Source organism: Castor canadensis, chromosome 4 (genome assembly GCF_047511655.1).
Source record: "Castor canadensis chromosome 4, mCasCan1.hap1v2, whole genome shotgun sequence".
In the NCBI taxonomy this organism is placed as follows: domain Eukaryota; kingdom Metazoa; phylum Chordata; class Mammalia; order Rodentia; family Castoridae; genus Castor; species Castor canadensis.
Window position 1 is genome coordinate 114,874,160 of NC_133389.1, and position 144,179 is coordinate 115,018,338.

The 144,179-nt window shown below is 37.3% G+C and overlaps 1 long non-coding RNA gene across 1 annotated transcript; it reads left to right on the forward strand.

Moving 5' to 3' along the window:
• The first annotated feature begins 23,000 nt into the window (after positions 1-23,000).
• On the forward strand, positions 23,001-87,622 carry LOC141422377 (uncharacterized). The gene is made up of 4 exons (XR_012446922.1): positions 23,001-23,189; positions 38,603-38,733; positions 86,956-87,043; positions 87,432-87,622. It is a non-coding gene; the product is annotated as an uncharacterized lncRNA (long non-coding RNA).
• Positions 87,623-144,179: the final 56,557 nt, after the last annotated feature.

Consider the following 144,179-nt stretch of genomic DNA (forward strand, 5'->3'; position numbering starts at 1 on the left):
CCTTAATTTAATTACATATGCAAAGATCCTTTTTCCAAACAAGGTCACATTGACAGGTTCTGGGGGTTTGTATGTAGACACATATACTTTGGAAGACACCATTCAACCCACTGTAGCAGGGTTTAGGAAGACCAGCAAGGAGTGGTGAGACCCTATGGTAGCTGTCTTTACCATATGTAGGCCTACAAGAGAAAGAGGAGGAGGCACTCCATGGAAGCTAGAGCCAATCACTGCAGTGTAGGATGAAGAGTGAGGTACCTACCGCAGTTTGGCCTGTGAAAGAGAAATTCAGTTAAAATGTGGATTAGCATGAAGAAAGCCGGGGGAATAAGTACCCAACTTCATTCTTTTCCCACAATTCTATTGGTATCTCCCATGGATCAAATCAAAATGGATACCAGAGCAAAAGATGCCCATTGATACAGTCCAAAAAAGAGAGGGCAGCAAGTGGATCTGGAGGAGTAATAAGAACTTGCTCTGTCCATCAGGACATTATCACAGAGAAGTTCTCACACTAGAGATTCAAATGAGGCTGCATTCACAAGTACAGCAGTAAGTTCAGCTCTTTTCTATATATAAAAAACCAAATGAGAACATATATCATTTTTTTCCATAATTTCTGACCATTACACATTATTACTGGGAAATACTAATTACCTCTGTGCTTTGGGAAAAGAACTATAAGTGGAGTACAAACCACCATAGTAATTTCTATATATAGGAATAACCAACCCCATTATCACGAGCACCAGCATCACTATTATACTCTTATTTTCCTTATTTATATTTCTTTTCTTTCCCAAAAGGAATTTAGACAGCTCATGAAGAAGACATGCATCATAAGGACAATGAAATGGAAATAGAAAATCAAGGCCATGGAAGGGAAGATGGAGTAAATATGTCAACCTCAAGGGCTAATAGAGATGCTGTGATCGAGCATCAGATTTGGTTCTGCCTTCCTGGCAGCCGTCACTGTGATAGCGTAGTTTTGTCTGTGGTTCACTCTCATGGAACTTTGCCTGTCTAGTCACAAGAAGCTTCGTGACACATGATTCCACAAAGCCTGTCCCTCTCTTGTTCATTTAACAGTCAGTTTCTCTGATTAGACGTTACCAGGTAATTTTCAGAGCTAATCACTTGTCATGGAAATAAAAATGAAAAGGGTGGGGAAGGATTGTAGAGGAATATGGAGGGACCGGAAGAAAAGAAATAAGAAGGGGGTGGAGAGGGAACATAGTTAAGGTCAATGTAATTCTTTAACTGCTAATTATTTTCAGATGTTCTCACCTCTCTTCTAGTTTTTGTTGGATAGCTTATGTACAATAAAATGTACCCTTCAAAGTGAACTGTTGCTTATTTTTGACAAATCTTTAACTCCCATCATATAGGACATTTCAGTCAGAGCCAAAGATTCTCTCATACCTTTTACCCTGGATCTCTTCCTCCCAGCATTGAGCTGTGGCAATACTGAACTGCTTCTTACCAATATCTTCTTATAATGCAGTTTCTGACCAATATAGAATATCACACATATGTATACACATGTAGCCTTTTGTGCCTGGCTGCTTTCACACTGGTAGTGTGTCTGACATTCATGCATGTTGTAGCTGTCACAGTTCATTTCTTTTTATTGTTGAGTACTTACCAGTTGGTGGACATTTGAGCCGTTTCCAGTTTGAGGCAATTATGAATAAAGCTGCTATGGACATCTGAGTATAAGTCTTAGTGTGAATGTACACCTACATTTTTCCATGGGTAAATATACCTAGTATTGAGATTAGTGGATATACAGTAATGCATGTCTAACTTTGTAAGAAATCAGCAAACTGTTTTACAATTGGTTGTACCATGTTACATTTCCACCAGCAACGTCAACTATTGTCTCACCCATTTATCAATACTTAGGACTATCAGTGCTCTTGGTTTTGGCCAGTCAGGTGTGTGTAGGTGGTACCACTGCAGTTTCGGATAATAATGTTAAGCATCTCATCTTTTTCTTATTTGTGTACCACTCTTTGGTGAAGTGTCTGTTCAAATCTTCCGTTCATTTTGAAAGTTGTGTTTTGTGTTTTATTACTAAGTCCTAAGACATTTCTTTTTCTTAAAATAAATTCTGGTTTAAATCAATCCTTTGGCAAATTTATTTTGCAAATATTTTTACTCCGCTACAAAAAAGAAATAATATTTATATCAAAGAGCTGTTATAAGAATGAAATTAGGTTAGATATATGCAAAGGCTCTGAAACCAGCTAGTAAATGTGAGGTTTTTTCCAACATCCCCTACCAATAGATTCAAATCCTCTAGAAAAGTAGGGTGATACAAGTCAGAGAAAGTCTTTGGAAGTGGCACTTTGGAGAGAATAGCTTCATGACATGAGTGGAGTTATAAGGGATGTTACACAGGATTAACTAGTGAAGAGTAAGGAACTAATCAAGAGGGAAGATTGTTCTTTAGGAAAATTGGAAGATGATAGAAGAAGAAAGGCAGTAGCATAGACAAGAGAAGGCAATATGCATAGTGAGCAAACACAGGAGTTTGTAGCACAAGTAGAGCCCAGTTCTGTGACTTACAAGCTATGTAAACATGGGCAAGTTATTGAACTTCTCTGTGAAAGAGGAAGGCAGAGAACAGGGCAACAACCCAAGAGAAGTAATAAGTCTTGATCTTGGGAGGAAAAAAATCCCCTCAGATTTGCAACAACTAAATTGTAACAGGACCAAAGACAATAGGAATTCTGCCAGATTTGTCAACTCAGAAGATGTTCATCCTTTTAGTGAAGTATGATGTTAAAGCATCACATTTTCTGCTCTGAAAGAGGAAAACTAAGGACAGAGTTTGGAGTTGAGCTAGCTAGACTTTGCATCACTGTGGCAAAATACCTGACACAAACAACTTAAGGGAAGAAGGATTTATTTTGGATCGTAGTTTCAGTTTTCAGTCCACAGTTGGCTGGATCCATGACAATGGGCTTGTGGTGAGGCAGAACATCATGGTGGTGGGGAGCATGTAGCAGAGGCTGCAGACTTCGTGGAAACCAGGAAGCAGAGAGACAGAGAGAGCGAGAGTGAGAGAGAAGGGAGAGGAAGGGGCCAGGGAAAGACATCCTTCAAAGACACACCACCAGTGACCCACTTAGTCAAACCTGGCTCCACCTTTCAAAGTTCTACCACCTCCCAATAGTGTATTCAAATTTTGGTTCTATCAATGGATGAATCCATTGATGAAGTTACAGTCTTCATGATACAATCATTTCCCAAAAGTCCTTCAGCTGGCAAACAAGCCGCCAATACACGAACCTGTGGGAAACATTGCATATTCAAATCATAACTGGGGTTAAGGAAAGTGAAGAAAATGAGGACTAGTAGTGGCTGAAGCTCAAATACTGACTTAGTGAGAAAGGAACTGAAAGATGACTAAATAGCCTGGCATAGTGATGCATGTTTATAATCCCAAGTGAGTAGAAGGTCATAGGTATGAGGATTGCAGTTCAAGTCTGAGGCTGGTCCTGGGAAAAATCACAAGAGCCTATATGAAAAATAATTAAGCAAAAAGGGGAAGGGGCATGGCTCAAGTGGTAGAGCACTTGCCTAGTAAAAAGAAAAAAAAAAAAGATGACCAATAATCAAAGAGGATCCAAGTGAGCTTAGCAGACATGAATTAAAAATGACTTCCATCAAGACATTTTTGTGACTTGCTCTAAAGACATTTACCAGCCTGGAAGGAGGAAAGGGTGAAAGCAGAACGCAATCCACTGAGGATAGACAGTGGTTGGCAAAAAAGGCAAACATGTAAGGATTCCAGATTAACACATTGTTGAAATAGCCAATCACTTAATATACATCAAACTATGGATAGTGTGTGAAACTAAAGAATGAAATGAAAAAAAGGAAAGATAAAAATTTAAGTGACAAATTTTAAGTGATGGTCCAGGCAAATCAGACTGAATAAAACAGAGAAGAGCTAAAAATGTGGTAGCTCATATATTTGAAGTTTGTTGATAACCAAGTACAAATGGAATTGAACGGGTGAATGGGGTAATTCCAAACAGGAAGCTCTCCAATTAGGGGGAGTTTAGAGTTGAGATTTTGGAGGTTGAGATACATGAGCTCATTAGTATTACAGAGTGGAGGTGGAGATGGGAGATAAATCAAATGAGTTGATAAACATGCTAGGGCTAGTTTTTGGAAGGGTCATGCTAGGGATGGGATATGAAGATGCTCACATGTGCTAAGGAAGAGTGAAACTCCCAAGAAACACAGAACATGTTACGGAAATTTCTCAACTACATTATTTGGCCAATCAATCCTGAAAACAGTTGATACATCTGCATTCAGGTGAATATTTTCTTGGCTTTAGCATGTATTTAATGCTGAGTATGTTTTTGTATTACCTTCTATAATTGATGTCATCTCAGTATTTGTAGCACACCCACACTGTGCTCCAGAAAACATGCAACTAACAAAGCCCAGCTCTCAGCATCTTCCTCCTCAATCTCAGACATTAACAAGCCTGCGGGGGTCAACTCCAATGAGCTGCCTTGGCCTAGGACAGAACTCCATGACTGGAGAATGTGGAAAATAAATTATTCTTCCCCCCTGCTTCCTTTCATGCCATTTTTAAGGTGGAAGAAGAGTGGGAGGGAGAGCTTATGCATATTTCAGTGCCGGTTAAAAACATACCTTGACTTTTGATTCAAGGTGCAGATTTATGCATTTTACTTATTTGCACTCATATCCTGCAAGTTCTTAACTAAAAGTTCACAGTTTCTAAAAAACTGCTTATGTTGAGTCACTGAAATCTCCAGGAGAGTCTGTCCTCCTTCCTGCTCTTCCACCTCTAGTGTGTTAGATAAAGTTATATTTGGAGAACATCTGCAGGCATTGCTAAGTACTAATCTTCACAATTCAACTAAAGCTTATGGTACATCATTCACCATAGTGAAAAAAATTAAACTTGACAATGTCCATCTCAAAAGTTTGTAACATTTATTTAAACAGGGTTTCTTTTATTTAAGCAGATTTCTTTTTCTATGAAAACAGGCGAAATATTGTCACTTAATATCCTCATTTCAAGTAATTTTCAGTACATGCAGAAATAACTAAGGGGTTGAGTTGCCTGTATTGATAATTCGAGATTCAAAAAGACTCTGAGAAAATGTTTTACTGCTTATGTGGTCCAGACTAACTGTCTCCATTAAATACATTCATTGGATCACTGCTTAACTTTCCACTTTCCTTTTCTGGTGAAGTCACATATCATATGTCCCAAATGGCTAGGAGGAATCATGGGATTTAGGCATATAAATATGACATTGCTTTTCAAAAAGGATAGAATATGTTCGAGAACTATTTATATTCTGGGCGAGCTTTGAATTTGTATATATTATGTGCACAGAAAATAATACATTATGAGCATATCTCATGTTGTGTGCCAAATGAAATGACCTTTTGATACTGATGCCATGCCTATTCGTACTAGTAGGAGTTAAAGATACCAAGAGGACCAAAAACTGATGCCAAGAATGCATGGAATGGTTTCCTTGGAGCATAATGGCACAATTGTCTTATGGAACAAAATTGAAAAGAACTAGAGAACAGGAAAAGGGTGTGGTGTCTGTAAAAATGAAAAAACTTTATTCATGGATTCAAATTTATGCTTAAAATGAATTGGATGCAATATTTCATTCTCAGTTTTCAGGCAAAAGTTAGAAACTAGTTAAATAGTGGTAAAACTTTCAGCATAATATGGCAAATTCTCTGAGAATTTTCTTTTCCTTTGCCTCAAATATTTCTTATCACCAATTCTTTCCTCTTCCCTGGAGAATGAAAGAATATTGTACTTTTCTTTTTAAGTCAAGGCCTTTGAATACTTTCCTTCCAATCTCCTTCTTTAGGATTTCATGTTGCCTTGTAAGCAACATATCCCTCACACATCTGGAAAGTTTTTTGGTATAGTCCATTACCTAATATGACTACTAGGCAATTGGAAATAAGTTCATATCCAAGTGATAGTTCAAAATATGTATTTTGTCTTCCCATTAAATTGGTTACACTTTCAATCTGCTTTATCACCATAATTATTCTTTTCATTGTTTTGTCTATAGCTTTGTGAGTACTGAAAACTAGCAAGTAGCTTTCACATTGCTGTGGGTCATATTACTGGTCACACAGAGGTACAATTTCAGTACCTCACTGCCATTCCAAGGACTGTTTCTTTTCTTTTTTTTTTGGCGGCACAGTGGGTTAAACTCAGAGACTCACGCTTGCTAGGCAGGCGCTCTACCACTTGAGCTATTCCACCAGCCCTCCAAGGACTGTTTCTTGTGATAAGTTCAGATGAAAGTGTCTTTCTTATGCCACCAAATTGCTTAAAAATCACTCCTCGGTTTAGTTTATTCAATAATTTCTAATTCAGATTGTTTTCTTTGGTGCATATATTTAAATAGTCCTTGTCTGACTTATTATTTGGAGCCTTTTTTTATTTAATTCCCTGAGGTTCCTGACTTCCTGTTTATCTAGTGTCCTCATTTGTGGAATAGTATTTTCATACTTCCTCTTACCATAGAGCTCCTCTTGCAATTATTTTGTTTCACTAGTATTATAATTTAGACTGGTTGCATTCTAGACGTGATATCACCTTAGGGCCTGCTTTTATTGTGTTTCTGGATTTGGTTACTTTGGGACTTTGTTTTGGTACAGTACATTTTCAAGCAACTGTCTCTCAAAAGATGCATGGAATGGAAAGTTCTTAGACTTTACATGCTTAAAAATATCTTTTATTCTGCTCTCACCTTGATTAAGAGAGTTTGAGTGTAGAATTCTAGGCTGAAACAAAATTCCTTTAGAATATCCTGACAGGATAGAAAGTAGGATTATATCCCTATATTATCTATCTATCTATCTATCTATCTATCTATCTATCTATCTATCTTTCTATCCACCCCTACCACTAACATCACACATCACACTCAGTATTCAGAGACTGCAAGCTTTCTTTGTAAGAATAAGATAAGACAAGTTTGCCTACTTTAGTCATTTCTTTTCAAATTTGTACTGGAAGTCTTAACTAGCACAAATGGGCAAGAAGATAAAATAAAAGTCACCCAGAAGATAACAAGAGAGATAGACTTTTAGCCACAAATCACCCGATCACATACATAGGAAATCCCAAAAACATTTCTCAAAATTATTAGAGCTAATGAATGAATTCCGTAGTTTCAGGATTCAAGATCAACACACAAAACTCAGTTGTCCTTCTATATGTTAATGATGATCAATCCAAAAAAGAAATAAGGAAAACAATTCCATTTACAATAGCATCCAAAAGGATAAAATAGGAACAAATTTAACTGAGGAAGGTGAAAGATTTATGTGCTAAAAACTATAAAATATTGTGGAAAGAAATTTAAGAAGGCCTAAATAACTGAAAAGGCATAACACACCCATGGATTAGAAGATTTAATATTGTTAAAATGGCAATACTACTCAAAGCAATTTGAGGATTCAATGGAATGCTTATCAAAATTTCTATAGTCTTTTTCATTTTTCGGAAATGGAAAAGCCAGCCCTCAAAGTCATATGGAATTGCAGGGCCCCTAAGTAGTCAAAACAATATTTAAAAAGAGCAAAGTTAGAGGACATACACTTCTAAATTTCAAAACTTTCTACAAAGCTACAGTAGTGAAAACACAATAAGAACACATATATAGACCAATCATAAAATGATGAATCTAAAAATTAGCCTACAGATGTATGGCCAATTAGTTTCAACAAGAGTTCCAAAACCACTCAATGAGAAAACAAGTAGTCTCTCCAACAAATGGTGCTGGAGTAATAGGACAGTCACAGGCAAAAGAAAGAAGCTGGACTCTTATTTCAGCTCATATGCAAAAATCAACTCAGAATGGATCAAAGACCTAAATATGAGTTAAAACTATAAATCTCTTAGAAGAAAATATAGGTTTCTTTAGAATATCACACCAAAAGCACAAGTAAGAAAAGAAAAAGAATGCAAAAATTGGATTTCATCAAAATTCAAAACTCTAATGCATCAAAGAACACTATCAAGAGTGAAACAACAACCAATGGAATGGGAAAAATATTTGCAGATCATATGTTTGATTAATGTCTAGTATCCAGAATACATAAAGAATTCTTAAAATTTAACAAAAAGATAAAGAACCAAATTTGTAAATGGGCAAATAGGTAATGAATTTAAATAGATATTTATTCAAAGGAGATATACTTAAGGCCAGAGTACATAAAAAATATGCCCAATGTCATTTAGTTACTACGTGATTTCAAATTAAAACCCCAAGGAGATTCCACTAGAATGACCATAGGAAGAAGGAAGGGAGGGAGGAAATGAGGGGGTGGGAGTGGAGAGAGAAAGAGAAAAAGAGAGAGAGAGAAAGAGCAAGAGAAAGAGCTAACAAGTGTTTCCATGGAGCATTTCATTTTTTTTTTAATGAAAGAAAGAAGCTAGAAGTACCTTGTTTATTATTTTTATTTGCACACTTGATTAGGCTACAATACTCAGTAATTTAGTCAAAACTTAATGTAGATATTGCTATGATGGTATTTGTAGATGTCCTTCACATCTGTACTTGACTTTAAATCAAGTCAATTTAAAGCCTTTAAAGAAAGAAAATTGCCCTCAATAATCTGGATGGGCCTAATAAAATCAATTGAAATGCTTAATACCAAAATAAGAAATTCTACCTCAAGACTGTAGCATCATCAACTTCGCATCTGATTTGTTTTTTTTATTTTTTATTTTTTTTTTCCTTTTTCTTTTATTATTCATATGTGCATACAAGGCTTGGTTCATTTCTCCCCCCTGCCCCCACCCCCTCCCTTACCACCCACTCCGCCCCCTCTCTCTCCCCCCACTCAATACACAGCAGAAACTATTTTGCCCTTATTTCTAATTTTGTTGTAGAGAGAGTATAAGCAATAACAGGAAGGAACAAGGGTTTTTGCTGGTTGAGATAAGGATAGCTATACAGGGCATTGACTCACATTGATTTCCTGTGCGTGGGTATTACCTTCTAGGTTAATTCTTTTTGATCTAACCTTTTCTCTAGTACCTGTTCCCCTTTTCCTATTGGCCTCAGTTGCTTTAAGGTATCTGCTTTAGTTTCTCTGCGTTAAGGGCAACAAATGCTAGCTAGTTTTTAGGTGTCTTACCTATCCTCACCCCTTCCTTGTGTGGTCTCGCTTTTATCATGTCGCATCTGATTTGTAACGCTGGCCTTGCTCTACAAATTTTAGACTTGCCATTTCCTTAAAATAAGTCTCTATCTATATGTCATCTATCTATCTATCATCTATCTATCTATCTATCATCATCTGTCTGTCTATGTGTCTATCTTTCTATTTACTTGACTACCTATGTATCTCCTAGGGACTCTGTCTTTTCAGGAGAATGTTGATACAACACTTTTGGAGAAACAGATTCTCTAAAATTATTGAAAGCACTGTTCCTAACCTTTTAGTTGCTGAAGAGAATTTTGATATTAGTCTGATGTTCATACTTTTGTAAATAATTGATGTATTTTTCTTTGGAGACCTTTGGAATCTTCCTATCTTTGGTTCTCAAGTTTGACAATGGTGGGCTGATTTTAGTCCTTGTTCTTTCATTGCCAGGATATGGGGCTTTCTGATATGAAGAAGTATTTATCACTTCACTTCTAGAAAGGTACTTAGGAAATTCATTTAGTTATATTCTCTACACTGTTTTTCTGTATTCTCTATGCCTGGCATAAGCAACTATTAGATAGTTGTCTGGCTTTCTGATGATTTTTGTGTTCCCTTATTCTTTGTCTTCATGATGCATTTTTAAAAAGAAGTTCCATGATTTATCACTCTACCTTGGTTGATTTTTTTTTGTGGTGCATTCTGCTATTTTATTCATTTCTAAAATACAGATCACACTCTAAGTGGATTTTGTCATTGCATTTAGTCACAACTTGATACCTTGGTTGATTTTTGTTTGAAATTATATTTGAAATTTTCAAGACTTCCTTATTTATTTAGTAATTATTCCTTTTTCTTATTTCACATGTGCAATATTTTCTGGAATGCTAATTAAATAATGTTCACCTGTTTGATTTAAGGTATCTTTTTTCCTCTGTGATCAGTTTTCTGTTTACTTAACATGAGAGGCAATATAAAATAGTTTATCAATGCAGACATGTAAGAGATCAAATCTTATCCTTAATAGGGGTCAACTGTGTGACTTCGAGGAAGTTATTTAAGCATATTTGCCTCAGTTTCTTAGAGAATAGTAGTCAAACTAAGCCTATACAATTGCTGTAAAGATTTAGAAATTCACTTATGAGCATTCTTAGATAATTCCCAGCACATAGTGAGTACTCAATAAATGTAAGCTATCATTATTAATCTTTTCTTTTGCATTATAAGCTTTATTCATATGACTAGTGAATCTTGGTTGTCTGTTCACATTTTAAAAATGAGACACTATAAAGTTGACTTGGAATCTCAGTTTTTGTGGGTGAGATCAGCTAAGTGGGAAGCCTAGTTTGAGTGTGAGTCAGAAATGAGCATTGAAGTAAGCCAAAAGAAGATACCCTCGCTAAGGATCACCAACACCTGTATTATGTTTTTTCCCAGAAAATAGGTACGATTTAAATCTGAGGAACCCTCAAATAACTTTGATTTGCATTAAGTGGCCAGCTTCAAGCTCTACCTACCAAAAAGCATAGGACAGATTGGTTGTTATGTATGTTCACCTAGAAGGAAAGGGTGAAGGAGGTGAATATGGAGGAAATAGTATGTACTCATGCATGAAAATGGAAAAATGAGATCTGTTGAAACTATCCCAGGAATGGAGGGAGAGAGGATAAAGAAGAATGATAGAGGGGTTGAATTCAACTATAATGTAAGAACTTTTGTAAATGTCACAATGTACCCCCTAGTACAATTATAATAAGAAAATAAAAATAAAACCAGAAAAAACAACAACAAAAAAAAACAGGATTCCCAAATGCCAGCCATATTCTTCATGCCTAGCCCTGGGCCCTCCTTGGCTGTGATGGAGTCCATATCCTCTCCTGGATTCAGCTGTGTGGTTGCCTCTTGCTTTGACCATGGTGCCTTCCATGTATGTTCTAAGCTGGGCTTTCTTTTATTCTGTTGATCAATGCAAACTTTTTCATCTTCTAAAAATATATACAAGTCACTTGTTAGCTAAAAATCCCCCCTAACCTTTCCTCTTCTTCCTTGTGGAATTATTGCTATCTATTTAAGAAAAATTCTTCATTCTTATTTTAATGTGGCTTCAGAAGGATGAGGAGAAAAAATACATGTGCTCAGGCACCATTTTAACCAAAAGTCCCAATATGTTTAAACATTTTTTTGCAGCCTTGATTCAGGGTTAATTGAAAATCATCTAATCTCTTGAATATTGAATTTTACCAACAACTTCATACTCACCAACTATAAAAAAAAACCTGTTGTTATTCTTTTACTATCCTATTTGTCTACGATATTGGTGCCATTTAATTTCCCTTTTTGGAAAGACTGATTTTGTCATTATTTAGTATATAATCCTGTTTATTATAGAAGCTGGAAAAATGATGAGGCATTGTATAAAAATCAGCCACGATGTCATGACACTGAGGTAGTTACTGTTAGCCTCTGGGTTTGTTTTTTTAATTACCACATTCCCTTCTCTAGTTCTGACTCTATTTTCTCTATTTTACTGATTCTGCAACACTGAAAGCTGGTGTTAAGAGCTGACAAAGAGAGACTCTTCCCCATTGCAGGTGGAGAGGGGTAGGGGACATTCACATTAATAATTTCACTGTATTCATGCTCCAAGTGATTGCAAACCAGGCAGCGATGGCTATCTTCACAGCCAGTTCTTTGTGAGTATTCTTCACTTATTTCCTAACATCAAATTTTCCAGAAATAGAGGCAACATTTTAAAAATTCTTTCCATATGTACATTCAAACTATCTTCTGAGCCAGTTGGATCAATTTAAGCATGATCAGCAACCTTTGATAATATACTCTGGTCTTACTTTCAACACTGGCAGTTATTATTTTAAGACTTTTTTGTAACTTAGTAGGTGATGAGTAATCTTACTACTTACAGTTTTCAATGGTTAGTAATGATAATTTTTAAATAAGTTGTTCATTTTTGTAAGGAACATTCTTTTTTTTCTTTTTAATAGAGTTTTTCAACATTTCCATTATTTTTTCTGTGTACCAGGCACTATTCTAAGTACTGGGGGTACAAGAATCAACAAAATCCTGCCTTTTTGGAACTTATATTTGAATGCGGTGGACAGATAGATAGTAAATCAAATGAAATATGTCTTAGGTTGGACAGTAAGAAGCATTATAGAAAAAAAAAAAAAGCAACAGTGGGGTCTTGTGAAGACCTAACATGGCAGCATCTGAGCAGATCTCTGAAGGAGGCAAGCGAGAGAGCCAGGACTTTATCTGAGGTAATAGTTTCCAGGCAGAGGGACCAGCTGGTGCAAGCACTGTGAGGTAGAAGTATGCTTGTCAAGTTTAAGGAACTTCCTGGAGGCCAGAGTGGTCAGAACTGAGCAGGAAAGGAGAGTCTAAAATGTGTGGCTCAAGAGGCAGAGGGGTGTGTGTGTGTGTGTGTGTGTGTGTGTGTGTGTGTGTGTGTGTGTGTGTAGTGGGCAGATCCAAGCGCTTAGAAGCAGACTACTGGGAGGTCTTTGACTTTTACTGAGGAAATGGTAAGTTATTGGAGAGGTATGAGCAGAGGAATGACATAAGATAACCTATGTTTTAAAAAGATCTCTCTGGTAGCTATGTGACTAATAAGCCACAGGGCTAGGGCAGAAATAGTGAAAATTGCTTAAGAGATTATTTAGTAATTGAAGAGACAGATTTTGGCAGCTCAGACCAGGGTGATTGTTGTAAATGTGATGGGAATTTGTCAGATTCTGTATATATTTTTTGCATCTATATTTAAGAGTGAGAGTTATCGATCCATCTACCGACCCACCTGCTCATCTTCCCACTAGCCCATCACTTTTCTGACATCTACTCATCCATCTATTCCAATTGTAAGTTTTACGTTTCAGAATTTGGGTTTGGAAATTGTCCATGTTTTCCTGTATGCCCAAATAGCTGAGATTGCAAAGAAATGGTATGTTTCTTTAGATTTCTAAAACCTTGCTCATGTGATCCTTTGGATCCTATGCTTCAAAAGTTTTCTTTTTTAAAAGGCAATGTAAATAAACTCTTGACTTTAGCTAATACATTAGTGTTGGTTCCTCAGTGTGATTAATGTTTAATAACGTTTTAGATATCTTCCATTATGTCTCTTTCTGAGTCAATATTGGTCATTTGTATTTTTTTCTAGAAAGTAATGTATTTCTTTGAGATTTAAAAACTGTATTGAGTTGAATATAGTAGTATATTTTTTAGTATCTCTTTGTGTGTTTGTAGCTATGTCCTCCTCAGTATTGTACCATCTTTATGCATTTGAGTTGTCTGGCTTTCAATTTTATTAGAGCAAGTAATGAGATGTCTTCTTTATTGTGAACTTTGCCAAAACTAATATGTACTTTAAAATTTCTTAGGTTATTTACCATTTTTCTGGTTTTTTTGGGGGGTCACTTATTTTTATTTCCTGTAAAATTATTTCTTTCTTCCTTCTTTCCTTCAATGTATTTTGTTATTCTCTACTGATTTATTGAAATACTTAGTTCCACTTAGTTTTCTTATGTTATGAATTTGCTTCAGATAAGTACTTTGTCCATGATGCATTGGTATTGATGTCATGTGCTCATTATTGTTCTTTTCTTAGTTCTCATAATTTCAGATTTGTCCCAATAGCTACTTATTAGTGGCTTCCCTTCATTCTAAAATGTTTGTTTTTTCAATTTACATTGTTGAAATTCATTTACAGTCACAAATGTTTGTGGTTGATGATAATTCCTTGTTTGATTTCTATTTTGTTGGAATTCACAGAGATTTTCTTTCTGGTTTAATGCATGATCTGTTTTATAAAATTTTCTTGAGTCTTTAAAATAGAAAGTGTATTTTCTGTTTGTTGAGTACCAAGTTCATTTGTAGCCATAAGTAAGTTAGTCTTATTAATTAGTTGTATTATTAGTACTAAAATATTATAATTTTTCCTTGGTTGGAATGTCAATACATAAGACATAAATTCTTGTGGAAGCACAAAGACCCTAAATAGCTAAAGTAATCCTGAGCAAAAAGAGCAATGCCGAAGGTATCACAATGCCTGACTTCAAATTATAGTAGAGTTATAGTAATAAAAACAACATGGTACTAGCACAAAAGCAGACATGTGGACCAATGGAACACAACAGAGGAGCAAGAAAGAAGCCCACATAACGATGGCCACCTGATTTTTGACAAAGGTGCCAAGAACACGTTGGAGAAAAGACAACCTCTTTTACAAATGATGCTTGGAAAACTGAATATCCATATGTAGAGAACTACAACTAGACCCTTATCTCTCATCCTGTACAAAAATCAACTCAAAATAGATCAAAGACTTTAACATAATATCTGAAACTTTGAACTACTACAAAAAATGTAGGGAAAATGCTTCAAGACAGAGGCACAGGCAATAACTTTCTGAATAGGATTCCAAGAGCTCAGGAAAGGAGGAACAAGAATTGACAAGTGGCATTACATTAAATTAAAAAGCTTCTGTGCAGCAAAGGAAACAATTGCCAGAGTGAAGAGACAGTGCACAGAATAGGAGAAAGCCTTTGCCAGCTATTCACCCAGCAGAAGATTAATATCCAGAATACATAAAAACTACCAAAAGAACAACTAATCCAATCAGTAAATGGGCAAATGAACTAGAGACACTTCTCAAAAGATGAAATACAAATGGCCAAAAAAATACATGCCAAAAATGTTCAATATCTTTAGCTATCAGGAACTGCGAATCAAAACTACTCACCCCAGTCAGAATGGTTACTATTAGGAAAACAAACAACAGCAAATGCTGGAGAGGATTAGGAAAAAGGAACCCCAAATAATGTCTACACATGTAAGTAAATGTAAAAATGATAAATAAAATTAAAAAAAAGAAAGGAACCCATATGTACTGTTGGTGTGATGTAAGTTAGTTTAGCCACTGTGGAAATCAGTATGAAGGCTCCTCAAAAAACTACAAATAGAACTATCATATGCTCCAGCTATCCCACACCTGGGTACATACTTGAAAGAATCAAAGTCAGAATATAATAGAGATACACCCATGTTTATTGTGACAGTTCACAGTAGCCAAGTTATAGAGTCAGCTTAAGTACTTCTGACTTTATTCAGATGACTGAATAAAGAAAATGTGACATATGCACACAATCGAGTATCACTTAGCCACAAAGAATGAAATCATATCATTTTCAGAAAAATGGATGAAACTGAAGATCATTCTGTTAAGCAAAATAGACCATGTGTTTATCTCATATACAGACTCTAGATTTTTTTTTAAGAAAAACATAGTAAAGTAGAAGGAGAACTACTTGGGAAGAGGAAGGGGACCAGAAGGAGGGGGGCAAGAGAGAGTAATGGAAGGGTAAAATATGACCAAATTATGTTATATGCATGTATGAAAATGTCATAATGAAACTTATTATTTTTTACAATTAACATATGCTAATTTTTATTAGATATACTTATGCCATCCACATTTATTATGGCATTTATGGTTGTTGATTTATCCTGTTACTTTACACATTTTACCTGACACATTGTTCTTGATTGATTTTGTACTTCATTTATATAAAGTATCTCATTGTTATTATGTAGTAATCCCATTTAATTTTTTTTTTTTTTTTTTTGCTGTTGTTGGGACCAGAGTTTGAACTCAGGGCTTTGCATTTGCAAAGCAGGCCATATATTGTAATTTTTTTTGCCTTGAACTGTATTTTGACTGGTATTAATATTACAATAATTGCTTCTTTTTGTTTGAATTTTCCTGATACAGTTTCACATATGTACTAGACCATCTTTTGGCTACATCATTAAGTCTTAGCTTAATTATGAATCAGCTGAGATAAGTTAATATTGATAATTTGATTTTTGCTTTAAAATCTTGCTATATATACATAATATATTTTACATTTTCAGAACTATTATATAAACTTTATAAGAATTTATAAATTTATATGATAGATCTCAAAATATATGTTTAAAATGGAAAATAAATATGAAAACAAGATTGTTTTAAAAGATTAGGTGCCATAAAATAAAATTTTAATAGTGGAGATTTAAAATGTTGCTTTCATGTTCTGCAGGACTATTGTGTTGGTGATTCTGTTTGTGTCCTGACACCCTGCACTCAGCTGTCTTTCCTTCTCTCTCTGACCTGACTTTGCTGACCTCCTGCAGTGCACACTGCTTCAACTACTCTCCCTTTTGACAGGCTTCTTGTATGAGTCAAGGCTCTCTAGAGGAACAGAACCAATAAAATATATACATAATTATAAAAGGGGATTTATTAGATTGGCCCACATGATCAGAGGCTGGATGATCACCAATGGCTCTCCACAAATATAGTGCCAGAGAAAAGAGTAGCTGCTCAGTCCAAGAGGCAGGAAGTCTCAGAACAAGAGGGACCAATGATGAAGCCTGAGTCTGAGGCTCAAAGCGAAATATTCCCTGGAGAGTCAAGCTGAAGAAGCTGGAATCTGATGTCCACAGACGATGGCAACAAGCAAGCACACTTGGTCAGGAAGAACAGAGCTTGCACACACTGGCAGGTTTCCTTCTTGTGGCTTTTGTTACATGTGGGCCCCCAGTCTACTGGACAGTGCTGCCCACATCCTGGGTGGATCTTCCCCCTCACTTTGGTGACCCACATGCTAAGGGTCTCTGGAAACACACACACAGACACACCCAAAAGTGTGTTTTACTAATTTTTTTAGGTGTCTCCAATCTAGTCAAGTTGACAACCATGATAACCATCATACTTCTAATAGAGCTCAACCCATGGGTGGCACACACAGGAAATTGGGGACAAGAGGAGAACAATGTTTCTTCTCTCCATTGGGCAGCCCTTTCCTTCTTGGCTTCACCTCTCCTGGACTCCAGTGACAATGCTTTCTGTCTTTGCCCTGGAGGCCTGAGGTGGTAGTGGTATGAATCCCAGGGGTCCTCCCTTGAGATCCCTTGTTGGTCCTGTTAACCTAACCTTGCTCTCTAAATTGTTTTTTCATCAACATCACTTTAGGAGAAGAAAGAGAAACAGAAAATAACTTGGTCTTTCTTTTAAAAGGGAGTAGGGTTGGAAAGATATTAGGGTACAGAGAATTAGTGAGAAGTTGAAGGACAAAGCTTAAAATTGGTCAGGGCCTGGTGTAGTGGCTCATGCTTGTAATCCTAGCTCCTCATGAGGCAGAGATCAGGAGGATTGTGGTTTGAGGCCAGCCCAGGCAAAAAGTTAAAGAAATCCCATCTCAATCAATAATCCAGGCGTGATGGAGTGCACCTGTTATCCCAACTACTTGGGAGGCTGTAGGAGGAGGATCATGGTCTAAGGCTGGCCCTGGGTAAAACTGTGCCACCCCATCTAAAACAATCACCTGAAAAAGCAAAAAGGACTAGAGACGTGGCTCAAGTGGCAGAGCACTTGCCTACCAAGAGCAAAGCCCTGAGTTTAAACCCCAGTACTGCCCCCACCAAAAAAAAGATTAGGCAGAAGCCAAGTAGGGGGTTGAGCTTGGCCACAGGAGCTATGATGAAGGTCACAATACAAAAATCACTTAGTTGGCATCCAAAGTCAGGGAAGGCCAGTCATAGTCTTGTCTCCTGGCTGAGATGGAGAGAGGACAGAGGGGATCTGGGTTAAGAGATATCCATGGAAATATTTGACAAATAGGAAGGAGAGGTGGATACTAGACATAAATGACTAGTGCTCACTGTCAAAACTATCTATAATGTCATCTTAACATTTAACACACATTGTTGTATTTGTGCTTATTATGATACATTATAGACTTAAAAGGTGGTAGAGTTAAATGACTTCTTAATTATGTAATTATTTGCTCATTCATTCATTGATCTCTCCTCTTCTGTGTCTGCTATTGAACAAGAATAATTGGTTAAGTTAGCCTGGATGTGTTCTTTAGATTTCATTTCTGTTTAACTCACTGTATTCTGTTTAAGTAAAGCAAATATATACATGACAAGGAGTTCAGAATTTTATGAATCAGATTCACATATAAATATGCTATCATCAACCTTTTCCAAGAAAAGGTTGTCAGTGGTTGTGGATAACCCTCTCAAAATGAATTTGTTTTTGGTTATCAGGATACTAAACCCATACTGAAAATCAATGGTAATTCAAGAATTCTCAGCGCAAAATTCAGCTTGTTCTGAGCTCTAGCAATTGTTCAGGAGAAGGAGGAAGGAATGATTTGTGATCTGAAGAATATACTTTGACAGGCCAGACCCAAAGTACATTCAAAAATTTCCACAGGGCCTTTAAAAGTGACCTTTGTGAGGAAGGAAAAGCAATCTTCACCTAGTGAAGACAGGACAAAGATACACAGCTGAAATTGAAGGAGAAAAGGAGTTTGGATTTTACCAGGTAGGTGCTTTGAGCTTTTGGAAATACAGTTTAAAATGCTGGTATCTTTACACACATTTTGCAGAATTTGGAGAGTAGTTCTGAGGTGGTCTCTAAGAGCAATAAGGTTCCATTGTTGTCAAAGAACTCTGGTTCCAGCTGCCCTGGAGCTAAGGACTGTTATTGACATGTCTCTCCAAAAGCCTCCTTGGAAGCTGGTCTGGAGCTGGCCCACAGGGTATAATTATGAGATTCCTAAGCTCCCATGCCACTGTTAGCTAGAAATAAAGGTCATTCAGCAGTTCAGCTAGGAACCTCTGTCCTGAGTTAAATATGAAGAGTCAAGGGGAGAGAGGCCTTCCGCTTCAAGCCACAAACTTCTTCCTTAAAAGGAAGCCCTGGTAGCAATCACTCTTCTCTATTGTGTAATTGGTATAGAAGTGAAACGCAGATTTTAAAAGTGCCAAAAAGAAAACTTGAAGTTTATGCTCAAAGCAGAATACACAGGGGCTAAATGATCAAGTCAAAATAAACTGTGATGCATGCTTCTCTACTATAACTTTAAAATCATAGCTGTTAATCATTTTGCCTATCGATATTAAGCAGTAATATGGACAAAATGGGATACAACATTGCTGGAATTAGCTAGAAATGGAGTTTAGATGCATTTAAAAGTTTTGTTGCATTTTTGAAATGAAAGATTATATTAATTCTTGCTTTCTTAGGTTTTTTTTTTTTTTTTTTTGGTGGAACTTGGATTTGAACTCAGGGACTCATGCTTGGTAAGCAGGTACTTTATCACTTGAACCACTCTGCCAGACCACTTAGAATTTTAAAAGAAAGTATTAGATTGAAAATTTGAAGAGAAGGACTGATCTTTGGCTTTGACAATGAAAATCCATGCTTTCTCAAAAGAGATCTGCATTTCAGAGTTTATTTCTTGTTCAAAATTCATTTAACATGTCTTAGAGCCGGGGAACTGGTGGCTCACACCTGTAATCCTAGCTTACTCAAGAGGCAGAGATCGGGAGAGTCAAGGTTCAAAGCCAGCTCTGGGCAAATAGTCCGGGAGACCTTACTACAAAAAACCCATCACAAAAAAGGGTTGGCAGGGTGCCTCAAGCATGAGACCCTGAGTTCAAACCCTAGTGCCACCAGAAAATGTATCTTGGGTCTATTAGAAATATGTTAAGTGATTGCAGATGAATGTCTGTTAGTGCATTCCACGTGTATTACATTGTCCTCAGCCACTAAAACGGAAGACATGACCCCAGCTCTCAAGGGGCTCATAATGTTAAAGTCGCAGATTATGGAGAGCCCCATCTTATAGTTGTGAAGGACAATCCTAGGCCAGAAGACTTCACAACTTTTCTGGCCTTCCCAACAATCTGTTGGCTAAAGGCTTCACATCTCCATTTTCACAATTTTCAGGTGTGAGGAAATACCTGCCCTCCTGGCATCATGGGTATCTGAACCAGGTGCATAAGAATAATGCATTTCTAGTAACTCTAACACATTGTTGTTAGCTATATTGGGCTTTCAAAGGCCGCAAAAGTATGTGCGTTTCCTTTTTAATAGTTTTACCAGGCCTCATTAAGACTTCTATAACCCCTCCATCTCTTTTTAGTGCCTAGTTTTAAAACTTTGTTTTTAGCTACAGTTTGGGCTATGACTTAAAGGAAGACATCCTTTAAGACCTCCTTATACCTCCTGTAACCAGAAGTAAAATGATCATGCTTTGAAGGATTTGCTTTTTTTTTTTTTAACTAACATTTACAGAACTGTTTAAGGAAGCAAATCGTAAAAGGAAGAAGAATGTTAATACTTTTAAAATTTAGAGTGACAACAAATTTCAGTTTTGGATCTTTTGGAGTAATTGACAAAGTTCCACAATTAATGTATTTCATCAAGCCTTTGGAAGGTCAGGTATAGAACAAAAAAAATCTTAGACATGAGATGATACTTGGAATAATATATTTGAAATATTTAAGATATTGTCTTACTGAAAAGAAAATGTAGAGAGTAAATATGTTAAAGGCAGAAGGTGTTTATTTTAATTATATTTCATTCATTCTAGAATTAAATCTTGACCCATGTTAAAACAAACAAACAAACAAACAAAAAACCTTGATCCCCACAACTGTGGAAAATGCTTTGTGCCACCTCTTTTAACTTTTCCCCTGGCTCCTGTGTCTCTGAGATTCTACGATCAACTCTTGTTTCCAAGTATTTCACATTTAGATGTCCCACAGAAAGATCCATTGGATTCGTTTGTCTGTTCAGCATTCCGTGCTCTTCCAGGTTCAAAATAGGTCACTTCAGAGGTAACTGACCAGCCAACTGCTGTTCCAGTTAGTGTGGTTGTAGTGGTGGGATCAAAGCACAACTCAAGGAGGATTTCCATGCACTCAGTTTGTGTAGGAAGTACAGGAGACACTGACTGGGGTGGGACAGGAAAGGCAGTTAGTGAAGGGTACATTATTAATGCCCATTATCACACTGTGGGTGATTAGACTTTAATTCCACAGGGAGATCCTGGGAAATGGCATAAAACCTGTTCCCCGGTGTTATCCCAAGAAAGCTGGAATATTTCTGTACCAGATCCTCTTAATCATTAGTTGAGGGCTGCTGGACGGGAGGCAGAAGAGGGATGTTCACTGTCTTTTGCTGCAATGTTTAATCCCTCAGGCACCGGGATGCAGCTGAACTAGCAGCTGAAAGTGCTAGAGCTCACAGAAGTGGTTAGAAGTGATTAGGCCTGAGGAGCCTGGGCTCATACTCCAGCATTTACTACATATGGTACCTATGTTAAGAAATTAGTCATAGCCATTGTAGTAGTCAGCTTTTCATTACTCTAACAAACGCTTGAGAAAATCAGCTTATAAGGAGGAAAGATTTATTATGACTCATGGTTTCAGGCCATAGTCTATTGGCTCCATTGCTTTTGGGCCTGTGGCAAGATGGGAGCGTGTGTTGAAGGAGGCCTGTGTACCTCATGGTATCCAAGAAGAAAAGAAAGTGAGAAGGAGCCAGGATCCCTTCAAGGGCATGCCTGCAATGACCTAACTTTCCTCAAGCAGACCCCACCTCCCAAAGATTCCAGCACTTCCCAGTAGCACTACTGGTTGGCAACAGCCTTTCTCTAACACAGGGGTCTTTGGAGAACAGATTCAAACCATAGCAATCACTTTCCACCAGAAAGGCTTTCATGTGTAGGTTTCATAGCTTGTCAAATATCATTTTTATTAGGGCAGTTATTTAATTTAAATTTTAAATTAAATTTAATGCAGGTAGTATTAGATTTTTGTTTGACTTCTGGACAACCTTTTAAATACCTAAAATCCTTCTAGCAAATGAATTTAGATTTTGGAATATTAGCTGGTAAATGAATATTAAGCTTTTCTGTGATGATGTTGGAAGCCAATCAACATTTTGGTTTTGGCAGCATTGATATCTTTGCCAATGAATTGAATTGAGTAATAACTTGAGTCTTTTATTTTGATTTTCCCCCAACTTTAATGAAAGATAAAACGGCTGATATAAATCACAGGGCCTTCAATACACTTGATAGAATAAAGATAAGCATGCAAACCATAAAGCATGTCAAAACTCAAATTCTTTAGTCATTTTTGAACTTGAGATTTGTTGACAATTTTAAGGACAAAATTAATAACAAAAGCAAGGTACAATGTTATAATTCAGGCATGAAGATTAGTATTTTTATATTTTTAATTTCTGAGAGTTAGCACCCTTTAAGCGTGTATTGCTTGATTTTCATTTTTTCAACTTTTGTGCCTGTTGCTCCATGAATTCTTTATGTTCTAAAATTGGTGACTGCCTAGCAAAGCTGCTTTATGAAAAAACAGAGACAATTTCAAATGTCATCTTTCTGTAGGTATCATGGAGTGCTTGTAAAGATGGAATGCTTGACCAAGCACCCATGCATCTGAAATCCCCTGCTGCGATCTGAGTTCTGTGAGTCCTAACAAGTCATAAAGTCAGACTGGCCAGTAGTCATCTGATAAGTGATATATCTGGGCTAAACACAAGCAGGAGGAAAGGTCACAAGCCAGCCACGTGAGCACAAAACCCAGACCCTATGTCTGAAGAAACAGTAACTGACACCTGTAGCTAGGTGGGGATTCATTACAACCAGCTGACAGAAAAAGGAAAGAACCCAAACTTAATATATGAGTAGACCTGTGCAATTAGTGAGTACAGTCCAAGAAGTTATTGAGTGACCTTGATAGTATTACACAAGCAAACCCTCCCAGTAAGCAAATGCTTGTTGGTATGTATGACATGATGCAAACAGTGGGTCCCACAGCCTCTGAAGACTCTGATGTTTTTGCCCTGAAGTGGGTCCCTTAGTGTGTGATTCTCTGCTGGTAGATCAAAGTCTCTGTTAGTCCTCAGATCATGGTGCTGTGTGATGTTCTACAAGTAAGAATTAAAGGCAAGCTTGAAATATGTGTCTATTTTGACAGAACAAGCCTCTGGCCCTTCCAGTATGGAAGGGGCCCATGCAGTTAATAAGTGAAGTTACTGACGTCAGCTGTCCAAGTCATTTTGTCTACTTGGTTGATCAATGTCTCTTATGATGGATGGTGTCTGGTGGGGGTAGGTAAGTTATAGAGATCTTCATACATTATGCTCACTATCATATGTCTATTCATGTGCCTCTATCTTAGACTTAGACGTACCTAATCTTCCAATTTTTCTTTTTCTAAGCCCCAGCTTAACCATTTCTTGTCTCTTGTCAAAAAACTAAGCTGTTTACTACTGTGTCTGAATTGTATATGTTCTAGTCTTGGGACACTTCTCCTTCTACCCGAAGTGGATATAATCAGATGCTATGAGCATTTATATATATTAGTATTCTTATATTTTCATTCCTCCAGTAAATATCTAGAAGTGGAATTGCTGGATCTTATATGGTAAGTGTATCTTTGACTTTGTAAGAAACTTCCCTACTGGAATTTTGGAGTCTTGCCAGAAAAGTATGAGAATCATATGCCAATGCTTGCTCTTTTTAATCTTTTAAATTTTAGTTGTTTTGCTTTGGATGTGTTGTGGTATTTCACTGTAGTTCTAACTTGCATTTCCTTGGAAACTAATGATGTTGACTGTCAACTCATGAATGTAAATGTAATGACCGTTTATATATCTACTTTTGTGATGTATCTGTTCAAATCTTCTGTTTTTAAAAATTGGATTACTTTTTACAAAAAAGCATTGAGTTGTAATATTTATTTATATTTTTTACAACCAAGACCTAGACCTCTGTCAAGTATTTTGCCAATATTTTCTCCCAGTCTGGGACTTGTCCTTTCATTTTTTTAATGATATAGTTTGAAGAGCAAAAGTTTTAATTTTGATGAATTTCTGCTTTCCAAGTTTCCTTTTTATGTTTTGTGATTTTTGTGTCCTAAGAAATTTCTGCCTATCCCAAGGTTGCAAAATTTTTCTCTTATAGTTTCACCTAGAAGTTCTATTATGTTTAGATCTATGATACATTTAGATTGTGCATGTGTGTGTGTGTGTGTGTGTGTGTGTAGCAAAAGAAATACCAAGATTGATTTTTCTTTATATGGATATTCAGTTGTTCCAGCACCATTTAATGAAAAGGCTATCCTTTTCACATTGAGTTACCTTGGCACTTTTGTCAAAAATCAATTCACTGTATATATGTGGGTCTATTTCTAGAATCTCTATTCTATTCTATTTATTTATGTTTCTTCTTATGCCAACTCCAGTTAGTCCCTATTACTTATATTATAGTAAGTCTTAATTAATTTAACTTTAAAAATGTCTCGAAATTAGTTATGTAAGTTCTCCAACTCTGTTCTTCTCTTTTAAAATTATTTTGCCTATTCTACATCTTTGCAATTTCTATACAAGAAGACTGATGACTTTTTGATTGAAATAACATTGAATATATAGGTCAATCTGTGTAGAAGTAACATCCTAACCATACTGAGTCTTCCAACCCAGAAACACGGTATCTTTCCCCATTTATTCAGATATCTTTAATTTATTTTAGCATTTTTGAGAGCATAACTCTTACATACATGTTTATTAAATATATCTCTAGCTGTTTCCTTGTTTTGGACTGTTTTTTAATAAATATAGTTATTGTTTTAATTTCACTTTGTAGTTGCTTTTTGGTTATATATAGAAATACATTTGATTTTTATATATTAGCTTGTATTTAGCAAGCAGCTAAATTTGCTATGCGATTCCAGTAGTTCCTTTGTATGTCTTTTGGATCATGCTATTTTATTTCTTCCATATTAATCTTTATGTCTTTTATTTATTGTTAATTAATTTGTTTGTTTGCCTTACAACACTGGCTAGAACCTGCAGTATAATGTTGAAAACAAGTGGTTTTGGTCAGACATCAGTTTTTGAGGGGGTGGGTGGTTTTGTGATCATAAAAGGAAAAATAATTTCTAATCAGTAATAAGATGGCTTTATCAAAGTTTCTTATAGACATATCCAGTTGAGGAAGTTCTCTTTTATTTCTTTTCAAAAAAAAATCTTTATTGAGCTATAATTCATATAACATAAAATTTAAAGTGTATAATTCAGTTGTGGGTAATATACTTTCAGAGTTGTACAACTATCACCCAATCAAAGTATAGGACCGTTTCATCACCTTAAAAGAAACCCTGTACCTATTAGCAGTCTGTGTCCATTCTTCTATAATTCCCCCACCCATAGAAATCACTAATCTTTATAAATTTGTCTATGCTGTACTGCTCACTCACTATGTTTGTTTTTTTCTAACCACTTAACATTTCTTTCACTTAGCAAATTTTCAAGTTTTATCCAAGTTGTAGCATGTTAGAGTATTTCAACTTTTTTATTGCTGAATAACAATAATATTACAACATGATACATTTTATTTATCTATTCATCAATGGGTGGGTTCCCCATTTGACTACCAGTAAGAATGCTGCTCTGAATGAGTTTATATGTGAACATACGTTTTGATTACTCTTGGGTATATATGTAGGAGTAGAATTGCTAGATCATACAGTAAATCTACATTTAACATTTTAGGAACTGTGACTGTTTTCCAAAGAAACTGAACCATTTTACATTTCTTCCAGTAATGTATGCATGTTCCAATTTATTCACATCCTAGTCAACACTAACTTGTTATCTTTCTTTTTGATTCTAGACATCAGAGTGAATATGAGGTATTCTCTGATGATGGTTTTGATTTGTATTCCCTGATGAATTTCTTATTGTGATATTCTAAGGACAAAAAAACTGTAAAGATAATTTAAATAGAATTAATTTTACCATTAGTAGTAACATAATTATAAGTTGAAACTGTTGTATATATAGTAACAGAAACAAATAAGACAATATTTGTCAATAGTATTAGGAATCACAATTGTAAAAATGTAAGCAAAAAGAAATAAACATAGAAAATTAAAGATGTTACAGGAAAAAACCTCGTTAAATTGAAATACCAATATAAATATCCTGGTTTTTATATTAAACTTCACTTGTTGAAATTGTATAGAACCAATGGCACCCCAGTAGCAACATTTTTATTTAGCATTTAGAAAATATTTCCATTTTCCAAATACTTTGGAGCTTAAAGAAATCATGGTTGAATCTCAGGTATGTGTCAGGGTAAGTGAGCCCTGGCATGTCTTGTTGTTCCCCAAACAAGGAAGTGATCACTGAGCATGTGACCAAAGTACCTAAAAACTGCACTGAAGAGGCTCCCACTGGCCAAATTTGGATCATTTTTAACATTAAAAAGAGTATCCCGGTAACTGATAACCCATGTATCCATATATATATGGGGGGGGAGGGAGTGTGTGTGTGTGTGTGTGTGTGTGTGTGTGTGTGTGTGAGAGAGAGAGAGAGAGGGAGGGAGGGAGAGAGAGAAAGAGAGAATCCTCACTTCTCAAACTGAAGGCAACTTTTACATCAAAAGTTCACTCTAAAAATTCTTAATTAAAGGAAAATAATTATCATTTGCCCTGCCTTTTTAGGTTTTAAGAGACTGTTCTTATAGAAGAATGTCAGCTAGTAAATGTAGAAGTGACAGAATTAGAAAATCTTTTTGCAATTCCCAGTGAAATAATAGACTTACATCAGGATGATCCACTTAAAACAATTAGGTGAAAGTTGCAGAGAAGGACTATGTCATGGTGTGTAAATATGTCCTTCTTGTTAATTGCTAAGAGCAAAATAAAACTGCCTTTACAGTGAAGGAATCTGGTTGTCAACCCCTCACCAAGTTAAGCTTCACTTGAAATTCATATGAATTCCCCTTTTCGTTAGTGAGAAACCTGTCTTTTATTCATCTTGGATGGTTTACTTATTTGTCCAGTCACCTGTATGGAGCTAATTTCCTGATCCTGCCAGGCTATTCCTGATGCCCCATTCTGACACTGTCCTTGAGTGGGGTACAGGAGCTAGCTAGAACTGAAATACTCCCCTCCCCATTCTGATGCTGTCATTATTATCTGCTATCCCTGGGCTTTCCCTGATGTTTCACTGCAATGCCTTTCTGATGCAGGCCATCTTTATTCGTCTTGTTTCTTAAGGTAGTGAAAATCGTTCCAATCATTCTTCATTAAGCATGATGCTAGATTTTGGTTATGTATATATACATGTTTGTGATATATCTGTTTACCTACACATATATGAATACATAGGTACATATATGTGAATCTATGTGTATTTATCTACATTTATATGTGACTTTTTAGTCAGGGAGTTATGTTCAACTTGCTGTTATTATAGTTTGAGGTTTTATTTAATTTATTTTTTATTGTTGTGCTGGGTGGGGGTACATTGAGGCATTTATAATAGTTCTTGCAGTATATCAAATATATCATACCTGAATTCACCCCCCTCCACCATTCTCCTTCATCCCCCTTCCTCCCATTTGATAAATAGTTTCAACAGATATCTTTTTTCTGTTTACATTTATGTACACAGTATTTACACCATATTGGCCCTCTTACACCTTTTCCCCACCACCTCCCTCCCTCCACTGGTATCAATCCCCCTCCCAAAGTGAGACCTTTTATGAGACAGAGTCTTGATGTGTAGCCCAGGCTGGCCTTGACCAACCTGGCAAACTTGAGATTCTCCTGCCTCGGTCTCCTCATGATGGGATTACAGGCATGGACCACAACACTTAATGTACTTTCAATTTTACAAAATACTTTCCCACCATTTATTGAGATGATTAACTGGGACTTCTCCTTTAACCTATTAAATATGACAATTATAGATTAATAGATGTTCTCTTTTCAGCTATCCCTTGTATCCCCAGAATGAACACCATTTGGTTATTGTGTACTAATTTATTAATTTGCCTACATTTTATGGCATTTCTGTACTAATTGTAAATTATATGTTGGTCTGCAGCTTCTCTTTTTGCACTTTATTTGTCAGACTCAGTGTCGGTGTAATTCTTTCTTTCTATCACCATGCTTATGGGTCACTTACGAGTGGAGTAATGTGTTCCTATTCCTAGATGTTTCGAGTGAAGTCATTAGGAAGACTGATGGAGCCTGGTGTTTGTGTGAGGGGTTAATCTTTGATAACCTTCTCGATTTCTTTACTGCTAATTGGTCTGTTTGTTTTTAGAAGTCTTTTCTAGGGTCATATTTCCTTAGAAAATAATTTATTTTATCTAGATTTCCTAGGACATTTGCAGAATTTTGTGCAAAGTATTTTCTTATAATTATTTTGGTTGCCCAAAATAAGTGGGTTAACCCATTTGAATTGCTGATTTTGTGTGTGTGCGCGCTTTTCTTACATTTTCCTTAAAAATGAGGTAAGCTATCCGGTTATCCATTTCATTGACATTTTTCAAGTGATCAGTCCTTATGTTTATTACTTCTATATCTTTGTTTCAAAATCATTGATATCTGCTTTTGTCTTCAATTTCCTTTTCTGGCGCTCCTTTGATTTATTTTCTTATGCTTTTTCTTATCTCTTGCTTTAAATGTGAACTCACTTTTTTTTCTTCTTGCTCAATAATTTGGTTAAGGCTTTGAATTCTCCCTCAAAGCACTGACTCTAGTCAGAACACATCAACTCTAATGCCGAGGTTTTCATTGTTATTTTCTCAATATTCTTCAGGTTCAGTTTCTATTGCCTTCAACTTAATCTGTTCTTTTTTGGACTGGGGTTTAAACTCAGATCTTCCAGCTTACAAAGTAGTTGCTCTACCACTTGAGCCACACTTCTACCCCTCAACTTAGCTTTTTTTTAATAGTCCTAATTTTAGGCAGGCATGGTTTTATTTTCCATTTAAAAAATCAATTCTATTTTCCTTTCATTGTAATTTGAGGATATGAGCTATACTATTTCCTTTGAATATGTTGAGAGTATGTTGTGGCCCAACGTATAATGAGTTTTTGAGAATGTTCTTTGAGTACTTACAGATGGGATATTCTTTGTTTTCAGGTGAAGGTATACATTGATCCTACATCTTTACTTTTTTTTTTTTTTTAACTGTTCAATTGATCTTTCGTGGGTCAAGAGAATAAGTGAATTTTATCTGTTACTTTCTCCTTGTATTTTATGCAATTTTTGCTTTAAATTTTTCATGCCAGGTGGTTGATGATATGGAGAAAGAGGAGCTCTCATATATCATTAGTAGGAATATAAATTAATAAAGACATTATTTAAAACCGTATTAGGTTACTCAACAAATTTAAAAATAGTACTAACATATAATACCCTGCTCCCACTACTGGGGCTATGTCCAAGGGAAATGAGATTAACAGTCTAAGAGACAGCTGCAGAACTGTTCCGTAGCCAAGATATGGTATGGAAACAAACTAAATGTCCATTCATTGATGAATGGATAAAGAAAATGTGGCACTATACACAGCATATTATTCTGCCATAAAAAGGAATGAAATTCTGTCATTTTCAAGATATGGATGAAACTGGAGACTACTATATTGAGTGAACTAAGTCAGACAAATAAAGACAAATGTCAATTGTTTTCAGTTATATGTGGAAGCTAAAAAGTTGGCCTCCAAGAAGTAGAGACTATAATAGTGTTAATTAGAGTCTGGGAAGGGTGCTGAGGAGGGGGGGAAGGAGAGAAGGCTGTTAATGAGTACAGGAGTGCAAGGATAAGATAAACAACTTCTAATGTTCTATAGCAGAGTTGGATAGCTATGGTTGACAACAATTCATTGAATATTTCGAATATATCTAGTAGAGAGGATTTTGTTTTTTGAGACTTGGAACCCTCCTGCCTCGTTTCCCAAGTGTTAGCATTACAGGTGTGCTCACCACACCCAGCTATGGAGGATTTTGAATGTTTCCAACACAAAGAAATGATGCTAGTGAGTGGCTCAGGCAGTACAGCATCTGCCTAGCAAGTGTGAGGCCCTAAGTTCAAAGCCCTAGTGTTACCAAAAACCCCCAAAATACCCACAAAAAACAACACAAAGAAATGATATATGTTTAAGGTGATAGGTGAATTGCCCTGATCCAATCTTAACAGATTATATATATGTATTGGAATGTCACACTGTACCTCATAAATATATATACAATGACTATGTGTCAATTAAAAATAAAAATATATTAAAAAAGAATTTTCATGCTGGGTCTTTGGTAATAAATGACAGATATTTATTGTAGATTGTTTTATCATTATAAAGTGAGCTTTATTTCTCTTAATGCTTTTTATTATAAATTCAACTTTGACATTAATAATCATTCTGTTAGCCTTTTTGTGGAAATTGCCTGATATATGTGCCCAGTATCTATTTCTTTCATGCAGTAAAGAGAATTTTTTTCTTTTAATAGGTGGCTTTATCTCATCTACACATACAGATATGTTTAGCTTCACTTCTATATTGCTTTCTTTGTTTTATTTATGATAAATGATGTATATTTTAAAAATTAAATATGTAGATGCATTTTTCTTCTGATAATTTAGAAATTTATAATGTGTTCTTAAGCATTTATTGGTTATTTTAGCTTTCATTTTTTGATTTATATACTTTTGATGATACCTATTGACTACTATGAATAAGAAAATTATTATTTGTCTATTTCCACATACCTCTCATCCAACTTCTAATCTTAGTTATTTTCTTGATTTCTTTTTTGTAGCTATAATTTACACACTATATAAATTGGCTTCTTTTCTCAGAGGGCTCTTTCTCATGATTTTAGTATTCTCTGTGTGGTCCTTGTGTGAACAAATTAACTTTCATTCTAATAATTATGTTTTTTGTGTGTGATGTTTCTTCTCTTCTTCCTTCCTTCCTTCTGTCCCTCCCTCCCTCCCTTCCTTCTTTTCTTCCTATTTCTCTTCACAGAGGTGCTGTAACTTATTATTGGTGAGCATGAACTCTGGGGTATTCTGTCTCGCTTTGAATTCTGTCATTTACAAGCTCTGGCCCTGGGCAAGTTACTTACTAGCTCAGTGCCTCAGTTTCCTCATGTGTAACATGGGTAAGGGGATAATAATAATAATGCCTACTTCATGAGAATATTAAGATTCAGTGAGTTAAAATTTGTAAGGGAGCTTGAGCAGATCCTGACAAAGAACAAACACTCAGTGTTCATGGAGGTAAATGAAGCTGTGTGTGAGCACCTGCCACACAATCTGATTGCTTCTTTTCATCTTTTCTAACCCACCATACAAGCAGACCTGTAAAAATGTCAGGTCTCAGCGTTTCTCATTCAGCACCACACCCCCACTTGTAGCAGCCAGAGCAGGCTGCAGGGATACTCCTCAACAAACACTCAAGAATTTGCTGTTCCAGCTGAGGGGTTACTGATTGAGCCCTTCAGGGCCACATGCTGCTTTGGGGCAACTTGGCTTACTGCACACAATCTGTCATTTGCTGTCTATCCTTCCAGCCTCTTTCAATTTGCTCCAGAATCCTCTGTCTTTGGCAGTTGTTTTTCATAGTTTGTCCTTTGAGGTTGTGATTATTTTCCAGCTTTATTGGTGATAAATTTTTTCTCATTGTTTAAAAAAAAATCATCCTTCTTATTTTTCAGGTTGATTTCAGGGAGAAGAATAGGGCTGGAGATGTCTTTACTAGGACACCTAGAACTAGAACTTGACTTAAATTTTATTAAATTCAGTTTTAAATTGCTATTCAGAAAGTGTAAAACTGTGCATTTATTTTCTATAAATTAAGCTCTTGTTATTCACAACTCATAGAAATATGTTTGATTTTAAATTTATACATTTTAGAACAGTAGTTAAAAATCTTTTATTGAATTAATATATTCACCCAGTTACACAGCAAATTATACAGAAAAGCTGATGCAAAAGCCCTCTGTTGTTCCCTCATTTTCTGTTTCCTTGGTCCAACTTCACAATAGAAATAATTTTACCTGCTTCTCTTTTGAGTCCTTCTGGCAGCTATTTTCATATATTGAAATCATATATATTTATAAAATTTTCTGGTAACCTTGTGACACATCAAAAACCAAAATAACAAACTGGCGTGTGAGGACATGCTCCGTGTAACCTCCTCACAACTCCTCTGATAGAGTTGCAGTGTCTGAATTTTGTATACACCTTCATTAACCTTCTCTCAAACAAGGACTCCATATGGTTTTCTGTCAGGGTAGAATTCAACATAGAACCAATTCACTGAGTCTCAGGTAAACGGAAGCAATTTTTTCTGAAGATTACCAGAGAGGTCTGTAAGAGCTCTGTTTCTGCTGTCTTCTACTCTTTTAAGTCTTCACTCAAATTACTCAGTGTTTTCTTGAAAAATATCTGAATTCGATATTAGAATTTTTTTAAAATGGCTCTTTATTGACTAGTCTTTGGTAGCTTTTCCTAGAACAGGTTCAAAATTTCTTATCCACAATTCCAAAATTAAAAAATTTTAAAAGCCACAAGTCTTTATTCTAATTTAATTTAATTTTTTTGGTGGGACTGGGGTTTGAACTCAAAGCTTCACACTTGCAAAGCAGTGACTTTACCACTTGAGCTATGCCTCCAGTCCATTTTGTTCTGGTTATTTTGGAGATGAGGTCTTGCAAACTATTTCCCTGAGCTGGCCTCGAGCTGTGATCCTCCCAATGTCAGCCTTCCAAGTAGCTAGGATTACAGGAACGAGCTACCAATGCCTAGCTATTTTTAATTTTTTTTGGTAATTCATTTGATGGTCAAACCTGACCTGAAGTTATTTGAAGAAATATGTATGTTCTTGAGTATTTAACTCAAGATGTTCTACACCACATCTTGTTGGAACTATTACATAATTTGATGCATACACACTATTACCTTTCTAAAATCTAAAGAATTTTGAAACATTTCTGGCCCTGAAAACTCTAAATAAGGTCTTGTTGACTGGTACTACAAAAGTAGAATGTTACTAGTATTGAAATTCTCTATTGATTAAATAAGTGAACCCTGTTTGCTAAATACCATCTTAAACTCAACAGGGTTGTTTATATTTGTGTCGGTTAATGTCTAATCAGGAAAAATAAATCATACTAGTTATTTTAACGGAGAGAATTTAATCTACGACCTTGGTTAAATGATTAGTTGAGAATCAAAAAGCAGAAAGGAGACATTGTGTTTATATAGAGGGAGTAATGACAAGAAAAACCACTGCTCTGTGGCTTGAAGGACAAAGGGAGGAGTCTGGAATTTTAGAATCTAAAAAATGGGGTGGAGATGCTGAGGGATTGGGATCAAGCTTCTGAGTTGGTGACACTGCTGGGCTGTCTGGTATGTCTGAGGTGGTAATATGTGATTTCTGGGAGTGGTAGAAAGTGGTAAAGTCTAACCAGCTGTCACTGACAAGATGAAGAGGATAGTTGGGGCCATCCAGACAGGGAAAAAGAAGTCCTTTTATCTTTTTTGTAGCCCACGAGCCAATCTCCCCCTAACACCCTATTAACACAGCCTATCAAAGATTCATCTAGCCAAGATAGAAAGACAGATTTTAAAATCACAGATTTTAGTGCCAGAATTCCAAAGATGAGTACAGAAGAACAGGTTTGGGCTAAGAGGTAAAACCTTAAGAATAGACACAGTCCAAATTTTGGGCTACTTAGCATCTGTACACAGCTTTTTATTATAAATTCAACTTTAACATTAATAATCACTCTGTTAGTTTTTTTGTAGTAACTGCCTGATATATGTGCCCAGTATCTATTTCTTTCATGCAGTAAAGAGAATTTTTTTTTCTTTTAATAGGTGGCAGCAATAACAAATACATACAATGATTCATCTTTCAAAAATTGTTTTCACCCTTTCCCCACAAAGGGGACATGTAAAGTCATTATAATGAAGTTCAATCACATGTTAACATATTTAATATTTTATGTGGGTGACGATTACAGTATGCATCTCTAGGTAATATTACTCCTTAATTCATTCCCAGTCCCATATGGATACCCTGTAATGCAATGGCAAATTATAAAAGTAATCACTACCAATAATCTTTTCAAAATAATCAGGGAAGAAAAGAAGGAAGCAAAAAGAAATTTATTAGCATATCAAAGTATAATGCACAGCATATTACCTATAATAGGCAACATAACATGAAAAAGTAAAAATATAGTATAAGGCAGCATAGCATATTATATCTATATAAGAATTAAGGAAGAAACTATGCATCATTATTATAGTTTCATTTTCATAAGATGTACTGGTATTTATAACTTCTTTCTTCCACTAAACATTTCATGTTTTCTTTGTCTCTACCAGTATTTCAACTGACCTAAATCCTTTACCTGGTGGGTAACCCTGATCTCCATTAGTAAAGTATCTGACTCTTAGTGCCCATACCTTCGGTGGTCATAATTTCCCATTAGCTTTTGCTATTAGAAATGAAAGTACTAGGGGATGCATGGAAGAATACCCTGGGTTCCACATATTGTCCTCCCCTCCATTTTGTAGCCAACCTAACTTCTTTTGGTAATCAGGATCAATCACTTGGGTCATTAGAGTGACTCTTTGGCGGCTGATACCGTAACACAAGTTGTTCAAAATGGTCAGTTCTTAATTTTCAATTCAGTAGAATCACTGTGTGGCTTGGTAGAAATATTCCTCTAAGACTTCCAGATACGCAGAATCTAAAATTGGGAGAACAGGGATCAGATAATCTCTAAGTGTGTATAATATGGAAGGAAACCACTTCTCCTTCTACCCCTCAATGCTTGCTGGACTTAACTGTTCTGGCTTTGGGAGAAACAGCAGCATGCTAGTTAGTGGATCAAGGCTTATGAGGCAGGCATTGAGGGAGAAACAGGGCGTGGTCTCATCACACTAAATCCTCAGTAGGTCATCATATCATTCTTTCACACTAATCACTTCTGGGAAATGGGGTGCTAGGTATTAAGTCCCACAGGAAACACACACAGTTTTTAACTTGTTGCAGCAAAAGATAATGCACGTACTGGGGAGCCATAGCTGTCTACAATGGGTGGACCAGGAATGAGTACTTAGGAGGTTTGAGGAGCTTGAGTTAGTCACAGCATGGCCTTGTCAGGGATTTGTCAGAATCGTCAAACCAGCCAAACTGCTGGTACAGTCACCGGTCTTATCTCTAATGTGGGAGTCCAGACAGAGTTTCCATTGGATCTGTTTGTCAGTGTCTTATCTTGGACCACATGAGTCTGAGCTGTGTTAAAAGAGTGTAAGTTTGCATTGCTTGTTTTGCGTATCATAGTTTAGGAGAGTTTATGTTTTGTAACTTTTAGTACAGTATTGCGGAGTGTCTTTGAACTCCCAGCTATCATTTTTGTTGTTATTGTTTTGCTTCATCAGACTCCCTTTCTGAAAGACAGATTATTATCTCTGGGGGACTTGACCATTCCATATCTTTATTTCTCTTTGAGAGACTGTAATCTGGTATTGCGATTTCAATGGTAGTTGTTTTTATCACTTTAATCATCAAGCCTTCTTGTTCTCTGTGTTGGATAATCACTTGTTGGAATATGTGGCATGACAGCAGCTGTGTAGAAACAACTAAGACTCTAGAGACTACATATTTGGTTTCAGCAACACTGACAAATACTCAGACAAGGACTATTAGAAAAGTTTACAAGGTACTTCAAAACAAAATTCTAGACTTCCAAATCTGGGCCACGAAGACATGTCTGTTAAAACTGTTTGAGTCTTTCTTAGATAATCAAACGACTTCCCCCTTAATTCAGATATGCCAATGTCTGAATTATCTGTCTCATTTTTCATGACTGCAAAGGGTAATGACCTTAGGCGTTAAAGACCGGGGTACCTGTGACCAATTTAGAATCTTAAACCAACCAGAAGGGAAGAAAACAACCAAGAGGTAAAGACCAAAGATATGCAAACAAATGAGAGGCAATCAGAGGTTTCAGACATATGGGGGGTTCTTGTCCTGACAGTCTTGGGTGGGATCAGTGTACCACAAAAGCACCATTGACTCTATTAGATATGAAGCTAAAGAGGCACAGCAGCTTGCGTGGCAGACTTTGACTTGCAGGGATCTTCCTCTGAGTCCACTTGAAATTTGCAGCCTTACAAGTTACATGGTGAATGTTCAGAGTAGCACACATAAATGTGGTATATAATTCTCCCCATCCAAAAAGACCCAGAAGGTTTGACACTGAGTGATTAAAACCCAGCACAGTAGTTAGCCTTTTTGGATCTTAACACTTTTAGAGAGATACAAGAGTTGGACTCTATATAAATATACCAGCGTGCTTAAGTCTGTTGTCTTGTATGTAGCTCCATTTTAATTAAAAATTTTAGTTAAAAATAACTGCTCCCAGCACATGCTAACCATATAAAATTCTTAATGCACATAATCTCACTTAAGCCTGATCATATTAGAAAGAAGTAAAGTGGACAGGAATTTTCAGGTTTAGCCTTAAGGACCCTTAACTATTTCTGGAGGCACAGACCTGCAATTTATAAACTCAAGCCAGTGTCTTTGCTGATGCTCAATTAGAACATCAAGACTTCCTCAAGCCTGATATGAGACTACTTACATTTGAATTACCTCAAGAGATTAGTGAAGATGCAGACTTCTAGGTTTTGTGTCAAAACTTCCAAATTGGTATTTGTGAAGGTGGGAGCCAAGAATCTCCATCATTCTTATGTATACTATAATCAGAGAGTCACTACTGTACCTGAACTCATTAATTTCAGATTTCCATTGGGTGCGCTAATCTTTAAAAAAGAAATTTCCTAAATAATCTAATGTGGTACCTAAGGGATGTACTTATTAATAGTATCTTAATAAAACAGCTGGATGAGCATATATCTAATATAGTGTATGACAGTGCTTCTGATGTATGAAAACTAGGCTCCTAAAAACACAATGGTAGGAAAATTCACAGGAAAGAAATACTAGCATTTAAAGGAATAAAGAGGTTGGGGGATTGAAGTCCTAAATGAAACTACTCCTTTATCCTTTTCTTTGTATGAACACGAAATGAAAGTAGCAAAGATGTCTGACTAGATGGACCATATGTGGGCATTTTACATGATTCAAACTCACATGTTAGCCTGGACTCTGTTATAAATGGCACAAAACCAAATCAAATTAACCTAAAAACAGTTTTGCTTGGTCCATATAATTAAAGAGTCAAGTTGGTAGACTCAGAGGATCTAGGTATACACGTGGGACCCGCATTGTGTGCTCCCCATCTGTCTCATCTCATGTCCCCTCTGTTATCTTTGAGACAAGCTTTGCCCAGTGGTCCGAAAATTTGCCCACTCCCACATCCAGGCCCAGAGCACACTAGTTTGTCAATCCCTAAGAAGGGTCTATCTATTCCCTGATAATTCCATTAAAAATCCCATGGCTGAATATCAGACTCATCAGCTTCCTCAGGAGAGGAGCAGTGTCAGCTCTAGAATTTCCCCTGAGAGTGGGGAGGGTGAGATCTTTAAGGAAAACCAGGAAGTGCCTTTCAGAAGATGAAGATGGACCACAGGCAGGTGAAATGATAGAACAGTGTTTTCCATTCACCCTCCTTAAGATCTTTTAAGGAAGTCTTTAGAATCTCCTTTCTTTAGTTTCTGAAAGTCTTAAGTTTGTTGCCTTTGCTATAGATAACTTTCTTACCAAGAGGCTTCTTTTTCTTCTTTTCTTTCCTATTCATTACTTTCTAATTTTTAACTTATTAAAAAAATTTTCTCCTCATTCTGCACCCAGAGATGAAGAATACTAGAGTTCTTGGAATGTAAAACCTTTGCTTAACTCTTTCTCTGTGTGTGTGTGTGTGTGTGTGTGTGTGTGTGTGTGTGTGTGTGTGTGTGTGTCAGGGCTGGGGTTTGAACTCAGGGCTTTGAGATTGGTAGGCAGGTATTCTACCACACCCCAGCCCTTTTTTGCTTTAGTTATTTTTCATATAGGTTCCCACGGTTTGCCCAGACTGGTCTTGGACTACAACTAGTACCAAAGCTACCATGCCTGATTTATTTTTCCCCGCCTGGGATGGCTTTAAAGCATCACCCTCTGAATCTCTGTCTCCTGAGTATCTGGGATTACAAAAAAAACACTATGCCTGGCTGCTTAGGTTTTATTGAACTTTTTTTGTTGCAGTCAACTAGGCATATGCCCTGCAACAGTACAGAGGATTATATAGATTTAGTCATGAGGACAGTGCCCTATGGTGTTTAAACACAGAGTTTCAGGAGTCTGACTGCCTGGGCTCCAATCCTGTATTTGCTATTTGCTAGCTCTGATTGGGCACATTTTAAAGCTTTCTAAGACTCAGCACTTTGTCTATAGAGTGAAGTTAATAGAACCTCTCTCTGACAGGGCCGCTAAGAGGATGGATGAGTGACTGATCTGTGTGGAACATCGTAAATGCTTAATGAGCATTGGCAAGATACTCTTCACACCAAAGCTCACGCAGTCTGCTGGTCTCCTTTACCAGTATGTCTCTTTTTCCTACCTCCCTTATAGACATGCACACTAGCTCCAAGCTCAGGGTCTACTTTCTTTCACATTCTTTCCTTTGCAAAAAATCTTCATTGCAAAACTCTTCACTTCTGTTTTGCAGTATACTTTACCTTCCTCTTCTCTTTCTGGTTCTCAGGTTCCCCTCTTCTAACTACGCAAGTGGAAGGACTCAGCATTATCTTACATGGAACTGAAATTCTTGAAATTTCTGAAAAAGAAATGTAAAATTAAGTCCGCTGAACAAAATTTTGGTGAGGCCAACTCAAGGTAGGGGAAGAAGTTCCGCTATTGTACACTGGACCTTTCATATAGTTCACAAATAGATCTTGGCAGCCTTGGGTCTGCTATAAGACCATCTGCAAGATGCCATGGTAGGTGCGATGCTAAATGGTAAGGGACTCTGACTGTAAGGAGAAGTTTTGAATCCCTTTCCCATTATTGTATATTTTAGTTTTACATAAACTAAAACTGCAACATAATCTGATTTTTACAACCTTTTAAAGTTCACTACAGCTAATGAATCCTCTGGCAAAAATGAAGATGATGACGATGATGATCACAACTTTTATAATTACTGTGTGCTATTGCATGCCAGCTCTGTTCTGAGTGTTTTATGAATAATAAATCATTTGACTTTGCTATCCTTGTTATTCCCATTCTGTAGATGAAGGAATAAAGTCTCAGAAGCTTAAATTTCTTGTTTAAGGCCATGAAGTTTGTAAATAAGGATTTTTGCATGTACACAGGTGAGTGTTTGCTTGTTAGGCATGTACTTAAAGTAAACTCAGAAAACCTGCAAAATAATAAAATCATGTGAGATTAAAATAGCTTTATCCTTTATTAATCATTGGATTAATAAAGATTCTTCATTTTAGAAATTTATCTATATTTTAGTCTCTCCTAATGTGGTATTTCCATTTTTTTTCTATCCTCTTATCCATTTGATTTATTTGTGGCAGTACTGGGGTTTGAACTCAGGGCCTTGCACTTGCTGGGCAGGAGCTCTACCACTTGAGCCACACCGCAGTCCTTTATTTACTGACCATGTGTCTGCCTATTGCAAACACAAATAACTCAGATAAATAAACCCTTATTTTCTCCATAAAAGTAGACTCTTTTCAAGTAATGGATGATCACTTGTGAGAAATATATAACTTGTTCTTTATTAAGCTTAGTTTTAAAAAAGAATTCCAAATGATATTGACAGGTAACCCTAGGATAAGTTAAGAAATAAGCAAAGTTTTTCATTAGCACTCTCCTGGAAAGGTTTTTTAGGGGTAAAAAAATGTTCTTGGGTGGGGAGGAGAGAGGTGTGCATTCTGCTCAGCACCTTGTTCACAAGTTTTACCCATAATTTATTGCCAGATAAACCTAATGATACACTAATAGATTTTTTTAAAAAATGACTGAAGCTGTTAGTAACCATTTCAGAATTATAAAACGTTTTTGCCAGTATAATTTCCAATATTTACTTCTTATGATTGTGTAGTTCATTACTGAAGAAACAAAATCTAATACTTGGTGATATAAGTGATCTTATTTCTATTGATCCTACTGCTTTCTTGGTCTTGCCTGTTTCCACCTCACCTGTGATGGAATTCCTAGTAAACCAAACCAAAATGAGAAACCCCATATGTCAAACAATGGTGGACAGAGCATTTAAGAGTTCTTCACAAAGACACCTAGACTAGATGGCAAGGTTCTTTCTCATCGGGAAGCTGGGACACTTGGTCCAAGATCTGATGAACTAAAGAGTTTTAGATCTAGAAGTAAAGAAATGTAAACCTAGAAGACAAAGAACCTGAGTTTTCCTGAGAGAACACCAGATTTTAAATGACTGCAAGACAAAATTTGCTGGTTGTCATTTCATGTATTACTATTTCTGGACACTGTATTAAATTTGTCTGTGTTCTAAAATTTGGGGAAAATAGCCTGATTAAATTTCAAGATTATAAAATCCCCATCTCCCAAGGAAGCCTCTTAGAGTGTTTATTTCACACACACACACACACACACACACACACACACACACACACACACACACCCATGGTTAAAACATAAAAAGCTAATATAGAGTAGCTGTGTTTTCAACTTAGATTTCATGTTTCCATCTTTATCTTTGGACATTAGTGATTCTAAACATACCTTCTGATTACGTAACATGACCTCTAAACTTAGGTGCAGTTGATGGCACCAATTTCAAACACTCACTTTGGTGGAAACTACTCCCTGCATTGAGGGGAGTTGGAAAATGTTTCCTTTGCCCAGCAGCAGAGCCAGTCATTGGGAAGGAAATGAGGCACTGCTCCATACAATGTGTGAGTGCTACTTCTCAGGCTGAAAAAGAACGTTTACCAATTGAAAACTGAGGCCATATGGGATATGAGCAATCAGCTTGTTCACATAAAGGTGCCAGAACTAGCAGTAGTTTTCTGTTTCTTTTCCCCCAGCACATATTAATGGAGGCAGGTGTGGTCAGTGATTGAAGCATCTGCAAAATTCAAACTTCTGAATTTCCATAAAGGATCTAGTCGTGAAAACTTAGGTTCTTTATCCAGGTGCCCTTGGCTTATAGCCCAATATATTAATGCCTCAAATGAGCAGAGTGTTTTTAAAGATTTCTTCAAGGTTTTCAGGACAGGAAAGACAGAGTGCCTTTTAGTGTTAAAAGATATCTTTAAGTTTCTCATTTCCTGTCTCTGGTGCGTTCACCTTCAATATTTCTTTCCTATCAACACATTTCTAAACAGCTCTCCAGTAGGGTTCCATTTGAAATGGAATTGATTTTGTCTCAAGGTAGCTAACATTAGGAGCTAAGTGCTCATTTCCTGTTTAAGCATTTCAACTTCATTTCCTAAAAAAATGAACACCCTGAATATTTAACCTACTTGGTAGGGGAGAGAAAGAGAGAGAGAGAGAGAGAGAGAGAGAGAGAGAGAGAGAGAGAGAGAAGTACAGTCTTGGCCCAGAGCCTGAAAAAACTCAATATGAGCTTAAGAGGTAGCAGTTTGGGAAGTAGCTAAATATATAATTCGAAACAAATCTAAAAAAACAAGAAAGAAAAAAGAGAGAAAGAGGGAGAAAGAAAGGAAGGAAAGAAAGGAAAGCAAGAAAGAAAAGAAAGAAGGAAGGAAGAAATTTAGAATTCTTAGAATTTCATTGCATAAAATCTTGGGATTTCTGAGGGCCAATCTCCGAAGGCTCCAATCTAATCAATGTCTGAGGTTCAAATTCCATCACACCCTTTCCAGGCTGTCACCCTAATATATAATACCTTATAACTGCAAGGACAGGGACCACAGCACAGCTCCCAGAAGCTCTCTCTACTCTGATCACATGGAAGATTTTCATTATATGGACTCAGACTCTGTCATGGTCATCTTTACTCATTGGCTCTGGAGAAATCAATGGGAGTCACACAAGACAAGTTCAAAATTCTATCCCACAGCTCATTAAATTTATAGACAACCTGATACCTTGAATTCTGTCAATAGTTCCTAAGCTTCAGCTCTGTGCAGACTCCAAATTGTTTATGATAGTTTGAGACAATGGCACCCAATCTCAACACCTTGCTCCAGTTATAGCCTGAATAGAGCAGAGTAAATTATGAGTTTCAGCAGCCTCATTCCAAGCAGCGGTACACTGTCAAATAAAGCCTTATTAACTACCAAAAACAAACAACTCAAATGAGAATGGGCTAAGGACTTGACTATTCAATTCTCTAAAGATGTACAAATGTCCAATATGTGACATCCAAAGATACTCAATACCACCAATCATTTGAGAACTACAATTTAAAACTATAATGAGATGACATTTTGCATCCATTGGGATAGCTACTCTTAAAAAAACAGAAAACAACAAGCGTTTGAGAGATTTTGGAATAATTGGAACATTTTTGCACTGCTGATGAGACTGTAAAATGGTATAGTCTCTGTGGAAAGCAATAGTTTTTCCACAAAATATAGAATTCCCATATGATCCAGCAATTCTATGCTTGGTATATACCCAAAATAATTAAAAATGGAAGTTCAAAGAGATACTCGTACATCCATATTCATAACATTATTTACAATTGCTAAAATGTGGAAGCAACGCAGTGTTCACTGATGGATGAATGAGTAGGCAGAATGTGGTAATAGTTATCCAATGGAATGATATTCAGTCTTTAAAAGGAAGGCTGAATCTTGAGGACATTATGAAAAGTGAAATAAGCTCCAGTCACACACACACAAAACTACTGTATGATTCAACTTATATGAGGCACTTACCATAGCTGAAATCAGACAGGCAGAAAGTAGAAGGGTGGTTGTCAGGGAATGTGGAGTTATTGTTCAATGGATAGTGAGTTGCAGTTTTGTAAGATGGAAAGTGTTCTGGAGATGTATGGTGATAATGTAGCACAACAAATGAATGCGCTTAATGCTACTAAAGTATATGCTTAAAATGGTTATGATGGTAAATTTTATGTTATGTGCATTTTACAACAATGAAAGCTAGAAGGAAATGGAGCTTTAAATTTCACAGATTACTTTGGAAACTCTGTCCCACAACTGAAATCTATCAAATATAGTATCGATTACTTAATGCATTTCATACTATTTACTAGATAATGTAGCCATCAGAACTCCCCCACACAGCACAAATATCATCTAACATTTCTCTTACTCTGTGAAAGGGATTATTCAATTGCTTTACATTTACTGATTTGCTTAAGCTACTGTGAAGTAGATATTATTATTTCTGCTTGCCAGTGAACTAGAAACTGAGGCACTGAATGACAGATAAAGTATCTTGCTGAAGTTTATAGAGGTCATTAGTAGAAGAACTAGAGGATGAAGTCAAGTTGTCTAGTTATATGTATAACATGTCTCATACTTATTGGACTAAATCCAGAAAAGGCTGGTTACATAGTTCGATATCAATTTGTATTGGTTTGTCATGCTGATTGACCTTAATCTGTGTGGATCTGACCTGTATCTCATGCCATTGGCAATTACAATCAGCTTGTTTTCTAAATCTCACCCAAGATATTGATAAAAATTTAAAATTGGACAGTCTCACACATCATGAAGAAGACACCCTCCAGGTTGACATCTATGCATGCATTAGTCAATAACTTTGGATAGAAGTGCTCAATCAGGTCAATTATGTCACTTTATAATTATAAAGTCAATTATATGACTTTATAATTATAAAGCTTTTTTTTAGATGAAGGTTTCGCAGCTATGATGTCACAACACATTAGTGTATTATGAATGACTGTGAGATGTTTCATAACTAATTTGTTTCTTTAAAAAACAGAGCAGATTAAAGATTACCACAGAATTAAAACCACTCTTATTCATTTACATTTTACCCAAACTTTATAGGGTAGTAAATGAGGCAGGTGTTATAATTGGCATGGGAATAATAATAGGTAGGTCCCCATGAGTATGGCAAATAGAAAAATTAACTATCAAAGTGACAAAAATGATAACTGCTACTTTGGCCCACCTTTTTTTCCATTTCAGTTATAAGGATTAATTTAAAAAACTTTGTTAAATTAAATTTGAACATTTCTTCTTACCATTTCATAGTCATGATTTTATATCAGTGTCCTATAATTTATTTCATAGAGGTGAATTTTCAATTTTATTGTGAAAAATTACAAGCATATAGAAAAGTTCAAAGAATATTATAAAGAATATGTATATACCCATGTATATTCAACATTTTCCTAGCTTTGCTTTATCTATGTTTACATGTATATATTTTCTTCTTGGAATCATTTAAAAATACTTTGCAATCATCATGACAGTTTTCCCCAGGGCCAACAATTTTCCTGCTTAACCACTCTCTGCAATTCCTCCTGCAGTGTTAAGGTACCTGAGAGATAGTGCCTAAAAACTGCATTTCCCATATTCCCTTGCACCTGGGTTCTGTTTAGTTTTTTATTTGATTTAATTTTATATAAGAGACAGGGTGTTGGTATGTAGCCTAGACTGGTGTCAGGTTCACAATCCTCCTGTCTCAGCCTCCCAAGGGCTGAGATCATAGTGTGCTCCACAAGCCCAGTCTGTTTAGGGAAGAACTGGCTGGAGACTGGATAAAAAGAGAAGAGAAGATAAGGTACTTCTGCAACTTCATGTATTTTGGAAGTGTCTCTGTACCCTTCTGTCAGCCCCTTCTTCCTCAGTCCAGGTTTCCATTGGGAAACCCCAGCCAATTCCTACTGGGCAGCCCTGGGCTCTGGCAACACCATCTTCTCCCACTGTCCACCCAAGTCAAGGAGTGGTAGTGACTTCCTGCTTTTCCTAATTTCTTGCTTTTTTTTTTGGTCTCACTTTCAACTCTTCCAGAATCCTTTATCTAGTTCTCTTTACTGAATCCCCTCTTTTGAAAACTTGTGTGGGTGTGTGAGTTTTATTTTCTCAATTCTGAGTAACACAGCCTTTAAATTATTCAACTTGTCTTTCCTAAAAATAAGAGCAGTTTTTAAATAAACTTTAATGCCATTATTATTTAAGAAAATTAATAATACCTCACTAATGTCCTCTAATATTCCAGTCCGTAGCAACATTTCCTGTCTTGTTCCCCAAAAGCTTTTTTATAATGAGTTCTTCAAACTAAATCCAATCAAAGTCCACCCATTGCATTTGATTGTCTTGTTAGTCTCTCTTAATTTAGAATATCCCCCATTATTTTTCCTCCTGTGATACTGGCATTTTAAGAAGACTAGACTAGTTTTCTTCTACAATGTCCCTGGATTTTCTGATGTTTCTCCTCTTGGTGCTGCTAGACTGTTTCTAAACTCCCTATATTTTTTTAATTCTTGTAGCCCAATATAATTGCTAATTGAATGTTAGTGTTATATTTTGATTACATTTTAAGCATATATATATATATATATATATATATATATATATATATATACATCTTAATGATTTTATAAATGACCTACTATAAATATTATATTGGTGTGACTACATTCTCATATATCCTAGTTTTTCTTTTACTCATCTTACTCCCCCCATGTCTCTCTCTCTTTCTCTCTCTCTCTCTCTCTCTCTCTCCTCTGCCCCCTCTCTCTTAGCTTTTATCAGATTGGAATTAAAGTCAGCTTGTTTTCTATCCATTCAAATCAGTTGACATGACATTTCTGAAATGAACCTATGGTCTTTCTTACCAAACTTGCTTTTCTCCCTGTATTGCTTAACCCTGTGATCTGTGTCACTCAACAGCACCAACCACCAACTGGAGATTCATTTTTGACCCCTGAGTATTGATTATACCCTCATCCAGTCCCCCCAGCAAGGTGTGTTCTTGGCTGTGCCTTCCTCAAGAGCTCAAATCTTTTTCTTTTTCTTTTCTTTTTTTTAACCAACTTGCATGTAGACTACTTCAAAAATTGGGTTTCCTGTTTCCAGATTCTCCTAATCAAATCACTCTTGGACGTTCATTCTGATACGCAGATTGCTTTACCCCAACTTTCTCGTTGGCTTCCCATTGCCTTCAGGGTACAGCCCCCCACCCCAATCAAGGTGCTGCTTACCTCTTCAGTCTTACATCTTTATACTCTGAGACTCTTGCCTCTCTCCACCAACTCATCCTTCTCCATCAGAGTGTCACATAAGGCTGTGTTCTCATACCTATACACTAAGTCCATACTGTTTGCTTTCCCTGGAATGTACTCCCATGCTGTATTCTCCTGGCTATCCTCTACTCATGCCTCAAGTCTCAGCCAAAGAGGAATCCTTATCTGAATCTTTTTCTGACTCTCTCTGACAATGTAGCTTTGAATCCCAGCACCTAGCACAGTGCTGACAAAGTAGGTGATCCATACATGTCCCCCTACCCCCACTGAAGGGCATATCTCTAGCTACACTTCTCCCTGCAGACCTCCAAAGGCTTTCCTTAATCTCTTCACCCATCTGAATTCTACCATGTCCTCATCTGTTTCTCTCTGAGCACAATTTTCTTTTATTGCCTAGACTTCTTGTGGTGATATCTTCAGAAACATAAAGATATAAAAAAAAAAAAAAGATTCAAAGCTTGAAGCAGAGGCCCCTAGACTAGCACTGGGGGCCACTGAGTAGGTCTATAAAGCTTGGGGGACCAAAGTCTAATAAAGTCACAGTTAGATCAAGCTTGAGTATGTCATTGCAGGAATCCAGGACCAATCTCCAAATGAGAACTTGGGTACCACAGCAAAGCTAATGTCTGAAAGCAATCACAAGATTCCATGGAGCCCCTTCGTTCCATCTTATCTGTGGGGCCATGCCGGCCAATGGTGAATCCAGACATTTATGATCTGCCTCCCTGTGAAATCACAAAACAGAAGGCAGGCCAGGGGTTGGTCTGAAATTGCAGTATATTAAATAATCATTCCTTTTTCTTGAGTGAATCGGTCTATGTTTTTCTGTCTGTTTTAGAGAATAGGCAAATGATAAACAGGGACCTAAGAAGGAATAATAATAAATCAATGATGAATTTTAACATGGCCCGTTCATAAGAATGCAAACACTATTGGATGAATCTGAATAGGAGAAGGAAAATATTCATAGAAAAATGATTATATGAAGAATGATAAAAATATCAAGGTAATATATAGATAAATGTAACACATGAAAAATGAGAAACCACTGTATCCTACTTTACTTTCTTAGTATCTGATAATCTTATCATTCTTCTTACTAAAAATTCTCCAATGTCTTCCTATTATATTTGGAAGAAAATACCCAGCTTTTAGAGCTGGAGTCTGGTCTGTGCCCACATTTCCAACTGTGTCTCACACCTCTCTTCTCTATCACCAGGTGCCAACCACCATGCCTTCCTTCTGGTTGTCAAATACACCACATTTTCTTGTCTCAGGGCTTTTGCAGGTATTTCCCTATCTTTCTGGAATGGTCCCAATGCATGGCCAACAGATCCTGTGCCTCCTTCCTCAGGCACTCTTCTTCCCCCACAGCTCTCAAAAGGGATTCCCCTGATCTACCCTTTCATCTGAATCATTTCCCATCCTCATCTGTCTTAGCCAAATTTTTATTTATTGCACCAATCAGAATTTGCAATCTTGCACTCCTCTGGGTGGTTATTGAATGTTGAAAGCTTCATAAGTATAGGACCCATGCCTGTATTGTTTATTGTTAAAAAGTAGGAAACCAATAGATATGAATCTTTGATGAAAGGAGAAACGAACAATGGACTGGTGTGTACATTTTTTTAGTAAAGCCTGATATTTATACCTCAGTTTCTATAAATACCATAGATTCTTCATTAGTAGTAGAGCCTCATATTTCTGCTCTGAAAAAGGTCACAATTTCCCAGTGCCCCTTCTAGTAGAGTATAGCTATGTGACTAAGTTCTGGTTAATGGGATATAATCCTTTTTAACTAATGAGAAAGGTCTTTAAGGAGAGAGATTTGCCCGCCACTCTTTGACCTTTCATCTTTTCTCTAGGCTGGAGGGAAGGCCCAATGGTTAGAATTCAAGCATCCAAGTTGGACATGAAGTGGTGTGCAGCAAGAGATAGAGTACAAAGTAGAAAGGTCTGGATCCCAATAATTTTGTGGAGCAGAGCTGATGTACAATGTTGAGATTGTGGGACCATTACTCACAGCTGTACCTAATGCTTAAGAGTAAGCATGGATAAGGTGCCTTGGGACAGGCAGGACAGGCTTTACGTGCATCTAAGCAGTTTTAAGAACATTGGCGTTAAATGGGGAAAGACATTCCAGGGAGAGAAAACCCCATTAACAAATGGACTAAATGATGACTAGCATAGATTATTTAGTTAATGAAAATTAAAATCCTAGGAACACAGACACACAGAAGTTAGTCACTGCAAAAGCAGGTTAAATAATATGTAGAAGCTTGAGATGGTGGCAGACTGCCTCCTATCTCAATGTCCACTAACAAATCCCTCCCTCCTTAATTATTTTAAGTCAATAGCCATTTTTACTAAACATTCCTCTTTCCCCTTTTTGGTAAATGATAGAATTACACTTCCCTGCACCCTTGTTAGATGTGGCCATGTGACTTGTTTTGGTTAATAAGATGTGATCTTTAAGAAACAAAGTGAGATTCACCATGGTCTCCCCCTTTCCGCCCACCATGATAACTGGTAACATTTTGACAGTAGTTCTTAGATGTTCTTTCAGTTGCAAGACAAAACAGGGCACAGAGTTCTAATCCATCCAGGACAGTCAAGTGCTGGGAGTAGAAATAAGTCTTTGTATTATGTATCTGAGATTTGGGGGTTGTTTGTCACTACAGCATCATGCAGTTTATTCTGATTGATGGGATCCCAGTTTTATTCAAGATGGCAATGAAATCAAATGAGATAACATTTTCCAGAGTCCTTTGTAGCTAGGTATTGTCAGGCAAATCTTAGCATTAAGACACAAGAGGAATTATGTATAACTTCTGGGAAGGCTGCCTAAAGAGAAATGATTTAATTGGAGTGGTCCCCTTTTGCCCTTCTGCCTTTTCTCCTTTCTGTCATCTGGAATTCAGGTAATAATGGTTGTTACCCAAAGAACTATTTGTACCATGAGGCAATGTAATTCTTATAAAACTGAAACAGGCAAATACTACACGACCCCACAATTGTACTCTTGGATATTTATCATAGAGAAATAAAGACTTATGTTAATAACAACGACAACCCTGTGCACAGATGTTCATAACAGCTCCATTCATAATAGTCAAGAACTGTAAACAGCCTAGAAAAATCTTCCAATAGATAACTGATTAAACAAACTGGCACATCCAGACTATGGAGTACTCATCAATAAAAGTAACAAAATCTTGATGCACAATACACCTGACAACCTGGATGAATCTCTAGAGAATTAGGCCAAGTCCTAAATTCCAAAATGTTACATACTGTATGACTCTGTTTCTATAGCATTCTTGAAGTAATAAAATCACATACATGGGGAACAGATTAGCAATTGCAACCTGTGTTGCTAAAAATGGCAACTGTGTTATTGAAACTATTATGTATCTTTGCTGGATCCTAGTTATGATACTGTATTCTAGTTTTGCAAGAAGTTTTCATTAGGAAAATGGATAAAGGGTGCATGGAATTGCTCTGCATTATTTCTTAACATTGCATGCAAATTTGCAGTTATATAAAGAAATTAATTACAAAACTAGCAAAAATAAATTTAAAAATGAGGAAAGCAATCACAAAAACATGGGACTTGAACTTAGAGCATTTTTCAGAGAAAAATTTTCAGGTGAATTTAATGTTCAGCTAGATTAGAAGTTAAAAGGGAGCTGCTAACAAATTTCCACACATGGCTTTACTCCCAATTCCAAACCAGGTTCTGTATACCAAAAATTGTGAGGGAGAGAGGAGAATGGAGACATCAGAATTCTTTAGGAAGACACCAGACAGCAGACAGGACGTCTGCTTAGGCAGAGGACTTGTTCATTAGCTTGTCCACTGCCTGAGCAGGATAAAAGAGGATGGGGGAGGGTGACATGGCAAAGACGGAGGATACAATTGAGGAACTCAGGCAACTACTTTTGTGCTGAGTTTCCCATGTGCCACAGAATAAATATCATACAAGGGTCATTAGGCTGGAGTTCACAGGCTATTGCTCTGCCCAAAAGAGAAGACTCCTGCTGGAGGTGATCCTCCCAGTAGGAGAGACTAAATACTAATGCTGATAGCCAAGGAGGGTCAGCCACCAGTGGATCCTCAAAGAAGGACACAGGAAGCACTCAGAGCTTTCTGAGAGGTTCACAGAGCACTGTCTGCAAAGCCAGAGGATTTTGAGGTCAGTTCAGCATGAACCAGAAAAGGAGTGAAAGGCAGCTGAGAGTAGACTATAGAGCAGCTTGTTACAGAGCAGGCCCCACCTGCTCCTTGACAAGCCCTTCCTCTGCCTGGGCTCAACAGAACAGCTTGTACAGTGGGTCTCAGACCTGTCTGCATATTAGCACCATCTGGGAGCTTTAGGAAACAACGCTACCCAGTCCTCACACCCAGACACTGGAATTTAACTCATCACGTCCAGTACTCCTGATTCCATTCAAACTACTACCTCAAATGCCACCATTGCTTTGGATGACATGTCAGAGTCTGAGACTAAAACTGACCTTCTCAGCCTCCTACCTGACATGGCCATGTGAAAGCCTCTAAAAGCTCCTCAGACTCCATAATCACTCTAAACCTTTTCTAGATGTGCAAATCTGTATTCTTGAAGTCATTCTTGACCTTTCTGTCTTCTCTGTTCTCTGCCAACATCTCTCAGTTTCTCTTCTTTCCATCAAAACCAACAGCCTGATGTTCATCACAGCACTATTCACAATAGCCAAGCTTTGGAAACAACCCAGGTGCCCTACAACTGATGAATGGAGCAAGAATTGTGGCATATATGCACAATGGAGTATTACTCAGCCATAAGGAATAATGACATGTGGTTTGAAGGTAAATGGATACAATCAGAGGATATCATGTTAAGTGAAGCTAGCCAGGATCAGAAACACAAAACTCTCATGTTTTCTTTCATATATGGAAGACAGATCCAAAGATAAACATGTACACAAAAACAAGCATGATCATATACAAACTCAGATGTAGAACATGTTTGTAACAGTGGAACTGCTCTATGGAACTCAGGGAAAGAGGGAAAGGAAAAGAGAATGATAGAGTATCAGTAGTATCATAAGACGTAAGATCTGTGAAGGCAGAGGATATAAGGATGTGTACTGAAAGCTGTTGAAAAACGGGGTGGGAAGTAAAGGGGTAAGGGAGAGTAATGGAAGGGGTTGAATGGACCAAAGTAATGTATACCCAAAGTGGGCATACATTGAGAGATCCCTTTGAACATCAATGTAAATATTAATAATGAAAACCAGGACTGTAAAATAGGTAGAATGTGTGTGTGTGTGTGTGGGGAGTACTAGTAGGAGGGGGGAGGGTGAAGGAAAGAGATTAAGGTGATGATATATGGTTGATGGACTTCATATACCTATATAAAACAGAACTAAAAAACCTCTTGCAATTGCTTTAAGTGGGGTGGGGAGGGGATTGAGGGAGAGATGATGGGGGCAATATAAATAAAGTACAGTATAAGTCTAATTGAAATTGTCACTATGAATTCCCCCATATAATGAATATATCCTAAAAAAATTTATTAAAAAAGACCACCAGCCTGTCTGAGGTACCAGATCCCTTGCCTGTTCTAGTGCAGTAGCCTGCTAAATGGGCTCCCGTTCATTAATCATCTCCAGTTCAGTTTTCACATTGCTCCAAGAAGGACCAACTTTAGAAATGCAAATATGATTTGCATTTTCCACTACACTTAAGGATCAAGAGCCAAATCATACATGGCATACAGATTGTCTGGCCTGGTAACTCTTCACCTCTTGCATCTCAGCGAGTCCACTCTGTACAAACTGTACTCTTCTTCCTCCTGGTAGACCTCAACAGATCAAGCTCCCTCTTACCACAGAGTGTTTACATACACTGTTCTGCTTCAGTGGAGACATTTTTTGTTGGTCCTACCTGCCCTTCTCTCTAACCCTTTCCTTCCTTCCCTTTCTTTTGTGATAGGGATCGAACTCTGGGCCTTGTACTCTACCACTTGGATTATGCCCCTCAACCCTTTAAATTTTTTAATTAAGTTTTTTCTTTTCTTTTTTTTGAGATAACATCTTCCTAACTTCACCCAGGCTGGACTTGAACACTTTATTCTCTTGCCTCTTACTCCTGAGTACCTGGGATTACAGACATGTACCACCACACTTGACTCATGCTTGACTTTCAAATCTCAGATTGCTCCTCCTTCCCCAGGAAGCCATCACTCACATCCTGAATTAGGAACAATTTCTAAATAGTCATGGTTTTGATTTACCTTATTACCACATTCTGAGGACTATCCTAAAGGCGCACACATCATCACACTTAATGCATTCAGTAACTCAATGATATTAACACTATCGTCAATCACATTTTACAAATGGGGACATTGAAGCAAAAAATGATAAAGTAACTTACCTTGGCCACAAAACTCACACATGCCCTCAAGTCTGTCTGGGTCTAAAACCTGTGATGCCACACTGTATTGTGCCACCTCCGGAAGACACACTACAGGGCCTCCCCCTTATAGAGCCTTTTTCTACCTAGTATACCAGCCACCCATCCAAGGTAGATCAGAAGTCACGGTGTGCCTTCACGTCATTACCCACCAACCCCTGTGGCTCCTCTGTGCTGAGAGTTAACATGTGACAGCACAGACAAGTAGACAGATGACAAAGGCAATTCAAGAGAGCATAAGAAACACATTGCAAATGAAAGTCATACAGTGGAAGAACAGGAGGGTCACCTATAGGCTCGAGGACCTTATTTTGCATGTGCACAAGTTGTGAGTTATTATTGATAGCAACACAGAGGAAGAGGCCTTTTACTAAAGGAGAAAGCAAACATTACTTAGGGCAAACCTCATATCATACCTTCATATTTACAAAGGAAACAGAGGGAGAAAGGCCAGGAAAGAACAGATTTCCCAGGGGAGGAAACTGCAAGAGAACAAGTAATCTGGATCAAGCCAGAGCCTGTTTGAATAGCAAAACCACCTGAGGACAGAAGAAACTCTGAGGATAAGATAGGAGTCCTACAGCAGAGATTAGACTGGTTTGATCTTCGACTTTGAAAATGATGATTGTAGTAAAATGGCAGAGCAAGTAATGCTATGATCTAATAGCATTTCCTGCAGGCTGTGATGCTTTAAGGTTTTTCCCAAGTTCACAAAATATATTTTAAATTTGGGAACAGTTTTAACTTCTAGCAATAGCAGAACAGTTGAGTAAATTATGACACATCACATAGTATACAGCCTTGAAAAATGATGCACATAGAAAAATGCAGTGGCCCAGGCTAATATTGATTGATTAGTTTTTTAAAAAAAGAGCAAGAGAGCCCAGCATAGTGGTTCATGCCTGTAATTCTAGCACTTGGGATTCCCAGGCAAGAGTATAGAGAGCTGGAGGCCAATCTGGGCTACATAGTGAATTCAAAGGCAGTCTGGGTTATGTAACAAGACCCTGTCTCCAAAAAACAAAACAACAACAACAAAAATCAACATACAAATACAGATAATTAAAAAACATACATTTTTATACTTTCTTTGCAATTCACTTCTAAACTTTCTTCAGTATGTACTGTAAAACACTTGAACATTTGAAGGATAAAGTTTTGTTTATAATGCTTGGTCCTCTTTCCCCCATGTCGCCTACAGGGATTTTCCACACACCTCCACTAGGTTTCTGGCCACTCATCCCCTGAGCTGTAAACACTCAACTACTTCCTAGGCTTCTCCTCTGGCGTCTGATTTCCCAAGTTTTGATTTCCTGTCTCTGAAACAGGGGCTTTTTCTGAAGGTATCCTATCAACCTCAGGAAGGTCTCCAAGGAGTGCCAGCAGAGCCTCCACCATGCGGGGCCTCCACCCTAAGGCACATTCCAGCCTCTACAGACTTTGCCCTCCTTTTCCATTGCTGAACAACAAAGTACCACATATTTGGTGGTACTTTTATGACACCCATGAATTATCTCTCAGTAACTGGGTCCTCTGCTCAGCGTCTCTGGAGGCTGAAATTGGGTATTGACAGGGGTTATCATCTCATCTGAAGCCCAGGGTTCTCTTCCAAGCTCGATAGCTTTTGGCACAATTCAGTCCTTTGAAACTGTAGTACTGAGATCTCCATTTTCTTACTGGCTATTGGCTGGAGGTACGCCTGCCTTCTAAGGCTGGCATCAGGTCTGAGCCATGTGGCTCTTGCACATCATGGTGGCTTTCTTCTTTAAGGCCAATGGGGAGCATCTACAGCTACTTCAAGATTCTGATTAGGTCAGGCCCACCTGTGTTAATCTCCTTTTGATGAACTCAAAGTCAATTGAACGAGGCCATGATTTACATCTGCAATATCCCTTCATCTTTGCCAAATGACTGAACCTAATGATGAGAGCAGTATCATATTCATAGGTCCTGCCCACATTCAAAAGGAGGAGATTACAGGGTATGTGTACCAGGGCTGTCAATCTTGGAATCAGTCTGAGAATTTCTTCCCACCACAAGGTTATGGGAGGTAAATTAAAGGTACTGCTACTATTAGATTAGAATTTACCTAAGATATATTTCAACTAGATTGAAATTCATAACAAAAATAAAACAGTCTCAAGTATATTTTATGCCAAATTTTGTGCAGAAATCTGCACAAAAAGTAAATAGTCATCTCTGTTCACTTGCAGTTTCCCAAGAATGCAAGTTAAGCTATTTTTTAAAAATGTGCCTATCACATTAGTTATCAGTTATCCCTGGAAATCTGGGATAGTTATCTCTGGGAATCCCTTCCTCCCTCCCTTCCTTTTTCCTTCTCCTCCTCTTCTTCATCCTTGTTCCCCTCCTTATTTTTGTCCTCGTCTTCCTCCTCCTCCTTAAACATAGTCTGGCAGTACTTATTCCTTCTAACTTGGGGAGGAATTATATTTCAGGTTCTCTTTGAAGCAAAAAAATGCCCCATCGAGGAAATGTTTTGAACTGTTTTCATAGTTATGGAAGAGGAAGAGCGTGGTGGAGCATGGTGGTGTTGAGGTTGTTTGGGGTTGCAGGTTAGACAACGAAAAGATGTGCCTGGTACTTCCTGACTCTGTCTGGGTTTAAGCTGCTCTCCTAACACAGGGGGCCATACCAACCTGCTTCTGGGAAGGAATCTCACCTGGTTTTCTACCCCATAGCCAAGTGTCATAAAGATACTGGCTAGCACTTTTCCAGCACTTACTGTACAGTAGGGGTTCAGTGCTGTTTATATATAGTAACTCATCAGGCCTACAATAACCCTGGGATGTGTGTACTATTTTATAGCTGAGAGCACTGACATACAGAGATCCGATAGCCTGCCCAAGATTTTACAACTAAGGGGAGGAAGAGACTGGGTTTGAATTTGGCACCCTGCCCTTAGAGTCTGCGCCATCTTACAGGGGATGCATTTAAAGGCTTCACACTGTAATTAAAGGTGCTAATTCCCCCTCCCCCATTTTTTTCATCAGCCATTTTGTGCAGTCACTGATCTTGTGGTTTATAAAGCTTTACAACACTTTAGCCATAAGTGTCTCCATGGGCATCCACTAGTACTTGGTGAGAACCACTCAACCTCCATCAAGGTTGTCATTCCTTTCCTTTCCTGTGAGTTTCCTGTATACATAGCTTTCTCCTTAGCGTCTAATCTCCATATGGGTTAACTATAAGATTTTTTTTTTAAGTTTCCTTTTGAGCTATGGGTGATTGAACTCAGGGCTTCAGGCATACTAGGCACTGAGCTAAATCCCCAATGTGGATTAGCTGTGTTTTGAATGTCTTTTTACTTAACACAAGCCAACATGTTTTTTGTTGTCTCAAAAATTTAAAAACTTTTTGAATTAGCATACATTAATGATACTAGGGATTTCTTTGTGGTAATTATATACATCCATGGAACTTTGAACAAATTCATCCCCTCCATTATATTTCCATTCCCCCTTCCTTTTTCAAAGAGTGTTTGGTGGCTTTCGTTATGCTGTCTCCATATTATACATGTATTGTATTGTGATCCTCTCCCCTGCAGTAGTCTTTCCTTTCCCCATCCTCCTACTGCTGACTTCCCAGACAGTCCCCCATATACGTTCATGTCCTATTTTTATTATTATCATCATTTTACATCTAGTTTCTGCAAATTAGTGAGAACATACAATATTTTGTCTTTTGAGCTTGGCTTATTTTGCTCAGCATGATGATCTTTAGTTCCATTCATTTTCCTGTGAATGACATTTCATTTTTCTTTATGGTTGAGTAATATTCCATGGTAGATGTACACCATATTTTCTTTATTCATTCATCAGGTGTTGGGTACCTCAGTTGATTCCATAGTTTAGCGATTGTAAAGAGAGCTGCAGTAAACATGGGCATGCAGGTATCTGTCTTGTATATTGATTTATTCTCCTTTGGATATATGCCCAAGAGTGATATGGCAGGTCATAGATAAGTCTATTTTTAGTTTTTCATGAACCTCCATACTGATTTCCATAATGGTTGTACCAGTTTACATTCCCACCAACAGCGTATAGGGTTCTTATTTCCCCACACCCTTGCTAGCATTTGTTGTTATTTTCTTGATGATTGTCAATCTACTGGGGTGAGATGGAATCTCAGTGTAGTCTTGCTTTGTATTTTCCTTATGACTAAGGATGTTGAACATTGCTTCATGTGTTTATTAGCCATTTGAATTTCTTCTTTTGAGAACTGTCAATTCAATTCATTTGCCCATTTTTAAGTTGGGTTATTTGTTCATCTGTTGTTTAGTTTTTTGAGCCCTTTATATATTCTGGATATTAATTTCTTATCTGTTAAAAGTTTTTCTTATCTGGCAAAGGTTTTCTCCCATTCTGTGGGTTTTCTCTCTAATCTGATGACTGTTTATTTTGATGTGCAGAAGCTTTTTAATTTGATGCAGTCTCATTTGTTCATTCTTGCTCTTATTTTCTGGGCTATTAGAGTCTGATTCAGAAAATAATTACCTATACCTCTTTCTTTTAGAATTTTCCATATGTTTTCCTGTAGTAGTTTCAATGCTTCAGGTTTTCCATTAAGATCTCTGATCCATTTGGAGTTGAATTTTGACAGGTTGAGAGGTAGGGGTCTAGTTCAGTCTTCTGCACGTGGATAGCCAGTTTTCCAAGCACCAATTGTTGAAGAGCCTCTCTTTTCTCCAGTATATGTCTTTGGATCCTTTGTCAAAGATCAAATGGATATAGCCATTAACCAATTTTTTTTTTTTTTATTAGAAGTTTTAAAGCGCCTAGAGGCAATAGGTTTTGGGTAGAATGTGACTTGTTGGCCAGGAATAAAGGTGGCACAGAGTGTTTGAAGCTGAGAGAAAATAGTTTAATGACTGCCCCCCCCACACCCTTTTTTTGAGACAGTGTCCAGACTGGCCCCCAACTCACAGTCTTTCTACTTCAGCCTCCTGAATGCTGGGATTACAGGTCAGGGTCACCACACCTGGCTTTTCTTTCACACATTCCTCAACAATCCTTTCCTCATTTCCAACAACCAGTCCCCTTTCATACCTTCAGTTTGGGTAATTTGTTTAACAGATCTCAGCTTTCTAGTTTGAAAATTGTTGAACACTCTAACCAATTTTTAAAAATTTAAGAAACACTTCTAAAACAAAATGGCCAGCATAAAGCCAAAAATTAGGGGATCCTGTATGTCTGATTTCATTATGGGGGTCTCTGAGGAATGAGTGATTGAGGGGATGGGGCTGATAGATGGTTAGCAAACTCGACTTGGCATGTATCTCCTGATTCCCTGAGAAGGACCTGGAGGACAGGAGGCTTCAAAATTATGCCAAGGTTGCCCTGTGGTTGACCTGGCTCTGGCCCCTGGTTGTATTGCATTGGAATTTAAGTGCACCCCCTTTCTTCTTTTTGAAACCTGCATTTCTGGATGTAACTTCCTTGGAAATATTCCTAATGAGGGAAGATTTCTTACTCTTCTTCTGTGGTCAAATCATAGCTGTTTTTATCTTCACTTTTTTTGCTTGGCTGCTTCTCCTGACTTTACTTTTCAATGCTATAGCTCCTGCTTCTTTCTTTCTTATTATTTATTTATTTTTTTGCATCAGCCATTTTGTGTAGTCATTGACCTTGTGATTAAGCCCTTCCCCCCAGAAACATTATAATACTTTAGTCATAGTCATCTCCATGGCATCCACTATTACCCAACCTGTGCCATGCTCAACTTACTTAGACAAGAGCTGGCATCTTCTCACATTTCTTGGAATTTCTTTGTGGACAATGCAGACTCCAGAACATTTCCACCATTCACAAGGAGAAAAGGTTTCAGTTAGAGCATTTTTTTTTATTGCAAGTAACTACAAGCCAAGAAGAATCTTAAACATAAAATAATGAAATAGCTTTCATGAATTTTAAGACACTGGAGGCTTCAGGAAGGGAGCTCACAGAGCAACTCCAGGAGATACAGAAATTCGCAGAAGACATTTAGGCACCAGAATCTCAGGGACAAGAACTGTGGACTTGTGTCTTGACTTTTGCCTTTACTAAGCCTCACTGTATAGCCTCTGCATGGCAGAGAAACTGGCCATCAGTAGGTCCATCCCTACGTCAAGAGGACATCTTTCACTTGGCATCTGAGCATCTCTCTTAGGGAAAGATACATGGTTTGGGGAAGGGGGAGGCAGTGCCCTGAAGCTGGTCCAGCCCACATGAGCCTCTCCTGTGCTTCAGGGGCAGAATTGAAGTTCTGCCTTTGCCTTCACAGGAGGAGAATAGGAAAGAGAACTGTGTTTCAAATGAGAGTGGGAAATCGTGCTGTGTGATAAAATACCTGGTGGCCACAGCCCAGTGCGGTGGGGATATCTTCAGATATAACTTAGCTTGTAATGAGGTGTCTAAAGAACTCTCTCCCCAACCTTCAGATTTCATTTGTGTAATATGACAAGGGTATGTTAGGGTGAATGTGAGCTGTGGGACATGATTCAGCAAGATTATAATTCCATCTAAGGTATTATGACTATGCAAGCCTACATGTTAAAAATCACTGAAAGTGGAAATTTTCTGTTAGGTAGAGGAAAATCTTATCCCCAGGAGGAAACTGAAGGAGCTAGAACAAGAATGAGACAGAGGACAACCACAGTGACCAAGTTAGCCCTGGCTGCATTACTATTTAAGGTGTCGATATATTTAGCCATACAGAGCACCTTTGCCTTGAGAGTTCACCAAGGCTCAGTGGGAAATATCAGAAGGCCACCTGAGTGGGAGACTGAAGGGGTGCAAGCATGGTGACAGGGAACTTTTATCCTTGCTCAGGAATCAACAATAAGAGCTTGTAAATTCTGTGCTCTAGCACTAAGTTTTGCTATAATTAGCAACTCAAGATCTGGAGGTAATTTAAATGGGAGTGGATAAGGATGGAGGAGAATGCATTTATGAAGCACTTCACTAATCTGAATTGTGGAGAGAGTTCTTGTATTTTCTCATAGGACCACACCTCAAAAGCCTCCATCTGGATAAAATCAAGATGAAATGTTCACTGACTGCTTATACCCTAAAGGTGGGCTATCTTCCTAAGAGTTTCTAAAAGTTTTTCAAGCAAGCTCTTGTCATAAGAAAGACAACAGGATGTTTACAGTTTTCTTCTTCATTTTTTTTCTTTTTGGTAAATTTTGGCTGATGGTAATTCAGAGCTATGCATTTCAGAGTTTAGTGTCCCTTCCTTCCTTCCTTCCTCTCTCTTTCAGTATAGACAGTATAATGCTTGGACATCTCACAAACTCAGCAAAGAAAATGAATATATCTTTTAAAAAATGTAGTGTCAAAAATTTAGGATCTAGAAAATTGGACTCTGTGATGAATACACATCTAAGTCTTTGACATGGAGCCTGGAGGAATCATTTCGATTATTATGCAAGAAGTTATTGTAATGAGGTCAGTTCTGGTCCTTATGTTATTAGCCGACCAGTGAAGACATAGACAAGGTAGAAGAGAAATTAATTAGCATTATGGGGGCTTTACAATCTAAGGTATTCAGAAACTTAGCAAAACTAGGTCTGTGCTTAAAAAAAAAAGATTATAGAGAGACCTTATTAAAGCACAGAAGGCTCAGCTATTTAAGATGGTGACATACATAGAGGCAGGAATGTGCAGAGAGAAGCTGAAAGGCAGCCAGGCCCTGAAGGAATTTCAGTGGAATTTCTTCACCGGAGGAGTAGTTAATAAATAGAGCAGATTTCTAAGGGCAGAAACTAGAGCAGCTATTACAAATAGGTTCCCCCCCCCCTTCTTTTTCTTTAAAGAATGGAGTGATAGGAAGTTGGAAAGGAAAATGTTGAAATAAAGTAAAACAGGCTTAGCTAGCTCTTCCAGCCACCTCCCAGGCAACAATGCCAGTTCCCAGACATTCAGAATGCTATATCATTTATTAATCATAAAACATTCTGCCGGGTTGGCTTTGGGTGTTAGTTTTAGATTAATACTAGATATCATTAAGAACTGCATGTAATATAATACTTTTCCAAAGTCTAAATCCCATTTGTTTTGTCTTCCTGCCAACATTTCTACTATTTTCCATTAACAGAAGGACAGAAAGGAGGGCTGGAAAATCCTTTTGCTCTGCAATTGTCCCCTCCTCCCACCTTCGATGTGGGTCCTTCTTTTTAATCTGAAACACAAGGTCTTTTCTGGGACATTTTTTTATCTATCCATCTATCTATCTATCTATCTGTCTATCTATCTATCTATCTATCTATCTATCTATAAATCTATATTTATTTTAAGACAGGTTCTTGCTGTTTAGCCCAAACTGGTCTTAAACTTGTGATCTTTCTGCTTTGGCATCCCCAGGGTTGGGATTATAGATGTGAATCACCAAGCTCAGCTTTAAAGGACAATTTTATTATAACAAATGCTCATGAATCTGAGGGTCCGAATTGTTTCTGCTCCCCTTGATCAGATAGGTTGGGATGGTTAGTAGCTCAATGTACACATGTGATTTTTGTTTTTATTTTGTGGATCTTGGGTTTGAACTCAGGGTCTTGTGCTTGCTAGACAGGTGCTCTATCACTTGAACTATGCCCCCAGCCCTTTTTGCATTAGTTTGGTTTTCAGATAGGGTCTTGAATTTTTTCAGACACTGGCCTTAGACCATAATCCTCCTAACTACCCTTGTACATATTATTTTTCTTCTTCAGATTATTAAGTGATGACAAAAAGACATGAGGGTGTGCACATCTGTTGATTGACAAAGCTGTAGTTTTATCACTATGCAGACTTCCTGTCACCTCATCAAAGAAAAGTTTAACAAGATTATCAGTTTAGCAGAAACTATTAACCTTAAAAGTTGCTAATTGTTTCATGGGGATGACACTATTATTTGTCATTCCTGTTACTAGTTCAGTTTGTGTCCCTGTATCTATTAAAAGTGAAAGGAATATTTGCCTAAAGCTTTGAGGACTGGGGACAGAAGAATTCTGGCAGGGCAGCCACTGGAGGCAGACCCTGTGCAAAGTGAACCCATCGGCTGTGTGAAGTCCCCAAGCTGCACTTTCTGGACCACTCACCTCATGATCACCGGTGGGGCTTTGTAGAGATGCAGATTCCTGGGCTGATGGATCTGCCTTTGAATTAGTGACCCAGGTGGTTCTGAGACACGTCCTAGAGGAATGGAATGCATAGTTTGAAAGGACAGATATGGCAAGGGCTAAGAATGCCGCCTTGTGGGTATTTTCTTTCATTTTAGCCCAAACCTTGCAGGGAAGAACAATGGCAGAGGTCACAGTGGGTCCCAAGACTGTGCAGATGTGAACTGGGCCAGGTGACAGGCATGCACTCAGAGAGTATATTGGAAAATATATAACAAGCCTGTATCAAAAAACTGATATTTGGTGTATATTAAGATCACTGGCTCCAAATCTGTTAGGCTCAAGCTCAAAGCAATCCACTGAAAGGCTATAGAGGCCCCTGCAGATTGAAGGAAAGGCTGAAGAGTGAGCTGGAAGGAGAAGACAGCAATCCTTTGGCTAGGGGAGGGCATGGCACCTTGACTCCTTAGTCTGTATCCAGATGGAGACAGGGATTGCCTAAAGGGGCCCGGGGTGCAGTTTTTCAAAGTAAGGATGTGAAGGATGATCAAAAGTGATAAACAGAATGATTGTTATGCATGTTTACAGAAGAGGTAGCAGTGTAATCACTTAGGAGATGTTGATTCCACTAAACAAAGATAACAACTATAACTATATATGCAGCAGCCTTCACATAAAACATTTCTTCTGGAAGACATGGTATATTCACAATAATGTGTCAGGTGCTTCTTTCACTGGATCACACGGGCTAAGAGTTAATTTTGTGATTAACTACCTATAGAGTAGAGGGTGATTTTGAAATAAGACATTCCATATGCTGCTTACATTGAAGAAGATCCAGACATATTTTCATCTCTCATTTGGAAAAGTTAATCACTAACTCTATTACATATGGAAGAGGCAGATTTAGACAAACTAAACTCTGAATAATGGAATCAGTTACAATATCTATTAATAACACATTATTTCGTTGAGTTTCTGCATTATGAAGTCATCCTTCAATTTTTGTCTTTTAAGATTAGAATTAAATGTTCACTTAATGTAAACATTTCCAGAATCTTATGGTAGCAAGCTATCATTTTGAGCACTTAACTTTTGTCACTAACTTCACTAACTGATAAATTTATATTACCTCCTTAAATCCATAGCAATACTGAGAAATATTTAGCAACCTTCCAATTTTATAGATGAGAAAACAAAAGAAATATTCTGTGACCGTTATTTAACCACTGTTCTTAGAATTGAAGAGTGGGTGTGAGTTTTGCAGGCAAGTGCATACATAATAGACGTTACTGACAGAACAGAGTACCGACACAAGATAATGTGTATGAATTACTTGTTAAGAAAACTGCACATTTGTAGTTTAGTGTTGCTAGTTAATAGTATAAAAGTGATGGAAGAAAAGAAAATAGGGTTGGTTGTATAGACCAAGACCAGAAGGACTATGAGTGCTATGCAAAGGAGCTTTCCTATTTGATGAGAAATCATGGAAGAACCTAAAACAAGAAGGTTATCACAAAATGTTCATCTCTTAGATAGACTGTCAGTGTTCAATTGTCTATTGGCAGAACTTAATGACATACCAGAAAACGGCATAGTTAACAAATTTCCTTAACAAAGCTACTTAGTTTCCTATGTAGTAGGGAACTGGCAGTGGGAGGCTACTGGTTATTTTAATAATCTGAGCATATCATATAAGTTAGGCATAACAATTAATGTAGTGAATCTGTTCTGTTGGATGTAGACTTATTTATTTTATACTTTATGTCACTGTGGGATGATCTCTATGTAAAAAGCTCAAAGCCCGAGGTTATGGTTCTGCATTTATCTTTGTTTAGCCAACAGCAAAAAACGTTTCAGTTGGTATAAATTTTGAACCCTTGAAATTTTAGCAGTTATATCTGAATTATCTGTTAATCTATAAATCTCAGGTCTGATCTCTCTGTGGTTCAGTTCTTGAGGGTGAATTACCTGAGTTTTGATAACTATATAATAAAATACAATAACTGATAACTATCTGTATACAAAATGGTTTAAAAAAAAACAAAGTAAGGTTGTGAAATGGAGTGGATGTGGTATGGTCAAAACAAACCCCTCAACCAACAAACAACCACACAACAAAAGAAAGTCAATCTACTGTGCAGAAAACCAGCAATCAAGGGACATCTAGTAAGTAGGAAAATGTGGTCAGAGGTCCAGAGAACAATAGTGAACTTCACAGAGACACAGATACTATGAGGGCAGGTACCAACAGTCAAACTGAGAACTGCAGTAATGCCATTTTACTTAGGAAAGCACAGAGGGCAGGTCCTTGTTGCCTTGCCCCTGGATTCTTCCCAGTCTGTGGGTCTCTACTTTGTGAGCCCTCTCTGGGCAAGAGTGCTGTACTCTCATCTTGAAGCTCCCCACCCCCTTCACCTCTGCTCCAGTGACCTCTGGTATACTGCTCAACCTCTTCTTGGCCTCCTCTGTCACTGGAATTTCCCTTTTCATGTTTCCATGGGAACTGTTAAATTGCCATGGTGTGGGGGGGTCTCTACTTTCTCCTTCTCTTCCTCCAGGCTAACCTCACTAGTTTTAGGCGACAGAGTGGCTTGTGACAGCTATGCCAGACGATGGCTGATTAAATAGGCCTTTGTAGATTGGCCTGGGAACCATAGCACTATTTAGAATGATTTTTTTTTCTACAGGGAAATTCTTTGAGTTCCAAACACCCCATTGACTGGCGACCTTTTTGAACACAACTGTCCCATCTGGGCTGAGCAGTGGGATGATATCACTAGGAGTTGTCAGAGCCAAGCTGGGAACAGCAAACCAAGGCCAGGGCATGCTAGGGTCAGAAGCCAGGCTCAGGGAGGCAGCTGTGAAGGAACAGGATCTGGGAAGGCAGGGGTTAAAGATCCCATAGCAGAAAGATGTTCAAGTAAAGTGCAGAATGGAATATCCAGGTATGTGGTTGAATCTAGGATCACCTGCTGGGGTAGGAGGTAGGAGGGGAGAGGATAGGTGACATAGCAGAAAGAAGCCAGAGTGACTAAAATGTGGTAGGCTGTCAGAAGCTGGGACATATAGTGGCAATGCCCTCAGTGTCACTCCATCTCAGCTCTGCCTAGAGGTCGGGAATGTGACCACCCTTTATTTCTATTTGTTCTCGCACTCAATGAATCACACAGCCCATTGGCAATGGGAACACGGCTGACTGGCCGAGAGCTGGGTGTCCATTGTTGGTTCCTCCTGAGTGCAAGCATTTCCGAGACCCAGGAACCTCCCCAGGGAGGACCCAAATCCCTTTGCCCACTCTACAGATTCCTTGTTGCTATTTGTCTCTCCTTCCCAGTTACACTTCCTCTCTCACCAATTTTCTTTGCAAGCTACAATCAAGGAATTCCTGGGCCAAACCTTCATTTCCTGTCCCATGTGCTCATAAACGTGAAGGAGATGAAGTTAAGGAATAGTTGTAACTGGAAGAGGACTGGTGAAAATGGTGATGGTGGAAAGGTATTGTCAAGAGAACTAGAATTCTCAAAAATTTCAGGGCTTGAGAAGGTTCTGGTCAAAAAGCGTTGGCCATAGCAACACTATTCACGATAGTGAGGAAGTGGAAACAATTCAAACGCTCATCAATGAATGAATACATAAATGGGTAAACAAAATGTACTGATCATGTAATGGAATATTATTCAGCTATTAAAAGGAACAAAGTACCAACGCATGCTATGTATCATGGATATACCTTGACAACATTATCAGAAAGAAAAAAAGCCAGACACAGAAGTTCACATAGTCTATGGCTTGACTTGTATGAAATGTTCAATGGGCAAATTTGTAGAGGCAGAAAGTAGATTAGTTATTGTCAGGGGGTGGGGGAATGGGGAATGAGGAATGACAGCTAATGGGCACAGGGTTTCTTTTTGGAGTAATGAAAGTATTCTGGAATTAGATGTGATGGCCACACAACCTTGCAAATATTCTAAAAAGCACTGAACTGTACACTTCAAAATGAACTTTATATGTGAGTTATACTTCTTTTTTTGTCTTAAAAAAAGGATGAAAGTGACTTCCTGAGGAGTTGATTTTTACCTGCATTTGCTGTTTTCAACCCAGATTCTCTCCATTCTATCCAGCAGATTTTAGTCCATGTGGCTGGAGGATTTTATAGAGAATGTGGTGTCACTATTACTGAAAGAGTCACAGGTTTCATGTTTGACAATCTTAAGTAGTAACAGTGAGACAGGGACAGGACTCTGGCCCCCAACAGTTTCCCTCAGACTCCCCAAAGCTACCCCAATAGTAAGAATTATAATAATAAAATAAAACCACACTACTATATTAGAAGCTCATATAAGAAGTATGACTGAGTATTTTTAGAAAGCGTGCCATTTTAATGAATCTATTATGTACATTCTAAGTAAAACAGTGGATTTGCTAAGCAAATACAGCTTCTCGTGAAATCCTCTCTGTCACTTTTTCAGCTTATTTTCCACTCGGAAGCCCCTCCCATGTGGAATGTCTGACATGGCCTTGGCAATTCTGTCTTTGCATTTTCATCTGTGCTTTTTGAATACCTGATCTGGAGCTGCCATAGCTAAAACCTGTTTCACAGTCTTGTAGCTGACAGCATGCTTAAGTGGGTGTTTGTCCGTGCTGGCTCATCGTTACAAGGGAGTTTGGCCGATTAACAAGGTTCACATTCTGATTTAAACAAGTACTTTGTTTAAGCTTAAGGTAGGAGCTCACAGGTCTGGATTTCTGCTTGCTGTTTGACCAGATGGCATTTGGAGGTGAGAGAAGGAGAATGTGGGTTGCAACCTGGAGCTCCTAATGCCTTTCTTCTGGTTCTACATGACAGGTGATCTCTGGCTGACTGAGGAAAATAGAAGAAAAAATGCAGGAGGGAACAGAATAGGAAGTAGCCGGGAGCAGAGAAAAGAACCACACGATAGAATGTGATGTGAGGTCAGGAGCAAGAGGAAAGAACCACGAATCACACAGACCTATTTGCAGCCACAGCTGTACAGTTGAGATGCTCTTAAATTTTCTGGCTGTGGAACAAACTAAAGTACATTTCATGTCATGACCTAGAATCCACATACCTTCCTGTGTAGTATGAATATGGTTCACAGAACTGATCCAGAAGGTTCAAGACACAGTTCTTTGCCTTGACTATGTGTGATACACCTATTCTATTCTGTTCTGTTCTTTTTAATGCTGGGTGTGCTGCAGTGTGTTGTGCAACACACTCATGGTTCAAAACCCAGAGTTTGAAACTCAATGCTCTGGTCTTTTTCTTTAAAAGGGCCATAAAAGCTATCCTATTGGTTATTCTGTGCTAACACGGCTGATGAGATTCAGTTATCTTCACTCTGCCTACCAAAGGCAGCTGACTCCTAAAGGGTGGTCTGGGGAGAACTGCCTAGGTGGGATGTTTCCAGGGACTCTGGTCAAGTAGCTCTAAGAGCTTTAGCTACTGGTTGGCTGTGTTCCACAGGCTTCCCTTCATGGTTGTTCTTTCCTTATCTTTGTGCATTGATTCTAAAACATCCCTTTTCTTTCTATTACTATATAATGGCAATACTTGTGTGTTTTTCCTTCAAAATGAAGTCATCCACTTTTTCACAGGAAATGAACAGATGTATTGACAACAACAAAGCTTGCCAAATTGTTGGTTCACAGAGCCCAGACGTGGGAAGTCTGTGCACTGTAAGTTTTCTGAGGATAATAGAAAGGATGTGGGTAACTGTTTTCAAATACAGATTTGTGTTAAATAACTAGTGTTTTCTTTTTGTGAATAAAATATTCAAGGACATGTAACAGTTACCTAAGATGCAAAATTCTTGAGATCTAGCAACTGTTGTATCATAACCCTTCACCATATTGAACCAGGCATTGGCTCTAACTGGAGACTTGTGATTCCATTTTTATTTCCATCTATTTACTCTCTGTGTCTGTCTGTCTGTGTGTGTGTGCGCAATCTGAATATAGATTATGTAATGAATTTAGGGTGTATATGATTGGTCCTGGTACCTGAGCATTTCCTGCAATAGATTTCAATTATTTTTATCCTCTTCTCTGAATATTTCCTTCACCTTATTACTCAAATATGTGAATTGTCAAGGGGGGCAAAAAATTAGTTCTTAGGGAGCTAAAAAAACCAAAACAACCAAACCCTTAATTGTTATCTATAAAGATTAGATGTGTTGGTTCATGCCTATAATCCTAGCTACTCAGGAGGCAGAGATCAAGAGGATTGCAGTTTGAAGCCAACCTGGGCAAATAGTTCATGAGACCCTATCTCAAAAATAATACATCATGAAAAAGGGCTGGTGGAATGGCTCAAGGTGTCAGCCTTGAGTTCAAGCCTCAGTATTCCAAGAAAAAAAAAAAAGATGTGTGGTGTTAAAATTTCACGGGGGACAATCATGCAAATGCCTAAAAAAGCTCTTTAGGTGGGCAGGAATGAAAACTGAGTTGGAAACCACTGCTCTAACAGGCTATCCTTGACATCTTTTTGTTCTTGGACCTCTTCTCTCAAGTCCTGGGGATAGACAAGTTGTCTTCCTTGCTTCTCATTCACAAACTAATTATTCTTCCTACAATTTCTTCCGAAAATGATTCTTAAAATGTCTCACCTGCTTTAAAGTGGCTTTAATGCACAAATGAATCTGTCTTGTTGAGTTTACTAAAGATGGCTACTGTGATGAAGGCTGTTATAAACATTCCTGTACAAGTTTTGTGTGGGTATAAGTTTTCATTAAGTTTTTGTGTGGACAAATAATTTACATACTTAGCAGCAGATTTTCTGGGTCATATTATAAATCTATGTCTAACATTTTTGAAGAACTCCTATACTGTTTTTCAAAGTGGCTGCATCATTTTACATTCCTACCAACAAAATCTGGAGGTCCCACTTTCTCCAATATTTACTCTGCTAAATATTGCTTTGACTTACATTTCCCTTATGGCTCATCATGGTGAGAATTTTTTCAAATGCTTATTGGCAATTTGTCTTTTTTACAGAAATGTCTCTTCAGAGCCTTTGCCCAGTTTTTAATTGGGTTATTTGTTCTTTTTATTTAATTGTAAGAATTCTTTATATATTCCAGATAGCAGTTCTTTATCAGATATATGACTCGTATTCATTTGCTCCCACATCATGGGTTGTCTTTTCACTTTCATAATGGCATCCTTTGAAGTACAAGTGGTTCATTTTTAATAAAGTACAGTTTTATCAATTTTTTATTTGTTGCTCAAGTACTTTTGGTGTCAAATCAAAGAAATCATTACCTCTCCAATCCAATATGTACTTAAGTTTTCTTTTACTTTTCTTTAAAGTTTAAGTTTTAATAGTTTTGATCCATTTTGAGTTACCTTTGGCATATGAAATGAGATAAGAGTTCAATTTCTTCCTTCTCTCCTCTTCTCCTTCCTCACCTCCTCCTTCTCTTGTTCTTGTTTCTCCTCCTTCTTCTTCTCACTTCCTCCTCCTGTTCTTTATTCTTTTTTGGTGGTACTGGGGTTTGAACATAGCTTGCCAGGGATGTGTTCTACCACTAGAGCCACACCCTCCTTCCTTTTTGCTTTTGTTATTTTTCAGTCCTGCCTGGACCACGATCATCCTATTTGCACTCCCTGTGTAGCTGGGATGACAGGCTCCAACCACCACATCCATCTTTTTATTCATTGAGATGGAGTCTCATGAACTTTTTGTGAGACTGGTCTCAAACCATGATCTTTCCAATCTCTGTTTTCCTAGTAGATAGAATTACAAGTGTTAGCCATAACATCTGGCCCCAACTTCACTCTTTTGCATGTAGATATTTAGTTGTCCTCTCAATGTTTATTAAAAAGACTATAGAATTCTCTAAGATGTCTAGTGAAAGATCAGTTGATCATAGATGTATGAGTTATTTGTGGAGTCTCAATTTTATTACATTATTTGTCTTTCTGTATGCAAGCACACACTGTTTTACAAGTTTTGAAGTTGGGATGCATTAATTCTTCCAACTTTGTTCTTTTTTTCAAGATTATTTTGATGACTCTAGGTCTCTTAAATTTTCACACGAATTTTAGTGTCAGCTTCTGAAAAGAGGCCAGGTGAGATTTGGAGAGGTAGTGCATTGAATCTGGAGAACAATTTGAGAAGTATTGGCATAGGAGCACTATTATGTTTATGAATATGGGATACCTTTCCATTTATTTAGTCTTCTCCAACACTGTCGAAAAGTTTTCAGGCTGTAAGTAAGTTTCATATTTCTTTTGTTAGATACATTTCTAAATATGCTGTTTTTTTTAATGCTCTTTTATATAGAATTGTTTCCTGGATTTATTTTTGTTTCATTCATTACTACAGTATAGAAATACAACTGATTGTTGCATGTTGATAGTGAATCCTAGGACCTTGCTAGACTTGTTTATTAGTTCTAGTAGCTTTTTAGTGCATTCACAGAATTTTCTGTATACAAGATCCTTAAGATCTCTGTATATAGGCTCATGTTATCTGCAAATAGAGATAAAGTTACTTTTTCCTTTCCAGTCAGAGTACCTTTTATTTTTTGTATTTGATTGCCCTAGATAGAACCTAAAGTATAGTATTGATTACAACTGGTGCAAGCACACATCCTTGTTTTGTTCTTCATCTTAGAGGGAAAGCTTTCAGACTTTCCCTTGAGTGATGTTAGCTTCTTTTCTTTTCTTTTCTCTTTTCTTCTTCTCAAAATCAGGTTGAAGGGTTCTATTCCTAGTTTGTTGAATGGTTTTATCATAAAGTAGTGGTGAATTTTGTCAAATGCCTTTTATGTACCTATTGAGATGAGCATGTTTTTCATTTTTTATTCCATTGTGATGTTGTACTATATTAATTGATTTTCAGATTTTTTAATTAATTAATTATTTCCCTTTCTAGGGATCAAACCCTCAGCTTTGTGCATGTTAGGTATGCAATCTATCACAAACCTAATCTCTAACCCCTGAATTTCAGGTATGAAGTCACACATTCCTGTGATAAATCCCACTTACTGATGGTGCACAATACTTCTTGCATATTGTTGAGTTCAGTTTGTGGTCTGTTACTGAGGACTTTATGTCTGTATTTATGAGAGATACTCATCTATACTTTTCTTGTGATGACTGTGCCTGGTTTTGAAATCAGGGTAACACATGTCCCATAAAATGATTTAAGATCATTTTCAATTTCCTTGAAGAGATTGTTTAGGATTGGTTTTGATTCTTTAAATGTTTGGTAGAGCTTGCCAGTGCAGACACCTAGACCAGGGCTTTTCTTTATTTTTGTTTATTACTAATTCAAGCTCTTATTATGTAGTCAGTTTTTCTACTTTTCATTGAGTCAATTTCTATGTCTTTGTAGAAACTTGCTCATTTTATCAAAATTGTCTAATTTGTCATATAGTTGTTCGTAGTAGTTCCTACAGATTTTTTTACATTTGTAAAGTTTATAGTCATAGTCATTCTTTTGTTCCTGATTTTAATAATTTGACTTCTATTTTTTTCTTGGTGGGTCTACATAACGATCTGCCAAATGTGTTGATCTTTTGAAGAACCAATTTTTGGTTTTATTAATTTCTATTATTTTTCTGGTCTGTATTTCTCTACTGTCTGCTCTGAATGTTATTTCTTTCTTTCTTCTGGCTTTGAGTTTAGTTTGCTTCCTCTTCCTCACACATTCAACACCTTAAAATAGAATGTTAAATTATTGATTTGAAATCTTCTTTTTATAAGCTAAACATTTCTGGGTATAAGATTCCTTCTAAGTACTGCTTTATCTGTATTCCATACATTTTGGTGTATAGTATCTTAATTTTTATTCACCTAAAAGTATTTTCTATATGATTTCCTGTGAAGTTTCCTTTGAAATTTTTCCTTTGACTTCTTGTTATTTATGTCTGTTACTTAATTTACACATATGTCTGAAATATTCAAATTTGTTTGTTACTGATTTCTAATTTTATTTCATGGTGGTTGGAGAACATTTTTTACATGATTTTAATCTTTTTCAAGTATGCTGATACTTATTCTACAGTGTAATAGATGGTCTATTTTGGAGTAGTGTCAATTAAAATCCTGAAAAATAATATCCCAAATGCCATAATATGAAATGTTGAAATTCTCAAACATCAAAGTCTCTAAATTCTAAAATCCCTAAGGTTTTAAATTCCTGAGGACTAAAATCACAATCCCAAAAGACTAAAATCCTGAAGGCAGAAGTCCTGAAAACTGCAACTCCCATTGGGTAGGAAAAAAAAAAAAAAAGCCATGTAAAGGGGTAAAAAACAAATTCTAGAGAAGGGATTGCTACATTTTTGGTTGCAAGCAGCACAGTTTCATTCCCATCATGTTAGGTGGAATGAATACTTAGAAACCAGGTAAAGCACTATTTTGGGTGTGTCTGTGAAGGTATTTCCAGAAGAAATTATTATGTGAGTATAGATGAACTAAGTGAGGAAGATCTGCCATGTAGAAAATGAATGTAACATATTCTTAAAGAAAAAAGTGGCTATGTATCATGACACAGGACTTCAAAATATACTTAATGATGATGAAGTTTGGTCGACTATTATGGACTACCTTTGTGTAACTTGTCTCTGTAATATCCTGTTTCATATGTTCAAATCTTCTCAGATTTTTTTTCTTTTAGTTCCCTTCCCTATTATTTTGAATTGTCAGCATCACATTTTTACAATTTGCCAAGTATTTCATTTTCTCATCATTTTTGATACCAAAAAATAAATTGTGAAGACTTGTAGAGGTTTCTAATTCATTTTATATACTTTTTTTTTTATAAATTTGACTTAGCAAAGTACATTGTCAGTGTCGACTTTGTGTGGAAAGCCTTGTGAGTGTATGTGCATACACTTGAAGTTCCATAATAAATGAAGACATGTCATTTTTGTACATCTGCATTTGTGAAGGATAAAATTTCTTGGCTTTTTGAATGACTGCATATGCAATGATAACCCATTGTGGTTTTGACTGATTTCATCAAAAGACTTAAATTGTCTGTCATGATATTTCAGGTGACCGAACTTACAAGGCTCTGTGCACATAATTACCAACCACAGTGATGTGCATTTATACATTTTGCTTTTTGATCTGTTTCTTTATGAATACAATTTGTCTGCTCGTAACTAATACCCATGTGACTGTCATTGGTATACCTCAATGCTTGTGCTTACAAAAATAAATGTTGTTACCTCTTTTATTGTGCAGTTGGTCTATGAAGTGTTCTATCATGTTTTATATGCTTCTCAAATATATTCCCTATAAAATTGTAAATAAATGTCTTTCAAATGATTATTTTGAATTCTTTTCTCACAATTATATTTTTGGGATTTTTTAACCTTTCAGGACTTTAGACTTTAGGAATTTTAATCATTTGGGATTTCAACCCATTTGGAGTTGTGGTCTTTGGTATTGTGACTTTCAGGATTGTGGCCCAAACCTATTTTGAGAAAGTTCTACATGCACTTGAGAAGAACATGTGTACTGCTGCTGTTGGGTGTAGTATTCTATAGTACCTAGAAGGTTAAGTTGGTTTACAGCTCAAATCCTCTATTTCTTTGTCAGTCTTCTCTCTGATTCTTCTACCCATTATTGAAAGCAGGACATTGAAGTCTCTAGCTGTTACTGTTGACTTGTCTATTTCTCTTTGCTGTTCTGTCAGTTTTTGCCATAGATATTTGGGGGCTGCATTTGGTGTGAACAGTTTTTTTTTTTTTTTCTTTTTCTTTTATTATTCATATGTGCATACAAGGCTTGGTTCATTTCTCCCCCCTGCCCCTACTCCCTCCCTTACCACCCACTCCGCCCCCTCCCTCTCCGCCCCCCCAATACCCAGCAGAAACTATTTTGCCCTTATTTCTAATTTTGTTGTAGAGAGAGTATAAGCAATAATAGGAAGGAACAAGGGTTTTTGCTCGTTGAGATAAGGATAGCTATACAGGGAGTTGACTCACATTGATTTCCTGTGCGTGGGTGTTACCTTCTAGGTTAATTCTTTTTGATCTAACCTTTTCTCTAGTACCTGTTCCCCTTTTCCTATTGGCCTCAGTTGCTTTTAAGGTATCTGCTTTAGTTTTTCTGCGTTAAGGGCAACAAATGCTAGCTAGTTTTTTAGGTGTCTTACCTATCCTCACCCCTCCCTTGTGTGCTCTCGCTTTTATCATGTGCTCAAAATCCAATCCCCTTGTTGTGTTTGCCCTTGATCTAATGTCCACATATGAGGGAGAACATATGATTTTTGGTCTTTTGGGCCAGGCTAACCTCACTCAGAATGATGTTCTCCAATTCCATCAATTTACCAGCGAATGATAACATTTCGTTCTTCTTCATGGCTGCATAAAATTCCATTGTGTATAGATACCACATTTTCTTAATCCATTCGTCAGTGGTGGGGCATCTTGGCTGTTTCCATAACTTGGCTATTGTGAATAGTGCCGCAATAAACATGGGTGTGCAGGTGCCTCTGGAGTAACCTGTGTCACAGTCTTTTGGGTATATCCCCAAGAGTGGTATTGCTGGATCAAATGGTAGATCGATGTCCAGCTTTTTAAGTAGCCTCCAAATTTTTTTCCAGAGTGGTTGTACTAGTCTACATTCCCACCAACAGTGTAAGAGGGTTCCTTTTTCCCCGCATCCTCGCCAACACCTGTTGTTGGTGGTGTTGCTGATGATGGCTATTCTAACAGGGGTGAGGTGGAATCTTAGTGTGGTTTTAATTTGCATTTCCTTTATTGCTAGAGATGGTGAGCATTTTTTTCATGTGTTTTCTGGCCATTTGAATTTCTTCTTTTGAGAAAGTTCTGTTTAGTTCACTTGCCCATTTCTTTATTGGTTCATTGGTTTTGGGAGAATTTAGTTTTTTAAGTTCCCTATATATTCTGGTTATCAGTCCTTTGTCTGATGTATAGTTGGCAAATATTTTCACCCACTCTGTGGGTGTTCTCTTCAGTTTAGAGACCATTTCTTTTGATGAACAGAAGCTTTTTAGTTTTATGAGGTCCCATTTATCTATGCTATCTCTTAGTTGCTGTGCTGCTGGGGTTTCATTGAGAAAGTTCTTACCTATACCTACTAACTCCAGAGTATTTCCTACTCTTTCCTGTATCAACTTAAGAGTTTGGGGTCTGATATTAAGGTCCTTGATCCATTTTGAGTTAATCTTGGTATAGGGTGATATACATGGATCTAGTTTCAGTTTTTTGCAGACTGCTAACCAGTTTTCCCAGCAGTTTTTGTTGAAGAGGCTGCTATTTCTCCATCGTATATTTTTAGCTCCTTTGTCAAAGATAAGTTGCTCATAGTTGTGTGGCTTCATGTCTGGGTCTTCTATTCTGTTCCACTGATCTTCATGTCTGTTTTTGTGCCAGTACCATGCTGTTTTTATTGTTATTGCTTTGTAATATAGTTTGAAGTCAGGTATTGTGATACCTCCTGCATTGTTCTTTTGACTGAGTATTGCCTTGGCTATTCATGGCCTCTTGTGTTTCCATATAAATTTAACAGTAGATTTTTCAATCTCTTTAATGAATGTCATTGGAATTTTGATGGGAATTGCATTAAACATGTAGATTACTTTTGGGAGTGTCGACATTTTTACTATGTTGATTCTACCAATCCATGAGCATGGGAGATCTCTCCACTTTCTATAGTCTTCCTCAATCTCTTTCTTCAGAAGTTTATAGTTTTCCTTGTAGAGGTCTTGGTGTGAACAGGTTTATAGTTACTTTATATTTTAAATGACTTGACCTTTTCTAAAAAACAAAATTTCCTTTAATATCTGACAACATTTTTGTCTTAGTTCATTTTGTCTGATATTAGTACAGTCACTCCAGATTTCTAACGGTTACTGTTTGTATACTGTATCTTTTCCATTCTTATACTTTAAACGTGTTTGTACCTTTGAGTTTAATTATGCCTGCTGCATACAGCATGTGTTGGATCTGGCTACACTAGGGGTTGCCATATACATCTTAACAATCCTGTTCTTCCCTTAACCTACTCTAATTGGGCTTTCATGTCCACACCACTTATGAATGTGCTCAAAGGAAACAATAACAAATTTTCAGTCTTCATTTAACTCAACTACCATTTGATCCATTTAATTACTACCCCTATTTAGGATCTATCTTCATGTGGTTTCTAGGAGAGCACTCTCTTGTGATTTCCTTCTACAGAGCTAGTTAGTCTCTCATAGTATCCTATCATAATTCCTTCTCTTTTTCTAGACATCAAAATATTGCAATGATCCAGTCCTTGGGCTGATTCTCTTTTCTTCCCTATGTTTATTAATTAGTTACTTCACCTCACTTGGGACTATAACTCTTTTCTCTCTATGCCAAAAACTTTTAAATTGATAACCTGAAAACCAACTTCTCCCTGAACCTGAAACTCCAAATCCAATTGCCTTTTTAAAATTAGTGTATACTAATTGTACAGATTAAGAGTCTTCATTAAGACATTTTAATAGATGCATGCAATGTACTTTGATAACATTCAGTCCACCCTCTATTACTCTTTCTTATCCAGCCCTTTCTGTTTTCCCCTTCCATATCACTAATAGCCTTCCTTTACTTTCATTTCTTTTGTTTTACCCCACCCAGTTTCCATATATAAGAGAAAAATTGTCTTTGTGGGACTCACTTATTTTCTTTCTCATGATGATATCCAGTTCCACTCATTTTCTTGCACATGACACAATTTTGTTCTCCTTTATGGATGAATAATACTGCATCCTGTATGTGTATATATATATATATACAGATAATATATATACAGGATATATATATATACAGAAAAATATATTATGTTTTCTTTATCCACTCATCCATTGATGGACACTTAGGCTGATTCCATAATTGTCTACTGTGAAAAGTACTATGCAGGTATCTCTATTGTATGTTGACTTTGATTCTTTTGGTATATATCTAGTAATGGCATAGCTGGATCATATGGTAGTTCTATTTTTAATTTTTAAAAGAACCTCACGTTGATTTCCATATTGGCAGTGAATAGGGGTCCTATTTCCCTGCATCCCTGCCAACATTTGCTTTTTTTTTTTCCTTGATGATAGCCATTCTGATTAGAGTGAGAAGGAATCTCAATGTAGTTTGATTTGCATTTCTCTGATAGCTAAAGATGTTGAACATTTTTTCATGTATTTATTAGATATTTACATTTCTTCATTTAAGCACATATGGGAGGAATGGGGATAGGTAGAAAACCCAAAACTTGAAAGTGTTTGATGACCCCACTGCAGAGGAACCAATGCAGTAACCTTAAAGTGACAGAGGTCAATATGGGAAGGTGACCGGGAAATAATGAAAAGGTCAGGTAGAGATGAATCAATTCGGGTTGTGATACCTTTGTGCATGGAAGCAATGCTAGGAATCTCTCTGTATTGCTATCCTTATCTCAACTAGCAAAAATGCTGTATCTTTGTTATTATTGCTTATGTCTTCTCTTCAACAAAATTGGAGAAGAGGGCAGAACAGGTTCTGCCTGGAAGCAAAGGGGATGGTGGGGAGAGGGAGGGGGGTGGAGGACAGGGGGGAAAAATGAGCCAAATGATATATGCACATATGAATAAGTGAATAAAGAAAAAAATAAATTTAAAAAAGGGAAAAAATAACACTAAAGAAAAAGAGAGAAAAGTGTCTGTTCAATTGTCTACTTATTGATTGGATTATTTGATTTTCTGTTGCTTAATTTTTTGAGTTCTTAATATATCTAGATATTAATCCCATTAAATGAATATCTGGCAAAGCTTTTCTTCCATTCTGTAGGCCGACTTCTCTCTGTTGACTGTCTCTTGATGTGCAGAAGCTTTTTAATTTGATTCAACTCCCTTTTTCAATTCTTGCTCTTATTTCTTAAGCTATTGGAATCCTATTCAGAAAGTCATTGCTTATGTTTACACTTTCAAGTGTTTTCTATAATAGTTTCAAAGCTTCAGGTCTTTAATTAGGGTCACCAGTCCATTTTGAGTTGAGTTTTGCACAGGGTGAGAGACAGGGATCTAGCTTCCTTAACATCTCCTCTCTTTTTTTTTTTGAGGCACTGGTATTTGAGCACAGGCAGGCACTCTACCACTTGAGTCACTCCACCAGCCCATTTTTGGTTGGGTATTTTTTGAGACAGGGCCTTGCAAATTATTTGCCCTGGGCTAGCTAGGATTACAGGCGTGGGCCACCAGCACCCAGCCTTAACATCTCTTCTTGATATTTAGTAGGCATCTAAATTTTAACGTGTTCGATAACAAACTGCAAACCTGCTATAGCTCCAGTTTCCCTATCCCAGTAAGTACAACTCCATTTTTTGTGGTCGCCCAGGCCAGAAACCTTGACTTCTTCCTGTATCTCACACATCTCACCCAAGGTATAAACAAATACCACTTTTGCTCTCTACTTTCAAATTTATCTATAATTTAAACACCTCTCCACTCTGCAATTTCTACTGCTATAAATAAAAGTCAATGTATTCCTTATTCTGGTTCTTGCAATGATCACCCCTCTACTGTGTATCCCTGAGCAACCATTTAAAATAAAACCAACAGTCCTTACTTTTGCCTACTAGATCCTATATTATCTATGTTTTAGTTATCTATTGCTGTACAACAAATTATTCCAAGTATAGTGGCTTTCAACAAGAAATAACAATCCATTATCTCTCAGACTTTCTGTGGGTCAGAAAATAGAAAACATCTTCAGCAGTTCTGGTTTGAAAACTTTCATGAGGCTTAGTCAAGGGAGGACTTGAGTGAGGATGGAGGATCCATTTCTAAGAGGTTTACTCCCATCCTTGTCATGGGAGTGCTGGCTCTTAGCTGGGAGGACCCCATTTCTCTAAAGAGAAGCTGTTTGAGTGTCTTCAAAACATACTATCTTTTTTTTCTAGAATATGAGTGATAGAAGAACATGGGAGGGTGGAAGCTGTCTTTTTTAATGACCTCATGTTGAAAGTCACATAGCATCCATTTTTAATACATTATTTTTAGAAGCATATAATAGTTGTACAGGGGGACATATTGTGATATTTACATATGTGTTTGCAATATATCTTAGTTAGATTTTCCTCCTTCTTCATTCTCCCTCCTCCTTTCTTCCCCCTTCTTAGAACAATTTCAGCAGGTTTCATTCTCCTATTTTCATATATGAATATAAAATACATGCATCATATTCACCATCATTCTCCCTCTACTTATGCCCTCCCTCTACCACTGGTACCCACCCTCAGAAAGAACTTGTTTTACTCTCCCATTCTTCATTTTTTAAAAAAGTGTGCATTGACAGTCCAGGGGGTTTCACCTTGGCATCTCAGAGATGTATATATCATGTTTTCACCAGATTAACTCCCTTATTACTTATTCTTTCTCTGTCACCATATCCCCTATTATTCAACAGCTTACAGTGCTTTCTATTATATTCATATATAGATAGGATGTTTCAATATGGCATCCTTTTTGTTGGCACACATTTAAGAAAAAACGAATTAAGCTCCACTTTTTGGAAGGATGGTTATCATAAAAATCATTGTCAAATGTTTTTAAGCCACCACTATTTGTCTAAAAGATACTTCTCTGTTCTTATTTTTCTTCAGTTTCTCCAGTGGTTGATCAACTATATACCTATGGTTGCCTTTGCCCATGACAGGTATGTTCCCACCTCAGGGGCTGTGCATTCAGTCTATCTGGAAGGTTTTCCTCCAGACAGTCACATAAGTCACTCATCTCTCACATCCTTGTTCAAATGATACCTCATCTCAGAGAGCCTTCCTGTATACTGTGGATAAGACAATGCTTTCCCTTCTACTTCTTTCTTAATCTGCTTTACCATTGCCATGCCTTCTTTTTTTTCATAGTTCATAGGACTACCAGACTCTGTCTCTGTCTCTGTCTCTGTCTCTGTCTCCCTCTCTCTCTCTCTAAATACACACACACATCTCTCTATATATTTATCATCTTTTCCTCTTATGCCTGCTTCTTCTGCTTTCAAATGTAAAGTCCCTGAGAATACAGATTTGACGTCTTTAGTTTGTTTCTATATCTCCAGTGCCTTGAACGTTTGCCTGGCACACTGATGATTCTTGATGCATTTTTAAAACAAACTTGCTCATAATTATCTTGGGGTATGTATCTACCACATCATGTAATGAACATTTGAGGGAATTAGATGTTCAGGAAAGCAGTTGAGAAGAAGCAATTATGTGGGTGATTTTGTTATCAACTTTTTTCCTGGATGTAATTGCTGTTCTCATGTCCATACATTTTATTAAAATTAAAGCTATAGATCTTTGGACAATTTTTCAAAATATAATTGAGGTACTTAACAAGTTTATTATTATTAATTATCAAATTCCCTAAAGCTTTTTGGACTGATATTGAATTGTGGTATTCCAACAAAGCATCTGTTACATAAGTGTCAGGATCTTTGTGCCTGAAAACTTCCTGTCTGTCCAGAAACTCCCTTCAATGACTACCCTACTATGAATAATGCTGTGATAGATAAGATCACATCAATTAGCTCCTCAAATTTTGAAAGTGTGTAGACATATGTGTAGTTAGAAACATTTTCATCCTAAAAACCTCCAAGTTGACCACATTTTGATGCTATTTTTCTTTTTCATCTTTATTATATATGAAAATGATACTTTTTTGTGGTATTGGGGTTGAACTCAGGACCTCACACTTGCTAGACAAAGATTCTACAACTTGAGCCATGCCACCAGTCCTTGTTGCTTTGGTAATCTTTGATATAGGGTCTTGCTTTATGTCTGGGCCTGCTTGGATTGCAATCCTCCTATTTGTGTTCCCCCACATAGCTGGGATGTTAGTTAGGCATGTGACTATATCCAGCCATTGGTTGAGATGGAGTCTCATGAAATTTTACCTTTGCTGAGCTTTAACTGTGGTTCTCTCCCAACTGCCACCTCCCAAGTAGGGAGGACTTTGAGCCACTGTGCCCAACCTGAATTTATACATGCATGCATACATATGTAAAATATTGGGGTTTGAACTCAGAGTCTTGTGCTTGCTAGGTAGATGTTCTACCACTTGAGTCACTCCACCAGCCCAATTTGATATTTGATATTCTTCATTGAAGTATTACCATTCTTCTGCTTTTTTCTAGAAATATTGAACTCTGTGCTTGACCTCAATGGCAACTCATTAGTCATTAATGTTCTCTAACTATTTTTTAAGAAGGTATCACTCTGCCATATTAAGTGCTGGTAATTTTGTATTTCTTAATTTTTGAGTAACAGCTTGTTTTATATTATGTTTTTGTATATTTTGGCTCTTTCTCTATGGCACGTAGAATTAGTTTGTGAAAATTTGTGTCAATTTAAGCACTTTTTAAATTAACATATTAGAGTATCTCATCTTCATTATCTGACTTTTTGCTAGTTAAGCTGAAATTGTGATAACCATTTTAATAGGGTTGTAAAAAGCATTGTAATACTTGCCATATGTTATTATGTTAGAGACTGAAATATGTGTGTATACATATTTACATTTCTAATAGTCTCAAGGATTTACATTGCTATATTTGATGACAAGTAGCAGAAGCATAAAGCAAAAAAGGTGAATTGTTAGAAGGATTCAGGGACTTTCATAGACTCTAAGGAGAGGAAGAGACTAGAAATAAAATGTGGAAATGAACTGAAAGTTAAGGCTTCTTCATCTTTGCTTCTTTCAAAGGATTTGACTTATTCTCCATTTTTTCAAATACTTGTGGTTACTACTCTACATATGTAGCAGAGGTAGCTAACCCAGCCCTCCTGAATTATAATAGCTTCTCCATCCATCTGACCAGTTAACTCAATGCTGAGACTATGACTTTGGGCCATATTAAGCCATGCTATGTAGTATAATATCCATGAATGGATTCCTTTGGTTCATAAGCTGAAGGCCCAAATAAGGGCCCTGAACAAAACACACTCTGTTCATAATTATCTGTAGGATCCAAACACATGCCAATGCATGTAAGCATCTGATGAACTTGGGGTCTTATCCAAAGCATGCTTCTTTCCAGCATCCTTACTAAATCAATCAATTCAGAGGTATAAATTTCACAAAAGGAGCTTCACAAAACAAGGGCACTACTACTTACTGCCTACATCATGGAGCTGCAGCATGTGTCTTGAAAGCCACAATTTTGTAAATTGTTTTTTGATGACATATTACAGAATTGCCCTTTCTGTGGAGTTCATGATGAAATCCTCCAATGAGGTCAGCTTGGTATAATCACAAAATCAGACATGTTAATGATTTAAAAGAAAAAGCCAACATCTATATTCTGCATGATGAATCAATGATACCATGAGCAAGGTGGTTTGTTTCCATCAGAGTGTCATCCAGAAATCATTAGTATTCCAAATCACCTTGAGTTAGGTAATCTTAGTTATCCACATGCCAATGAAGGCTCCCTGAACTTGAATCAACTTCAGCAGAATCATTGACTCCACAGCCTTCCCTTGAGACAGCTTGGTAAGCATCAAGAAAATGTAAAAATAAATATAAAGAGGGCCCAATAAAGGTTAAAAATAGGATGAAGAAATCTTGTCAATCAATCAACCCATCCATCAGTCAATACTGATGTCATAGAAAAAAAAGGTTAGGAGAAATTGAATTCTTGAATCCAATACAGTAGTCCTTAAGGTGCACTTTATTTGTCTTAATTAATCATTTGTATCAGGCCACCTCTGAATTCTCAGTAGTTTAACTCAATAAAAATTTCCTTCTCACTCCTATCACAGCACATTGAAAGATTTCCTGGTCAGCAGCCTTCTATGGATACATTAATCAGCTTTCCAGTACTATAACAAATTCTAAAGAGGAAAGGGTTATTTTGGCTCACAATTTTAGAGGGTTTAGTCCATGATCAGTTGGCCTCATGCTTTGTGTGTGTGCTGTGTGAGGCAGCACACCATAGTGGAAGCATGGCAAAAAAACTACTCACCTCATAGCCAGGGACTAAAAAAAGGGGAAAGAGACTAGGGTCCCACAATTCCCTTAAAGGGTACTCTTCCAATTACCTAAACACTTTTCACTCGACCCTCCACCTTCTAGAAGCTCCACTACTTCCCGATAGTTTCAGGGCCGAGCAAGGCCTTTTGTACATGGATCTTTGGGAAACATTGAGGATCCAAATTATCACATTAGGATTTGGGGAAGAGGGGTCCAGAATCTTTCCTTTTTGTGTAATCCTCATAATCACTTATTAACCACTTTGATTTAGAAGAGGCTTCCATCATGTTGGCTTACATTCTGTGAGGAAGAACTATACAATAACCCTACAGGTAAAGGGGCCTGAACCCAAGGAATTGGTTCCTGGGTGGCAAGTCATTTATCAGTAATAGCTCTACAAGGTAGAAAAGGAGTACAATGTGGGGGACTACTTAAACATCACTGCTTCTCTTTCCTTCTTTATCACCTTTCGGAACAGACACCTCAAGTGTGTCAATGGTAGTGATGGTAAAACCTTTTGTGGCATGCCATTAAGGTAACTCCACAAGGCCTATTTAATTGCATGGTTATTGACATCTTTAAGTGTTGCCCAATTCAATAAACATGTAAGATTCTAATGTGTTCCAGGTTCTACTAGGTGCTAAGAGAGAGAAAGATGAATAGATTTGGTCTGAAGGAAAAGTAGGCGGCAGATACATGCATAATTAACATTAATTGAAGGTGATATAAAATTCCAAAATTGAAGTAGACATAAAAAGCATTACTGGAATGTCAAACAGGAAGACATTAAATCTTGAACAGTAGGCAGAAAAGCCTGAACTTTAGGCATGGCTCTTTGTCTTTCAGAAGAAACTGACTCAAGCTTACTCAGGTGAAGGAGAAATTGTTGAAACAATGTGAGCATGTGGAAAGAAAATATATAGCAGACCTTCTGGGGCCTGCAACAGCATTAGTCTGTGATCCCTCTTATCTCTGCTTTTCTTTGTCCCCTCTTTCCTTTCACTGGCTTTCTCTACTTCCTCACTTGGCCCTATAGTCTTATCAGCCCTAGTCTGATAGGAACTTTGGGGTCTGGTATTTGTACTATTTGACAAAATCTCCACATTTGGGAAGGAAACTAAATGGCTGCAAACCATCTGATGGACAGCTAACCTTGGGTCTGTCATTGCTGAGGGGCATAAGTGTGCAGAAAGGTAAGGCCATGTGGCCCATCAGGGTGCCCCTTGAAAGGATTTTGATAGGAGCAACAAATTAACTGCTTAGTACACAGGGCAACTTTTACTTGGCTTTTAGAAGAGATACTAGATTTCAATTGAGGCACATTTTTGACTTAGGTAAAGCTTGAGCAAAGGTAAGCAAAGAGAAATGCCCAAGTGTACTTGGGCAATGACTAGGCACCTAAAATGATTAGAGTATAAGATTCATGGGCTGATGTAATTTACAATGGATTATGAAGTTATGAGACCAGAGCTGGGAGTTCAGAGACTGTAGACAAAGGGGAGATCTTCAAGATGCAAGGAGACAAAAGAAAGTCATGATGCTCAGACAGGCTATGGTGTGTGTTCTGTACGGTATGACTTTTCATCAGTATCTTACTGGCCACAAATCCTCTTACTAAGGAATCAATTATTCTAATAGAAAGGAGGATGGTATGATAAAAAAAAAGTATTTTAAGATTTGAAATCAGGCAGAGCTGTGTTCAAATCCTAACTCTTCAATTTTCTAGCTGTATGTCTCAGGCAGGTTTATTCAAACTCTTTAAGCCTCAGTTTTCTCATCTACAAGAAGTGGTTAATAATTAGCCAGTTATACTCTGGTGTGGATAATGATTGAAAGGGTTTGGGATGACTTAAGGATCCTTTAAATTGATTATCCAGAGCGTTTTGTAATTATGGTAGAGTATTTTGAATGTTACTCCTTAGGTTTGTAGTAGAGATTAAATGGCATAATGTTTGGAAAATGTTTAGCAAAGTACCTGGCACATGGCAAATAGTTACAATACATGTTTTTAAATTAACTTCTCTTTGAGTATTTCACATATCTAATATGAAGAGAGCTTGAATTGATACTATTGTTTTCTGGAACTCAGATATTTCACCTCCTTTTGGTAATTCCTCAGTTTTGTAGTTTATTGAGGACAAACTCATGGATAGACTTCATCTGTTTTATTTTTTGGTGGTGCTAGGGTTTGAATTTAGGGTGTCACACTGCTAGGCAGGTGCTCTACCACTTGAGCTACACCCCAGCCCTTTAAGCCTTTAGTTACTTTTCAGGTAGGGTCTCACATTTTTTGCCCAGGGCCACACTCAGGTGGACATCCTCCTACCTAAGTCCTCCTGCATAGTTGGGAGCACAGGGGCATGACACCACACCCAGCTTATTGATTGAGATGGCATCTTGCTAACTTTATTTTTCAAATTTTTATTAGGCTATATTTGTTGTAGAGGAGGAATTGTGACAATTCTGAATAGGCTTGCAGTGTACATTGGTTAGATTGCCCCCATCATCTCTCCCCTTCAATTCCCTCCCACCCCACTTAAAGCAATTACAAGAGGTTTCATTGCTATATTTTGTCTAAGTAGATGAAGTCTATCACCCATATTCCCTCACTTTGATCTCTTTTGTTCACCTTCCCTCATCTCACAAGTACCCCTTTCATGCACATTGTACATATGTTTTGTCCAGGCTGGCTTCAAATGCTGTCCTCCTGATCTCCACCTTCTGAGTTGCTGGGATTACAAGTGTGAGCACAACTGTGGGCTCAGCCAGTATAGAATTCAGATAGGTTTACATCATTATGACAATTAATTGTTAAAAATAGAAAAAAAAGATCAAGGATGTCCAATGTCCCTTTCATAAACTAACATTACTTCTGTTCAAAAAAGAAAATGTAATCTATGATAGGGCCAGGTTGCAAAGAAAGAAAGAATGTGGTTCTTCTTAAGTTACTCAATTTCATGCATTGAAAGGAATCCAATAACTGTAGATTTCCAAGCATAAGCACCTTTTTCTGGAATATTAAAAAAAATAATCCACAGGGAACGATATTTTTACCTTGATGGTTTGGGGTAAAAAACAACCCACCAGGAATACTTGAGGGCACTGATCAGGTATTATGGAGGATTTACTAGTATTAACTAAAAAGTGTCATGGTCTCCTTTCCCTTTTAACACAAAGGGTTTGGACATTTGCATTGTTACAGCTTAAAGAGGAAGAGTAGAGGTGAACAGAGTGAGAGAACCATGTTCAAGGTCAGTGAGATGAAGTCCTGGAGACTCTGTGGTTCCCATGAGTACCCAGCTTCTCCCTTCTCCCTCTTTTTGTTTCACTTACATTTTCTGAATCTCTGCTTCAATAAGAATACTTTTTATGTCCCTTACCTGTAACACAGAGCTCTCAGGCACATAAAGAGTTTCAGCAATACTTGTTACTCTCAAAGTCTGACTAGAGCATTCCATCCCAGCACAGATGAGGGGATATAGGATGAGATCCATGCAAAGCCCTGTATCCTTGAGCGATGGAGACTGGACCAACCTATTCTCCTAAGCACTCTGCCTGGAGATTATCAGCAGTTTCATGGTGGGGCAGAACTGGAGGCTGTTCTAAGATCTCTGTTTCTTTTTTATAGTATATTTACAAATGTGTGAAGTAAATGGAATTGAATCCTCATACCAAATGTGGTTTAGTCATTTTCAGTAAGTCCTCTGTGTTCATACAATCTAAAGTTTAGACACCCTTCAGGGATTGGTACTTCTGCTCTCTGAGTTGTTACCTTCCCATGTAACTTGTTGGGGTTCAGAAAACAATACTGCAAACCCTAAAGTGTGGGAACTTTGAACCAAAAGAGCAACCTCAAGGTTTTTGTGTTACTTCTCCTCCCATTGCCCTGTTTCAATCTGCTTTCTCACCCAAAGTGCAGAGAGGTGCTTTCTCTGAACCTCTTTTCTTGAAGGAATGCAATTGTTAAGAAATCTTAGTTAGTAGGAAAGATTAACTGTGGGAGAAAGAAGAGAATAAAGGTCTCTATACCCAGGACATGCTGGCCACCTGGACATATTTTTCTGAGGCCCTCAGACATATTATTCTGAGGACAGTTCCGGAGACAACCTAAGAGACTAACTACATAAGAAGACAACTTTTGCTCTGTGCATTCCTTCCCCACTGCTCCCATAGCTTGTGTCTTCCCTTCAGGAGACCCCAAACCCTCCCTATCCAGATCTCTGTTCCAAGCTTTCTGTAGCTTGGGAAGCTGTTTAAACTCCAACCAGCTTATTCACTGTGAAGGCTCCAACTTTGTATATGACTCCTATGCTGTGATTTTCCTCATGCACGTTAATAAATTTCTGTATCTTTACTCATGTTTAATATGCTTATTTTCAGTTCATTCCAACAAATCTTCAAAGGCAGAGGAGACATTTCTCTTCACCTTTGCAGACTCAAGGTTTTGTGTCCAGATGAGTAAAACCAGGTAAGACACTTTGACAGGCTAATGCTTTGCAGGGCATATTTCAATATTAGGATATGACCAATATATTGAGAAAATCAAAACCTACCATTTCTTGTGTCTGACCCTACATCTCAGTGTTGGGGTTGGGCACAGTCTAGTGTAATCCATAGCAGAATCACATAGAAAAGACTTTGCTCTTGAGAAGTTCCACAATTGTCACTAAAAGTGCATCTAAAGTTTGTGCTGATTGCAAGTCTCTTGTAGCTTTTCTTTTAGAAAGGAACTAAACTCTTTAGTTATGATCTTGGAAGTTTAGACTCTTTGGTCCAATGTCCATTACTGCAAAATCTGTCTATAAATCTGGAGAACATCCTCAAATGTCTTGGTCATTGGTCCTTTCTCTCTGCAGACTCCAGATCATGCTGTCACCTCCACTGGAAATGTCTTGTTCTATATGCTAAAGCTGCAAGCTCTGCAATTGATTACTTCTCTGAAACCACATATAATAAATCTTAAAAGTAGGTATGAAGGACAGGGAAAGTCATCCTGAGAAATTCAAGTCAGTCAACATGATTTTCCATTTGTAAAGGATCCTTTTCAGGTAACTTGACAGTTTTTTTCTGGAAAATAATCATTATATTTTTTGTTCAGCCATATAGTCACACATATTCAAGAATTATTAGTGTAGAGGCAGAAGCCTTAGCTCTGGACAATAAGTTTTGATTTTTATAGCATGGTAAAAAAGAGTGTAACCTAAACTGATTATTAAGGTATGCCAAACTCTCTGGTTTTTCCATTAAAAAAATAAGCAAAAATTCTTGCTACTTGACAGATTATTGCATAATTTTTCCAACAATAGAATTTGTTGATTGGTATCTTGAGTTTTGAATAGTAGTATTTTGAATTATGTAATCCTAGGCCAAAGCCAATGATAATTGAATGTCATCTTCAACACACGGATTGTGAACACTATACTGTCTAGCAAAGGGCCTGCGCTTACTTCAGCAGGTCCTAGATGGTGTACTGTAGAATTTTCACAGGATTTCTGTAGTGATTTGGGGGACTGCTAGGAAGAATAGCTCTGCTCTTTCAGGATTAACGTTTAACAGAGTGGGGGACCAAAGTCTCTAGCAGCATCAAGTAGTAGAAGGAGCAGCGGCTATGGAATGATTATGGGATTAAGAGTTGGGCCTTTTCCCTTTTTGAGTCATTTCAGAAGTGCTTTGGTTCTGGAATGTCCAAGGAGGGGTTCCTAAAACATGACATTCCTTCCTGGTAAGGGTAACTTGATGCCAGAATTAATTTAATTGATAAAACAGCAATTTATTGTGATATGTCTTATTACTAAGTTTTATTGAATAAATCCACACTTTCCACATGATGTAGAATTTCTTTTTTAGAGAAGTAACATTCTCTCTTATTAAGTTCAATACCAATGGGTATTTTCATTTTTTTCCTTTGAATTTTAAGATTTGTGCTGATGAGTTCTTTATAAAAGATCCATTATTTCACTGTCTGTTTTTATAATTCATAAACACATGTCCATTAATTCTTATTGTAATTTTCCAACTTTGTTAGCTTGCTCTTTAGACTTCCCCTCCTAAAGTTGGCTTTAACTGCTCAAATTTTTGTGTTAATCTTTGCCTATTGTTCAGCAACTGAGGTCATTAATTCATTAATAGCACTGGAGAGGTGCTGAAGTTTTTCAAAACTGCAGATTGACCTAATTAATGTCTTTTCTGAATTGTGCTAATTCCCCCATTTAACCACTCTGAAGCCTCTTAAAACTACCCACTCTGCCGACATCTATTCAGAAGTGTTATGTGCTCAGAACAGGCTGTGATTGCCTTGATTATGTACAAAGTATTAATGTTTTAAAACGTTTGCAAAAGCGTTTTCCTTCTTGTCATTTATTTTTCATATTAATTGTTTATAACTCTTTATTTATTACTTTTCTAGCTCTAGCTTGTCTTCCACCCTGCTTTCCTGAACTCAACAGGCCTTTCCTCCTTCCACCGCCCAACAGCTTCTGTTCTTTTGTGATTAACAGTGAAGAGGATTAAGATAGACATAGACCAGAACTATTCCCTTAGCCACACTGATTAAAGGTAGCTGTTTCACAGTGAGAAAAAACTAAAGATTCGATGCCAGAGTCATTATATGCCTTTACTGTTCATTATTTAGAACCACAAATAGTGAACTGTAAATAATAATAATTACTTGTGAATTCTGAGGTGGGGCTGCTGACCTGACTGAGATTATTATTTGAATGCACAGCAATTATTTGTAAGTGTCAGGCAAGCAGCTGTCATGGAAAAACAATGACTTGAAGCTTATTTGTAGCTGAGTAGTTTCTATGATATTTGAATTCAGTAGGCCCCCTTTATGTAGGAGATATGGTCCAAGACTTCCTCTGGAGGCCTAAAACCAAGGATAGTACCAAATCTTATAAGTACTATATGTCTTTTACTATACATACACACTTATGATAATGTTTAATTTATAAATGAGTGAGGTAAGAGATTACCAATGACAATAAATTTTATTCCAATACTATAATAAAAATTATGTGAATGTGGTCTCTCACCCTCTCAAAATCTGCTATACTGTACTTACCCTTCTTGTGATGATATGAGATGAAACAATGTGTATAAGATGAGGTAAAATGAAGTAGATGACATAGGCATTGTGATATAGCACAATACACATCATAGTACACTATGATACTTGATCCATAATCTAAAATGGCTATTAAATGGCTAGTGGAAGCCAGAGCAATTAGGCAAGAAGAAGGAATAAAAGGAATACAAATAGGTAAAGAAACTGTCAAAATATCCCTATTTGCAGACGACATGATCCTATACCTTAAAGACCCAAAAAACTCTACTCAGAAGCTTCTAGACATCATCAATAGCTATAGCAAGGTAGCAGGATATAAAATCAACATAGAAAAATCATTAGCATTTCTATACACTAACAATGAGCAAACGGAAAAAGAATGTATGAAAACAATTCCATTTACAATAGCCTCAAACAAAATCAAATACCTAGGTGTAAACCTAACAAAAGATGTGAAAGACCTCTACAAGGAAAACTATACACTTCTGAAGAAAGAGATTGAGGAAGACTATAGAAAGTGGAGAGATCTCCCATGCTCATGGATTGGTAGAATCAACATAGTAAAAATGTCGACACTCCCAAAAGTAATCTACATGTTTAATGCAATTCCCATCAAAATTCCAATGACATTCATTAAAGACATTGAAAAATCTACTGTTAAATTTATATGGAAGGTAACACCCACGCACAGGAAATCAATGTGAGTCAATGCCCTGTATAGTTATCCTTATCTCAACCAGCAAAACCCCTTGTTCCTTCCTATTATTGCTTATACTCTCTCTACAACAAAATTAGAGATAAGGGCAAAATAGTTTCTGCTGGGTATTGAGGGGGGGAGCGGGAGGGGGTGGAGTGGGTGGTAAGGGAGGGGGTGGGGGCAGGGGGGAGAAATAAACCAAGCCTTGTATGCACATATGAATAATAAAAGAAAAATGAAAAAAAAAAAAATAAAGAGCAAACTCAATTCACCATAAAAAAAAAAAAAAAAATTTATATGGAAACACAAGAGGCCACGAATAGCCAAGGCAATACTCAGTCAAAAGAACAATGCAGGAGGTATCACAATACCTGACTTCAAACTATATTACAAAGCAGTAGCAATAAAAACAGCATGGTACTGGCACAAAAACAGACATGAAGATCAGTGGAACAGAATAGAGGATCCAGATATGAAGCCACACAACTATAAGTAACTTATCTTTGACAAAGGAGCTAAAAATATACGATGGAGAAATAGCAGCCTCTTCAACAAAAACTGCTGGGAAAACTGGTTAGCAGTCTGCAAAAAACTGAAACTAGATCCATATAGATCACCCTATACCAAGATTAACTCAAAATGGATCAAGGATCTTAATATCAGACCCCAAACTCTTAAGTTGATACAAGAAAGAGTAGGAAATACTCTGGAGTTCGTAGGTATAGGTAAGAACTTTCTCAATGAAACCCCAGCAGCACAGCAACTAAGAGATAGCATAGATAAATGGGACCTCATAAAACTAAAAAGCTTCTGTTCATCAAAAGAAATGGTCTCTAAACTGAAGAGAACACCCACAGAGTGGGAGAAAATATTTGCCAACTATACATCAGACAAAGGACTGATAACCAGAATATATAGGGAACTTAAAAAACTAAATTCTCCCAAAACTAATGAACCAATAAAGAAATGGGCACGTGAACTAAACAGAACTTTCTCAAAAGAAGAAATTCAAATGGCCAGAAAACACATGAAAAAATGCTCACCATCTCTAGCAATAAAGGAAATGCAAATTAAAACCACGCTAAGATTCCACCTCACCCCTGTTAGAATAGCCATCATCAGCAACACCACCAACAACAGGTGTTGGCGAGGATGCGGGGAAAAAGGAACCCTCTTACACTGTTGGTGGGAATGTAGACTAGTACAACCACTCTGGAAAAAAATTTGGAGGCTACTTAAAAAGCTGGACATCGATCTACCATTTGATCCAGCAATACCACTCTTGGGGATATACCCAAAAGACTGTTACTCCAGAGGCACCTGCACATCCATGTTTACTGCGTCACTCTTCACAATATCCAAGTTATGGAAACAGCCAAGATGCCCCACCACTGACGAATGGATTAAGAAAATGTGGTATCTATACACAATGGAATTTTATGCATCCATGAAGAAGAACGAAATGTTATCATTGGCTGGTAAATGGATGGAATTGGAGAACATCATTCTGAGTGAGGTTAGCCTGGCTCAAAAAACCAAAAATCGTATGTTTTCCCTCATATGTGGACATTAGATCAAGGGCAAACACAACAAGGGGATTGGACTATGAGCACATGATAAAAGCGAGAGCACACAAGGGAGGGGTGAGGATAGGTAAGACACCTAAAAAACTAGCTAGCATTTGTTGCCCTTAATGCAGAGAAACTAAAGCAGATACCTTAAAGCAACTGAGGCCAATAGGAAAAGGGGAACAGGTACTAGAGAAAAGGTTAGATCAAAAAGAATTAACCTAGAAGGTAACACCCACGCACAGGAAATCAATGTGAGTCAATGCCCTGTATAACTATCCTTATCTCAACGAGCAAAAACCCTTGTTCCTTCCTATTATTGCTTATACTCTCTCTACAACAAAATTAGAAATAAGGGCAAAATAGTTTCTGCTGGGTATTGAGGGGGGGGAGAGGGAGGAGGCGGAGTGGGTGGTAAGGGAGGGGGTGCGGGCAGGGGGGAGAAATGAACCAAGCCTGGTATGCACATATGAATAATAAAAGAAAAATGAAAAAAAAAATAAATGGCTAGTGGACAGATAACATATACCACGTGGATACACTGGACAAAGGGATGATTTATAACCCATGTGGAATGGAGTGGGACATCATGAGATTTCATCACAATATTCAGAACAGCATGCAATTAAAAACCCATGAATTATTTATTTGGGGAATTTTCCATTTAATATTTCAGAAAGTGAAAACTGTAGATAAGGGGAAAATAATATACAAAGATTCAATGCAAACCACATTTCTTATTTTGCAATATTGTTCTTAGTCACAAAATGGATTGAGTTTTTGTAAGTAAGATGTTTTCTCCTGCATGGTAGAGTCAATTCTACACTGATGACTATGGATTAAAATTAGAAAGAATATATTTATACAGGCACATGCACACACACACACATATTTACAAGCCTAGTTTTACAACAATTCAGATGTCACTTGGTGATTTATTTGGTGAATCTAAGTTTGGTGATGGCCACTATCTCTCTGTCCCCTGCCCTCTTGGTTTGTCAGAGTGTTGTATTAACCATGTCCTTCTGATTCTTTAACATCTGGGACTTTGAAGTGTCTGCAGAGACTGCCTCTCTCAGGGCTAGATCATTTTAGAGAGAGAAAATGACTGCCCTGTGAGCATGCCTTTTGAAATTCATACAAATGGTTCCCACAGTTATATACTCTTGTGTCTGGCTCTTTTGTCTGACATAATGTTTGTGAAATTACTAGTTTTATTGCCTGAAAGAATAGTTTGTTACTTGATTTGCCATTGTATGAATATATTGCAATATATTTATCCATTCTAGTATTGATGAACATTTTGGCTATTTCTAGATTGGGATGATTATGATTAATGCCACTACAAACATTCTTTTATACATAATTTTGGTGCACATGTATAATTCATTTAGGTACATATTTAGGAGTGAAATTGCTGGGTCCGAAGGTATCTTCAACTTTGGTGCTTACATCAGCAGTGTATGAAAGTCCTGGTTGTTTCAAACCTTTTTCCTTTTCTGACTTCTAGTGAATAGGGTTATTTTATTAAATCTGAATTTGCATTGTCCTGATGACTAATGAGATTGAGCACTTTTTCTTATATTCCTTGGCTGTTGGATATCCTTTTCTTGAAATATATCTTTAGGTCTCTTCCCTATTTTTCTATTGAGCTAGCTTTTTGTAAACTCTGGACAGATTTGGCCGTATGTGCTATCAATATCCTTTCCCAATGCAATATTGTTCCTTTGTCATTTGATTGGTGCCATTAATTCTAGAACTAATTTCAGTGCCCCAATATTGGACAGGCACAAGTTGACTTAGTGTTTACTAGTTTGTCTTCTTTGATGACATTACTAGAATTACCGAATTTCCTGCAGTAATTCTGGATTGATTTCCTCAAGGGTTTTTCTGTGGTGAGGTGGGGGAGGAAGGTAAAGCTGTCCTTCCACATATATGGACTTTATGGAGCCTAAAAATACTCCAAAATTCAACACCAAAATTCAAATTTTGATAAGAATAGTAAGAGACAAAATTTTGGCAAGAGTATGTAGATTCAGTGATCCTGAAATAGAAAGCCCTTAGCTACAAATACCAATTCTGTCCCTGACCTTCATTCTATCCCCAACTCTCATCTTCATTCTGACTCTATCTTTACCTCTCCAGATCCTCCATTATAATAGCGTAAACAGAGGTTGAAGCCCAGAGTATCAGGGATGAATGTCAAGGATGAGCATGAAGGGTTTCAATGTTAAAAGAAAATAAAGATTAAAAAAAGAAAAAACTATTTGTCATATTGTCAAATGTTTTGTTTTAATGTTTCAAAATAGTGGTAGAAAGAACTCTACTGTGGTATTGTGATGCTGACACTTGGCTTGTGTCACTACTGGAACAGTACAGCATACACTGGCACACTCTATGAAGATGTAAGACTGCGCAGTGTAATACTGGCTCTGTGGTACTACTCTACAGTGGCATTGCTCCAAAGTGATGTCACTGCACAGGCTTTTATTGAATATAATCTGCCTGCACTTACATTCTTTGACATTCTGGTCTATTTATACAGGTGTTTCTTATTTTATTTATTGTGGTATAGATTAGTATTTGATGTACCAGAGTATGTGTTACCTAAAATTTCTCCCTGTCCACGCTGTGTGTGAATAAAGTAGTGAACAGCCATTTTTTCTTGTCAAGAATAAACCTGAGGGACTGGCGATGTGGCTCAAGTGGTTGAACATTTATCTAGCATGCATGAGGCCCTGGGTTCAATAGTACTGGAAAAAAATAGACCTGGGAATGTACCTAAGTCTAAGTCATGTCTATAACCTGTTACCTCCATGTGGAAGCTAGTCAAGAAACCAAAATCACAGATTTTAAAGTTAAGCTACCTTGAATGATCTTATTCAGGGTTTTAAACCTGGAATTCTTGAATAGACTTCTGTTAATTTACTCTAAAACTTGTATTCCACATGTCATGTGTGCACATTTATTTTTCTTGGGAGAGGACTCACAGTTTTCATAAAATTCTCACAGTGGTCAATGGATTCTCACCAGTTGCAATGAACCCATCTAGGTCATTACCTTTACTTCAGTTGAGGAAATTAACTGTCATAAGGTCTCACATCTAATGGCTGACAGCAGAGCCAGCATCATGCTCCTGACCCTTGGACAAGCACATCAGTCAGATCTAAAGGGTACAACGTTAATAGTGAGGAATTGGATAGGGAGCTATCTTGTTGTATCCTTTAATGGGGTTAGATTTTTTTTTTTAATCAAAACTCATTTTCAGTTATAAGAGGAGTCAGTGGAAATACAGGAGTCAATATACAAAACATTGCTTTATTATCAAAGCATCCATCTATTTTGTAACTTGGGGGGAGTCTGTAATTAGAGTTAGCAGTAGTCCTGATTAATAAATTCTATCTGCTCTCATACTGTGCTAGAATTCCTTCTGAGTGCTGGGATATGTTTTATTAACATAGAAGGGCTGTTGCAACTCACCTCTTGTCATTTGAATCAGTTGCCTGCTGGCCTGGTACTCAGTTTTGTGTGGCAGAACCTTACTGAGTCTGCATGATAATAGGCCTTTTAAATCCTAAATAATAAACATTCATTTTACCACTCCACCCAGCACCAAAATGCTTTCTAACCTCAAATCAGCCACAAATAAGACTTGGAAATCAATTCATTGTGCACAGGCTTCCTGCCTGGTTCACGTTTTGCAAATGATATTAGTAAAATATCTGCCGACCATGGGTGTTTTGAATATGCACAAGTTGAAATATTGTATATGACGGGGTCTTCAACCTTTTTGTGACATTTCTGCTTTTCTGTGTAGAACACATTCTATTGAGCAAAACTGATTTTTATGCATTGGTAACTAGGATTGAAAAAGTTATGACTGGGCTTCAGAAGAGAAAAAACCCTCTGGTGATTTCCCCAAAGTTTGGGGGGGTGGGGTGGGGGAATTTTCAGCTTCCTAAAGTGCTCCGGTTGCTTAAAAAATTGCTTCATGGGAAGCCAATTTACTATATTTGTGCTTGTTGGATTCATTTGAATATTCTTATGCATAAGGTATCAGATGCCGGAGAAGCCAGTATGAGTGCATTTGGCCCTGAAGAGAAATATCTTGTTAGGTTGAGACAGAAGATCAAATAGATATGTCTCAAATTCCCTTCTGCTGGGGTTTGAAGTTGGAGCCAGACTTTCTTCTTCTATCTCCTAGGCCAGAGTTGCATTATTTCATCATGCTCCAGTGCTTGTGGGAGCTTCCAGTTTCTTAAAATTCATGAGAACTCAAGGCCAGGAGGGGCAAGTCTTAATGTCGTCAGTTAGAGGACCATTCAGAGAGGCAAAGAACCCTGTCCCAACTATTACTATTGGAATCACTCCTTTCTCCCTCCACCACCCCCAAACTACTGCAATTAGTGGCAAAACTGATGCCGCATTTGGGAATTTCAAGGAGCTGATGTGTGTTTTTCATTAACATGAGAAAATTAGTAACTTATGCCAGAAACTGAAGCATTAGCTCTATGAAACCATAATAGAAACCTTAATGTGCAAGAGACCAACCCAAGAGAACGTGGGGGTCTTCTTGGACCACACTAAGATGAATGTCTCTAAGCAGGGAAGTGTGGGGCAACCACAGGTCAACTAACCTTTTAATGACATTCATCCACTCTCTTCCTCTCTTGCTTTCTTTCTACACGCATTTGCTGTCAGGCAAACCTTTTCCCTAGGTTTAATCATATATTCTAATTAGAAATGGGGACCTCTCCAAGCTTATTGTATGCCTTTTATTTTATGCTTCAAGAGCTCATCTTGAAAAAAAGACAGAGACAGAGAAAGCATGTGCAAGGCTATTGTAAGGTACCAGTTCCATTTTAAAATCACTGCAGTATGTTTGAGATAGAGGCGTGATACAATGATCTCCCTTATTGCAGTTATGATTAAACATAATGAGTAGGCTCAGTCTGCAAGCTTATCACTATTCTATGTTGTAAAATTGCCCAAGAGTAAAATGCAAATACAAACAAGGAGTTTTAATGAGTCAATGTAATAAAATACCCAGGCAACAGGAAGCTGGTGGCTATGCTTTGGCCCCTTCCCAATGTGTGGCTCAAATTGTACTCCTTTAGAGCAATTCTGAGTTTTCAAATATACAATTAAAAATATTGCAGATTAGTTCTAAAAAGTATTATTCCTTTAGAAAGAAAATTTTCTCATTTTTATCATGAAAGATAACAGTCTAATGAACGGTAACATTGAACTCACCTGCAGGAAACAAGCAAAGATAATTTCCTTACCTTACAATACTTTTTCCTTTGTGTGTTAGTATAAATATTTTGATCATTTTAACGGACTATAACAGATAATGTGGAGTTAAAAAATATTTTAGAGTCATTAGAACTAGAACTCTCTCTTCATATAACCTCACAATCGTGCTTCCAATTGAGGTCTATACTAGGAATCTCATAAATTAAAGTTTAAATTTTAACAGCATAAGTAACATTCTAATGGTCAGATTGAAATGTACTTCAGTTTTCTCTTTGCAATACAACAAAAGCATGTTGGCTCTCTTTTTGAACATATATATTTCTGCCTGCATAGAAATATTCTCAAAGTGCCAAAGGTGGACCCCCATAAATAAAGGATTTAGATTAATGCTAGCCTATGGTTTCCCTTTTCTTTCTTTCTTTCTTTTTCTTGAGAACAATTGGTCCTAATTTTAGATATGGCAAAATGGCAGGTGGAGGTGATATGAGTACTTCACCTGCAGTTGTATCCCCAAGGTACTATGGTGTGGTAGAGATTCTGCAGTGGATAAGGCTGGGTATTCATCCATCACTGTGGGGATGGTCTCTGTGTGGCTCAGGGCATTCTCAAACATCCTTGGTAGTGGGAGACTCTCTTATGCTTTTTTGTGGCCTTGTTTTCAGTGTGCCTACATATTAGACATTTGCGTTCTAATGTGAAACAGTCAGGGAAGGCAGCATATAAGTTGTCTTGTTTATGTGGCATTTTAGCTTTTGAACAAGAGAGTTGCTTTTCTACCATTGTTTTACCATTGTGTTTTACTTGGGTGTGTTTCCTGGAGTTTTGGGATCTTAACTATGTCTTCTCTTTTGTCTAAACTTTCTCCAGACAGAAACATTAGATTCAGTGAAGATGCACTGATCCTTGTGGTTGCAAAGCCTCTGTCTCTTCCCCCAAATAGATTCCAAAATGTGAGGGCTATAAAAACAGTCACCATTTTAAGAGGCACAACTCATCTCTTTGCCACATTGGGGGAACAAATGCATAAATAATTAAAGAGGATTTTCTTCTTGTTTGGAAGTCAAGAATATAATTATCACTTGATAATTTAGGATGGCAACTCTTTAAGGGTGCCTAGTAAGTACTAAATTGTTTTAGAGGGTGTAGACATTGTGTCACCTGCAATTCATTAGAAGGTCACAGGCTATTGTCAAAACCCCAGCATGTTTCAGCTTCCTGAAATGATTTGATAACATTGTGTTCTGTCTATGGAGGTTCCAGAGTTTGAGATTTTTCTGGAATCTCTACTTCCTGGGAACATGATGCTGAGGATTTACTATGTTGGGTATTTGAGTGGAATAAATGAGTGGCTTTTGTTTTAGAGAGATGCCCTTCAATGCTCTGGAGGACTCAAACCAATTGGCTTTCAATATATGTTGATCTGACCTCACTGTTTAAGTAGTGATGAACACTCTTTTAACTCTTAATTTAAAAAAAAATCATTTTGTGCTAAGACCTTTCAACCTTATGAGTATGTTAGAAACTTAAAAAAATGTTGAAGGAATATGTTACCTATGGAGGAGTGTTAAAGAATATCTACTATGACTGAAAGGAGGAAAGAAATTTTTGTAATACTGAAAAAAGTTAAGAAACTGCCCCCTAAACCCCCATTAAATTTAGATTACAATATATTTTCATGTGACTTTGGTTGACTTGCAAAGTTTGTTGTCAGGAAAAATTTGATGTACCCATAAGAGTGAATCTGTTACCTGTTAGCTTCCTTCTCCTCTTTTGAATGAGATTTCCCTGATGGCCCTTCTATTCTCTAAGAAGCTCTCAGTTGTTCCCTCAGAATGCACCACTGAAAGTTGTAAGGTATACACACACAGAGAGCATATGTGAGGAATCACACATACCCTAAAACATTGACAGGTGTCTGAGGTCCTCATCCTTGGAGATGGCTTACTGCTGAAGTTAAAGTACAATATTGAGATTGATAAAGATTGAAAGACATGGGAGAAAGAGACTGAGCTGGTTCATGGAACAGCTGCAAGCATTCCCAAATGTTTTTCTGCATAATCGTGCAAGAAATTCATCATGCATTTCCTATTAAATATTCATGCAACTTGCTCCATAGGAGGGCTGTGGTATTTATTAATTCCCTGGTGTTGGTAGGTTTTGGTACATCTACTGCCAGCAATAAATGTGTCATGCCTAGCAGATTCAATTCTTGGCAGAAAATATTAGAATATAATACTTGCTCACAGGATATTGCAAGTTTTAATTATGCCAAAATGATTTTCAAGACTACCTTGAAATAAGCAACTGATTCCTTTGTTTTTAGATGGAAGGAAAGGTCAGAGGGGTGGAGAATGATGGATACAGAGTAGCTTTCACTGTAAGTGCTCCATCTTTGTGAGAGATGCTCCATTTCTACCATGTGCAAGTAATTACCATCAGACAAAGTTAGGCCTAATGATTATCAGCAAGTGGAGTCATCTACTGTTCCATGCCATAGAAACTTCCTTATCCTAAGACTTTATTAACTTAAAGGATGAAAGAGGAAAAGTAATTATCAAAATTGCCCCCCAAGTTAGCACATCATAATTATGTCCTTAGACTGGGGTTTACTAACATAGATAGATAAAAATGAAAATGAAGCTGTCTTAGTTCATTTAGGCTAAGAGTTTATAATAAAATACCATAAACCGAGTGCCTTATAACAAAAGAAATTTATATCTCACAGCTTGGAGGCTAGGAAGTCAGGTGAGTTATAGGTGAAGACTCTTCACTGTCTTCTCACCTGGCACAAGCTCTCTGAGGTCTCTCTCTCTCTCTTTATTTCAGTACTAGGGTTTGAACTCAGGGCCTACACCTTGAGCCACTCCACCAGCCCTTTTTTGTGTTAGATATTTTCGAGATAGGGTCTCACAAACTATTTCCCAGGGCTGGTTTCGAGTTGGGGATCTCTGCCTCCTGAGTAGCCAGGATTATAGGTGTGAGCCATGGGCATGGGGCTTGAGGTCTCTTTTATAAAGGCAATGATTCCAATTATATGGGCTTTGCTCTCATGATCCCTAAAGCCCTACCTCTTAACGGGTATCATGTTAGGGGTTAAGATCTCACTATATGGAGCTTGAGTGGATTCAAACATTTAAAACATAGCAAGACAGTCAGCTTGCACTCCCTAACACTTTAGCGTGGGCAGGTGCAGAACATCGTGACATCTTTTTCATGAACACATTTACACAGTGGCTGCTTTGTGAATTACATAAGCTTGAAACTATAGAAATAAAATGGAAGACATAGGCCCTGTCCTTAAAATAATAAAAATCTAGTTTTGTTTGTCTAATAGGAAAGACATTGATTTACTGAACAAGTAGAGAAATCCTTAATGGATTATGTAGAACTGACTGTATTCATAACATGCATCACATTTGTCTTTATAAAACACTTACATATTCTGTTTCTCATGATAACTGTCGAATAAGAAGAGCAGATAATTTTTTTAAGTGGGATTATACTTTTCAGCAGGTTAATGAAGAGTCATGGTTGCATTCAGTTAAACTGACTCTTGGATATCCTGAGGCACAGCATAACTCAGGGACTCCACAGAATTCCTACTAGAATCCTATATTCTTCCAGAAGCTCCGCTTTTGTTCTATAGCAAAGCTCCCCTAAGTCATTTTGAAAACAACAACATTTTTGCTTCTGGTTGTGTTGAAGTAGTTTGCAGCAAGCCACTTTCTAGCCCAAAGCAATCAGAAAAGCTAGATAAAGCAAAACAAAACAAAAACAATTAGTGTAAGGTATGGGGAGGCACTGAAACTACCAGGAATGAGATGAAGAAGAATACTGTAAAAAAGGGGAAAACCTCAGGTATTTCAACCAATAGTCTGCATCTGTTTTATTTTGCTTTCATTCCCCCCCTGGGGGCATTGCTAATTCTGGACTGAGAAAAGAAGCTTAGAATCTGGAACTTGCCTCCAAGGGAGCGCTGCTACTGGGGGACAGAAAAACCAGCAGAGTTTCACAGTGGGAGAGGAGATCCTGGGGTAGCTGTGAAAGAGTAGAGTAGAAAACTGAGATTGACATACCGCCAACGAATATAGCCCAATACGTCTGCTAAAAATATACAGCTAAGACTTGGAAGGCTAAGAAACTAAGACGAAAGGCTGAAAAAAAAAAAACCAGAGAGAAGTTCTCAACAGTCTTGCCATACTAAAACAAAGACTAGAGCTCAGGACCTACCAAAAACTCAACCAACCTTGAGTCACTTAATCCTGACCAGATTAGATGGATCAGTTTCCATTTTCTCTGTCTAGTAGATAAAAATGAACCCTTTTTGGATGAAGTTAATATTCTGTGGAGCCTCTACAGTATATATGTGCATATGCAATTATGTATAAGTGTGTGTGTATGTATGTGTGTGTGTATGTGCTAGTATTCCACAAAAAAGTTACTTGTTATGTTAAGAGACATGATAATATGACAAAAATAAGAGAAAAAATCTACAGGTGATACAGACATTGATGTTAGCACAGGAGCATCTTAACTATCCTAAGAAAATAGAAGCTGGGTGCAGTGGCTTGCGGCTATAATCCCAGCTACTCAAGGTGTTGAGGCAGAGGGTCACTTGAGTGCAGAGCTTGAAGTCAACTTGGGTAACATAATGAAACCCTGTTTCAAAGACAGGCAGAGAGAACAAGATGAAAAATTTCACCAAAGAATTAGAATTTATTAAAAAATGGACATTTTAATAGTGAAAAACAATTAAGAATTCAATCTATGGGGGGTCATAGCAAAATAGATTGAGTGGAATACATGAGTAGTATGCTGGAAGATAGGTCAGTAGAAAAAAATCTGAATTGTAGCACAGAGAGAAAAAAGAATTGAAAGGATAGAAAAGAGCATTAGGAACACATGGAAAACAGTAAAAGCAAATCTATCACATGTGTTAACTGAATACATTAAAAAAGGTGAGAGCATAAGCAATAGTTAGAGACATGCTGTATACTCTGTTGGTAAAAATATTACTAAAATGATGAACTCAGAGATTTAAGAAATAGCTCAAACCTGAAGAGAATAAATAAGAAAAACAAAACAAGCCATGTATGTTAGTTAGCTTTCTGTAGCTGTGACAAAATACCTGAGAAAAACATCTTATGGGAGGAAAGGCTTATTTTGGTCCCTATTTCAGAGTTTTCAGTCCATGGTCACTTGGCCCCATTGCTTTTGGGGCCTGTGGTGAGGCAGAACATCATGACAGAAGGACCTGGTAGAAGAAAGCTGCTCACTTCATAACCAGGAAGCAGAGAAAGCACACAAGGAAGGGGCTAGGGTCCCAAAATTACTTTCCAGAAATGTCCCCAGTGACCTACTTTCCTTCTACTGGTCCTCACCTCCTGAAGTTTCCACTACTTCCCAATAATCCATTCAATTCTGAACCCATCACTGGATTAGTCCATTGATGAAATAAGAACTCTCATGATCCAATCCCTTTCCAAAGACCCAGCTCTGAACATTGCTACCGTCAAGACTATGCCCGAGCCTTTGGGGTCATCCCAGATCCAAACCATCACACCCTATCACTTTAAAAATGGCTAAAAAACAAAGACAATATGAAAAAGTTTAAAGCCTCAAAAACAGGTTCATTATCTCCAAAGAAACAATCAAAACAGAATTATGCCTGATTTTCATAAAGCTAAAAGCTGGGAAGGAACAGAAAGACATCTTTAGAGTGATAGGAAAAAAAGTATTAGTCAACCTAGAATTCTATGCTCAGTAAAAATATTCTTCCAAAATAATCTGAAGCAAAGATATATTTAGATTAACACAAGCTAAGAATGTTTAGTAGCAGACTTCCACTAAAAAAAAAATTGGAGAGTATTTCATTCAGAAGAAAAATTACTCTAGAGAGAAAAACAGAAATGCAAGAAGAAATAGAGAAATCAGAGGTGAGTATGTGAGTAAAAATACACAAATCTTGACTGTAAAAATCATTAATGTGATAGCTAGTGGGTTTATACTTATACAGAAGTAAAAGGCACCAGGACAATATTGCAAAAGGTAGAGTTAATGTGTTCTAAAGTCTACTGTTACCAGGGAAGTCACAATAGATGTAGTCTTGTAATAAGCCAAGGATGCTTGCTGTAAACTCTGGGATGACCACTGACAGACCAGGAGAAGAAATACAAGGTGATGTGGAGAACAATGAGATAATGACAAACAGATTTGACTAACTGAAAAGAAGACAAGAGTGGAGAGAAAAAGAATAAAATAGAAAGCAAACAGGAAAATGGTACCTATAAACTCCAATTAATTATAATCATATTAAATGATAGATTAACTATTACCATAAAAACTTAAGAATTTTAGACTCGTCTAAAAACAAACCACAATATAATTCTGATTAAAACAGGCTGCCTTTAAATGTAAATGTAAGGACACAGAAAAGTTAAATTTGAGAGGGTGGAAAAAGATATGCTACCTGATATACTACTACTTTCTAACAAAACAAAGGTTCAAGCTCTAGACAAATGAGACTTGAAGAAGTGTTAAAACAGATTGAGAGCTACTTCAGAAGGACAAAAGGGCAAGGCACTAGGAAGATATCATAAGTCTGCCTTTACAGCCACATAATAACACAGTTTCAAAATGTATAAAGCAAAAATTGATGGAAATAAAAGAAGAAACAGACAAATTTATAATCATAGTAGGAGACTAACTCATTTCTATTAATAGGGGTCAGAGAGAATAAAATAATCAGTAAGATTATAGAAGATCTGAATAATAAAATTAACCAACTTGAGCCAATCTATATTTATAGCGCAATGCGCCCAGCAATGTCAAAATACTAATTTTTTTCAAGTGCAAATGGAACACTTGCCAAAATTGTCCATATGCTGGGTCATAAAGCAAGCTTCAATAAGATTGAAAGATTCAATCCTTCAGAACATGTTCTCTGAATACAAGGTAAAATTAAGCTACAAGTGAATTAACTTTAACGTTCCCTACTTTTTGGAAATTAATGTACTTCTAAGGGAAACCACACACAGAAATTAGAAAATGTGTACTGAATGATAAAGAAGGTATAATTTATTAAAACTTGCATGTTATACCTAAAATTCTTAAAGGTAAAAATATGTTTACCTTTCTATGTTTTTTAATAGGAAAAAAACATAGAAAAGGGATAATCTAGGCTCTTATTTCAAGAATCTAGAAAAAGAATGCAAGCACAAATAAAATAGGAGAAATAAATAATAAAGATAAATTCTTTTTTAAGAATTTAAAAAATCAACAAAGCTAAACTTTAATTCTTTTGGAAGATTAATAGAGTTGACAAACACCTAGCAAGACTATAAAAAAGAGATGATATAAATCACTAATATCAGGAATGCAGAGCAGACATTACTATAGACCACACAGATATTAAAGAAGTAAAACCAGGATTTTATAGACAGCTTTGTGCCCATGAATTCAACTGTTTAGATGAAATTGATAAGTACCTTGGGAAAAAAGCTCCAAATTTAACAATTAATTCCATTATTAAGAATCTTTTTTAGTTTATCAATAAATCAGATCCATTATTAAAAATCTTTTCATAAAGAAAACTCTAGGCCTAAGTCACTCCATTGCTGAATCATTCAGAACATTTAAGGAAGAGAGAATATCGAAGTCTTAATTTACAAATTCTTCCAGAGTGTGGAAAGAATGGCAATGTGGCTCTCAGAGCCGGAATAATCCCATTGCCAAGCCTAAAACAGAGGTTAAAAGAATGAAAAATGATAAGCCATTCTCTTTCAAGAATTCGAAGCAAAAATATTTAACACCACAGCAAGTTAAAATGGATAGCTCAGTATAACCAAGTACAGTGTGCAAAACCAGGAAATTTTTAAAGAAAAAAATGCAGGCAGCCTAATACAAAACAAACAAAAAAATATAGAAATGCAAATCAAAATCATAATGGTATTCACTGTGCACTCAGATGAGGTTGAGAGTATAAATTGGTATAACGATCTTGGAAAACCATTTGGCCGTAAGCACTAAGGGTGAGCCAGCAATTGCACTCCTGGTTTTATATATAACAGAAATGCACTTGTATGTGCACCAAAAATATGTACACGATTGTTGTTCATAGCACACAATTCATAATAGTGCCAAAGTAGAAATAAACTAAATGTCCATCAAAATTAGTGTGGGTAAATACAGTGTGGTATATCTGTAAAATGGCATGACATACAGCAATAAAAATGAACAAACTCCCGCCACAAACAAGAATGAATCTCACAAACACAATGGTGAACTAAAGCAGACATGGGAAAGAAGAGTGCATGGTATGTGAATTCATTTATGTAAAATTTAAACACAAGCAAAACTAAAGAAGAAATGAGAATGACTTTCCTTTAGTTAGTGACTGGGATGATCTGGGGTTGTGGTAATTTTTTGTGTGGTGCTGAATGTGGGTGTGTTCACCTTGCACACTTGAGATATATACATTTTTTTCTATTTGCTATACTTGGACACAAAGTTTACTTTAAAAGACTCTAAGAAACCTCTTTGATAAATTGTGTGTACTTCAGCCAGACAGCAATTCGGAGAATCCTCCAAGAAGGAGAACAAGAAGTTTGTCTTCCTTTACCCAGACATTTTGTGCATGCACAAATATGAGAGGATGAGGACCATGTGAAGCAGAGAAAGGGAATTCCAGAGAAATGGAAGATTGGTATTACTGGGAGGGAAGGTTGAGAGCAAGGTTTTTTGAGTGAGATTAGGGCTCTGCTAGAAGCATCCAGGTGTCCTGTTCACTGTTATTGAGGCTGGGTGACAGGTAGAGATGTTTCTGGGGGAATGGGACATTTCTTCAAAGCAGCCTGAAGTTGGTTAAAATCATCCACTATATGGTGGATGGGAGATAAGCAGATAACCTCAATTCAGATCTCAACATCAATTATCCGTTCATCTCCCATCCACATTGCACCAGAGAGGATGCATCTTCCCTGGGAGATGGAGAGCTAATTTACTTGCTCTGTTATTTTGGCTTTCCAAATACTCTTGTTTTTACCCATGGCAGGAAGTGCCTATCAAACTCCAAAGGAAAGTCCAAATTCCACTTTGAAAAATAACAAACTTTCATAATATTTAAGCATCAGTTATGGAACATTAACATTCACCATAACTTATTTCTTCTCTTAATTAGAATTCCAATTTTTTTGGAGATGTGTGACTGTTGGTATGTATGTGCTCACATATATTCTGCTAACAAGATACATTTTCTATTCTTTTTCTTTTATCAGATTCTCAGTATATATAAGGTACACAATCTGAGTTTCCTTGATTTCTTAGTCAATTTAAATCTTGTTTCTACTTATTTAAGTCCCGTGAAAGTCATTACTAGCTTCTTATGGAAACAAAGAATTGGCATGAACAAACTTGTTTTCCTGTAGCATACAAATATAAGCTTACCTGGGTCTAATACTGATCTTTATATGTTGTAAGTACTCACTTAAATGACCCCAGTCACTACATTAGAAAAATCAATTTAAAAATATAAAGAAAGATCAAAGGCAATCCCATTCAAGATAGTTTATGGCCTTAGCTCTCAGAAAATTGTAAATGCTCAGTTACATTAGAGTTTTTAAAAAATCCCATAATATTAACAAAGAAAACAGTACAGTATAGCAACATAATACACCAATTTACCACTCTGAGATCTTGTGTAAGTAAAGCAATAAATTGTAGCTCAACAATATAAAGCCTTAAACTTACCAGAAAGGTCTTCTGTGATAATAGAACATTGTTTTCAGAAGCATTAAGTGCTGTACCAGTGCCAGTTTACGAATCCTCAGTCTCATGAAAGGAAATAGGTGACAGCTGAAATCTCCCTGGATACTCTCCTGTGACAAGAGTGTCTGCAGGAGGTTCAACCCAGGTTTCTGGGCTACCTGTGTGGGATTCTGAGTGGTGCATAGGTAAGGCTGAAAGACACCTCCAAGCAGGGTCTCTTAGTGTTTGTGTATGGAATTGGATTCCTTTTATAATCTCTGAGTGTAAAATCTGGAGATTTGCATTTTTTTTGTTTTACCCTATTTCTGCCAGTAAACTGATGCTTACTGAAATTTGAAAACTGCTCCCTTAGACAAGCCATCATTTAGACTAGGCCATCTAGTCAATCCCCTCATTTTCAAATGAAGAAGTGAAGACTCAAAGAGGGGAAATATTCAGAAAATCACCCAATCACTGGCTGCCAGTTAATGGCAAAGACCAAGATCTTCTTACTATTCTTTGGCGTAATTTGTTATCTTGTTCAGTGAATAATATAAACTCCCAAGAACCAATGCCAAACACTCAGGAATATGACTCCAGATAATTCTGAATTTTTCTACATCCACATTTTTATTTGACCTTTAAAAATGTTGCTAAAGAAAGTCCAAATTATGTAGAAGAATTAAAACTAGCTCTTTCCTTTCAGCTCTTCAGAAAGTGGAAAGGCTGGAAATTCAGGAAATTCTTCTTTTGCCACTCATGGAAGTATAGTAGAGATGCAAATGATTTCTGCCTGGAAAAAACAAATACTTCCAAAGATACAGTTTATTAACCTGTAGTAGAGTAATAACCACTTTTGTATACACCTCAGCAATCCTATCCTAATTTGCTTTTATTCAATTTCATTTTTTTGTGTGTGTTTTCACATGGTGGGCCATTTTTACCTAAAGTCTCATTGATTCAAGATTTTAAGTGTTGAGATAATAAAAATAATGGTTGACTTCTTTTCCATACTTCATTTTATCATCACTGTTTCAAGAACGACTCAGTTGATGAGGCTCTCATGGTGAATGGAAAAATCCCATCACATACTTGAATGCTGAATGAGTGCCAGGACCACGTCTCATGTGTTTTTATACTTCTTACTATGGACTTTTCTAAATATCTTGCTGAAATGGAACCAACATAAGCAAAATTTTGACATTACTTTGGAGATCTTTGTAGAAATTTTTCCTTTGTGGAAATGGATTGCTGGGTTATATATGAAATCAGTTACTGTCCTACTTCAGCCTTACAGAACCCTAGAAGTGAGGTAAGTCTTCTTATCCTCATTTTCCAGAGGAGGAAACTGAAGCCCAGAGAGTGAACTTACTGGACCAAGCTACAGATCTATTATGAAACAGAGAATTTGAGCTTGGCTTTCTCTGACCCAAAGTCTAGAAGTCAATTCAGACTTCATTACTTGCAGGCTATATAAACCCAAGCAAGTTACCTAAACTCTCTGAGCTTCTGTTTCCTTTTGAGACCTGTTGTAAGGTTATGAAACTCAGATACAATGCACAAAAAGTACTATCATAATGACTTAGACTTTGTAGATGTCTAATTAAAACTGGCAGTCACCAAGATAGCCCTTGTTACCATTTTGGTACCTGACTTTGCCTATCACAGTTACCTAACTTCCCAACTCACTTTCCACTCAGTCAGCTTCCAGATGTCAGGGCTCCAAACGCCTACACTCTTACAAGAGTTTGTTCTTTGGAATGACTACCTCCAACCCCAGAGCAGTGCTTCTCAGATTTTAACCTGTATAGGAATTCCTGAAGCTCTTGTTAAAATGAAGAGCTCCATATAGCCAGTCTAGGGAGGAACCCAGGATTCTGCACTTCTAGCAAGTTCCTAGGCAGTATGGATGTTGTTGGTGCCAGTACCACTCTTGGGCCTCCCAGCAAGGTCCAACCTTCCCTCCCACATTTCCTTGATGCCCTTTTCTCTTCCCCAGCCCAGTCTCATTCCTTCAAAGACTTTCTTTCTGCTTCTGTCAGAAAAGAAAACTGTGAGTTTACTTCTCTGCCACCTCCATTCCCATAGAGTTCACTATCATCTTAAACAGCTGTAAAGAAAGGGAGTATTTGTGAGTGAGGAGGGATAACAAGTAAGTTTGGGCAGGGAGGAAGCATTTTGGCATTGATAAATCACATGTTGTAATAGTCATTTATTGTCTAGGTCTATTTTATCAAGCAAAGAGAATAAATAATTCACCATAACTTCAAAATTCCTAAAACAGGCTAATGGATTCTCTTTTTTTAAATGAGCTTTTCTTTTACCTTAAAAGTAAGTTTTGAATACCAGGACAGTATTTCCTGTAGAAAATGTTGATTAATTTTTTGTGAAATTGAGCTGTTAATAGTTAGTACTGTAGCTTTGGGAAATCAAACAAATATTGACAGAGTCCAGTGAAATGGCCTGATGATTATCAAATCTTTTCTCCCACAGACCAATTGGGACCCTACACTGGCAACCTCCTGACAAACTTTGCCCTTGGGGAAAGATCCAATAATTGACATGCAATTCTTATTTATCCAAGTTCAAAAAGAATTCTCAAAAAAAATCCATTTTGTTAACAAAAAGTATGTATAACCCTTTCTACTATCTTACTCATCCAATACTCATTTTTACATATGAGGATGTTGGGTCATAGGATTTAAATGTCTGGATAAGGTCCTGAAGAATTATCTAAGGGAAAATATTTATCACTCAGAAATTCCTAGTTATATTGGCCATCGCTTAGAAAAATAATTGTCAGTATTTATAGATCAGCCATCACCATCATCATTATCATCTTCACTGTGAAGGTAGATATGCCCCTCTCCTTTAGGAGAGGTAACTATGGTAACTCTGCATGCCAACATAACGATGCATACAGGGAAGGGGTGTTATATGTAAGTACAAAGGAGCACATTTTAAATGTTTAGGCTTAAAAAAAGCTCCATTGCAAGTAGTTTGCTTTCTGTCAGTGACACTGTTGGTTGCCTACCAAATTACACCCTGGAGCTGCTCCTGCTCTGAGCCCAGCCACCACCTCTATCTTGCTATAAGATTGTCACAAGCAAGAATGAAAGATAAGGAAACAAGGACTATGACTTTCCTCCCTTAAAGCTGAATTTGAGCATACTTCCCAGACTGGGATTAAGGCCCTGAAGGGTAGCTAACTGGGGACTGCTGGGAATGGTCTTCCTCTCAGATAAAAACAGATGTATGAATGTGAGTAAACTCCCTGTATAGCTATCCTTATCTCAATAGCAAAAACCCTTGGTTCTTCCTATTATTGCATATATTCTCTCTTCAACAAAATTAGAGATAAGGGTAAAATAGTTTCTGCTTGGTAGTGAGGAGGTAGGGGGGATAGGGAGGGGGTGAGGAAAAGGGAGGGGGCGGGGGGATGGGGGGGAGAAATGACCCAAACATTGTATGCACATATGAATAAAAGAAAAAAAAACAAATACATGCAAACTAAACAAACAAACAAACAAAAAAACAGATGCCTGGACAATGTTGGAGTGATTGTGTGAAGATATGACACAAGGGAATGGACACATCTAATTTGTAATCCCTAGAGCAAAACACTGAGAACAAAAACCTAACTTTGAGTAAAGAAAACAGGAAGATGGAAAGAACCTTGGTCCTCAGCAGCATTGGTGAAGCTCTTGCTTTAATGGTGGAACTGCTCTCACTTTTTTGTTTCAGTCACTATTTGCAGTTCTTCTGCCCTTTGCAGTCCAGGGCATCCTAGCTGGTGCTCTATGAGTTGAGAGGGAAGCCCCTAGGGTGGGGATTGGACACCTCCAAGGCAGAGTCAGCTGTACTTTTTGACCTCTTTCTGACATGGCTGAGGGCATAGCTGTGGTCAATTGCACTTGGAAGTGGTTTGAGCTAATGGAAACCATAGGAATTTACTCTGTCAGACCTTGCCAGGCAGCCTGACCCTACTTCTTCCCTGTGCCAAATTCCTGGTGTCATTTGTAACACAATCTCAGGTTTGGGACCAATGGTGGTTTTCAGAGCTTTTAGTTTCACAGATGGACAGATGTTTGGGGAAGTTTATTCCTCTGAATATGGCCTATAAATTATAGACTCTCCAGTCATATGAAGGGAATAGAATTTAAAGGCAGACTATTAACAGATAGAAGTCATTTATGTCCTTTGAAAATGGAGCCATGGTGTAAAGGTCTTTTCCTTCATAAGGTAAACTGTTTCACTGTTACATGCATTAACTGAAACTGAGGTCAGACCCTTGGACTATACTGTGATGGGAAGGACTATGTATTTGTGAATAAGGACTAGCTGTAAAGTGATGCAATATGACTTCTGGAGGCTTACAAGAGCCACTAGTATAAAATAAATTAGAAGCTATGTTGATCTTACCTGTCCTTTTTAATTTTTTTTTGATTTAGACTGATCCCCTTTCATAGAGATAACTTTTGACTTTTCATAATCATATATTACTGCAGTTTTGTTTGTGTATATGACATTCAACACTTGAAACAAAGTAGATTTCAGAATTAGAAATTTCATATCATTTTTTTTTTTACCTTAAACCTCTTTGGTTCCAGATTTTAAATGTTGAGTTAATAAAAATAATAATTGTCCTCTTTGGCTTCCTTCATTTTTATCATCATATTTTTAAAAATGTATTTTTAAGTTCTTGTGAAATTTATGAGCAAAATGCATTTCATTCCATGTGCATTGGAAAAAAATAAATGTATGTGCCACAGGAAAATTTCACTAGGAGGAGCCCATTAAATTTAGAAAGTCGTCAAACAAGCAAACAAACAAAACTAAAATAAAATAAACCAAAACAAAACAAGGCAAGGTCACAGAGGATATTGTGTGACAGTAGCTGCAAAGATGTCATCCTCATCTGCTCTGACTCCTTGGTTTTGTCTCTTCTGAAGACTGAAGGAGAAAAAAGATTGTAAGGGATGGAAGGCCAGAGGACAATCTGCCTAGTCAGCCTGTGGCTTAGTCCAACCAATGGTACTTCTCACCTGTCATCTCTAGATCAATGCCACTACTGTGTGAATTTTAAAATTATTTTTATACAGTAGTCTTCAAATATAAAATACAAATAAAATGTTTGATTCTCCCAGGATAGAGATCTGTTCAATCCATTTAAAGAAGTTCTTCTGTTTCAGGAGAGCAGCATATTCAAAGTTGTGCTTTAAAGAGATTAAATAAGCAACCAGGTACTGGATAGATTGGAAAGAAGTGGGGGAGTTTAATGGGGCATCAGATTAGAGAACCATTGTACTAGTTTAGGTAAATTTAAGAGGTTTAAGCAGTATGAATTAGAGTTGTGTCCTGGAGAATGGAGAGGAGATAGGTGAGGAAATGTCAAACTTGGTATAGCTTGAATATATCTTATATTCCTCTACAGCTCACCTAAATTTGATCTTTGGGCCCAGCCCTGTTTGGATATCCAGAGTCTCTTTGAGCAGGAGACTGGAAAGGCTCACACATCTATTCACATGGTCTGCTGACTATACCAGCCACCCTTGCTACCAGTGCAATGTATGTGAACATCTTGACATTCTCCAGAGTTCTTCTTACACACCTTTGCTTTGTCTCTGTCTGAAGTTCCTTCTCTGCATTGCTGCAGATGACTCATACTTTCAGAATCTGGTTGAGCAGCATGTCCTCTGCATAGCCTCATGTAACACATTCCTGTGGCAGAGCCAACCATCCCCTCCTCTGGGCAATTCTGAATCTCATCTGGATTTGGATTTGGCACTTAACACTGAATTGCATTTATATTTAAGCTCTTTCCTAATACCCACTATGATGATACATAGTAGGTAGTTGGTATATGTTTATCGAGTGCTTAAATTCTGATAACCAAAGATTACATCTTAGTCTTGGGACCTAGCCTCCTGCTTCATAACACAGTTCTTACAAGTGACCTCTTACCTGCATCCCTGTTCCTGAGTTTCTCTTGTGCTAATTTCTCAGTTACACAATTATTCAAGAGATATTGTCTTGCATCGTCTTACTGCTCTCTTCTCCAACCAGTGAAGGGATTGTGGCTGATCTCTGTGCCAGTGTCAGCCCTGCTATTTGCTGTAAATCAATCATGAGCCATGTAACCAACTACATGACTGCTTCAAGTTTCACTTGCTCTTGGAAGATAAGATACACTTAATTCATCACACAACTAATGATTCAATGCCTAGTCCTCCACCCTCACAGACTATCTGATTTGGTTCTGGAGAACTCTTTACCCCCTGACCTCATACTTGTCACCAGTTTAAACTTCTGCCACCAGCTATACCCCTCTTCTAGGTCTTCCTTCTCTCCCTAACCACCCACCCACAGGCATGAGTGATGCTCCCTCTGATCTTCCTGCCTCTCTAGTATATAACTGATGGTACCCTGCAGAAGTTCTGTATATGCCAGAGAGACTCCACTGGATTTGGAACTGCTTGGATTTGGGGTAAGGCAGACAAACGTGGCACAGGAAACAAAAGTTAACTGAGACTAACTGGCTAATTAGTAACATAGAGGAGGCACAGAGAAAGAAAAGCACAGAAGGAACATTTGTTAGGAAAGAAGGTTAAATTTAGCTCATAAGAATTGATTATGGGTATAGTTTTGGATATACCTAGGGGCAGTATGAACATAAAGAGTGAGATGTGACATGGTATCAACCAAGAAGCACAGATGCTAGTGCCAGGCTACATGGGCATCTATCAGCTTAGGATAGGTGCTGGTAGATGTTCAAGCTAGTGCTTTCCAGCCACACAAACATGACACACATCTGTCAGGAAAAAGGGGAACAACATTACATTTCTCCTTGATCAGAGCTGGAAATGAAGGAATGGAGAGAACTGGTGGAACAAGTTAATGAAAGTTCAGAGAGGTCAATGGCCTGAACCAGGTGCAACAGCTCCAGATAAACGTCCCATCTGAACGTCAATCACCTTTCTCTTTCCCCTCCAAGATTTAGTCTGTATCTTTATGCCAGTGGGTAGTTTAACCTTTTTTCACCCCCTATCAACCCTTGGATTATCTTAAAGTTACCTCCAGACACTTAGTTAAAGCACTCCTTGTATTCATTATTGTACCATTTTTCACAACTTAGTAAGAGCAAGGCCAGCCCTCTCTCCTTCAGCATGTAAAGACCTCTTTTATCCTCACAAACAAGACTGCTATGAATTTATGCAAATTCAGTTTTTAACCTGCCAGGAAAAGAATAGGGCATAGAGATTAATTCTTAAGATGATTTTCAGCTTTTGAATTTTGTGATCCAGGGAGAATGTTTTTGATTTTTCTTTTTGGCAGATTTGATGTAGACATAAAGATGGAAAGTTAATTGTTAGCTCTGGGCATTCAAAGAAGGTGAGGATTTTTACCCACCCTGTTTAGAAAGGACAAACTTATTGCCTAAGGATTTAACTCTGGATTAGTAGTTTCTGATTCAAATTGAAAATACAATAAATGTCAAATGACCAAATTGGTTGCATTGGGGGCCACTCATTAGAGAGAGCAGACAATTAGCATAGCTGATGAGAAAATCTCTAGCAGGGGAAATAAGAATGCTGGATTCTAGTCTCCCTTCTACAAGCATCAGGCTGGGAACTCAGAGTAGTGCACTGATTTTTCCCAGTCTTCTTCAGCTCTACCTCTGATCAAGGAGAAATGTAAATCTGTTCCCCTTTTACTTGACAGGTGTGTAGGAGGGTTGTGTGGCTGAAATGCACAGGCTTGCCCATCTACCAGCACCTCAGGCTGATTATGAGTTTTTGTCCTTTTGTTTCAACTGGTTTAATGGGCTAAGGGGCATTGACAGCAGGGCTATTTGTCATGCAAGGCAGTCCCTTTCCTGCTCAGTGGAGACAGACTGCCACCTCAGAATCCCTGGGTCTTGACTCTGCCTGAGATTTGCCAAGTGATGACATGAACACCCACTCAAATGTCTGGGAAATGTCTGCCTCTTCAGGGTTCCCGTTGATTTGTCTCTACTCCACCCCCAGGACTCATTTCCTGAATGACCTTGCTCCAGTCTCAGGATGAAGCCTCCTGGTCCTGATCCTGTGCTGGCAGAATCAGCTACCTCGTCTGCATGTTCAAGACACCCCTGTTGTCTGAATCCCTTTACTAGAGGCGTGGAAGGCACACCACTTCTTAGTGATCTGAAGAATGCTTTTTACCTGGCTTTTGGCTAAGGGTTATCTGGAAGGAATAATAAGTTGGCTGACAACTACTTTGCAGAGATACAATACATTTAATTGATGTCTCAGTGTTTTGAGTTATATCCTTTACAATGAAGGTTAATTTCACAAAACCACCTACCTATTCTTTTTGCTCCTACTTTGGAATATAAATTGTTGCCTCACCTCATTGCCTTCTCAAGCTACCACATCAACACAACCACCTTCCGTGGACAAATTCCTAACATGTCAAATATACTGGATGTGTTAATTTCTTCAACACCTATTCTCATAGTAATATGTTTGGCACTCCTGCCAAACAACTGAAATTAGTTTCTCTGTGCTTTTCTACTGGCCCCAGGTCATGTTCTCAGTTATTACCCAATTAAATATCTCTAGGGCATTGATCATCTTCTTTTCTTAAAGTGTCCAAGGCTCTGTCTTTGTAACACTGAATTCTCTCTTTACCGCTTCAATTCTTCTCTCACTTGATGAACCCCCTTTTATCCTGTTAACTTCTAACCCAAGTCTCTTTCTTGGCTCAAAGCCCATCCATTCTCAAAGTTAATACTTCTATCCAAATAGTGATGATTGCACAAATGTTTAAACTTTCTCGTAAACCCTAAATTCCATAGTACCTGCTAATCCTCTTGAAATCCAATCTTCCCTCCTAGTTTTCCACTCCAGAAAACAGATTTACTGGATTTATATCTTGGATGTATTTATTGGCTGTGTGACTTTGGCAAGATCCACTGTATTGCCTCAGTCTTCTCAATTAGAGTATAGATAGTCTACCTCAGTGGATTCAATGAGCAACACACATACGGGAAGGGTTTAACAAATCACCTACCACCAGCTAAAAAGTTGTCAGTATTTAGTCATTATCTACAATTCTGCTTTCTCTTTAACTTTTGCAGCTAGTAGGTCATCAAGTTATTCTCTTCCTCATTTAATAGTCTTCCTATTTTCTATTACTGCTTCATTTACACTATTTTTTAAATGAATGTCTGTAGGACCTTATAGCTAGAATATCAGAACCTCTTTTCTTTGTGTTATATTAATTACTAGGCTGCTTCTTGGCTCCCAAACTGTTCCCAGTATCAATGAACCATATTTAAATTCTTTGGCTAGATCTCCAAGGCTCTGTATCAATTGTTCTTGCTTTCCTCTTGGTCATCTGATCTGTTGCTACTTGATGTATAAACTTCCACTCCAGCAAAATCAATCAACCTTTCTGTCCCTGAAAATACCATGTCATTTCCAATATCTGAGAGTGTTATTTAGATGGCAACCTCTGCCTTTAGGAAGTGAGGTGGGGCACAGATGACATGAGTCCCACGTATTGGCCATTCTTGATACTTCTTACAAATGTGTCTTCTTTTTTTTAAAAAAAGATGTAGATTTGTTTATTCATTCATTTGAGTTTACAGTTACAAATGTATCTTAAATTGATTGATTTTTGAAAGAAGAGAATCCTTTTGAAAATCTTCAGTCTTCTTAAGTGTGTACTCAAAGCTATAGAGTGCATAAAAAATATAAAACTAGACATATATTATCAGTTCTCTAGACTTGGTTGAACACAGACAGTGTGTTAGACATTATACAGTTGATATAGTAAAATTTTCTCTTTCCTCTAGTTGCTGCTCGCTCTTTTCTTTATAAAGACAAAGGACTAAACAGCACATCGTGGCCTCTAGGTCCTCTTTAGAAAGAGAAAATTAGGCTCCATATTGTGCCTCATAGGATGTGTTATCAGACCCCCTGAGCTACCACTTGAGTGGCAACTGTTAAACAGCATGCGTTTATTGAGCTTCAAATATAAGGCATTGTTATAGTGCTATAGGGAGCATCAAAGAAGAATAAAACATGTTACTGCACCATGAATGTTTTCATTTGACAGCATTTTCAATACTGTACATGTTTTTTCAAAAATTATTTTTTCTGAAAAAATATATCTGCAAAGTTTAAAGTGTCAAATACTATTGCAAGTTATAATTTTAAAAAGGCATTCTGTTACTATACACCTGCCTGAGTTTCATTGCCCAGAGGCAACCATATTCAGGTCTTGTGGGTGTATGTTGAGCTACCTAACTCACTATTTATAAATAATATTTCTGGGCTTTTTGATTCTTGCAAAATGACAATTTAGCTCTTTATTATTATAAACATTTGGTTCTTTCTTTCATTATTTTTGTTTCTTCCTTACTTTTTTCCCTTCCTTTCAGTTCCTCCTCCCTTTTTTTGGTAGTGCTAGAGATGGAACCAAAGACCTGCTACACACCAGGCAACCACTTTAATACTGAAGTACATTCTCATCCCCTACCATTCTTTTTTTTATTATTGTTTTATTATTCATATGTGCATACAAGGTTGGGTCATTTCTCCCCCCTGCCCCCACCTCCTCCCTTACCACCCACTCCACCCATCCCTCTCCCTCCCACCCCTTCAATACCCAGCATAAACTATTTTGCCCTTATTTCTAATTTTGTTGAAGAGAGAGTATAGGCAATAATAGGAAGGAACAAGTGTTTTTGCTGGTTGACATAAGGATAGCTATACAGGGAGTTGACTCACATTAATGTCCTGTACATGTGTGTTACCTTCTAGGTTAATTCTTTTTGATCTAACCTTTTCTCTAGTTCCTGGTCCCCTTTTCCTACTGGCCTCAGTTGCTTTTAAGGTATCTGCTTTAGTTTCTCTGCGTTAAGGGCAACAAATGCTAGCTAATTTTTTAGGTGTCTTACCTATCCTCACCCCTCCCTTGTGTGCTCTCGCTTTTATCATGTGCTCAAAGTCTAATCCCCTTGTTGTGTTTGCCCTTATCTAATGTCCACATATGAGAGAGAACATACAATTTTTGGTCTTTTGGGCCAGGCTAACCTCACTCAGAATGATGTTCTCCAATTCCATCCATTTACCAGTGAATGATAACATTTCGTTCTTCTTCATGGCTGCATAAAATTCCATTGTGTATAGATACCACATTTTCTTAATCCATTCGTCAGTGCTGGGGCATCTTGGCTGTTTCCATAACTTGGCTATTGAGAAAAGTGCCACAATAAACATGGGTGTGCAGATGCCTCTGGAGTTACCTGTGTCACAGTCTTTTGGGTATATCCCAAAGAGTGGTATTGCTGGATCAAATGGTAGATCAATGTTTAGTGTTTTAAGTAGCCTCCAAATTTTTTTCCACAGTGGTTGTACTAGTTTACATTCCCACCAACAGTGTATGAGGGTTCCTTTTTCCCCGCATCCTCGCCAACACCTGTTGTTGGTGGTGTTGCTGATGATGGCTATTCTAACAGGGGTGAGGTGGAATCTTAGTGTGGTTTTAATTTGCATTTCCTTTATTGCTAGGGATGGTGAGCATTTTTTCATGTGTTTTTTGGCCATTTGAATTTCTTCTTTTGAGAAAGTTCTGTTTAGTTCACTTGCCCATTTCTTTATTGGTTCATTAATTTTGGGAGAATTTAGTTTTTAAGTTCCTTGTATATTCTGGTTATCAGTCCTTTTTCTGATGTGTAGCTGGCAAATATTTTCTCCCACTCTGTGGGTGTTCTCTTCAGTTTAGAGACCACTTCTTTTGATGAACAGAAGCTTTTTAGTTTTATGAGGTCCCATTTATCTATGTTATCTCTTAGTTGCTGTGCTGCTGGGGTTTCGTTGAGAAAGTTCTTGCCTATACCTACTAACTCCAGAGTATTTCCTATTCTTTCCTATATCAACTTCAGAGTTTGGGGTCTGATATTAAGATCCTTAACCATTTTGAGTTAATCTTGGTATAGGGTGATCTATATGGATCTAGTTTCAGTTTTTTGCAGACTGCTAACCAGTTTTCCCAGCAGTTTTTGTTGAAGAGGCTGCTATTTCTCCATCATATATTTTTAGCTCCTTTGTCAAAGACAAGTTGGTTCTAGTTGTGTGGCTTCATATCTGGATCCTCTATTCTGTTCCACTGGTCTTCATGTCTGTTTTTGTGCCAGTACCATGCTGTTTTTATTGTTATTGCTTTGTAATATAGTTTGAAGTCAGGTATTGTGATACCTCCTGCATTGTTCTTTTGACTGAGTATTGCCTTGGCTATTTGTGGTCTCTTGTGTTTCCATATAAATTTCACAGTAGATTTTTCAATCTCTTTAATGAATGTCATTGGAATTTTGATGGGAATTGCATTAAACATGTAGATTACTTTGGGGAGTATCGACATTTTTACTATGTTGATTCTACCAATCCATGAGCATGGGAGATCTCTCCACTTTCTATAGTCTTCCTCAATCTCTTTCTTCAGAAGTTTATAGTTTTCCTTGTAGAGGTCTTTCACATCTTTTGTTAGGTTTACACCTAAGTATTTGATTTTTTTTGAGGCTATTGTAAGTGGAATTGTTTTCATACATTCTTTTTCAGTTTGCTCATTGTTAGTGTATAGAAATGCTAATGATTTTTCTATGTTGATTTTATATCCTGCTACCTTGCTGTAGCTATTGATGATGTCTAGAAGCTTCTGAGTAGAGTTTTTTTGGGTCTTTAAGGTATAGGATCATGTCATCTGCAAATGGGGATATTTTGACAGTTTCTTTACCTATTTGTATTCCTTTTGTCCCTTCTTCTTGCCTAATTGCTCTGGCTAGGAATTCCAGTACTATGTTGAATAGGAGTGGAGATAGTGGGCATCCTTGTCTGGTTCCTGATTTTAGAGGGAATGGTTTCAGTTTTTCTCCGTTAAGTATAATGCTGGCTGTAGGTTTGTCATATATAGCTTTTATAATGTTGAGGTACTTTCCTTCTATTCCTAGTTTTCTTAGAGCTTTTTTATCATGACATGGTGTTGGATCTTATCAAAGGCTTTTTCTGTATCTATTGAGATGATCAAGTGGTTTTTGTCTTTGCTTCTTTTAATGTGGTTTATTATGTTTATTGATTTTCGTATGTTGAACCACCCCTGCATCCCTGGGATGAAGCCTACTTGGTTGTGGTGAATAATCTTTTTGATGTGCTGTTCAATTCGGTTTGCCGTTATTTTGAGGATTTTTATGTCAATGGTTATTAAGGAGATTGGCCTATAGTTCTCCTTCTTGGAGGTGTCTTTGTGTGGTTTTAGGATAAGTGTAATACTGGCTTCATAAAATGTGTTTGGCAGTTTTCCTTCCCTTTCTATTTCGTGAAACAGTTTAAGGAGGGTTGGTATCAGTTCTTCTTTAAAGGTCTGATAGAATTCAGCAGAGAATCCATCAGGTCCTGGACTTTCTTTTTGGGGAGACTCTTGATTGCTGCTTCAATTTCATTTTGTGTTATAAATCTATTCAGGTGATTAATTTCCTCTTGGTTCAGTTTTGGATGATCATATGTATCTAGAAATCTGTCCATTTCTTTAAGATTTTCAAATTTATTTGAATATAGGTTCTCAAAGTAGTCTCTGATGATTTCTTGGACTTCCATGGTGTTTGTTGTTATCTCTCCTTTTGCATTCCTGATTCTATTAATTTGGGTTTTTTCTCTCCTCATTTTAGTCAGGTTTGCCAGGGGTCTATCGATCTTGTTTATTTTTTCAAAGAACCAACTTTTTGTTTCATTAATTCTTTGTATGGTTTTTTTTGTTTCTATTTCGTTGATTTCAGCTCTTATTTTTATTATTGCTCTGCTTCTGTTTGTTTTGGTATTTGCTTGTTCTTGTTTTTCTAGGAGTTTGAGATGTATCATTAGGTCATTGATTTGGGATCTTTCAGTCTTTTTAATATATGCATTCATGGCTATAAACTTTCCTCTCAGGACTGCCTTAGCTGTGTCCCATAGGTTCCGGTAGGTTGTGTTTTCATTTTCATTGACTTCCAGGAACTTTTTAATTTCCTCTTTTATTTCATCGATGATCCATTCTTCATTAAGTAATGAGTTATTTAGTTTCCAGGTGTTTACATGTTTTTTGTCTTTACTTTTGTTGTTGAGTTCTACTTTTATTGCATTGTGATCAGATAGTATGCATGGTATAATTTCTATTTTCTTATATTTGCTGAGACTTGCTTTGTGCCCTAGGATATGATCTATTTTGGAGAAGGTTCCATGGGCTGCTGAGAAGAATGTATATTGTGTAGAAGTTGGATGAAATGTTCTATAGACATCAACTAGGTCCATTTGATCTATTGTATATTTTAGATCTAGGATTTCTTTATGGATTTTTTGTTTGGATGACCTATCTATTGATGATAATGGGGTGTTAAAGTCTCTCACAACCACCGTGTTGGTGTTAATATATGCTTTTAGGTCCTTCAGGGTATGTTTGATGAAATTGGGTGCATTGACATTGGGTGCATACAGGTTGATGATTATTATTTCCTTTTGGCCTATTTCCCCTTTTATTAGTATGGAATGTCCTTCTTTATCTCATTTGATCAATGTAGGTTTGAAGTCTACTTTGTCAGAGATAAATATTGCTACTCTGCCTGTTTTTGGGGGCCATTGGCTTGGTAAATCTTCTTCCAGCCTTTCATCCTAAGCCTATGCTTATTTCTGTTGGTGAGATGGGTCTCCTGTAAGCAACAAATTGTTGGATCTTCCCTTTTAATCCATTTCGTCAATGGTGCCTTTTGATGGGTGAATTAAGTCTGTTAACATTAAGCGTTAGTACTGATATGTATGTGGTGATTCCTGTCATTTAGTTGTCTTAGTTGTTTGAAGGTTTGATTGTGTGTACCTAAGTTGAAGTTATTCTCTACTGTCTTGCTTTTTCTTTTCCTGTGGTTTGGTGCTGCCTCTCTTTTCATGGTTAAGTTGGGTTTCACTTTCTGTGTGCAGAATCCCTTGAAGAATCTTTTGTAGTGGTGGCTTTGTGGTCACATATTGTTTTAGTTTCTGCTTATCATGGAAGACTTTTATTGCTCCATCTATTTTGAATGATAGTTTTGCTGGGTAGAGTATCCTGGGGTTGAAGTTATTTTCATTCAGTGCCCGGAAGATCTCACCCCACGCTCTTCTTGCTTTTAATGTTTCTGTTGAGAAGTCTGCTGTGATTTTGATGGGTTTACCTTTGTATGTTATTTGTTTTTTCTCTCTTACAGCCTTCAATATTCTTTCCTTAGTTTCTGAACTTGTTGTTTTAATGATGATATGTTGTGGGGTAGTTCTATTTTGATCTGGTCTGTTTGGTGTCCTGGAGGCCTTTTGCATCTGTATGGGAATATCTTTCTCTAGGTTTGGGAAATTTTCCATTATTATTTTGTTGAATATATTACGCATTCCCTTTGCTTGCACCTCTTCTCCTTCTTCGATGCCCATGATTCTCAAGTTTGGTCTTTTGATGGAGTCGGTGAGTTCTTGCATTTTCTTTTCACAGGTCTTGAGTTGTTTAATTAATAGTTCTTTGGTTTTTCCTTTAATTACCATTTCATCTTCAAGTTCTGAGATTCTGTCTTCTGTTTGTTCTATTCTGCTGGATTGGCCTTCCGTTTTGTTTTGCAGCTCTGTTTCATTCTTTTTTTCTGAGGTTTTCCACATCCTGGGTGGTTTCCTCTTTAATGTTGTCTATTTTTGTCCTAAGTTCATTTATCTCTTTATTAATTGTGTCCTCTGTTTCACTTTGGTGTTTATACAGTGCTTCTATGGTATCCTTTATTTCTTCTTTTGCTTTTTCAAATTCTCTATTTTTGTTGTCTTGGAATTTCTTGAGTGTCTCCTGTACATTTTGGTTGACCCTATCCAGTATCATCTCTATAAAATTCTCATTGAGTACCTGTAGTATGTCTTCTTTTAAATTATTCTTGTGGGCTTCGTTGGGTCCTTTGGCACAGTTTATCATCATTTTGTTGGAGTCTAGATCTGAGTATCTGTTTTCTTCATTCCCCTCTGGTTCCTGTACTAATTTTTTGCTGTGGGGATACTGGTTTCCCTGTTTTTTCTGTCTTCCCATCATTGTCTTTGGTGTTGTTACTGTCCCTGTACTGTGTGAAATTAAGTATTTTCTAGCTTGTAATAATAACAGTGGTGATATTTAGAATGAAAGGGTGAGCAGAGATGGAAAGCAAGAAGTTAAAGAAAAGGGAAAAACAAATAAACAGACAAGAAGGAGAAAACAGAACAAGGAATCAGACAAGAAAGTTTCAACGGTATAAACAAGGAGCGTTAGTGTAATAATTGACAGTAAGCTGAACAGGCTTTAGAGAGACACAGAGAGGATTAAAAATAAAAAATAAAAAAAAAGATAAGAATAGAAATAAAAAATAAGTAAATGAAAGAAATATATATATATATAAATAAAATAAAATAAAATAAAATGAAAAATAGAAAATTAAAAAAAAACCCAAAAAAACAAAAAACCTCCAAGTTCAAATGCAATGAAGTTTCAGTCTTAATAATTTGGGTGTCCATCTCAGTCTCCAATCCTGGAGATGGTGCCTCAGATGTTGCTCTGTAGTTGTCTCATCAAAGGGGACACATAAAGTAGAACAAAACTACACACACACACACACACACACACACACACACACACACACAAAACCCCCCACCAAGTGTCCCAAGTTCAAATGCAATACAGTTTCAGTAAGTTTTTCAGCATGCAGGTGTAATTTTATTATTCTCTCATCAAAGGTAGGGAGAAAAAGAGAAAAAAAAAAAAAAAGTCTGGAGACAGTTCTGAGAATGGTATCTGCGGCTGTGGCTTGCCTGCCCACTGCTGTCAGCCTGCTGTTGTTGGAGGCGTTATTTATGCAGATCTCTGGGGTGAGCTTAGCACTAACCTGGCCCCGCAGGCTTTGTTTACTCAGAGTTCTCCTGTGCTTGAGCCTCTGCTACAAGCTTTCCCCTTCCCAGCACAGTGGGAAAGGTGACACTGCACCTGCTTTCTCAGGCCTGTGTGTTTATTTACAGTTCATGTGGGAGGTGGGTCTTCCCTCCTCTCCTGTGCAGTTTTCCTCCCACCGCCACTTTTACAAGCTTTCCTGCTCCTGATTACTTGGCGGTGCTGCTGCTCCTGCCAGCCACCATGTTTGTTTACAGTTCACGTGGGAAATGGGTCTTCCCTCCTCTCCTGTGGAGTTTTCCTCCCTCTGTCACTCTCACAAGCTTTCCAGTTCCTGGTTGCTGGGTGCACACCCCTGCTCCTGCCAGAGCCTCTCAGGCCCACCCAGCTTGTTTATTTACAGTTCCGGGAAGGATTCCCTTCCCCCAATCTTTGGCACTCAGTGCCCCCCACCCTCTTTCTCTCATGTCTTTATTGTTCTTATTGCTTATTAGTCAGTTTCTCTTTTTTTCCCGGTTGGAGGTCAGTCTGTCCAGGGGGCTGTGCTGCTCTGGCCCAGGCTTGTCTGTGGGAGTACCGCGGTACCGCAAAGCTCACCTGGTCCATGTCTTCCCAAGCCGTCTGGGTGCAGGCAACTGGTGGCCTGGGGGCCCTCATTGTTTCTCCGTTTAACGTGAAGTGGAGATTCTCTGCGCTGGCTGGAGATGTGGAGGGGTCAAAGTTTTGCCTCTTCTCAGTGATTTTGCCTGCAAAGTGTGTCTCCAGCATCTCTCCAAGATTTCACTATAGGAGGCTTTCTTTCTGCTTCCTCCCTCTAGCCACCATGTTGGAATCTACCCTTCTCTTTTTAAAGATAATATATCATACTTTTTGGTAAAGAAAATATTCACGGTTTATGTAATTGAATTCATGTAAACATTGTTCATCATTCATTAAGAAGTATATTATGAATGTGATACCTTTCTTGAACAACTGTTTAATAGTTGGTAATTGCCTTATTTTGTCCAATTTAAAAAAATCTGCATTTCAACTTCTAATTAAAAAACTATAAAATCTTTCTCAATATAGTTGAACACCTTTAAATTATCTCTCATTTCCCCCCTGAATACACCTATGCTATAGGAAACTTTCTCTTGGTCTTGATTCCCATGTTCCAATCTGGATTAGCTGCTCTATAAGCTTCCTGAACAGTTATCATCAGGGGGAATCTGTTCATCTTTCTTTTGAGTGGTATCCCACGTTTTCTTCTTCTTTGATTTACTCATTTATTTATTTATGTATTTTTTGTTGTTGTTTTGTTAGCTTCTTGAGAAGAGGTTTATGGGAATATGTTTTTCAAATGTCTTGATTTTTTAGATTTGAATTTGAGCAATATCTTGGCTGGGTATAGAACTCTAATTTAGAAATCATTGTTAAAATTTTGAAAGTATTGCTCTTTTGTCTTCTAAGTTTCAATGTTGTTACTGGTAATTCAAACAATCTGTAGACATTATTACTCTTCTATTGCTCTCACTTCTTGTCATTTGGCTTTGTGAATTTTTAGCCTTTTAAAACATATTTAGCTTATTTTTAGGGATGGCCAGAAATAATTACATGAACTCAATCTTCCATTTTTACCTGGTAGTCTCCAGTGTTAGATTACTTTTGAAACACTCAATTATATCATTGTAAAGGGTTAATTTTTTTAATAAATCATAGAGAAGTGTCCTGGTATGACCATGTACTGATTATTTAGGGGCTACTTACCTTACATGATTCCTCTTCCTGCTTTGTGTTTGAAATTGTCTCTTAGTCCAAACTATCTTTTTTTTTTTTTTTAGCACTTTAACATAGAACTAATATGCCTTTTTTAAAACTATTTTTTGGAATGTATCTGTCTCTAGTAATATTTTAAATGTTTTTATTGGGAAATTATTTAAATATATAAATATAATTATATAATTCTATTTTTAATAATACCTTCACAGAAGTGTGCATTCATTATCACGATCTGCTTTATCACCTCCAAATAAAAACATGTATCTATTACCAGAAATTTCCTATTTCTGCTTCCCTCCTGTCTCTGTATCCAAGAATCTACTTTCTATTTCTATGCATTTGCCTATTCTGGATATTTCATATAAATGGAATTATACAACATATAGTTGTGGCAACCAGACTTTTTGTTGCTGTGACAAATAACTGAGTGGAACAACTTAAAGGAGGAAACACTTATTTTGGGCCATGGCTTCAGAAGTATCAGTCTTTGGTTGGTAAGCTCCATTGTTTCTAGGACTGGTGGCAGAACATTATGATGGAAGGTCACAACAGAGAAAAGTTGGCAGCAAGGAATTAGAGAGAGGAAGAGGATAGGGATCAAGTAGTACCTTTCCAAGGTAGTCCCAGTGATCTACTTCCTCCAAGTAGGAAGCCTAATAAATCCATCTAATGTTATGAATCCATCAAGGGATTAATCCATTGATGAGATTAGAGCCCCCAGGATACAATCACTTTTCAAAAGCTTTTAACACATGAGCCTATGCAGGGGCACTTCATATCAAGACTGAGACTTGTTTCTTTCACCTAACATGTTTTAAGGCTCAACCATGTTGCAGTAGTTATCAGTACTTCATTCCTTTTTCTTGCCAAGTTATATGAAATTTTAAGCTCTCCCAAGACACGTCTCTATTTTCATCTATGTATACCAAAGACTGAGAATAGTATCTAGAGGTTATTAGTAGCTAGCATATTTTATGAAGATTTGAACAAAAAATAAAAACATTCTAAAAATAGATTTCTCTTAATTTATCTTTACAGTAGGAATACTAGCTACCATCATCACCTTCTTTGTAACTCAGATCTTCATTGGGGTTTTATGTTCTTGTGACTCAGGCATTTAGTCAAGTTCATAGTCACTGATCAAGTTGAGATTGCAGCAAATAAATGTTTTTAGCTTGATTCTGGTGTCTTTTTGCTAAAAGAGACAGATTTGGTCAGTAAATTAATAAAATAATTTGGTTCTTGTGAAATGACCTTGATTTAGCACCAGCATGTTTTTCCTCCCTGAGATCACTTTCAAATCAAGTGGAAGTAGATCAAGATTGGTCCTCTGTTTTTTCATGAAGATCATATTTTTGTAGACTCTTTTCATTCTATCTCTTTGTCCAATCAACATTTGGGAAGAGAATTATGCTAAGATTCCTAAAATATGCTTTCCTGGTTCCCCGAAAACCTTGGACCCTCAAAACAAAACACACATACACGAAGTTTTAGGAAATCCTCCACCTCAATATCTAAGGATGATTTGAGAATTCAGCTTAAAGAAGAAGGGATTGGTCAAATGAGCACCTCAAACTTACCTTTCTATGATTCTAAAATATATAAATTCTTCACATAATGACACTAAAATATGTGGATTCATGTTAGGATGGGTGTGACTTGAGTATATATGAAAAAGTAAGCCTATATCTATCTATAAACCAGAGTTTCCCTCTTTGCTTTGATTTCAAAAACAAAGGTTGAATTTTTAAAGTGATTTAATGGCCCTGAATTATTATTATTTTTTTATTATTCATATGTGCATACAAGGCTTGGTTCATTTCTCCCCCCTGCCCCTACCCCCTCCCTTACCACCCAGTCTGTCCCCTCCCCCTCTCCCCCCCCAAATATCCAGCAGAAACTATTTTGGCCTTATTTCTAATTTTGTTGTAGAGAGAGTATAAGCAATAATAGGAAGGAACAAGGGTTTTTGCTGGTTGAGATAAGGATAGCTATACAGGGCATTGACTCACATTGATTTCCTGTGTGTGGGTGTTACCTTCTAGGTTAATTCTTCTTGAACTAACCTTTTCTCTAGTACCTGTTCCCCTTTTCCTATTGGCCTCAGTTGCTTTTAAGGTATCTGCTTTAGTTTCTCTGCATTGAGGGCAACAAATGCTAGCTAATTTTTTAGGTGTCTTACCTATCCTCACCCCTCCCTTGTGTGCTCTCGCTTTTATCATGTGCTCAAAGTCCAATCCCCTTGTTGTGTTTACCCTTGATCTAATGTCCACATATGAGGGAGAACATACGATTTTTGGTCTTTTGGGCCAGGCTAACCTCACTCAGAATGATGTTCTCCAATTCCATCCATTTACCAGCGAATGATAACATTTCGTTCTTCTTCATGGCTGCATAGAATTCCATTGTGTATAGATACCACATTTTCTTAATCCATTCGTCAGTGGTGGGGCATCTTGGCTGTTTCCATAACTTGGCTATTGTGAATAGTGCCGCAATAAATATGGATGTGCAGGTGCCTCTGGAGTAACAGTCTTTTGGGTATATCCCCAAGAGTGGTATTGTTGGATCAAATGGTAGATCGATGACTAGCTTTTTAAGTAGCCTCCAAATTTTTTTCCAGAGTAGTTGTACTAGTCTACATTCCCAGCAACAGTGTAAGAGGGTTCCTTTTTCCCCGCATCCTCGCCAACACCTGTTGTTGGTGGTGTTGCTGATGATGGCTATTCTAACAGGGGTGAGGTGGAATCTTAGCGTGGTTTTAATTTGCATTTCCTTTATTGCTAGAGATGGTGAGCATTTTTTCATGTGTTTTCTGGCCATTTGAATTTCTTCTTTTGAGAAAGTTCTGTTTAGTTCACTTGCCCATTTCTTTGTTGGTTCATTAGTTTTGGGAGAATTTAGTTTTTTAAGTTCCCTATATATTCTGGTTATCAGTCCTTTGTCTGATGTATAGTTGGCAAATATTTTCTCCCACTCTGTGGGTGTTCTCTGCCCTGAATTATTTTTGAACAGCTAGAAACCTTCAGCAGTATCATCAAAGTGATATTATTCCTTCATAGCAAGAGATGGGGGGTGGGTGGGTATGTCCCTTGGATTGATATTATCTCAAATATTTTTTCTAAACACATACACACAGAAAAAAATATTTTTTAGAATAAATCCTTTTTATTGTAAATTCAAGGGCTGGAAAAAATTTTAAATGCCCTCTGTAAAGGAACTCAAGCTCAATAATTAAACATCAAATTTATCCTTATGTTTCTTCCTCAAAAAGATGAGAAGTGCAGAGGGAAAAGATTGCCAATTTTTATCCATGGAAAAAGGTCATCAAATATATTATATCAGTTAAATCCAAGCCTCATCTTTAAAAAATGTTTCTATGTAATATATAAAGTCTTCCTTTTGCTACAATTCAAGGGTGACATGGGTTCTGTACCTATTATTTCCTTGGTTGGTTACTAGGGTCTGAATTTTTGGTTGACATTTCTGAAATAAATATAGCTACTGGAGCACTAGAATTCTGATGTAGAAATCTGACTACATTAGAAGAAAATTAACCTTTTCAAAAAGCCATGGTTCTAAGGAATGATTTTAATCAAATGAGTTTTAAATGTTGTACCTGCATATGGAATTTTTGGAGCGATTGTAACTCCCTTGTGATCTACTTTTTGAAAAAGGAAAATAACAGCAAATAAATTATGAGCAAAGTAATGATGAAAATTGTAAAGTGGATGATAAATGGAGCTCTGTGTCTGTAACTGAAATGGTTTTGTATAGTAGCATCAGGTTTAGAGCTCAAAGAAACTAACTGACTTATAAATATTTTGGATATATTCAAACAAAAATATCAGGTTGTTTTACTATTTGTCAATGGTATGTTTGCTCTTCACATACCCTATGGCATAGTTATTAATTATTTCCTATCTGACAGGTCCTTATACTGTGCTAACCACAAGCACCGAGGCTAGCGTAGAATGTTCCTGCAGAGAAGACCAGAGCTACTGTGTACAGCAAGCTATTAAAGAATTAAACACCTTGTGTATATATTAAACACTTGAATGAAAATTATAGTGCACCTCATTTTTTAGTCTGTAAAAAAATATACAAGGTATATTGTTTACTTTTCTTTCTACTTTCTCTCAATTAGCTTAAGGATTTCTAAGTCCCAAATCTCACCAGTTTGTGGAAATTTCACTTCAGGAATTCTTGAAGCGGCCTCTTAACTTTAGAATCAGGTCAAGATGGGGGCCCATTATGGATTGAATTGTTTATCCCCAAAAGATATTTTGAAGTCTTCACCTACAGTACCACAGAATGTGACCTTATTTAGAAATGTCATTGCAGATATAATTAGTTAAGATGAGGTTATAATGGAGTAGCACAGGACCTTAATTTGATATGACTGGTGTCTTTATAAGAAGACTGGTGAAACACAAAGAGAGAAGACGGTCATTGATGATGATGGCAGAGATTGGAGTGATGTGTCTACAGACCAAGGAATGTTAAAGATTGCCAGTATCACTATAGCTGGAAGAGGTAAAAAGGATTCTTTCCTGCAGGATTTAGAAATATGTGGCCCTGCTGACATCTTGACTTCAGACTTACAGCCTTTAGAACTGTGAGACAATAGACGTCTGCTGATCTAAGTCACCTAGTTTGTGGTACTTTACAATGGCAGTACTAGGAAACTAGTACTAGAATTCAGGCCCTTCTCACATGCAAGGCGTTGAGGTGGGATGGCAGGGCATCTGGTCTGTGGTCTTCTGCCCACATAGATAATGGGGAGCAAGCCACTGTCCCTGTTCATGTGACCTCTCAGGCTTGATGGTTAGTGTTCTTTATATAACATGCTTGGGATTTAGGTACTTTTTAGGAGTAGAAGCTCAACCCATCTCTGATCTCTTTGCCTGGAATCTCTAGTGGCCACCTATAAGGCTGCCTGTGCTAGCCAATGGAGGTGTTTTGTTTTGTGATACTGGAGTTTGAACTCAGGGCCTTGCACTTGCCAGGGACTTGCTCTACCACTTGAGCTATGTCCCCATCCCTTTGCTTTTAGTTTATTTTTCACATAGGGTTACCTGCTTTTGCCTGGGCCAGCCTAAGACAATTATCCTCTTACTTTACCTCCTGAGAAGCTAAGATTGCATCCTTGAACCACCACACCTGGCCTAAGATTTTTAGTGTTTTTGGAGAGTGGGTAACCCTTTCTTCTGCCTGTTTTTCTAGATTATACTGCTTCTTCTTACAATATTTGTGCTCCCTCTTGCTCTTTCCTCACGTCTCTTAAGGTATGTTGCAAAAATAGCAAGAAGGAAGTCTTCCTCTGTTTTCTACCCTTGAGGCATTTAACCAAAAACAATGGATGAAATCCTGACAGAGGTAGAAAATACCTATGAAGTAATCAACTATTATCGAGCCACAAAATTATTAACAAGTCTACATTAAAGTTTCCAATGCCTTTTTAAACTAGCCAGTCTCCTTAAATCCTGAGAATAAATTAAATTTAGAAGATTAGTGCTGAACAAAGAGATCAAGAGATGAGGTTTTAATGCAATACTTCAATGATGTATTGCATTAAATGATGGGGAAACAATAGGTCTTGCCAAGATTCCATTTCAGAAATTTTTTTGCATTGATGACCCTTATATATATGCTGGTAACCTAATATACATATGCATTCATGCACATATTATACATTGCTACATAATGAATATATTTATTTCTAAGACAGGCAAAGCAACCAGACACAACAAATGAGGAGCCAGTTATCCTTTGTTCAGTGATTCCAAAGCTAGTTGAGAATTGTTACGGCTGAGAATTGTTACGGCTTTTTAAAAAAGTACACACCAAGTCTTCAGTCTTGGACTTTGCCATTTGAAGTAAGACCATGCAATGTGTGTTTTTGTTTGTTTGTTTGTTTTGTTTTTTAAAGTTCCTGGGTGATTTTGGCCAGTTTGGAGAACCACGAGTCTAACAAATGAAATTAAGTTTAGTAACCCGAGCAGTGTTTGTTAATGTATGTGTAGTCCAGATGAACATACATACTCAGTGTCTTCTATCATTTGAATAATCTCTGCCCTAACAGAATTACCTCAATATGTTATGCTTGCATATATTTTATTTTTAAATCCACAAAATGGAATTTAAAATGCATTTGTTAGCTTCTTGTATGCACATCTTTATTATTGTCTTATCAGGTTGGTAGGAAGATTTCTTGCCATTTCATAAAAGGAGAAACTAAGCTTGTTTGTAAGTGACACCAAATATTAGTTATTAGGACATTTCTAAATATGCTTTAGCAGAATAAGTTTAGATGCATCCTCCCTATTATCCCAGGTCTTTGAGTACCTATTTAGTCCTCAGTTGATGCGATCCAGTTCTCTTAATATAACATAGTTAGCATTTGTGAGACTCATCATCAAGGTATTCTAAATCATGCCATTTGCTAAGAAATGAACTCATTTTCAATGAAGGGCTATTTGTAAAATACCTGCTCCCAGTTCAAGAAGATATCTATGGCTTCAGCAAGCATTTCAGGCAGGCATGTGACTGTACTATGTAGCAAGGTGTGCCTTTTTACATGCTTAACTGAGACACCATGCCGGTCAGGAACAGAGATGAGCCAGTATAAGGACAGAACTCAACTCAGGTGAACTGCTTAACCTCACGAAGTCAGACAGTTGATCCAGGAGCTTAGGTGTCGTAAAGTCTCTCCAGGTGCTAAAACTCACTGTGTAATTCAGCTAAGAGAGTACTATACATATTGAGAAGCACTTAACAAAAAGACGGTGACTAGTTAATTGTATAACGAGAACAGATTGGACTTAATGCAGAGCACAGCCCAGGAGGCCAAGGGCTGCTGGAAGTCTTCCAGGAGAGAAAAGAAAGAAATGAGAACCCAGCTAACCACCTGCAGCTTATCTCTTCCCCAGAAGTTGTATTTGGAATTTGTGTAAGAAGCAATGAAACCTGGCGGGGTGGTGCCTATTAAACTGCCAACAGATGTTGTCCATGCAGCTTGTGTCTTGGCTCTGTGTTTCTCCATGTGGAGACCAAAGATGCTACATGTCCCTCAGGCCAATTGGGAGAATAGAGTCAGGGTGGCAGGAAACAGAGTAAAGCTTTAAAAAAAATAGCAAATCTGACCTCAGTGCCTCCTTCTGATGGCAGTCCCTGATCCAAGGTGATGAACTTGTGTTTGGGGGTTTGCTGACTTAGGGAAGGTGTCCCTAGTGTGCTTCCAGTGCTGTGTGTTCTCACATGACTGAATTTCTAACAAGGTTTTTGGCTAAGTAGCTTCTTTGCTTTCTTATTGTGACCTAAATCTATATTCACTATTCTTTACTGGTCCTCAGAGACTCGCCTCTGGCTACTCTGATATAATTCATGTATAAACAGAGCATTTATGAAGAATATGGATCTCTATTGCAAAATGTCTCCAGAAAGGCATTTCTGAAAAGGTTGCTTCAGACAGACTGTTTGCCACAAATATAGCTCTTCTATGGGGAGGACCAGATTCTAACTAATGTTTCCATTAGTTCATTAGGTTTTCTGTAGTAAGCTTATTCTAAAACAATTCCCTAAAAGAAATGAAAACAGTAACAACTTGCTCAGTAAAAAGATTAATATATTTTAGGCAAATCAGTGTCACTCATTCTGGATTTTATCTTTTTATTTTAAAATATGGGGCTGGTAGAAAGTGTGAGGCAGGTTGACAGCATTGTGTAGGTTGTGCACTGAACAATTTGAGGGTATGCCTTTTATGTAGTTGTCTTTGAGTAATGACAAAGTGACTCATCTTGCTACTTGGGAATTTAATCTCACAGGAGGGTTTTTCCAAAATTACATTCATACATGGGTGGAAAATCCTGTGAAAATCAAGAGAAGCTGGTCCCTATTAAAATAGAGTTCTGGTAAGGTATTATCTTATGCTAGAGCTGTGATATTCTCAATTTTAACATAACCCAACAGAGTTGTGTCTTGCCCAATCGCCATTCTCAGTCTCAGGCAGTAACTGCCTTCAGCTTTTTAAGTTGTTAGGTATTTCCTCTATATTTTCAAATTGCACATGTAGACTTCTAAAATTTTTCTTTTAGATATTATCTTTTGACTTCCTGGTTACTATAGAAGATAAGAATTTAGCTCTCTTAAGTACCTTTCACTCATCTCAAACCCATCCCATCTTCCTAATAGAATTAATTATTAGTAATTTCAAGCTAGGTTCAAATCCAGTGTTTGTATTCCAAATATGAGTTTTAGTCACAGCTGTGTCATGTGGTATATTATTTTATTTTCTTTCCTGTTGGACCTATTTCTCTTGCTAGTAATTTTCTGATTTTTGTTTCCTTAGTTACCTGTCTATATTTCACTAATCCATCCCTAATTCTCCATAAAAAGTGGAGATCCCAAGAACTAACACGTGTTCATGTTCCCACATAGTCTGCTTACTCTTATGCCTGCTACCTGTTCTGGATCTGGAATTATTTTTTCTCAGCATTTGGAAGTTATTGCTCCATTGTTTTCTAGCTTCTCATATTGGTATTGAATAATCCAATAGCAGTCTGATTTTGGATCCTTTGTGATAGTCCTCCTTTTTTTTTTTTTTTTTTTTCATCTAGCCTTTTTAGGACCAGTGTAGGTTGGGGTGGTTCCCTCAGCTCTCAGCATTGGTTTTACTCCCTGTGAATTCTTTTTGCTGCTTCTTTATTTTCTGACTTCTCTGTCAGAGATTTTCTTTAACTGTCTAGTCATCTCTACTTTTCCATTCACATTTAAACAAGCCTTGGGTATAAGCAATGTTAGTCAACTGCCCAGCTTCACTCTGATGCAGGAATTGGCAAACTGAGGCCTGCAGGCCACATCTGACCCACTGATATTTTTTTTTTATGGTTCTGGGGGTGATTTTCATCCTTTAAATATTGAAAATCACAAGGATAATATTTTATAATACATGAAACGTCATGTTTTCTCTCCAATTAACTTTCTGTAAAGAACAGATGAATGGATCCCTGTAGCTGGGATTCCTGTGGGAAGAAAACTATCTCATTCCTCTTCGAAGACTATATTCTTCATGAAGAATGTGTCTGACCTTTTACAACCCTGATGCCAACTGATAGAGAGCCCAAGCACAATACAGTCAACAATTCAGTAGTCATTCTCCTCCAGCTGCTTCCATCTGAATGGTTGAAAGGCAGCAGTGGTCATAGTACTCCTCTGGAAAGAAAACTATGCCCAGGTTGTCACTGTCCTGAGTCAAGTTCTTCAAGTCCACATGGACCTTGTGGGATGGTCTGCTTTACAGTTTAGGATGTGAATAATAAAGGATGTCTTCTTTGGGGCTGAGTATATCAGGAGAGTGAGAGACTAGTGAGGTGATCCTATGTGAAGAGTATAGGGCCATAATTAAACCAGGGAAGTAGCTAATAAAGGAGGGTTTTTAATGTTGATGTACAAGTTTCTTGCAACCTATAAAGAATTGTTTTAATGACTGTTTCTTGATAGCGAGGGTCACAGTCCTGGCTAACAGTGTACTCATCACCAGCTTCCTAGTTAGTGTCAGGAATCACTGTGGTCCTGATGTACAGATAAGCTACCAGAAGTTCTCTTACTGTCTCCACCAGCAGTCACTTCCAAAGGTGAGCGAGCTCATTGTTAAGTACTTGCCTGGCCTCTGAGAAGAAGCCTGAGATCTGGTTCTGTGGTCTACTGTGACAGCACCACAAGGGCAGGACAGGAGGCAGAAGGACACAGAGACTCATGAGAACATGAGTGTGCACAGCAGCTGAGGTTACTCATATTTTCAACATGAATGGAATTTTAAAATTTTGATAAGTTTGCATCACTTTATTACACAGAATATCCTCATGATTTCTTACCACATTGAAGACCAACTCCAAGTTCCTGACGATGACCTAGAAGGCCCTGCATACTCTGGCTTCTTCCATCTCTCTGACCTTTTTCCTTGTTATTGTGTCCTTTGCTCACTCACTCCACCTTCCCTGACCTCATTCACTGCTCCCTGAACAGACCAGGCCTATTCCCTCTGACTTTGTTTCCTCAGACCTTCCAATAATGACTAAATCCTTCACTGTCTTCAGGTGTCTGCTCAACTATCACCTCCTCACATGTCTTTCCCTAGTCCCATTGGTCACCTTTTACTCTGAATCTGTTTCAGTCAGTCTTTTTGTTTCACTTCAGATCTAGGCTCAACCCTCCTATGCTTTCTATCTGCTGTGAGACGGATCCCTGCAAATTAAAACTCCCAGCATCTTTTGCTGATTGGCCTTCCAGTTCAATTTGGTCGTGAGAGACATTACCTTTTGGTTGGGGAGTGGAGGTAGAGATGGGGGAGGGAGTGGAAAAGGATCCAGGAGATGTCTTCCTTTTCTTCTTTTTGAGTGGCATCAGGCACGACTGCATCCATGGTTCCAGAATCTGCAATGTGGTCTTGGCTTCTGGGCTTCAATATTATCGTTTATTTCTTTTATTTAGCAAGCCTGAGAAACAATTGCCCATCTTCAGGTTGCCTTATTGTCACCTGTTTTCCCTTTAAGCATTTCCAACATTGTTATAACTAATTTTCCCTATTAGAGCCAAGCTACTATTTATTGGACTGCTGTTTTCCTGGCTGGATTGATCTATCTTGTTCTATAGTTTTCGTAGCATTCATCACTACTGGTTGTTGCATTAATATTGGTTTCCTTGTTTATTTTCTGTCTTCCCCATTAATATGTAATTTTGTAAATACACTAATAATAATGCTGGGGACTCTGAGCAGACATCTGAACCTGAAATAGAGGGTCGTGCATTTCCACTTCTGGACCATTCCGCAGAAAGCCAGAAAAAAGGGCATGTGATCCTCCAGGAGGGCAGTAGGGACAGCTACAAGCATGTTCAGAACGGTGGAGCCTGGGGCAAGTGGTGCTCGGAAAGCTCTGGCTGCTCTCAGAAGTTATTGAGTATATTTGCAGCTTCAGGGAGAGAAGTCTAAGTTCCAGCTTCAAGAGCCCACTGAGATAACTGCAACTGGAGCTATGGAGAAGAAGATGCACTGTGGGAGACCTTTGAGCAATCTGGGGAGGAGACCTCAGAGTGGGGGGACATTTTTCAACTAAGCCAAGCGGGTGGGAACACACTCATGAAAACCATAATAGCCAACATTGGGTGTGACATACTGTACTGAGACCTGCCTTGAGTTTTATATTATTAACTGTATTATGAATATGTAGGAATACCTTAATGTATAAAGCTGTTTTAAACCATATATTTGAAAATACCAAAATTAAACTGACACTGCATTGTTTTTGAAAAAGTTAAGCAATTTAATTTGTTCTCGAGTTTGTTTGTTTGTTTATTTATATTTCTGAGGATTGAATCCAGGCCTCACACATGCTAGGCAAATGCTTTACAACTGAGCTAAACCCTGAGCAGAAAAAAGTAAAGTCTCCAGCTATAACTGTGTTACATTTTTGCATTTATAAATCTTTTTCTTGTTTATATGCTATCTTGTGCATACAGAACTATGAATGTTGTCTTATTTGGAATATATGACTTTTTAAAAAATTTTTTTATTCATTTATTCACATGTGTATACATTGTTTGGGCCATTTCTCCCCCCTGCCCCCCCCACCATCTCTCTCTCCCCCCCTATACCCCTCACTTCCAGGGAGAACCTGATCTGCCCTTATCTCTAATTTTGTTGCAGAGAAGACATAAGCAATAATAAAATTTTGTTGAAGAGAAGACACAAGCAATAATAAGAAAGACATAGCATTTTTGCTAGTTGAGATAAGGATAGCTATACAGAGAGATTCTTAGCATTGCTTCCATGTACAGATGTGTTACAACCCAAGTTGATTCATCTCTAACTGACCTTTTCACTAGTTCCTGATCCCCTTCCCACATTGACCTCTGTTGCTTTAAGGTTTCTGTATTAGTTCCTCTGCAACGGGGACATCAAACACTTTCATGTTTTGGGTTTCCTACCTATCTCCATATATCCCATATGTGCTATCTCCTTAGCATGTGATCCAAGCCCAACCACATTGCTGCTGCATTTGCCCTAGATCTAAAGTCCACATATGAGGGAGAACATACGATTTTTGGTCTTCTGAGCCTGGCTAACCTCGCTCAGAATAATGTTCTCCAGTTCCATCCATTTACTTGCAAATGATAAGATTTCATTCTTCTTCATGGCTGAGTAAAAGTCCATTGTGTATAAATACCACATTTTCTTGATCCATCAGTAGTGGGGCATCTTGGCTGTTTCCATAACTTGGCTATTGTGAATAGTGCTGCAATAAACATGAGTGTGCAAGTGCCTCTGGAATAACCTGAGTCACATTCCTTTGGGTGTATCCCCAGGAGTAGGATTGCTGGATCATATGGCAGATCTATGTTTAGATTTTTAAGAAGCCTCCATATTTTTTGGAAGATATGACTTTTATGACTTTTACTTTTATCATACTTTCTCTTTATCCTATTAGTACTTTGAAACAATTTTAACTCACATTGCTCTGCCCTTTATTTTTCAATATGATTGTCTAGTGTTACTTTGTTCTCCATTTTTTTAGCCCTTTAAAAAGATTCTGGTGTTGAAAGTATGTTTCTTATAAATAGTGTATAGTTCAGACATTTAAAAAAATGCCAAAGTAACGGTACTAATCTTTAAATAGGGAAACCTGGTCACTTTCAGCATTATAATCAATAACTTGGCTTTATTTCACTCATTTCTGTTAATTTTTACACATAAATTTTTGTGTCATTATTTCTTCTCTTTAAATTTTTGTAAAAAAAAATTTTTTTTTTTTGAGATGGGGTCTTGCTATGTTGCTGCCCAAGCTGGTTTTAACGCCTCAGCCTTCCAAGTGCTAGAAGTACAAACAAGTACTCCCACACCCAGCCTGCATGTCTTCTATCAAAGGTTTGACAAACTTACTTTTCATTCCTTAATTACTCCCATCATTTTGCAAATTCTTTTGAATATTTCTCTTCTACCATTGGTAATTGTCATTCTTTTGATCAAAGACATATTTATCTATTGAATTGACCCCTGTTTTGAACTATTCAAAACCCAGGGATTCTGGTCAGTTCAAGAGAGAATAATGAGCCCTAAAAAGTGATTTTTTCCTTTCTGTGAATAAGGTTTTAAGGGGCTTGATCCATGAATGGGAAAAAGTAAGTAGTCTAATGGTAGGGCTCATGAAGAAGTTAAGACCAGGAAGGTACAAATGAGAGACAGTACCATTCTTGGGTAAGCCACAGTGGTCAGAACGTACATTTAAGAGGCATCTGCTATAAATGCAGTGGCCGTCAGCTTGCAGTGTTTATCGTGATTTGAGAGAACCACCCTCTTTGGGGCTTCCGTGGCCTGCTTAAGAGATAGCATCTGCTCTAGTGTGGCCAAGAGGTCAGAGGCATGTTGACAAGTACAGCATTGGGAAATAGAGATTTGTCAATCCCTCTGTGGCGTAAAACCTAGTTGGTATTAGTAAGAAGGAGAAGAATTTTATACAAAGGTAGACTAGCAATTAAATGTGTTAAGGTATCCTCATGCTCCTTTGGTAAATCCTCATGCTCCTTCATGACCAGTGAACTCACAAACAGAATCCCAACGCTGCACTAGGACCCATGCCAATATTAATAAGTAATGGAATTAGGGAATAGAATCCCTGCCCAATCATGAGGCAGCGCTGTTTTCTCTAAGTCTCTCAGCCCACCTTCCCCAAGCTCTGTGAATTTGGACTTTCTTTTCTTACGAACTCACTTTCTGCTTTGGACAGGATATAACTGGGGTCTGAGTAGAGGCTTCCACTCCTCCTTAGCTTGTTTCTTCCTGATTCTACTTTTTCCTATTCTGGTTTTTTTGTTTGTTTGTTTTCATATGATCTTGGAGAGTTCACCTTGCCTGCTTTCTCCCTACATATTTAGATTTTATACTTTTGCTCAAAATTTTGCTGAAGATTCATCTTTTCAAGGAAGAATTTCATGACTAATCTTAACTCATTTTGTAATTTTGGTTTTGTCACCCTCTCTCCACTGAACTGTACACTTAAGTATTCATATATATGTGTATTTTCTCTCACTACAATAAACTCTTTAAGATCATAAAAAACATCTTTTGCTTAATTTGTTCCTTTTTAAATCTAGAATAGTTGTATGTGGGACTTAGATACTTAAGAAATGTTTAATTAATGTCTTCCACTGGAAGCATATAAATATGCAAATATAAAAATGAGATGAAGAATCTTTAAGACACAAGTAGAATAGCACTGAAAATTATTTTAGGAAGAGCTATTGAAATATCAATGAATAGGAATAACTACTTTTGGAACAATAAAGAATCACTGAAGCAGAGTTCTAGAATTAAATGATGCTATGGAAAATGATGAAAGAGCCAACAACAATAAAAGTGGGTGGAGGACGTGAACACATTCACACAGAGGGGTAGGAATACTGAAGCTGCTTCTTAAACACTTGAAGAGAGATGCTCATCCTCATTCTCAGTAAGGGAAATTCACATGAAACTGATGCTGACAAAGACAGAGTAAAAAGGACCAGGTTTAATCTTCTGCTCTCACAAAGTAAAAACTAGACAAAATATATAGATAAGGGTTTTCAGTGATTAAACAACAAGTAGCCTATATAAGGTCTGTGAGGAAAATAAGAAAACACAATACAATAACACAGAAAACAACAATAAAAACTAAACAAATAAAAAAGAAACAGACAAGGAAAAAAAAAGGCCTTTCCTTTATTATACTAGTTTGCTGTGGAAGAAACACAGTTTCTATGTTTCCAGTGCAGGAAGAGGGAGCCAAGCAGAGTTAGGCTGTCTTACTGAGAGAAGTCAGATGGAGTTATCAGGTTAAGGAGGCCAAGGGCTAGAATTTGTGGGGTAGATACTGAGGAGGAAAGATTGGCTCTGACAGAGGCTCTGAGGATATGGAGGGAGTGCCTTGAGTCTTTCAATAAATATTAATATAAGCTGGGTTAAAAATCACTGGAAATCAGGCAGACAAGTTTCAGGATCTCCACAGTACTGGGAATCATTTGTGTTCACATCAGCTTTAGTGAAAAGACCTAAGGTATGGGACTGAGAAGAATACTAGACTAATGTCAGACTGGATCCATCCTAGTAAAGTTAGGCCTAACAAAGCATGCCTTGAAATGATCTAACCAACTTCAAATTACTCGACTGTACACAAAAATAAAATTGAACTTTATTTAAAGGATTACAAGAAAATCAACAACAAATAACATCAAACCATAATGTCTTCCCAAACTAACAAACATGCAAACATGTAAAAAAGGCCTGCCATTGCACACCTGTGATTCCAGTACTGTGGAGGCAGAAGTAGGAGAAACTTGGTTTGAAGTTGGCCCCAGCAAAGCTACAAGACTCTGAAAAACAAACTAAAGCAAAAAGAGCAAATGGTAGAGAGCTTGTCTAACAAGGTCAAGGCCCTGAGGGAATTAAAGAAAAAAAACAAAACCATGCAAACACACAGAAATGATGGAAGTAGACCATAAGAATATTAAAGAAGTTATTAAAAACGTGATTCACTTGTTTAAGAAACCCTGGTAATGTAGCCCTTATGAGGAGAGAAGTGGAAGGCATAAGAATAAACAGTACTTGTAAAAAGTTTTCCAATAAATGGTAATTCATTGTCTGAAGTGAAAAATATACTGGATGGGGTTAACAGCAAATGGGCCTTTGGAGAATAAGTAACCAGCAAACTTGAAGACAGCAGAGGAACTATCTAAAGTGAAGCAGACATGCCTGCAATGCAGCTTGTGGGGAGGTGGAGAAAGAAAGATCATGGTTCAAGGCCAGCCTGGCAAAATATTAGTGCAACCCTGTCTCAAGAAGAAGCTGGACATGCTGTCCTGTGCCTGTGGTCACAGCTACTTGGGAGGCAGAGGTAGGATAGGGTTCCAGGCCAACCTGGGCAAAGTTAGTGGGAGACCTCATCTGAAAAATAAATTAAAAGAAAATGGAATGGGGAAGTGACTGAAGTGGTAAAGTGCTTGCCTAGCAAGCTTGAGGCCCTGAGCTCAGTCCCCAGGACTGTAAATAAATAATTAATTAAATTAAATAAAGCACACAGAAAAAGAAAATACTGAAAACCATATCCATCAGTGACTTACAGGACATTATTAAGTGATCTCATGTACATTTAATTAGAGTCCCAGAAAAAGCTGTGGCGACAGAAAAATTACCTCAAGAAATGCTGGCGAAGCACTTTCCAAATTTGATATAAACCAATAATTCCAAGAAGTGCAATAAATCTAGCAGGTGAAACAAAGAAAACCAAGACAAAACACATCATAATCAAATCATTGAAAACTACAAAGAAAAAAACCTTAAAATCAGACAGAGAATATAGATACATCACCTAAGAGGAACAAAGCTAGGAATGATAGGAAAATTCTTAACAGGTGCTAAGCAAAGAGAAGACAGTAGAGAGATATATTTGAAGTACTCAAAAAAATTTGTCAACCTAAAAATTTTAACCAGTCAATAAAAAATAAAGAAGATAGACAAAAACTAGAAGAATTCACCATCAGAAGATCTGTACTAAATGAAATATTTTTAAAAGTTCAGGAAAACAATACCAGAGAAAAATTTGGGTCCATACAAATGAAAGAGAAGCACCAAAAATAAAAATAATTATGTGGGTAATATAGCAGGCATATTTTTCTTACTTTAAAAAAAATCTCTTTAAAAGTGACATCCATTTAAAGTGAACATACTAACAATGTATTATGGAGATTATATCAAACATAGCAGCAAAAAATTTAATAAAATTAGAGCAAAGGTCAGGAGAAAGGAACTGGAAGTATACTGTATAAGGTTCCTACACTACTAATCTAAGGGCAGAAGAGTATTTAATAGTAGATTGTGATAAATTAAAGATGCAAATTACAAACTGAGACAATGGTTGAAATAATGAAAGAAAGAGATCTAGTTAATAATAGTGAAGATAAAATAGGATCATAAAACAATTGATTGACCTAAAAGAAGGTAGGAAAGTAGAGAAAAAGAAACAAAGAGTAAATCATACCAAAAATAACAAATAGGGTATGTGGATTTAAAATTAACATGTTGTTAATCACATTAAGTACAAATAGTCTAAACTCAGAGACTGTCACATTGGATAAAAATGCAGGACCCAGTGATTCATTGTTTATAAGAAAATCATATAAAATCTAAGGACACAGATAGGTTAAAAGTAAAGAAAATCATAAAAAGTTATGCCTTATAGACACTTATTAAATAAAAATATAGAGTGGCTCTTTTAATAGCCATTCTATTAAAGAGTACTCTATCAAAAGAGTAGATTTTGAACATTTCTTGATTCACAGGTTGGTTTATGAAGAGGACAAAACAATCCTCATATGCATGAATGTTCATAACAAAGAATCAAAACACATGAAGCCAAAACTAACAGAACAAAAAGGAGAAATATTTAAATCTCCAACTGTAAGTTGAGTTTTACTATTACTCTTTTAGTAATTGATACTCCATAGACACAAAGTCAGAAATGACGTAGCATACTCAAACAATACTATCAACTTGGACTCATTATATTGATAGAATACTACGTCCAACAACATCAGAATATCCATTCTTTTCAAAGGGACACAGAATGTGTGTCAAGATAGAACCTATTTGGACCATAAAACAAGTCTCAATAAATATAAGAGGATCAAAATCACACACGAAAAAATGTTCTCTGATTAAAGTAGGATTGTTAGAAATTAACAACAGGAAGAGAAGGGAAATCTTAAATGCTCAAAAAATATGAAACAGGGACTTACAGGCTGTTTCTGCTAAAAGTAGTGGCTCGTCACTTGGACCTGTGGATGTCCGATGGGTGGCTAAACACAGAACAAAACCTTGACATCTCTACCTTCATATTCTGTCTCCTTTATTCTCTTAAATGTTGGGTCAGATTAATACATGTTAATCATTTAAGGAGTTTTATCTAAAACTGTTAATCCTCCCCCTTCAAGGTTGACATAATAAAGAACAGATTACCAACCACTAGCCTTTACAACATCCTGTTCCAGACCACAGGGGCAGTATGTAGAAGTCTCCAGTCCAGATCCTGCCCTAATCCAGAGGCAGAACCCAGTCAATGTCCTAACTCCATCTTGCTTTTCTGACTTCTACTTTTCTGAGTCATTCTTTTCTGCAATCACCTTGGATTCCAAGAACACAGGTCTGAGCAATAAACATCTTGTGACAAGAGTTGAAACTACCCCCCAGAAGCAGCAACCTCTTATCACCAATAAGGCTCCACGTGATTGATCCTAAAATAGTGATCATCCACTTCACAACCTGACAGAGACTGCCAGCTACGTTGGCCCCTGACTCTTGCCTTTGTTCCTTCCCTATATAAACCCCAAGACTACTGTGAACACCTTGGAGAGGTAGACTTTTAGTCATTAGGCCACTTTTTCTCTCATACTGAGATGAGAATTCCTTTCTTACTTTACAATTACTTTTTTGTTTGGTCTTTTAGGACAAGTGATCAGACTTGGTTTGTTGGGATTCTGATGTTTCAAAGGAGAAATCATA